The sequence below is a fragment of the Thermobia domestica genome, chromosome 1 (assembly GCF_964235325.1).
Source record: "Thermobia domestica chromosome 1, izTheDome1.hap1.1, whole genome shotgun sequence".
In the NCBI taxonomy this organism is placed as follows: domain Eukaryota; kingdom Metazoa; phylum Arthropoda; class Insecta; order Zygentoma; family Lepismatidae; genus Thermobia; species Thermobia domestica.
In genome coordinates this window covers 203,991,003-204,135,181 of record NC_137454.1, presented here as the reverse complement: position 1 = coordinate 204,135,181, position 144,179 = coordinate 203,991,003, and the positions used below count along the sequence as shown (strand labels likewise).

The 144,179-nt window shown below is 34.9% G+C and overlaps 1 protein-coding gene across 1 annotated transcript; it reads left to right on the top strand.

Annotated features, from left to right (window-relative positions):
* The first annotated feature begins 30,828 nt into the window (after positions 1-30,828).
* Positions 30,829-97,013, top strand: LOC145693085 (fatty acid-binding protein-like). The gene is made up of 4 exons (XM_081768771.1): positions 30,829-31,051; positions 70,711-70,883; positions 77,854-77,952; positions 96,894-97,013. The coding sequence occupies exons 1-4, from the start codon at positions 30,985-30,987 to the stop codon at positions 96,942-96,944; spliced, it is 390 nt and encodes a 129-aa protein (XP_081624897.1). The 5' UTR covers positions 30,829-30,984; the 3' UTR covers positions 96,945-97,013.
* The last annotated feature ends 47,166 nt before the right edge of the window (positions 97,014-144,179 follow it).

Below are 144,179 nucleotides of genomic sequence, written 5' to 3'. Positions count from 1 at the left end.
TTTCAATATGCACAGACGCATATGCACACAAAACGAACACATCTGTGTCATTTGATTTACATATGACATTTGAAAACTCTTGTGAGTCATGTTTAATATGTAACATCATTCTCGTATCAGCTTCTTCTTGAGAAAATGACAGTTCTGGCACTTCATTGATATCTTTTCTTGTACTTTTTAAATACATGTTTCCATACATTACGAACATTTTTTTTCTTTCAAATCCATTCATTTTTCATTTTGCTGCCAACTTTCTGCTCGGATTCTCGTTAGCTTGTTCTTGCTGTCATTACTTCTTAAGAGTCACTTCCAGTTTTGTCCTTTATGTGCACTCTGTAAAACATGAAATTATATCACTTCATCAGCACCTCTCAAAGTTCTTTCAGCGGACTTTATATTGATTCTCTTTATAAGTGTCAAAAACTACGTCTATTCGGTCACTGAAACGACCTACTTTTAAAACTTCTAGCAGTATTAAATGACACATATCATCAAAAGTACATTTTCTCCATGTAACTTATGAATAAGCTCCATTGCATAAATAACTGTTGTAGATTTACCTTGCGGACGGTCAGTAGGTGAAACCATACCCTCAAGAAAGTTCGCTAGTGTGACTTTATTAATTTTCCTTAAAGTACCATCAGGATACGCTAGACTCAATGGCAAAGGACCCAAAGAATGACTGAAAGCTTCCTCTATGTTTAGGTTACGGTTTTCTGCTATCAAAATCAGATCCCCGAAAATATTTCTATCTGTCTTTAAAATTATTTCTTTGTTATTGTTTTACTCCTAACCCTTGGTTATTTTTGAAAGTTTGCAACTGAATTATATACCTCTACAGTCGCAATCACACTTAATTGTTTGCATACTTCCACAAAACATACAATCACCAAATTTCGCACACATGTTCATCATGTGATGTGAATAACGGGAAAATTCTGATATCTTCAAAAATGTGACATTTTCCATGTAAATGAAGGGTCGAAATTTTTCGTCGTTTCGAAATGCTGGTTTTTATAGTAGTTGCACACATCATAGAAACGCCATATTTTGTCAGGCAGTGAAGCTAGGAACGTAGTTTGTGTTAGAAGAAAGAGCATTAAAATTCGTTTTCGTTTGGCGGCGCAAATCCAAAAAATATGAAATTTGTAATGGCTGTTCCTAGAACGTCGAAATTTTGAGCTGATGTTTATTCTAATGCGTAGTTTCCGAATGCGTGCTTAAACTTAAAGAAATAGTCATCTTCGGGGCAAGGAAGTGCTAGGAATGTTTTAAGGGAGCGTCTAATTCTAGACAACTTGTAGATATGATGGAAACACGAAATTGCGTTAGAATGTGTAGATTGCAGCGTAAGTAAGGGGGAAAATCGGACATGTTGGAAAAGTCGTCACCTTCGGTTCAATATGGCGGCTTAAAAATTTGTAACCATGAAAATTGTAAGTTGTGCTCACGGTAGGTAAGTCAGGTTTTGATATATTATTAAGGATGAAGTGTAGTTTGAGTGAAGAAAGAAATCATTGCAGAAGTCGCCATCTTGAATGCAAAGTTGCCATGTTGTTGAATTGGCTTGATCTGCCTTGTTATGTGCTATGTTAAGGGTAATAGAACAAACATTTGTCTACGTAGTAACTTGGCTCTGAGGTATCGCGTCTGCTTTCTAAGTAGCAGGTCTGGGTTCGATTCTCAGCGAAACCTTGTTTTCACTTGCATTTTTTTTATCACCATTGCTTCGTATTAGCTAAATAGTTTCTGTTTGTATTGCGCGAACAAAATATTTTCGTTATTACATACGTAGAGCGAAAGGATATATTTATATAAGTGTCGTTTTGAAGCTTCACACGAGCATAGTATCTCCTCTCCAGACCATCTCAACAGTTGCCGTATAAATACAATGACACAGATGTGTTCGTTCTGTGTGCATATGCGTCTGTGCATATTGAAAATGAAAGTAATGTCTCCATTAAACGTGGAACAAAAAAAAACGAACTCGACTTATTGATGTAAGGAAACTTGTCTGTTTTGTGTTCTTCTTTATTGTCTGCTTTACCTTCCCTTCACACAATGATTGGTTTTGATTCAGTTGGTGCTATGTGTAGTGAAGGAAAATTAAATACAATTAAACTGTTGCGAAATGATAAATTTATAAATTTATTTTCTTTGTTTGGAAGAGATTGTAATATAAACAGTGAACTTTTCAGCCAACTACAAAAGTTTGTCTGCTTCCTGTATTTGAGACTTAAGCGTATTGGTCAAGTAAATGAGGCACACTACCAATAATTTCGAAGTAAACTAAGTGTAATCGATTCTGATCAACTTATTCCCTGCAAAGATTGCTTCTATCATCATACTTTCAGAGCAAATTGCGAATCTGCAATTTGGAAAGGATGCCTGGAGAACTTTCCTGAAATTCCCGAGCTTGGAAACCATGGCTGGACAATTGACGAGAGTGGACATGTATCTGTTCAGTGGATGACCGATTACCAGCTCCAGAAACTGTCTTTGAGACTTTTGAGTTGCCCTTGTTTTCTTTCCTGTAAGCTACCTAGCAGTTCTTTTTTGCTAAAAAGCATGACGGATAACCCTGTTTGTAAGTTCGCAGACTGTGACAACCTACCGCAAACAGATCCTGAGGAGTATACACTTAATGAAGAAGTTGGGTTTTCAAACAGTGTAGAAGAGAACTAAAATTTGCAAGGTAAGTTCATATTTAAAGAGGGTAAAATAATATGAAATCTAGCTCATGTTAAGTGCTTTTTGCAGAAGAGAAGTTTTGTTTTAAAAATCAATTTTTTCCTTTGAGTTTTCTGAACGCCGCGCACTTTTGAACATTCAAATCTTGTTATTTCCGGCTGTATTATTGATAGAATGTTCACAAATACATCAATCGAAAGCTAATTAATGTCTCGTTTCTCTTGGCCAAAGTATTTTTTCATAAAATCTTTTGTTGTCACAATTGATATAAATTCAATAAAACTTAAGGCGCTTCGAAAATCATTTTTTATTATTTTCCTCATATATCATCCATCATCATCATCATCATCATAGGTATTCTGCCTTTATTGGCAGGTCACTTGCCGCAGCTGAGAAGCTTCCATGCTCCACGATCCTCCGCTAACCTTTTCGTCTTCGCGCATGATCTTTCTGTTTTAATATCATCCATTAATTGTAGTCTCTTTCGCCCCCTCCCTCTCTTTCCCGCCACCATACCCTCTAGGACGTCCCCCATGATACAATCTCTTCTTAAGCAATGTCCCAACCAGTTTCTCTTCCTCTTCCTAATAATATCTAAAAGTGTTCTTTTCTCACCCACCATTTCTAACACTCTCTCATTCGTTTTCCGCTCGACCCAACTAACTCTTTCCATTCTTCTCCACACCCACATTTCGAAGGCTTCCAGTCAATTTTCGTCACCCTTACGCAATGTCCACGTTTCCGCCCCATACAGCACAACACTCCACACGAAGCATTTTATGAGTCTTTTTCTCAACTCTTTGTTCAAGGTCCCACAAAACAGACTTTTCTTTCTTTTAAAGGCTTCTTTCGCCATTCCTATCCTTGCTTTTATTTCACGTTCGCATTTCATGTCATTACTAAGAACACTACCCAGGTATCGAAAACTATTCACTTATTCTATTTTCTCCCCTCTTACTTTTATATTTGACACAGACCCCTTCGTTCCAATCACCATGGCTTTTGTCTTTCTAACATTTATTTTCATCCCATATTCTTCAAAGCCCCTTCTCATTTTTTCTAACATTTTATTGATTTTCTTTTCAGATTCTGCAACAAGGGCCATATCGTCTGCAAATCTTATGCATCTAATCATTCTACCTCCTACAGAAATGCCATCATCATCATGTAGGCTCTTTTTCACTATCTCTTCTAGATAGACATTAAATAATGTTGGCGAGAGGCAGCATCCTTGTCGAACTCCCCTTCCAATTGCACTCTCTTCCGTCAGTTCTTCCCCTATCCTAACACTTACTTGTTGGTTCATGTATAAGTTTCTTATGAGTCTTCTATCTTTCCATTCCAACCCTATCTTTGTTAGAAACGGCAAAATTCAAGATACTGCAAAATGATGACAACATTACTTGTTGCAAATATAATGAGCTATTAAACGATAGCGTTAAAACTCGATAATTAGAGGCCGAGATATTCCCAGTTTTACAAATCGACTCGGGCGCCATCTTTGATTCGACGCCATCTTGAAAAGCTACCGTTCCGAGACGGCCATCATAGTTTTTCATGGTTTTCAGGTACCAATACAATTGTGGTTTGAAGGAAATCTGGTACCCCCAAATTATACTCAAATTTCGTCTGGCCCATAGACTAAAGTATTTAAACATATCACTGAAAAACAGGCAGTCTCGGACCCATGTCTGTGCCACTAAAAAACATTTTTAACAATTTGATACAGATAAAATTTAATACAGGCTGCTTGGACTTTGTCTGCAATCATATCGTTACACCTCATGGTATAGCAAATGGGAAAGATCATGTTTCAGAGTGATACGTAATATATTTTTTTATCTGTGCAAATGATAGAAGACATTGAGACATGCTTTATCTGAATTAACTGATAATGACTTCCAATATTAGCTTAAATGCACTGCAACTCTTAATTAAGTACACTATGTTCTTAAACAATTTTGTTTACATTCAATAAAAGTTACCTTTGATCACATATCTTATCGCATCCTTTGTGATATCAGAATGTAAATCTAACTTAATGGCTTCAATTGTGTAACAACGAAGAAGTTTTACTGATTAAATATTGCTTTAGAATCTACTTTACCATAACGCAGGTATATATATATATATATATATATATATATATATATATATATATATATATATAGGGTGTTTCAAAACACCGATAACATTTGGGAGGCGATTTCTGACACTAAGATAAGACGAAAAATGTAGACCAATCTGGATGCACAAATGCTTTCTTTCTGCCGAAAACATGTAAAAAAAAAAAAGAAAAAGAAAAGAAAGAACTTTAGAGGTCCATAGTTCCAAAACTATGGGACCTACTGTAGTCGATTTAAGACTTCAGTGAGGTAGTTGGTGAGTACTTCACATTGTATGCCCGTAGCAAAAGACACTAAGATAAGACGAAAAATGTAGACCAATCTGGATGCACAAATGCTTTCTTTCGGAGTTATACGCTGCCGAAAACATGAAAAAAAGAACTTTAGAGGTCCATAGTTCCAAAACTATGGGTCCTACCGTAGTCGATTCAAGACTTCAGTGAGGTAGTTGGTGAGTACTTCACATTGTATGTCCGTAGCAAAACTCCCTCTACAAAAATTGATGTGTAAGTACCGCAGGATTCTAAAAAAATGTATTTTTGGATAGGGCACATACTAGCTCCTCAGTGTAGTCTTGACCCGACTACAGTAGGTCCCATAGTTTTGGAGCTATGGACCTCCAAAGTTCATTTTTTCATGTTTTCGGCAGCATATAACTTCGAAAGGAAGCATTTGTGCACCCAGGTTGGTCTATACTTTTCGTCTTATCTTGGTGTCAGGAATTATCTCCCAAACGTTGTCGATGTTGATTTGAAACACCCTGTATATAAATATATATAATATGATAAAGTAAGATTCGAGTAGATAAGCAGATATAAAAATAAAAGGCTTATTTGGGACTTGACTAGAAAGTATGGAAAATGTTTATCGACTAGAAAACGGTAGTAGAATATAGATAGATAGATAGATAGATAGATAGATAGATAGATAGATAGATAGATAGATAGATAGATAGATAGATAGATAGATAGATAGATAGATAGATAGATAGATATGTATGAGCTACCAGGCAACTTCTCAAAACCGGAACCGAAAGATCAAATCGCTGAATCGAAGAATCAAAAATAAAATAAAATAAATAAATAAAATGGCCAAAGTAAAGACTTACCAATAGGAATTTGTGAAATCTTTGATAAATGTGGAGAAAGAAATTTTTGATCTGTATTTCACTTTTGGGCAGCTGTCAAAATTACAAAATGTATGGTAATTGGTATATTACAGTTTCTCAAGTGCAAGGAAATATGGTAGCTTTGAAAGGAATTTGTTTCGAATCAAAACTATAAAATTAGGGCTATCTACCTACGAATTGACATTTGCAGCTACAGCTGTAGCTGTAGGTATAGAGAAATGCATAATCTAGGTATTCATTATTCTATGATAGAGCTTAACATTTTAATTCATACCCCATTAAAATTTGTCATTTACGTGCAAATAGCTCCATTACCGATTGTATAATTATTTCAATTAAGCTACATAAATCATGTTATATTTAAACACAAATACCTTTATAGCATTATTAAAGAAACTATTTGGTTGCTTTCCCTTTACTATTTTAAATTCTATTGCATAGTCAAAGAACACAACGTAAATACGTTTGTTATTTGCGTAACATTTTCATATTCCACTTATAAAATCACTAATTTGTATATTTATCAAGTAAACTATTTTAAAATTTTATTAAGTCACTTTGACATTATTATTGTTCCTACTACGAAGAACTCCCATCTTAAGTACGCAAGTGTGTTGTGCTAACGTAGTGTACATCCTCGCACACTACGTACTATGCACTCGCAGACTTGTGAACTTGGACCTTTTGACGCACACTAAGTGACATCAGTTCCGGAAATAAGCGTACTTCGAATGCACACTTGTATCTTTTGGACACGGCCTATGTATGTACTTACAATATATGCAATAGGGTATTCACATTGTTTACAATAAAGGTTCTGTAAGTATGATTTTTCTGGTTATTATACAGTAGGGATATCAATGCTATAATAATCTCTACTTGTGATATTGTGACTAAAAAGGCTATGACTTAAAATAATATGATACTAACTGAACCTGCGTTATTTACACAGCGCACAGTTCTAATATGAGCGTGACTCTCCTTCCCACTTCTCACTAATCTGTGCAAGTCCCTTTACGAATACAAGTAAAGGACAGAAGACTCTCAAAGTAAACTTGTAAAAGTCAAATATATATATATATATATATATATATATATATATATATATATAGAGAGAGAGAGAGAGAGAGAGAGAGAGAGAGAGAGAGAGAGAGATAATTCCATATCCGAGTACGCCTACATCCTTCGAAGTTGGGAGCTTGCAATAGGTTTTTGTCATTCAGACTTAAGCAAAGCGCCTGAAATGTCAATCAACCCGCTATACGTAGCTCCTCTACTGGTTGCCTTTCACAAGGGTATCAACCATAACAACCTAGTGGCAATATTAAATTAATAGGGTCAAAGCGACGCTTAAATAGAATGTGGAATAGAAAAATACAGACAACTTTTGTTTAAATTTGAATGAGAACTGACAAATCTATACAAAATTTGGAATCAACCAGCGAAAAGGGCACAAATCTAGCACTTTTGGTTTTCGAGATCTCATTGTCGAAAGGATTGACCACAAACATAAATTGTTCTTACCCACAAACATATAAACCTAGCATTTTAATATACAGTATAGACTAGCTGAATCTGCGCTCTCTAAACAGTGCATGATTCACATATTAGCATGAATCTCCCCCACAACATCTGTACATGTCCCTTTACAGACTCAAGTGAAAGACTTCTTGATAAAAATCAGGAAGATGTACCATAAGGGGAGATTTATGAATAAAAGGCATGCTTGAGGAGTATGGATGGTCAAAATTTTCCGGAATCCAAGTTCCGGGAAATTTATTTTCCGAAATCGGAAATTTCACTTTCCGGATTTCGGAAAAATCCCGGAATTTTTCAGTAATCCCGGACTTTTCTGAACTCTGGAATTTTTCCTAACTCCTGAATTTTCTAAATTCCGGAATTATTTCGATTTTACTTTTCAGATTCCGTAAAGTAAAAATTCAGGAATTAGCCATTCCTATGGAGGAGAAACTCTCATCCGTAGGTTTCGAGAAAATCTAGGAAAACTTATTTTTGGCGCCTAAAATATGTTGATCGTTGACAATCTGATGCAGTTGATAGATTTTATTTTGCTGGAATAGAAAATTTATTTATTTATGTTCTATGTATAAAAACTACACACTATTAACTATCAGATTGGACCTACTCGGATTATTGGAGATTGGACCTTCTCGGATTATAATTATTGTTTGACTTTGCTTAACAATGACACTGACATACTACTTGTAATAATAATAATAATAATAATAATAATAATAATAATAATAATAATAATAATAATAATAATAATAATAATAATAATAATAATAATAATAATAATACCTTCTCAATTAAATTATACAAACTTGAAAAATGTGAATAACCGTCCAATAATTTTATGGCCAAAGTTGGAAATCTTTTAAAACTCTTTAGTTCACTTTAAGAAAAAATTCGTCAATTAAAAAAAAATATATATTTTCATGTACTTTATAATTTCACTTAGTTTTCATAGTCTGCTATTAGTTACTCCAAAAAGCCAATAATCAGAGTCAAAGCATACGGCTTTATTTATCATCTGCATGTTAGCTACTAAAGATAAACTGATAGTAACATCTTGTATTGATGATAAGGAGTATTTGCACAGCAATCATTCGTTGGGCTGGTAGATTAAATTTGAGTTTAGCGTCTCGTTTAGTACCGAGGCTATGTAAGACTTGGACATTTAGCTTAACATGAAATTTGAACCACTTCTCGTAATTGCTTTTAATTTTGTAATTGGGGTTTTAAATAATAATAATAATACGAAAGAACAATTTTAGATGTAATTAGAAAGAGGAAGAGAAACAGGTAAGAAAATTGGCTAAGAAGAAACTGCAACATGACAGACAGAGCCGGATTTAGGTTTGGTGGGTGTTAATAAACCAAAGTTGGGTTAGATTCTTCAAAATATTCAATCGTGGACCTCTTAAACTTACTCTGCACCTTTACTTTAATATAATTGCAGAATCCTTTCCAAATGACTGTATGCTAATACTGTTAGGCAAACTGATACATATACCCAACAATAAATACAAGTATCTCCATTTCACTAATTCCGTTTATTATACCTTTAAATTATACTTGCTTTTCCAATATCTTAGTATTTCCAACTACAGAACAAACATAGAGATTACCCATCACGATTTCACATAACTCACATAACATACTAGGATTTTAATCACTGCATCACAATTCATATTATCACATAAACTAAATGTTTACCCAGTATATCCCCTAGCAACCTACTAATATGAGTATGTGCCATTATTTGAAAACCTTATCAGCCCGTGGCCTCATTCCATACCTACCAACAGTGGGATCCTAAGTTACTGAAGGTAATATGGCCCTTCATGTATCCAAATAAAAGTAGGCACCCTATATACAGAAAAGAGAAAACTATAGTGACTCTTTAGGAAGCAGGTTAGCAGAAGGGGCTCCATTACTTACATCATAAGACCCTATTTAGAACGAAGCACTATTGCTATATGTAGATGTTATTTTATTAATTGTTCTTCTTATATTTTGGAAATGCACATCCAAGGGCGCCGATTCCAGGGGAGCCGGGGTGCCCCCAAACCTCATGTGGGCTCCCGCATTGTATTTATGAATATACAATATTTGACATAATTTGTATTAAAATCCTCGTATATGCCTTCTGCATCTGAATTGCCCCCCCCCCCAATTTACAGAGAAATCGGCGCCCTTGTGCACATGCAGTTTTCCCTTTAATTTTTTTGGAGTCCCCAAGAGAGTGGGGCCTTAAGCTATAACTTGTCTAACATATACGTAAATCCGGCACTGATGAGAGACATGCTAAAAGGTATGGTAGCAGGGAAAAGAGGACGGGGTGAAAGAGGCTGCAGTGGATGGACTGTATTAAAACAGAAACTTCCTATGTGAAGATGAAGTGGTTAGCTGAAGATGTGGTGCATGGGTACTTCTCAATTGCGGCAAGTTACCAGCTAATAATGGCAGAATACCTACGAAAATTATGATGATGATTACTCTTAAACTATCCCTGATGGAGAAAAACTAAGCACATGTTTGAATTCAGCTCTCAAATGTCTATTAAAATAACACTTTTTCTCTCCAGAAATGACTTTAAAAAATACAGTATAATCTCCTATCATGTGGTCAATGTCAAAGTTATATCCTTTAAACAACCATACATCACTATGTTAAATTGTCTTCCTCTATGTACCAAAACGTCATCTATTTGATTGCTTTTCTATCTGGCAAGGTCCAAGTATTTATGAATGTCGTGATTTGAACATTTTGTACTCGCGATAAGGTTTCTGAATGTTGCAAAATTCACGAGTTCAGCTCCGTTTTCGTTTACTTTCTTTATGCAGACTTTCCTTCCCTATAATCGGTTTGAAAATATCATCGCGAATTTCCCGGGAGTTGGTCAAATATATGTTCTACTTCTCCGTAAAAGCTATGTTTTATTATAACAAATAGAAAAAATATACCAATATAGTGCCATTAATAGTTTCGTTAGAGGAATTCCCTTCAATAGTGTTGTATATACAAACAACAATTCAAAAAATTCCTTGTTAATTATAGTCTACTGTGTCAACTTATAAAAAAAAGTCATATAAAGATACAGATACCTATAAAATCACTAGAAAAAATTTAGTATAATACATTATCTACTCACGAGCAAATTTTGTCATACAAACTAAAGATGAATCAATGGAAGTTCAGAAAATTTTAGAATTGAAGCACCCCGCTAAACAACGATATATGCTACATTTTAGTGATTTCGAAAAAAACGAGAACAACTTGTAGTATTTCAGGAGTACAATAGGAAAAAAAAATAAAACCAGGTGTAAGCACCGTGGCCAAGGGGGGTCACCGAACTTTCAATACATGTTCGACATGTTCCGTAGAGCATGGTCCAAGATGTTACATGTATCGTTGTTCGGTGGGGTGTTTCAATTATTAAAATTTAATGTAAACAAAAATAAATTAGGTATTTATACAAAAGAAAGTTTGCTTTTGCATTACATTTTACATTAGTTGTGTCATTTGGTAAAGGTACCAAATTTCACAAAATTAAATCCCCACGTGAAGCGGGTTTGCATATCCAGGCTCCTAACTATGAAAAAATTTACGCTCACTCCAACCTCAATCATTTCACGAATTCAACCTGTTTTACGTATGTTATTAGGACATAATATCGATTGTGATTTATTCTAAAAACACTTTTATACATTGCAAGAGCTGTAACGTCCAAATATTTACTGAGAACTCATAGTCGTATCGGAATAAACACAAGCGAGTATGGAACAGTAAACTGCTTTCACAAAAGGCAAAAGAAGATGTGCAAAGGCATACAAAACGGTCGAGTGGTTTGGGTCGATATACTGCCAATCACATGTTTGTGAGTTCAAATCCGGTAGGAAGTTGTTTCTTTTTTAAGTGTCTTCCTATTTTCATCCGGAGGCTGAAAATATTTCTTTGAGTAACTCATTGAAAACTTCTTTTGTTTCAAATTCGATTAGAACGGAACATTATATGAATTGCGAATCTTAAATCCATAGCTAAAAAAAAATTTTAAAAAAAATGAAGTATACTCACTACTCCATTATCCTCTGATTTGTAACGAAAAACTATTTATAAAAAGTGGTGACTTCAGAAAATTATCCTCGGGGGGAATTTCAATGTGCGGGTGGAGGGCAAACATTGGTAGTCCACATTGAGCATGATCGAATATATGGTCCTGAAGGCGGAAATTTCTTAGCTCGAGAGGAGTCTCAAATTCTCCCTCAGATCATGTCCTGAAAGCATCATTGCTTAAAAGCTTTTCGTAACAAATATAATAATACACTTGTTTCTCGTTCTACATTTTGAATTGGTAAAATCATAACTTATAGAGGATTATAATAAAAGCATAAAAATTACAATACCAATCATGTATAAATTATCCTGTAAGTTACGAACTTTGGGTCAGATTAAAACTCAAATATTTGTTTTCGGATTGCACTTAGAAGTAAGTCCTCTCTATATAATTCTGATTGGAAAGCCATGTATAACTCTAATTAATTAATCAATATTTATACAAATATTTTTTTATTTTACTATTTTTACTATTCAATATTATATACACTTCATTTCCAAAATCAAAATCTCGAAAATGTATATTGTACGAGTGCAGATTCACAAATAAATGCTTATTTATCATATATATTGGTCTCTATTCGAAATTCTATTTAATCGAATCCGACAAGAACACAGACAGAAACATCGAGAACATGTGAAAAAAAAAAGAGAGAAAAAAGTTCTGTAGCCGGCGTGGACTCGAACTTAGTTCGAATGGTGCTTTATAAGCCGAACGCCTTAGACCACACGGCTATGGTAACAACTAGTGATTTTAGCAAAGGCTTCGAGTAGTAGTTCTTATTACAGAATAACATTTTCTATTGCCTAAAATTTAAACCTAATTTACTTTGATATAATATTTCTATTAATTTGTTTCATGAACACGTTTTCGTTACTTTGATGAATGATGTATGTTGTTGATATAGATTCTATTACACGTTCATTCGTAAATATTATAGAAAGTATCAGGGTTATTTATGATCTTTCGTGGAAATTGACTGGCGCATGCGCAGTACACAGACAGTTCAATTGAAAGGCGAGGGAAGGAAACGCTAACACACTGTTAGAATGTTTCCCTCGCAAGCAGTAGTTCCCAACCGGGGGACGGCGGGACGCACTTCCTCCTCCTGGGGTGGCGTGAAAGGTTTACGAAGTCCCTTCGTTGTGTTATATTTCTTGAATGATTATGCACAATATCAAGTCACATCTTCTACACATTTGGAAGTGATAAATCGTAGTATAAATAAATCGTCCACCACACACAGTGATTCTTGCTTTTCCAAGATTATAAACTGAAACACTTTTTATTTCAGCAGAATATAAAAGTTTCAATGGGAGGGGTTACAACCCCCTCAACCCCCTGGGTCTTTGATATGTCACCGCCTAAACTGTAACTTTCAAGTTAGAATCAAAAAATGGAGACATGCGACCTACTAAATATATTTTTAGTTCATTATACATTTTCATAAATAAAATATCTAGAATTACAATGACAGTAAATGCTAAGTAATTATTGTAAATCTTTGTACTTTCATTTTCCCTCTTTCTTCTCAACTGAGCTTGAAAAATGTAAAAATGGGAGGTTAAGAATTTCAAATATTACGTATATTTTAGCGTATTACGAAATTATATTTAATAGAATCCGGCAGGATCACAAACAGAAACGTCAAGAAAGAGGTAAAACCAAATTGTACTGTGGTGGGATTCGAACTACTCTTGCATGGTGCCTCAGAATCTCTAGCCGAATGCCTTAGTCCACTCGGCTAATGTGACAAGTTGAAAATATAGTAAGCGTGTTTCATGTTCAATCTTTTGTTACAGCATGAAATTTATTTTGTATTTTCTAAAGTTTAAGCCTATTTTGGCCTGATGTAATAGTCTGTTGAAATTGTTTTATGTTTACGGTATTCTTTACTTTGATGAATGATGTTGTTAATATAGGTTCTATTACGTATTCGTTCATAAATATTACAACAATTGTCAGGATTATTTATGATCTTTCATGATAATTGACTGGTGCATGCGCAGTAGAAACAGAAAGATGCACTTTACCGACATTTGTCATACACACCAGAACGCAAATTTCTAACAGGTTCTGAAAATGCCTCGCTCTAAAGGTTGTGGAGAACTGTCTGTTGCTCTGAGAGGAGAAATCATAGGTCGAGCAAAAATGGGACAAACTGTTCCTTAGATTGCTAGAGGTCTGGGATGTGACAAGAAAACGGTCAAGAAATGAGTTCAGCGACATGAAGAAGGTGGTGAATGGTTCAGGTCTCGGTCAAGAAGTGGAAGGCCAAAAGTGACAACTGCAGCTCAAGATCAAGCTTTAGTTACAGAAGTAATCAACAGACCTCTACGCCACACGTCAATCCTCTTGGACAAAGACAGAGAATATAATTGTTCTCACGAAACAATAAGAAGAAGATTATTGGGGGCTGGTCTACACTGTTCAAGACCCGCTAGGAAGACTCTCCTGACTGAAACTCATAAGGCCAGACGAATGGAATGGGCACAGAATAACATAACCCAACCTCAGTCATATTGGGAATTAGTCATCTGGACCGACGAGAAGGTTTTCAAGTCTAACCAACAAGGCAGAATTATACTGTATAGACCGCGCGGAACCAGGTATGCTGAACAAAATATTATCAGAACTTCTAGTTCATGGCGAATATCAGCACACTTTTGGGGATACATGACGGCTGCTGGTCCTGGAGATTTGGTTGCGGTGCCTGAGAGAATGAACAGCAGTGTTTACATTAATATCCTCGAAAATACGTTGTTACCGTCCTTAGAAAGAAACTTCCCCGAACAGGAAGAATATATATTTATGCATGACAACAGTGCTGTTCACACTTCCCGGCAAACACGAGAGTGGCTAAGTGAACATCCAGAGTTAATTTATATTGAGTGGTCCCCTCTATCACCAGATTTGAACCCAATTGAACATCTGTGGGCCTACATGGTGCAAGAATGGGAAGAGAGACGTGAAGACAGAGACCAAACGTTTCTTCAAAATCATGTTATGGAACTGTGGCAACATTTTCGTGACACACCGTCGTATTGCTCGAGACTTGTATCCCCTCCAGACTTCAAGAAGTTATTCACTCTGGAGGTGATTACACGAAGTACTAGTGTGTCATTTTTTGTGTAAACATTTATTTAAGTTTCATTTATTTATTATATTTTTTCAAGAGCAATACTTTCGTTTTTCATTCTTTTCCTTTGCTTGTTCACTTAGTTCGTTAAAACGTTAAGAAAGAGTAGTATATCTTCAAAAAGTATTTGTGAATTTACTTTGAACGTTCATAAGAATACATTTACTTTTTTTTCTTACTCTATATCATGCCCAATATTACTTTTATTTAAGTTAATTAATAACTATTTCACATCTCGGATAAAAGTATTATTGTCATTTTAACGATGTTTTTCCTTTTGATTGTGTAATTTCTAGTTTCATTGAATTATCTCAATTCGAATGAATAAATCGCATTTTGTTTATTGTCCCTTCCTTAGCTAGGTTCGAATTCGAGAACAATGTGGTGTAATTTACGTTCTTTATTCTTCATATTGTGCAGTAATGACAATATTAATTATTTTTCATGAGTCCAGTTGATCAGTGAGAACTTGGGCAAACATTAACCTGGTGATTCTTTACGCAATGACAAGCGTAAAATACATTTTAGCTGTTCTTTATACTTCACAGCGATGAAACATTCTAACAGTGTGTTAGCGTTTTCTTCCTCGCCTTTCAATTAAACTGTCTGTGTACTGTGCATGCGCCAGTCAATTTCCATGAAAGATCATAAATAACCCTGATACTTTCTATAATATTTACGAAAGAACGTGTAATAGAATCTATATCAACAACATACATCATTCATCAAAGTAACGAAAACGTGTTCATGAAACAAATTAATAGATATATTATATCAAAGTAAATTAGGTTTAAATTTTAGGCAATAGAAAATGTTATTCTGTAATAAGAACTACTACTCGAAGCCTTTGCTAAAATCACTAGTTGTTACCATAGCTGAGTGGTCTAAGGCGTTCGGCTTATAAAGCACGATTCGAACTAAGTTCGAGTCCACGCCGGCTACAGAACTTTTCTCTCTCTTTTTTTTTTCACATGTTCTCGATGTTTCTGTCTGTGTTCTTGTCGGATTCGATTAAATAGAATTTCGAATAGAGACCAATATATATGATAAATAAGCATTTATTTGTGAATCTGCACTCGTACAATATACATTTTCGAGATTTTGATTTTGGAAATGAAGTGTATATAATATTGAATAGTAAAAATAGTAAAATAAAAATATTTGTATAAATATTGATTAATTAATTAGAGTTATACATGGCTTTCCAATCAGAATTATATAGAGAGGACTTACTTCTAAGTGCAATCCGAAAACAAATATTTGAGTTTTAATCTGACCCAAAGTTCGTAACTTACAGGATAATTTATACATGATTGGTATTGTAATTTTTATGCTTTTATTATAATCCTCTATAAGTTATGATTTTACCAATTCAAAATGTAAAACGAGAAACAAGTGTAATATTATATTTGTTACGAAAAGCTTTTAAGCAATGATGCTTTCAGGACATGATCTGAGGGAGAATTTGAGACTCCTCTCGAGCTAAGAAATTTCCGCCTTCAGGACCATATATTCGATCGTGCTCAATGTGGACTACCAATGTTTGCCCTCCACCTGCATATTGAAATTTCCCCCGAGGATAATTTTCTGAAGTCACCACTGTTTATAAATAGTTTTTCGTTACAAATCAGACGATAATGGAGTAGTGAGTATACTTCATTTTTATTTTTTTTTAGCTATGGATTTAAGATTCGCAATTCATATAATGTTCCGTTCTAATCGAATTTGAAACAAAAGAAGTTTTCAATGAGTTACTCAAAGAAATATTTTCAGCCTCCGGATGAAAATAGGAAGACACTTAAAGAAGAAACAACTTGCTACCGGGTTTGAACACACAAACATGTGATTGGCAGTATATCGACCCAAACCACTCGACCGTTTTGTATGCCTTTGCACGTGATCTTTTGTCTTTTGTGAAAGCAGTTTACTGTTTCATGCTCGCTTTTGTTTATTCCGATACGACTATGAGTTCTCAGTAAATATTTGGACGTTACAGCTCTTGCAATGTATAAAAGTGTTTTTAGAATAAATCACAATCGTTATTATGTCCTAATAACATACGTAAAACAGGTTGAATTCGTGAAATGATTGAGGTTGGAGTGAGCGTAAATTTTTTCATAGTTAGGAGCCTGGATATGCAAACCCGCTTGACGTGGGGATTTAATTTTGTGAAATTTGGTACGAAAAACGGTGTGAAACAGTGTAATTGATTTTCATTCTACATAAATATTGGGGGATGCCATCTTTTCTTCATCGTACCCCTTGTTCACAAACCCTAAAATCGCTACTGGAATAAAAAGTCAGGACAATGTGTGTGTTATTCTCTAACAAAAAAAAAAAGAAAAAGAAAAAGAAAAAGAAAAAAAAGGAGAACATTTTATAGTATCAAAATGGGACCATCACGGTTAACTGGGACGTATGGCCACCTTAGTTCTACAACTATGCTTCGAGGCTAAGAAAGACGGTAGTTATGGTAATGAATGAACTGATGGAATGAAAAAGTGGATGAAAACGGAATAATTCCGAGAAAATCTACACATGCGCTAGTAGGAAAAAAGTGATCGATCTGGCTCAACATAGAACAACATTGGCCATATGAGGCCAACTCACAAGCCCCTGGGAAAATGACCACCGTGCACCGTGAGCCCACGGTCTTTTACGACCTCCATTTTAAGGGTGAATTTATTCCCTTTTATGAGCACTTTTAAGGGGGTGTATTCGTTCTCTTTTACGAGCATATTTTAAGGGTGAACTCGTTCCCTTTTACGAGCATATTTTCCAACCCCTATTTGAACATAGCAGAATATGAACATACAACAGAACAGATTCGTTCCCATTTATGAACACTCTTTCAGGGGTGAACTCGTTCCCTTTTTCAACCCCTATTTTAACATAGCAGAAATTACATAGCACAGCTAATAAAAGAACATGGTTTATTTCAGAAATTACACTGAGACTACGTAACACACAACATCCTCCATTTTAAGGGGTGTATTCATTCCCTTTTATGACCACTTTTTAGGGGTGTACTCGTTTTCAACCCCTACGAACACAGAGAAGAGAAGATAACACATAACACTACGTAACACACAGCAGAACAGATAACAGATAAGAATATGAAACATAGAAGGGGTGTATTCGTTCTCTTTTATGAGCATATTTTCCAACCCTTATTTTAACATAGCAGAAAGTACACTGAGACTATGAACAGATAATACATAAGAATACGTAACATAGCAAGGGTGTATTCATTCCAACCCCTATGTATGTTAATTACGAACAGATAGAAGAGCACATAAAACTACAACCTCCATTTTAAGGGGTGTATTCATTCCCCAACCCTTACGAACACATAGCAGAAATTACGAACACACAGAAGATCAGATAATACATAAGACTACGTAACATTTCAAGGGTGAACTCGTTCCCTTTTCCAACCCCTATTTTAACATAGCACATCAGACAGAGACTACGAAACATAGCAGAGGTGAACACACAGCAGATACATAAGACTTGTTCCACCCTTATTTAGAGTATGGTATATTTTCCAACCCATGGTCTTTTACGACCTCCATTTTAGAGGGTGAACTTAGAAATTACATAAAACTAAGACAATAATGAGGTTGTATTCGTTCCATGGAAGATAAAACATAGTCCATTTTAAAGGGTGGGCCTATTTTCCAAACATAAGACTACGGAGGGAGGGTGTACTCGTTCTCATTTTTCAACCATTATTTGAACATAACAGATAATACATTCGAACTCTATAGCAAAGATTCTTTTAAGGAGTGAACTTGTTCTAACCTATATTTGAACATAGCAGAGATGATTATTTAAAGAATGCGAAACTTCCGTGTTTTGTTATCAGTTATATAATAACTTCCGCCATATGTAGATAATTCTCATTACGTCATTCATCCGGATTTTAAAAAACATTGACCTAGTTTTCTCTTTAACAGACAATAACTTGTCATTCAACGATAGGAATCCCTGAACGTAATGTAATCAATCACAAAGGTATAAAAAAGAGGGGAATTCCCGAGGATGACTCATACTATTGCGCAATATTACGCAATGCGGTCAGACAGGTATAAAAGACTGACCGACATGGTTTTTGTAATCACTTCATGTTTACCGTGTGAAGCGTAAAGTTCAGATATTTTTGTGTGTGTGCGTTTATATTATTAGTGTGGTTTATTAATAGTGTGGTTTTGTTTTCTTTTGTAAGTAAGACATTTTATAATAATAATATTAATATTATATTATAAAAACTCAGTTCAAAATTATTATAGTAACTTTGAAGAGTTAGTTTTAAAAAATGGCAACAAAAAAGGTTAATTCAAATACTATTAATTCTGATACTCTACTTAATAATAATTTTTAAAAAAATTATTTTAAAATGTGATACTGATTTAAATGAGGATAGTGGATGTTTTTTAAAGAATAAAAGAAAAGACTGTTTAGATATATTAAAACAGGGACAAGATAATTCAGCATTTAAAGTAAATTTTTCTTTTGCTACAACTTTTGTAAAACCAGTAGATTTAGAAACATGTCGATTCTTTGTAAATAGTGGTAACGAAATTATTTTGCTGAGTACAGATGTGAATTCTATAATAGAAAAACTATTTAATAAAATTTTAGTTGAACAAGAAAATAGAGCAATTAAGAAATCAGGGTGGTCTTTATGTTCTGAACCAAACCATCACTTAGAAATTAAAATCAGTAAATATGATCCTCTTTCCGCTTCTTCGTTTATAAAATTACCTCAATGGATTTTATCTACAAAATGTGTTTTAAATATTCAAAATAATGATAATAGATGTTTTATGTATAGTATTCTAGCTGCGTTGCATCCCGCAAAAGAACATTCACATCGTGTGAATAATTACATACAATATATTAATACTTTATTACCGTTATTTGAAAAAAACAATATAAAGTTTCCCGTTGAAATAGAACACATAAGCAAATTTGAACATATGTATAATTCCGTATTTCCTAAGGAACAAATTTCCATTAATATATATGGCATTAACTATGATCATGAAACTATTTTCCCGTTATGTATAAGCGAAAACAGCTGTAGGTAAACGTATAGATTTACTGTATTGTGAAGAAAATTGCAACAGTCATTATTGTCTTATAAAAAATCTCAAAGCGTTATTGAAGAGTCATAAAGAGAAAACTTATGTAAAATTGCCTCAATGGATTTTATCCAAAAAGAATCGTGTTTTAAATATTGAAAATAACGATAATAGATGTTTTATGTACTGCATTCTAGCTGCGTTGCATCCCACAAAAGATAATCCACATCGTGTGAATAATTACATACAATATATTAATACTTTATTACCATTATTTGAAAAAAACAATATAAAGTTTCCCGTTGAAATAGAACACATAAGCAAATTTGAACATATGTATAATTCTGTATTTCCTAAGTAACAAATTTCCATTAATATATATGGCATTAACTATGATCATGAAACTATTTTCCCGTTACGTATAAGCGAAAACACAGCTGTAGGTAAACATATTGATTTATTATATTTAAACTCTCATTATTGTTTAATTACAAATTTAAATGGTTTAGTCAGACATCAGTTAGGTAGTCATCAAACATTTATTTGTAGAGGATGTTTAATATCTTTTTATAACAAATCAAAATTAGATGAACATGACAAATTATGTAAAGAACACACTCCAACCAAAATTAACATGCCGAAACAAGGAGAAGTTTTAAAATTTCGAAAATTGAAATTGTTATTACAGAATGATGTGATAATAATTGCAGATATGGAAAGTTTATTAAAACCTATAAATAAACAAAGTGGATCTCATACAATACAAATTCACCAACATATACCATGCAGTTTTGGTTATATTGTATGTTGGAGTAACAACTATATGAAATCAGATTTAGTTATTTATCGGGGAGAAAATGTATCGATGAAGTTTATGTCTGCTATGGAGAATGAATTAAGAAAAATCATAAACATATTAGATCAAGAAAAACCATTAATACCATTAAATAGTTCTCAGTTACAGGAGTTTAACCTATCCACTGAATGCTCGGTTTGCGATAGTAAATATACGAGTAACAATAGAAAAGTTAAACATCATAACCATTTAACTGGTCAATTTATTGCCACGGTGTGCAACAAGTGTAATTTACAAATTAAACGTCAAAGTAATTTTATCCCTGTTTTCTTCCATAATTTGTCTGGGTATGATGCACATTTATTTGTGAAAGAATTAGGTTGCACCCCTGGAAATATTTTTGTAATTGCTGAAAGCACTGAGAAATACATAACATTCTCTAAGCACTTTAATTTTAATGGTAGACCTATCGAGTTACGTTTTGTAGACTTATTTAAATTCCTACCGTATAGTCTCGAAAATTTGGTGTCAAAATTAAAACCTGAGCAATTTGTCTATACAAAGCAATATTTTTCTGATGAAAAGTTTCCTTTAATTCTCCGTAAGGGAATTTATTTTTATGAATACATAACAAATTTAGATACATTTAAAGAAACTGAATTTCCTGGAAGAGAGGCGTTTAGTAGCAAATTGAATGGAACACAAATTTCCGAGACTGATTATCAATATGCAAAACTGATTTGGCGTGTGTTTAAATGTGAAAATTTAGAAGACTACCACGATCTATATTTAAAATGTGATGTACTTCTCACAGCAGATGTGTTGGAGAATTTTAGAAAGACATGTTTAAATGCTTTTTGTATTGATCCGATTAATTGTTTTACTGCACCTGGGTTGGCATGGCAAGCCATGTTATATAGAACAAAAATTGAACTTGAACTTTTATCAGATATCAATATGTATATGTTTGTAGAAAAATCGATTCGCGGAGGTATTACTCAAGCTGTGTTAAGATATGCCAAAGCTAATAATCCTTACGTACATGATTTTGATGCGGAAAAAGAAAAATCTTATTTACTGTATATTGACATGAACAATCTGTACGGACTATCAATGATTGACTATTTACCATATGGTGGTTTTCGGTGGGAGGATAAAATTGACAATTGGCAAGACAAACATAAAATTATCAATTGGCCCACGGATAGTGAATGGGGATTTTTTCTAGAAGTGGACTTAGAGTATCCAACTTATTTACATGAATACCATTCTGATTTTCCGTGTGCTCCAACTAATGAAGTTCCACCGAATGGTAAATATTCAAAATTACTATTGACACTTAAATCGAAATCGAATTATATCTTGCATTATAGAGTATTATAATTTTATCTAAAACAAGGTTTAATATTGGTAAAAGTACATAAAATATTATGGTTTCGTCAATCTAAATGGCTTGCATCTTATATTCAAGAAAATACTCAACGCCGTGCACATGCTACAATTGAATTTGAAAAAGATTTCTATACGTTATTAAATAATTCTGTATACGGAAAGACAATGGAGAATGTACGAAAACGAATTGATATAAAATTAATTAACAATGAAAAAAGTGTAAAAAATTAGTAGCGCAAAATCAGTTTCAAAATTGGGTAAAATTGGCTGATAATTTGGCATTGTTTCATATGGTAAAAAAATTGGTAACCCTTAATAAACCAATTTACGTAGGAGCGACAGTTTTAGAATTATCAAAATTAGCTATATATAACTTCCATTATAATATAATAAAACCGCGATATGGAGATAAAATTAGAATTGCATATATGGATACTGACTCTTTCATTTACCAAATTAAAACTAACAATATTTATAACGATATAAAAGATATGATTGAGTATTTTGACACCTCAAATTATCCTGAAAATAATTCTTTATATAGCACACAAAATAAACACGTTTTGGGTAAAATCAAAGACGAATTAGGTGGAGTTCCTATGATTGAATATGTTGGGTTACGAGCAAAAAATTATGCAATAAAAACTGGTGAAAATAAAGAATTGAAAAAATGTAAAGGGATCAAGAAAAATATAGTTAAAGAACAAATTACGTTTAACGATTATAAATCATGTATATTTAAAAACGAGACGATCTATAAAACACAATTTGAAATTAAAAGTAAATACCATAATTTAACAATAAATCAGGTGACAAAATTAGCGTTAGATCCGTATGATGACAAAAGAAAAATTTTAAATTGTAATATACACACTGTTCCTTGGGGGTATTATAATAAAAATGTAAAATGTACGATTTGTATATTGTAAATACGATATATATATATTTTTTGGATATATTAGTATTAAAAAATATGTCACAATCAGTTCGAGAACAAATAGTTGCAGAATTACATAAAAGTGCAAGACGAAACTATCCTCGAATACCCGTTATAACGAAAGGGATTCATGATTTATGGCAAGCTGATTTAGTTGAAATGAATAGTGGAAAATTGAAAGGTCTAGCAAAAATTAATCGAAATTTCAAATATTTATTCACTGTGATAGATACATTCTCTAAATATGCTTGGGCTATTCCTGTGAAAAATAAAACTGGGAAAGAAATTACACAAGCATTTATAACAGTACTGAGAAAAGCAAACAAAAGCCCTAAATTTTTACAAACTGACAGGGGTCGAGAATTTTATAACTCAGAGTTTCAGAAGGCGATGAACCAAAATAACATTAAACATTATTCCACGTACAGTGATGTGAAAGCAAGTATTATTGAAAGATTTAATAGATCATTACGTAATTTAATGTGGAAAAAATTTACACTGCAGGGAAATTATAAATGGATTGGCATTCTGCCCGAATTACTACATAAATATAATAATACTATTCATTCCACTATTAAAATGAAACCTATCGACGCTATTAAAAAAGAAAATGAAAAACATCTATTGACAAACATCTATTGCAAAAAGTTTTCTGTGATAAAAAGAAAAAGTAAATTTAAGATAGGTGAATATGTAAGAATTAGTAAACTTAAGCGTCCTGGTTTTGATAGAGGTTTTACACGCAATTGGAGTACAGAAATTTTTCGAATTGCTAAAGTTTTCTTCACTAATCCTCCGACATATCACTTAGTAGACTCAAATAATAAACCTATTGAGGGAAGATTTTACGGACACGAATTACAATTAACGAAATTTCCAAAAACATATTTAATTGAAAAAGTGTTGCGAAAGAAAAATAATAAGGCCTATGTGAAATGGTTAGGTCTGCCAAAAAGTGAAAATTCTTGGATTGATTTAAAACATACTATATTGTAAAGAAAGAGAAGTCAAGAATTTATAGGTGAAGCATGTCGTCACAAGTATTTTAAATTCTAGCAATGGAATGGAAAATTCCTTTTACATGTATGGTAGCAGGTCCTACAGGTTGTGGAAAATCATATTTTGTTAAAACATTTCTTGACCATTATAGCAAGTTATTTAAAAATATTGTATGGTGTTATGGTGAATGGCAACCGTTGTATGATACTCTTTCAAACTGTACGTTTAAAGAAGGTTTACCTCAAAATAATGAATTTCAAGCACACGAAGGTCCACATCTTGTCATTATAGATGATTTAATGCGTGAGTGTGACCATCGGATTGTAGATATATTTACTAAGGGTAGCCATCATAGAAATATAAGTATAATATTTATCACACAGAATATTTTCCATCAACAAAAAGGAATGCGGGATATTTCGTTAAATTGTCATTATATTGTTTGTTTTAAAAATCCTAGAGACCAAGCTCAAATTAATTATCTCGCACGACAATTGTATCCAGGTAATACAAAATTTATTCAAGAAGCATATCAAGATGCAACTCGAATTGCACATGGTTATTTACTCTTTGATTTAAAACAAAATACTCCTGATGAGCAGCGAGTTCGAACAAATATCTTTCCAACAGATTCTTTTAATTATGTTTATGTACCTGTAAAAAAATAATAATTGTAATATGGTTTATATTCTAACAACTATTTGTGCTTTAATAGCCGTAAAAAAATGATTAGTAAGGAAAATGCACATATGTTAAAACTTTTAGCAAAGTCAAAACCGAAAGCACGTAAGGCAATTTTACAAAATGCAGATCCTGATTTAATTCGTTCTATTTGTGAATGTTCCTATAACGTATTACAGGGAAATGTTCCATTAAATAAAACAGAGATAAATAAGCTAAAAAAATATAAAAAGGAACTGAGATATTTGGTGAAAAAAGGTCCGTCATTAAAACAAAAGAAAAAACGAATAATTATACAAAAAGGTGGTTTTCTTACTGCTTTGCTTGCACCTATTATTGGAGGTATACTATCTAGTTTAATTAAATAATTATGCAAAACGCACAAAAACTTATTTTAATCTCACCAGAAAAATTACATCATTATCAAACGATATCTAATCTTGATGATGAAATGAAAGAAATTTTAAATAATAAAAGTTTAAATGCAGAAGAAAAATGGACAAAATATAGAGAAGTCTTACAAAAATATTTAAATATAATTCAAAAACCGGCAGCAGCTACAACAACAGCAACAACTACTACGGAGGAAGAAGAACAAGAGGACGAGGAGGAGGAGGAGGAGGAGGATGAAATAATACCTACTCTCCCTGAAATTTGTAAACGTAAAGCGAGACCTTTATTACGTAAATTGAAACAAAATCCAAATATTCAATGGGACGATAATGGAAATGTGAATATTAATAATAAATTAATTCCAGGTGCAAATATAGTGGATTTGATATCCGATTTTGTTAGATGTCGTAAGAAAAATATTTCAGTTGCTGGCTGGAAACCGTTTGCTACATTATTAGCAAAAGCCAATATACCCTTAGAGTACATTGGTAATCCTCAACGAATAGATTATATTAGAAAACTAACAGAAGACGAAGAAGACGAAGAGGATGGTCCTCCACCCCGTAAACGCAAATGGTGTACTTATAAGCAATAATAATAATATTCTATTGTAATCTATTGATATTTTTAGGTATATAGAAAGAAAGATGAATGAGCCCTACCTTAATTATTACATATATCAAGCAGGAGGTAATTATAACGTGTATAGAGGTACAGCATATCAAGAAGGTTATGGCATTGGTAGTTTTCTAGGAGGTTTATTTCGTACTGTATTTCCTTTATTAAAAAAAGGTGCAAAAACTGTTGGTAAAGAATTGATACGTACAGGAATTAATGTAGCAGGAGATGTACTAGATAATAATAGACCTATTGAAGAGTCTTTGCATGATCGATGGCAAGAAGCTAAAACAAATTTAAAAAAATAAAGCTCAAAATAAATTAAACCAAGTGTTGGAAGGATCTGGAAGAAGAAAAAGAAAGGAAGTTCATTTTAGTGGTGCTGGTGGTGGTGGTGTGAAACGGATAAAAAGATCCAAAGATATCTTTGATTGATTATGGAGCAAAGTGATAGTTTTTATCTCACACTTTCTAGCAATAGTTCTATGGAATATTTTCCTCAAAATACTCTTGCTTGTTATACTACTAAATTATATCAACCTATTGTACTGGAGAAGGGAGTGTGGGACACAGCTGTTGTTGAAGTGCATTATACAAGTTTATTTCAGAATGTTTCCAAATATACAAATAATATTTATTATCGTCTCATTAATACAAAAAACTGGAACATAACTCAAATCTTACCAGGCCACTATTATCATGTTGATGATATTCTATCTGAAATTAATCATAAAAGTGATATATTAAATTTACAATTAAAAGTCAAAGCATCAGTGAAACGAATTGAGGTTAATAGAGTAATAAAAGATCAAGAGAAGCATATAGAAGTACGCCTATCTCCTGAACTAGCCAGAATACTAGGTTTTGACATATTCAGCAAGAATATATTGCAGTTGTTCATCATGCTCGTTATCCACCTGATTTACAAAAAGCGCTACCTACACTTATGTATATTTACAGTGATATTGTAGAACCACAAATGGTGGGTGACACCGTAGCTCCATTGTTACGTATTATAAATACAAATATTACAGAGCATGGTATTAATAATGTACATATTTGTGATAATCCTCATTATGTCACTGTGCAACGTAAACAATTTGATCAAATTATTATTGATTTAAGAGATAGTACAGGTAATCCACTTCCTTTCCAATATGGCAGTGTATGTGTAAAATTACATTTTCGTAGACGTAATATGGTATTGTAAATTTTACCATGTGTGAATATTAATAGTAAGAAAAATGCAGTGTGAGTGTATGAAATCAGAATTAGATTTATTTGCTGGTTTACCCACTCAAACCAGTATTATAGGTAATAAAATAGTTCCATATAAACCTGTGGCTTCAATAGCTGATAATGCACCAATAGAATTTGTAGTCCCCGGTCATGGGGATGACTATATTGACTTACCGCACACAATGTTATATGTTAAAGGTAAAATTACTAAATCAGATGATTCTAATTTAACTTCTGCCGATAAGAAAATCGGCCCTGTAAATGATTTTCTCAATGCAATGTTCAGTGAAGTGCAATTATATTTAAATAATCAAATTATTTCCTACTCTTCACATACATATCCATATCGATCGTATATTGAAAAACTACTAAATTATAATGCTGAAGCTAAAACAACGCATCTTCAAACATCAATGTGGTTTAAAGATACTGCAGGGCATATGGACAGTGTGGCCGATGCTAATGTAGGATTTAAACAACGTTTTCTTCTCACTACTTTAAGTCAGTCATTTGAATTATTGGGTTATATTCATGCTGATATTTTCAATCAGGAGAAATTTTTACTGAATGGTGTACAATTGCGTATTAAACTAATTCCAGCTAAACCTACATTTTGTCTAATGGGTGACGCAGATGCTGATGGAAAAGTTGTAATTACAGATGCAACATTGCTTGTGAAAAAGGTTGATGTATCACCAGCAGTTAAAATAGCACAAAATAAAGTATTACAAAATCCTAAATTTAGAATAAAATATCCTATAACAAAAGTGCAGGTGAAGACAGAAACTCTGCCACAAGGAATTATGGATAGTACACTTCCAGATCTGTTTTCAGGCATAGTGCCTAAACGTATTATTATTGGTTTTGTTACTAATGCTGCTTTCAATGGTACTTATCAAACAAACCCATTCAATTTTCAACATTTTAGTATGTCATTTTTTACATTGTATGTTGATGGAAATCCAATGCCCTTCAAACCTTTACAACCAGATTTTGATAATAAGCTATATGTACAAGCATATTCTACGTTATTTACAGGTTCAGGTATTTATTATTCTAATCAAGGTAATAATATTTCACTCGCTGAATATCCTAATGGTTATACTCTACTGGTGTTTGATTTAACTCCTGATTCAAGCGCAAGTGCTGCATTTCATACTAGTCCACAACGGCAAGGAAGTGTACGTTTAGAGGTTCATTTTAAAGAAGCACTGTCATCTCCTGTAACAACAATTATTTATGGTGAATTCTCTTCAGAATTAGAAATTGATTTCCAGAGAAAAATATATATTAATTAAAGAAAAAAATGTTAAATACAATTGAGCTTTATGAAGCATTACAACAAAATTTGCCTAAAGATCATTTTATTGGTGTATATGCTGCTGATGAGTTACCTTTGTTTATTCATACATTTCCAGCCGCCATAATTATAAACACTGATTCTAGTGATAAGCCTGGTGAACATTGGGTTGCTGTTTATATATCTAATATGTGTGTGGGAGAGTATTTCGATAGCTATGGTATACCTCCCTATATACAACATCATATAAGGTTTTTAAAACGAAACTGTCTGTATTATACATGGAATAATAGACGTATTCAAGGTGATTTATCTCAATTTTGTGGACATTACTGTTTCCTATATTTAGCATGTCGTGCATCTGGTTATTCGATGCAGGATTTTTTAAACAAATTCTCACTCACTACTATTGATGCTAATGATATTATGCTTTATTCATTTATGAGAGTATGATGATGTTATTTTTTTAAACTCCGCCATTGCCGGTCCCAAGCCCTGGATGAGAAAGGAGGAGGTTTGGGGGTGTTGCTACCCCCGTAAAAGAAAATAATGTTACATTAAAATAAGGGTTGGAAACGAGTACACTTCTATTCTCTGCTATGTTAAAATAAGGGTTGGAAAACGAGTACACCCCTAAAATGCTGTGTGTTCATTGTCTCAGTGTAATTTCTGCTATGTTAAAATAGGGGTTGGAAAAGGGAACGAGTTCACCCTTGAAATGTTACGTAGTCTTATGTATTATCTGATCTTCTGTGTGTTCGTAATTTCTGCTATGTGTTCGTAAGTGTTGGAGAATGAATACACCCCTTAAAATGGAGGATGTTGTGTGTTACGTAGTCTCAGTGTAATTTCTGAAATAAACCATGTTCTTTTATTAGCTGTGCTATGTAATTTCTGCTATGTTAAAATAGGGGTTGAAAAAGGGAACGAGTTCACCCCTGAAAGAGTGTTCATAAATGGGAACGAATCTGTTCTGTTGTATGTTCATATTCTGCTATGTTCAAATAGGGGTTGGAAAATATGCTCGTAAAAGGGAACGAGTTCACCCCCTAAAATATGCTCGTAAAAGAGAACGAATACACCCCCTTAAAAGTGCTCATAAAAGGGAATAAATTCACCCCTAAAATGGAGGTCGTAAAAGACCGTGGGCTCACGGTACACGGTGGTCATTTTCCCAGGGGCTTGTGAGTTGGCCTCATATGGCCAATGTTGTTCTATGTTGAGCCAGATCGATCACTTTTTTCCTACTTGCGCTGTTTGCCAAATACAAAAAATATTTGCCGCGAGCTGAGATCGAACCACTGACCCTTTGCCTCAGAGGTAAACACTATATCCGTGTTTTTAATTTTAAAATTCTTAACTCTTATTTTATGTTTTTTTTTTTCACTGTTCAGGATTACCAGACTTGACAGGGACACGAACACAGAATCATCGAGGATAAGTAGAAATTCCGTCAATGTTACTACTCGGGGGCTCGAGCACCCAATGAGAATTTCCTTGTGGCTATACAGTTAGTATGCCCGTCTTCAGCGCGAGAGACCCAGGCTCGATTCTCGGCGGAAGTTCATGTGCTTCTAATCTTACGTTAAACTGTAGATTCACATCTCATATAGCCTCGCCACTGAACGGGACGTTAAACCTTAAATCATCCGATCGTTCTGAAACCTTCCAATAGTTTCGCCTCACGATCGTCATTCTAATCTTCAGATCGCTCACCAATCCCACTGACGACCATTAAGTCACTGCGGTTCCATTTTTAAGATTTGTAATAATTCAGAATATATGAAAAAAAATCAACAGCAGTTCACATCTCAAGCTATAGAAACAACGGCAGCGTTACTTATTATAGTCCATTATTTAAACTAAACTAAAGAATTACAATAAGTTTGAAATAAAATGAAACCAAAATCATAATGAATCCTTTGGGTTCATGTCTCCCCCGCTGTTCTAGTGGCTAGCGTGAGCCCGTGGTTCAAGATTCGATTCCCTGTGGGAGGGCATTGAATTCATTACAGTGATTCGAATTCCATCTTTAACAGTAGGTTCTCATCTCATATAGATTGGTGCTACAGTTCAATAAACAATAACAACTTTTGCATTCGTGGAAACAATGAGCAAATCGAGATGAATATTAAATAATTGGGTAATAATTCAATGCATCAAATAGTATATTCTAATTACTAATTTCAATGATTTCACATTACTAATGGATTATCATCTTAATAAGCTTAATAGATACTGCGAGGAACATGTCTAAATGAAATTAAAATCTCTAATGACGTGTCTTCTGATTCACCATTACGAGTATGATCCTTGACTGCATTGAGTGGAAATAAATCGCTGCATGATGCATTAATCATTACAATAAAAGAAATAATAAACCAGTTACATAACACATAGCAACGTGTCAAATTCCACTACTCACAATGACTCGAGCAATAAGTTCCTGTTAACGGAGGGGCGAGGAAAAGAACAAACAACAGAAAGAAAATTTCCATGTGACTTGCAAAAAAAAAAAAAAAAAAAAAAAAGTTATGACACACATGGTCTTTGGTTTCTCCTCCTGCGACTTACGGAAATGGTTATCTTAACGCGTTATTGACAGACGCTGACCAATGTTCAAACATTCAAAGATATCTTTTACGTTCGAAGTTGACGCCGCATGCTTGACTCAGTAGGCTTTACGGGAAACGGTTGAAGTTATAAAAGAAGTAGTAATCGTTATATCGGCCTTAGTTTCATAACACCAGTGCTGCACACAAACGCACACGCTAGTTTCAAGAAAGTCGCCGTAGGTCATCTGGAGAGTTAGCATAATGGCATTTACAGGGACTTTTAAACTGGTTTCTAGTGAGAACTTCGATGAATTAATGAAAGCCCTTGGTAAGTTAAAATTTCAATTTACTTACATCTATTACTTCAATAGGTGGTATGAATCCACCTTAAACTATGTCAATAGCCATATTATTGTTTGCAATGTATGAAGACAGGCTCTTTATAGTTGGTGGTTCAATAGTAAGGTACACTTCTCTCGAACTCAGGTCACAAGTTCGATCCCAGATTGTTTCAATAAATCTTCGTGTTGAATTTAGCACTTCTGTTATTTCATTATTAAGAAAAAATGTGAGACGAAGAAATAAAATAGAGAAACAAATGCATTCTTCAGTCCTTTTATTGATTTAGGTCAACTTCGCTAAAACTGCTATACAGTGAAACTTCTATTAAGCAACCTCGTAAGTTCCACTCAAAACCAGTTATTATTATAGGTAGTCGCTTAATAAGGATTGATATATTTTCGTTGTTTTTTAAAATTTTTTTAATACAGTATCGTTGCTAAAGACACAAAACTCGTGAATGTGACGTATGACCAGATATTCCTTCCCCGCTGCCCTAGTGGCTAGCGCGCACGCCTTTGATGTACCAGCTTCCGGGTTCGATTCCCGGTGGGAGAGTCTTGAAATACTTAAAACCATTATGGTGGTTCGAATTTCATCTTAAACTCTAGGTCCATGTCTCATCTAACCTCACTGCTGAAAAATGTTAAACGAATCCAAACAATAATTTCGAAAAAGACATTTGAATTAAGACGTTAATATACAGGTTGTTACAAAAAAAAGTCTCAGTTTTTGGGAATAGATTTCTCACATCAAAATAAGAAAAAAAAAAAGTTCATATGGACCGGTGGTGGGAAGTGCATAGTTTCGTAGCTATAAGGTGCCAAAAACGTGGGAAAAAAAAATAACTTTAAAGTCCGTAGTTTCAGAACTATAGGACTGATCGTAGTCGGGTGAAGACATCACTGAGGAACTAGTATGTGAACTATCCAAATATCAATCTTTCAGAATCTCTGGTACTTGCACAATCATTTTTAGGGAAACTATTTGGGAATACTTGATCACTCTCCACCTACCTCTAAAATTTAGTGTGCAAGTACTGGAGCATTCTTAAACATGGATATTTGGATGGTTCAAATACCATTTCCTCAGATGTCTTGACCCGACTACGATAGGTCCCATAGTAGTGGAGCTATGAACTTTTAAAGTTCACTTATTTCACGTTCTCGGCACCCTATTAATTCCGAAACTATCTAGTTTTGAACATAGGTCCATATGATTTTTTTTATTTTTTATTTTGATGTCAGGAATTTGTTACCAAAATATTGTAACACATTTTTGTAACGCCCTGTATTTTACTTCCTTACATCCACACTAACTTCTGTTTTTCATATCTTGGAATTGGCTTTGCAAAGAAGGAATCAACAGTGAAGTGTTTTTGTTTTCATACCTTTCCAAGTGAGCCCAGGCCCGTATTTATATATTCTGCGCCCCTGTGCTTTAAATGATTTGCCACCCCCTGCACAAAATTTTCCGCCCCCCTTCCTCAAGAAGACCATTGTTAGAGTTGAATTCATAGCTTTTTTGGAGGTCGGTGAGATGAATAGTGAGATTTTTAATTCAATTCAACTTCAAAGTCATACTCAATTTCGCAGGAAGGGGGTGAGGTTTTAAAAGTAATTGAAAACGATAGATACTAGTGTTGAATTCATAGTTTTCGATTTAACGGTATCAGTTTACATGATGTTCAAGTTCATCCTCATCTTTTGGGGTGAGGTGGGAGAGGATATTTTTTAAAAAATAATCAGATAAGCTAGCTAATTAGTAACTACTGTAATTAGAGCGACTTAAAGACAATATTGTTTTCTCGCGCTCGCGCGGGACTTTGGGGGTTGCTAGTTTCAAATATTACTGTATTGTGAATCTTTTAAAAAATCCAAAATTTTGCCGCGCCCCAAGTTCTGCCGCCCTGTGCTCGAGCACAGAATAGCGGTTACCTAAATACGGGCCTGTGTGAGCCTATAAACATTTGCAATATGTCATAAGTTCGCACCCTCTCATTGCAGTTTATAAAATTGCAACCTTATGCAATTGCTCTAAAGTTTTCAGTGCATCCCGCCATAACATTGAGTAAATCTAATCTGATACCTTTTACCAGGGGTGCATCACGCGAAAGGGCCACCGTGTCCAGATCCCTCTAAACTTTGTAACTCGACACACAGTGTACTATTTCTTAATAAAATCGCGCTTGTTTAGCAGAGAAATGATTGATATAGCTTAAAGATTTGATCATACACTTCATCTGCGTTCTTTCTTTTCTTACAAAAAATCTAATTTCAAATTTTCCCCCCTGAGAATATAAGTGGAAGTACTTAACAATTACTTATCGTCTTTTCGGGTGTAGAATAACACCGGTTCAATATAACATAGGCGTAGTGTCTTGTAGTATTAAACTTCCCCATAAAAAGAAAGTTTAGACCCCTCCTAACAAACATTTATTCTGGGTGTTCGCCTGCTTTTCACTATCCTCATTATCTCCACCTGACTTTGTTTTCTGACAGTAGGGGAAAATACTACAATATTCTAATTAATCAATTAAGTGAATTTTGGGGAATTATAGCCATCATCTCTTTTACTATTAATAATAAAATAATGTGTGTGCGTCTGTCATCAGGTTTTAGCACAGAAAGGAGATCTAATCGCGTACGAGGACGTTTTTCGATTTTCGGCTATGAGGATCAGGCATGTCACAAGTTATGCACCTTTTTGTATCAAAAGATCCAAGGTATTTCAATCAAAAATTTTCTTGTAGGCCTTATATCTACATGTAGTGTAGCAAAATCCAAACTATCACTTAACTCAGTATGGTGTCCGTATTTCGTAAAAATATGAAAACTCGATTTAGGGGCCATTCAAACATTTTCTGGACCCTGATCCAAAAACTAATTATTGGCCAAGATCGCAATCTTTTGATATATATTTTTATTGTTCCTAAAATTCTTAGCCAAATTCGCAAATTTTTTTTATCTATTTTTTCGATCATTCCTAAAATTCTTGTTTCTGTTGTAAAATTTACGGATTTAACATGTTTCGGAAAACTTTGATTGTATGCAACCCACACGGCATATATATAGTTTGCGGGCTTACATAACAATATATGATAAATGTTTTGCTCTTCGTTATTCATACTGGTGCGAACTTACATAAAAGGAGAGAATAAATACCTAGGCAATGGAATGGTTGGGAAGATATTCCTTTAAGAGTATTCTTCTTCCAACCGCTTTATCCAGGCTCTGAATAAAGATTCGACAGCGATGTGTGTTTAAAGCTAGTATAAAATAAAGACATCTTAAGTTTGATTTATTTCAACTCAATTTACAAAAAATACTAATACTCGAATTCTAATTTGAGGGATTCATTCGTATTTCAGACTTCCTCGATGTGCAACTCTTTTCATTACATCTTGCTGCAAAACATTTAAGATAAATAGAATGTTTGTCCCCCCCCCCCCCCCCGCTATACTCATGGTACATACCAATACTCAGTTCGGTTCGTATACAAATTGGCTTGTCTTGGAAAACGAAACATTATCACAGGTATCAATTGGGCGGAGGAGAGTCTGATTATATGTTTTGAGTCTACGAGATACTTGTTATCAATGTTTGTTTCATAGATGAAAGCAAGAAGTAGTGGCATAAGAGAGTATGAACGTGCTATCCTCCACTATCCGGTGGTCGGGGTGAGGGGTAGTCGTTAAATAGGGTTTCAAAATACAGTAACTTCATTATATCTGTTCCTGTAAATACCGGTCATTAAAGGGAGTTGTCACTGAAAGAAGTTTCACAATTTCACTTTTTCAGAGTCATAGTAAAAAGTGGTTATCAATGGATAAAAAACTCATTCAGCGTCCACTCAAAGTTCATGATGCAATTTTGAGAATAACCACATAATGATGTAGTTAAATTTGATAACATTATTGTATTTTCAGAGATGCTGTAAAAAGTATAAATGAAGGCAAAAATTCAGAAAGTATTATTTTTTAAGTTTTGTGATAACAATCATCATACAACACTATAATAGTTATCATATTTAGACTGTCCGGGAGAAACAGTATAAGTCAAAAAACACAGGTTTTTCAGAAGGCGATTTTTTTTTTTATTTTACCAAGCATAAGTATGAATCACACTTATACTAACAATACCAAGACCTAATTATTCAAACTTACGTTTAGAATTGACTTCTACCAAGTTAACCGAAGATGAAGCATGACACATAGATTTCCAATTTTGACTTATCTCATTTTGGCCAATTTCTGACAAACTGTTTCTTCCGTGCAGTCTAGATGTAATAATAATCATATTATATAATAATAATATCTTCAACGAATATTAATTTTAGCGAATTCAGCCTAAATCTATTTTCCATAAGAATTATAATACAAAGCATATTTCACAAAATGTCTTATTTTTAAGTATTCACGGGATGTGTTTTATGTATCACTTTTCAAAAAGAAATAGGAAAATAAATAAATAAATAAATAAATAAATAAAAGAAAACTGCATACCGAACAAAACAGTAGAAACTCCACTAAGAAAACGTAGTTTTATGGCGAATTCCTATCATTCTTCTTCTTCCTCTTCAAATCTCACTTTAAACTGTAGGTCCGCGTCTCGTATAGGCTGCCGAAAAAGTATGCCAAACATAACTAACTAACTAACTCTATGGCTTATGGAACCCGGAGGTTCAATGCCGCGTTCACAAAAGCTCTTCATCGACTTTTATTCTTAGCCAACTGGATCCAGTTTCTACTTTGTATTTCTATTTCTGCGGGATCCATCTTAATATTGTCCTCCCATCTGCGCCTAGGTCTTCCTAATGGTCGTTTTCTGATTAGACTTCCAGTTACAACTTTTTAAAGCGTTTCTATTTTCTTCCATTTTGGCTACATGGCCTACCCAACTGTGCCTCCCAGATATGATGACTTTAACAATGTTTAGTAAAGAGTACGATGAAAGTATAAATTACGTAGTTCCTCGTTATGAAGTTTCCGCCATTCCCCATTCCCGTTCCTCTTGGGTCCGAATATTCGTCTCAGGATCTTGATCTCAAATACTTTCAGTCTATGTTTTTCTCTCAGAGTAAGCGACCATGTTTCGCAACCATATAGAACATAGAACATGCCAAACATAAACAAACACAAACTTCTTAGTAGGTTTCTTTAAATCATTATCTACGGTCTATTTTTCCTTTCCTTCAACTGATCTCAAAATGACGTAAGCAGCAGATACTTAATGAATATAATACAGTTAACTTCCTGTTAATTGATCACCATGAAACCGAGCCCCACGTTTTATTTCAAGAAAATCTTGTGGGAGGTATTTCCAGATGTGTAAAGGGAATGATCGGAATTAGTCAGAACCGTATTTTCAAAGGCCTATAGGGCTTGAGATCTTTGCTTCCCTCAAAAACGTAAGCTACTTTTTATTTTCATTCGATATGCTATAATAAAGCCAGGTTTATTGTTATTTTGGATTTAGCCGATCTACCGGAATCAAAATTCTAAATACAGTATAGCTTACTGTTTTAAAACAGTGAAGTTGACAAGAGTTTTTATGGATACACAAGATACAAAATAAAACAAGATAAAAAAGTTGATAATTTTCTACTGTTTTGTCTCTCCTTATTTAAAAAATCGAAAAACATGCACCCCTGTTCAAGTAATTACTAAATAAATTTGATTTATAAATAAGAAACATTATTATGACACAAAAACACCTAAGCCAAGCAAATGTTCAAGATGATTTAAAACTGCACTCTTTTATTTATAAAATTCACTCGAAACTTCCCTAAATAAGTAGCAGACAAAGAAATTTAATTTTGAACTATACTAAACATCTAAAGGTTTTCAAAATAATATTTCCTTTCAATAATTCGAATTGCAGTACTCAGTTACAAAATTATTTGAACTTGTAATATATAGACCATTTATATACCAGAGAATTAAATGTAACAAAAAACTTATTATTTTATAATAAACTACGAAAATACGTTGTAATAATTCTTGCAAACTCATTTCTTATTTAAACCAGACGGATCCTTCTTTGTCGCTTGGATGCATACTGCTCAAGAACTTAAATTCAAAATCCTTCCTTTAGAACATCTTCAATAGAAATTTTCATGCAGTGGTCCAATAATAAGTCATTGAGTCGATTTCGTAGTGATGTCACTAAGATAAAGTAGACGGAGAGAATAACAAACGAAGATGTTTTAAAACTGGTAGGAGAGGAGGACGCTTTTAGCCAGCATTCTCCGTAGAAAGGCCAATTGGATTAGACACATCGTACGAAGAAATTGTCTTCTTCCTACCACCATAGAGGTAAAGACGGGAGGAAAACGAAGAGTAGGAAGAAGAACCCAATTGATCGATGATTTGAAAAATAGAAGAAAATATTGAGAGTTAAAAGAGGAAACTGCTGAAGATTGAGAAACGTCGAAGAAACATTTCCAGGTCCAAACCTAAATAATAATAATAATAATAATAATAATAATAATAATAATAATAATAATAATAATAATAATAATAATAATAATAATAATAATAATAATAATAATAATACAATTAATTTTGCAGTTGATATTTCAGACATGAACTTTTTTAAATCATCATAAACTAGAGTTGAACTCAGTAGATTTTAATGTTGACACACTGTTGTGAGGTGCGGCAGGTAGCCAGAGCCGAAACTACTGTTACCTAAGAACACCAACACAAATAAAAATAAAATAAACGAAGTGGAGTGGCTGGGGATATTCAAATTACCTGAGATATTTGCATAAAATGCAAATTACAAAACATCTGAAAATGATTTCTTCCCTCTTGGAGATAATGGTACTCTCCTGCAAGCGCCGCCACTCCCTCAAGTAAGTCGGTAGAGCATAAAAGGTTAGTTATGAAACTGGAACAGCAGATCTCAGGGTTATCTGCATAACAGCCATGGTCAAGACGCTACTATAGTGAGTCATTTCTAAATTACCAAACAAGGTTAAAAAAAATCTATGCTTTTAAACTTTACAGGTAGCAGCCTGTTTTTGAGCTCACTATACTCATGACTGTTATTATGGTTCCTTGGGCATTAATTTTCTCTCTGGGCCCCATTCAGAGAGCCGGTCAGACATACACAAAACAAGGGAAAATGGTTCCTTGTATCACTCTCCTGAAAACAAACATACTCATTAGCAGTAGGTACTCACCCTGCAGCAATTGAGTTGAACACAGATTCTGGATAGAGATGTAGGTTTTATTTCCAATATAAAACACATTAAGATGGGAGCTGTCGAGGTATACTCACTCCACTACACTCACACATTATTTCCTTCGGTGGTGCACTACTATAACCCTTACACGATTGTTATATATATATATATATATATATATATATATATATATATATATATATATATATATATATATATATATATATGTAACATCTTTTTTTTCTATATATTAAAAAAAACAACACAAGAGGGGAGGATGAAACTGGATAAAATTAGGTCTAGTTGACCTTAGTAATTTAAAGAAAAAAATATATACAGATTTCTTAACTCCTCATTCTCGAAGAGTTTATAGTCTCTGAACAGTCTCAGAGGAGTTATCAATATTCACACAAATTCTTATCTGGTATTATATACGTTACTAGACGAAAACACAAATTTAAATGGATAAATTGCATGTTATCTCGTGGCACAGTTCCTGTAGTCACTCAAATGGTTAAAACACGCACATAGTTTAAGATCCACATCACAAGTCCTTCCACATTATCATTCCACTGCGGAAAGGAAAGTGTCCTTCACAAAGTTGAAAGACTGGATAACGATGTCTCTCACGGAAGATATCTAGAATGTCTACAGAAGGCATTCAAATACTGATGCTGGTAACCTTGTACACAAGTCCAAGGAAGGCTCTGTGTTAAAGACTATACAGGCCTTGTTAACAATCTCTACTAGAGATGTGTTACTTTACTTGTTTCACTGGAATACTTAAAATGAAAATTCTTCCCCATATTTACGAGTGGGGTTTGATAAGATATCCACATGTCTGTACGTGACGGTTAGCACAATTTAAGAAAAATAAAGTTATAATAAATGACCTCTATCGTTAAGTGCCATGATCAACTGCAGTAAGTTGTAAGTCTTAGTCGCAAACATTGCAGATATGTGCTCTTGTTAACACATTCTTAGTACACTCGAAAATGATATGTAGAATTCAAGTTCACTACACACACGAGTTTATAGTATATATCACGGGAAAATCCACGGGGACTAATGTCCACACGTCCCGGGTTAGCCGCTACTGATATGCAAGAGAACGATATTTTACGTGTTCTCACCACTGAATATAAGAACGAACTCCCCTTGTTTTCTCCCGAAAACAAGTATATCTATTCACAAAAACCAGGAAAGGAAGAAACTCGCTTCCTCCAGAGTCTCTGACAAAGGTTTTTGTCCCTTCAGGCTATCTTCTGGGTGGTCTTTTCTGCAAAACACCAGTTCAGCTGCTTCTGGTGGCAAATTCAACCCTTCACCTCTTTGACAAGTGCTGCTTTATGTACAATACGGAGAACTTTGGCACTATCTGCTACTAGCAGAAATCTTTGAGAGTTTCTATAAACAATATGTTTATCTTACTTATTTCACACTTATGGAGTAGAAAAATACATATTAAAATACACAGAAATAAAGAACAATATTTTACAATACATTGATATGAGATTCAAACACTGTCATCTCTCCCAGAAGCAGAAGTAAGCCCAATTTCCTGCGGCTGTCCTTCAAGCTGTCTGCTGCCAATGGCAACCATGTTTGTGGGGAGAGAGATAGAGGAAACATCTTTATTTATTCTTACTTTTGATAATTACAAGATCCAAATGTCTTGTACGAATAGGGATCACGATGATAAAATAAATCAGGAATTTTGAACGGTATTTCCAAGAACGTTTTGAGCGTAATACATCAATATTAATATTATACATAGAAAATAAGTCAAAACAAAGTAAAACATTTTAAATTGGTGTTGCATCTTGGGAACAAACTAAAGGTCCGCTGGTAGACGTTACTGGTCCCGGATGAAGAGGGGGGCGGAAGTGACGCTAAAGCTCGCTACATAGAAAATCACACCTATAGAAAACTAAAATCTCGCATGTAGAAGCGAAAAGTTTTATAACTTTTGAAACAATACAAATGGTGTGTTTCTACCCACTGTATCCAAGTCAGTGTGGTTCCACTAAGGAAGTTTGTAGGCTACTTCCTGTGTATAAACATTCTTAATTTTCCTTCTTCTGGTGATATCTATACATGGTGAGTTGTGAAGACCTCACATCTCGAAGTATAGGCGACAAGAAGTCGGGAAAGAAAAAAAAACTTCTCTCAGCGCTAGCTCTGTCTTCCATCATTCTGAAATCCATGCATGATTCCGATAGAATATGCGTATTTCTTTTCTAATTTATCCATCGTAGATGAATTTTAATATAATTCTTCCTTCATCCCCATTTATAATATACATTATACAAAGACTCGGTAATTAGATGCAAACCGTAAATACACTATAACAAGCCTATAAAGGAAATAAACACAATTGAATAAATACAATATAATACAATATTGTATTAATATTTACGTACTACGCTCGATGTTTTACACATCTTTACTCATAATATCTAATTAATATGCAATGAGTATGCTAATATTAAGCAATTAATTATACCACAAAAATTATATATTTACATATCAATATGTAAATGTGCCCCTCATCTGCATTTTGATATGCAGATGATGGAGAAGGACATGGGCCTTCTACAGTTTTCCCCCCTATGATTCTAGGTGCTGTACTTGCTAGTACAGGACGTAGATCATAAAGAGGGCACATTTTCGTTCCTGAAAATATAGATACACAAACATCTAAGGTTAAAAAAATTAAAGTAAAACACACTGTAAACATAATAAATGAAATATCAATGCACAAAGCTAAATATCGAGAATTCAGTATTCCCTGACTTTACTTAAACATGAATAACATAAGTTCCCATACATACACTAATCCACTAGTTCACTAGTTCACTGAATACACACTAACACTAACACTATTTACACATGTTGTCAAATCCGGGAATTGATGCAGAAATGTGTGACCTGTTTCATCTCTATTGACCAGTACCACTGTGATCCTTTTCCTCTCTAGAAATGAATGGCTTTAAGAGAAAAGCATTCCTGGTCATCTTGACCTCTTTTGTCGCTGGATCCCCTAGTGTGTACATATTCCGGCCAGTGGTAGCGACAATTTGCCATGGCCCCGAGTACAAGAGCAAGAGCTTTTTCGACACACCTGCTAGAGCACCCGACTTGGGAAAACTCTAGATAGAACAAGGTCACCCACTTTGTACTCTACAGTACGGTGTGACTTGTCGAAGTTACGTTTTCGTGCAGCAGCATTCTTTTTGTGGTTCTTCCGAGCAATTTCAATGTAATACTGCACGTCATGGCGTTGGTCCACTTCTGGGATCTCAAATAGCCTTGCTATGTCTCTAGACATAGACTGTCCGAAGTGACACTCAAAGGCTGACACGCCAGTGGTCAGGTGTTTCGCCGAATTTAAGCACTTCTCAATTTTATCCAAGTATTTGGGCCACAATCTTTGGTTATCATGGCACAATTTACGTAGCAAACGTACTGTCGCCTTGACAGCCACCTCGGCCATCTCACCTTGCGGATAATATGGCGTTGAAGTGATGTGCCTGATACCAAGATCTGCTAACTCATTTTTCCAGCGGTTAGACTGGAAAGGTGACCCTCTGTCTGTCAAGACTAGTTCCACACTAGGGTTCACTTTTAGGTACTCCTTTAGTTTCCTAATTGCAGTGGTAGTGTTGGCTTTTCTACACGCATACAAACCAATGAGTTTCGAAAATACGTCATAGAATACTAATATATAATGGACTCCCCCAATTCCCTTGGTTAAAGGACCTAACCAGTCAGCACAGGCCAAGTAGCCTGGCTTCTCAACAACAACGGGATTCAGTGGTCCCGGACGATAACATTGGGGAGGGTTGCTCTTCTGACATAATTCGCAGGAAGCACAAAATCGCCTCACACTTGCTCTCATCTTCGGCCATACGAAAAATTCTGATAGAAGTGGTAATAGTTTACTAGCCGACATGTGCCCTCGATCTGAATGGTAATAATCGAGCAGTGGAACTACTAACACTTCTGGGATGCATATTCGGACTCCTTCCCGGTCACGCTTGCATAAGCGCCCGTTCAAAACTTCAAAACGGTGACAAGCACCCTTCACCTTTGGTGAGTCCGTCTTCTCTTCGACATCTCTCTTGATCTTGCCGTAGACAGGATCGGAAGACTGCATCTCCGGTAGTATGGCTATCATCTTCCTCAACTCACATGGGATTTCCGTCAGGATGGACATCAGCGACTCCTGGAGGATAGGCTTCCGTGCAACACTGAGGTCTTCTTCTGTGTGAGGAGGGTACCTAGAGTGATAATCACTCAGATTCTCATTGGACTTAACAAACTGGAATTCAAAATTGAAATTGGAGAGCAGCATCGCCCACCTGGTGATGCGCTGGTTTGTAAGCCTACAGTAGAGAATAAACTTAAGTGCAAGGTGGTCACTGCGAATTATGAATTTAGTTCCTACTAAATATTGTTTAAACTTAACAACCCCATCCATCAGTCCAAAAAATTCTTTTTCTGTTATCGAATAGTTTCTCTGTGCTGCATTAAACACACGTGATGAAAATGCAATGACACGGATATCATCATTATCATCACGCTGGTACAACAGAGATGAACACGCAATGTCACACGCATCACACTCTAAAATCAGCTGTTTGTCAGGCAGGATGGTTTTAAGCACTACTTCCTCCTGGAAGATCTGCTTGATCTTTTCCATCGCTGCCTGATGTTCTTGTTCCCACTTGAACCTCACATTCTTCTTTAGAAGTTGGAACAACGGATGGAGAACTTCTGAGTACTTCCTACTAAAACATCTATAGTACTGGCAGTAGCCAATGAAGGAACGCAGTTCCTTTACGTTCCGGGGTGTTCTAAAGTCCAACACCTGCTTCACTTTCGCCGGATCTTTACCGATACCGGATTGCGAAAGATGGAAACCAAGTATGTTTAGGCTTTTTCTGGCAAAATTGCACTTTTTCAGCCTGAGAGTTAGGCCGCCCGCAGTGAGTAAACCCAACACTCTGTCGAGGTGTACTATATGATCATCGAAGCTCCTGTCGGCTAAAATCAGGTCATCAACATATGAGCCGCAGTACTCTCTAGCTTCAGATCCAATCAACATATCTAATGCTCTGACGCAAGAAGCAAGGCTTTGTTTCGTCCCAAATGGAAGTTTCTGGAAAACATACGAAATGCCTTCATGTAGGAATCCTAAATATTTCTAGTCGCTTTCTTTTACTTTGATCTGCAAAAACATCTCCGTTGCATCGACGCAGCTAAACCAAGAATTGTCACAGATGTCCTGGAGAACAGATAGGGGTGGCATTGGTCTGTCGGAAAGATCACCTGAAATTTTGGCCAGAGCTCGGCCATCTATACAGACCCGGATACGTCGTCACTCTTCGGTGTCACTACCAGAGGGTTTATATAAGCTGTAGGCTGCTTCTTGATCACCCCCCAGGCCAACCAACGCGAAATTTCATTAGATACTAAATTCCTGAATCTCTTTGGGTAAGGATATGATTTTGTCTTGATTGGACGTTAGTCCGTTACTCCAATCTCATGCTCGTAGTTAGCTATGCAACCTGGCTTGGCATCAAAAAGCGCTTGGTGCTTGAGAAGAACAGCTTTCAAACTTTCTCTTTGGGAGGCTGAGAGATCTGAGTAGTTCGAAACAAACTCCTCTATCTCTGAGTGGGAGGCACGTGTGTTCACTTTCATCCACTCTTCTGGTGGGAATACGTGAACTGCCATTTCTTGGGCACTTGGGAATCTACCATCGTCCAAGTTTGGGGCACGAGCTGCCTTTTCTCTGCAGGTCTTAGGCTCATTCTGTGCGCTAACCCGTATGGCCTTCCGTCTTTCATCTGACGGGGAAAAATTACACTCAAAATTATCGACTTCATCATAAATACTAAAAGGTTTCTCGCACTCTCCACTCAACTCCAAACAACGAACTATTAGATCCTCAGTCTCGCAATCTACTGATCTAAACTTCACTTCTACATCATAAGGATGTTTGAGATGTAGAAGGCCGGTGTCATAGTCTAACACGGCACGAGATTCGGTGAAGAAGTTGGACCCTAAAATCTCAGATCGGTTCAGACCTGAAATTATAATGCCTAGAGTATGAAATTCCTTCCCATGTATCTGAATGACTAACAGCGTTTGGCCTATGATCGTCGCTGATTTACTTCCAAAAGCAGACGTAACCCGTATATTCTTCGCACTCAAAAATGCGGGTGGGGGATGGCTATTTGAGACAGTGTCCCAAATTTCTTTCGAAATTGCAGAGCAAGTTGCCCCTGTATCCAATAAAGAGTTAACCTCTTTTCCAAACAAAACCACTTTTATCTCTGGCAGTGAGATGACGTTATTGGATGGTAATTCATCATTACAAGAATCAAACAAATTCTTAAATATTCCATTCGCCTCTTCATAGATAGCCCTATCTAGATCAATGTGTTCTCCATTCCTACTCAATAATGTTAATTTATTTTCCAACATGCCTTCACTAAAATGCTTCTTTGATTTGATTGCTAAACATAAATTACAATTTTCTTCTTCTTTTTCTTCTTGAGTTACGAAAATTTCTTTTACTGCGGTTTCGCAAGAGTTTTCTTCAAAATGTCTATTTTCTACGTTCTCTTCTAAATGTCGCACATACTTGGAATTTAAATTTGACAACTCGGGTGTACTCGTTTTCTCCAATTCCATCCTACCGTTGTTCCAAGCATATGCGGACAATCCTCATTCTCTTGTAGAAGAAGATGAGGATTGGTTATTCCTGGTATTGTTTGTGTTTTGACTGGTAGAAGGGGGCGCCCGGTCATAACGTTCGAGTAATTGAATTTCCTCGTCCTCTTGACGGAAGGAATTTCCTCGTTGTCTATCCGTGCTGCGCATTCCGCCCCTCCTACCGCGGGCTACACGACCGTTGTTGTGGGTGGAGTGGGAGTTCCCCCCACGTGACCAGCCAGACGACCCACTTCCGCTACTCTGGTTTCGAGGCGGGGAGCGCTGGTGGTTGTTTTGGTTCGTGTTGGATTGTCTCTGTCTCTGATAAGGACGCTGGTTCTCTCTTGTTCTGTTTTTCTTTCGAACTGCGTGCTTACCACTATGGCCAGAGGGGTTATTTGCCTCATTTTCTATGCTCACTTGGAGCATGTTGACCCCTTTCCTCTGGTTTGTTTGGTAGAACTGGTCGCGATTAGTCATCGACGACTGCAGCTTTTGGACCAAATTCAATAGTTCGGCTATGGATTTAGGGCGAGACGAGACTATTGCCCTAAATAGCCAATTGGGAAAGTGCCGCGGAAGTACCTTTAGTAACGTTGCATCTGACATGCGGGGCTCTAAAATACTGTTCTTGTGCAGCAAATCCAACAGATACTCTGCAGGGGATTTGTGCACTCTGCTGTCAAAGTGGGAAGTTAAAATATTTGCCCGTAGGTTAGCCAGCCGCTCTTCGCTAAGATAGCAATTCCGAAATTCATACACAAAATCTTCATAGCTTTTAATTTTGCTTCGGTTCACCTGGAACCATTGGTAACAGGTGTTCCGGACCGCTCGAGGGATGAAGCTAAGTCTCATCTCGTTCGGTACTTCAGTAACCTCGAAGTACCGGTCGAGATCTTGGAGAAAATTATAAGTTTCAGTCTCTGTCTCGTTTCCTGTATATACAGGTAGGGTGACATCTCTGTGTATCAGTCCTAACGCAGTTGCTAGACTTTGTCTCGTCTCATGAGTACATGAGCGAGACGTCGACGGAACAGGGTCTGTCTCGTGGGAAGTAGCGAGGTTCCCAGGTTGAGAACCGGGCAGATCGCGACTCGAGGTGTTGGTTGGTGATGGAGGACGTTCTTGGGTGGCTGAGACAGAGATGTTTGCGAGTTTCCCCTCAATCACCTCACTTGTCTCCTTCTGAATGGAGTTCTTCCACTCCTCCATTTTCTTTTCTAGTTGCGTGCAAACATCCTGTACGGTATCTTGCATCTGCTGGATGCTACCGTTGCACTCTGAACGAATCTCCTCGAGTGGCGTTTCCTGCTCGATTTCCCCCCTGAGCCTGGCTAATTGGGAAGCGAAACTCACTTCCACTCTCCTGACCTGATTATTAAGTTGGATTGTGGTCTGTTCAACACGAGACGAGACCTGTTGAATACTGTCAGTGAGATCAGAGTAATTCTCCTCTAGTTGTCTGGCTACGCTTGTGGCATTTTCCTGTACCTCGTCTAACCTACTAGAAGTTTCAGCTACACGGGTGGATAGTTCTTCTCGGGTATTGTTAATCTCCCCCCTAAGCTCTGCAGTAGTGAGCTCCAGACGCTCCGTCAGCTGACGCTCACTTTGCTCAAGTCTTGAACTCACGGACTCCAGCTGGAGTTCAAGACGAGCGTTGCTAGACTCTATGGCCTGTTCTAGCCTATGACAACTTGATTCTAATGTACAGTTACTTTCGTCTATTTTTCTCTCTAACTTTTCCAAACCCTTGGAACTTTCTTCTAGTTTCTTATCAAATTTCCTTTGACCTTGCAAAAGTTCGATTAGCATGGCCGCTATATTTTCGTTGCTGATGTTCCCCAAAGAGCTACCTACATTTTCAGCGGGGCTAACTTCACTCGGAGTTACCATTGTTTCTTCCCTTTCCTCCCGCAATGGCACTTCCGGTTCCCTACCGGTTACTGGCGGAACCGTTTCTACCACGTCAGCGTCTCCCACTACGCTGATGGCGCGCTCATTATCACTATGTACTTCAACAAGTACCTCATCTGATAGCTCGTCAGCTCTCTGACCGAACTCTTCATTCACGAACTCTCTGTCCATGATTTCACCTTTTCGAGCCTGTGCTCGCGTTAAGACCATTTACAATCGAAAAACGGTATTACAAAAGTTTCTTCCCCCCTAAGTTCTAAAAAGACTGAATTCTCTAAACACAATACGAAATATTCAAACACAAATAAATTCAAACACAAGACACCTTCGTTCTTGGAAATATCGGGAAGAGACAAAAACATATACCGAAAATTATTACATAAACTGTATGCCGACCAGTGAGTATATGAAGTATACTCTATGCCCTTAACGCTGCTGGGGCCACTTTTGTGTGGCGCAAAAGCGTGAAGTATCGTGCCCCACGCTGGGCGCCAAGTTTATTGTGAGGTGCAGGTAGCCAGAGCCGAAACTACTGTTACCTAAGAACACCAACACAAATAAAAATAAAATAAACGAAGTGGAGTGGCTGGGGATATTCAAATTACCTGAGATATTTGCATAAAATGCAAATTACAAAACATCTGAAAATGATTTCTTCCCTCTTGGAGATAATGGTACTCTCCTGCAAGCGCCGCCACTCCCTCAAGTAAGTCGGTAGAGCATAAAAGGTTAGTTATGAAACTGGAACAGCAGATCTCAGGGTTATCTGCATAACAGCCATGGTCAAGACGCTACTATAGTGAGTCATTTCTAAATTACCAAACAAGGTTAAAAAAATCTATGCTTTTAAACTTTACAGGTAGCAGCCTGTTTTTGAGCTCACTATACTCATGACTGTTATTATGGTTCCTTGGGCATTAATTTTCTCTCTGGGCCCCATTCAGAGAGCCGGTCAGACATACACAAAACAAGGGAAAATGGTTCCTTGTATCACTCTCCTGAAAACAAACATACTCATTAGCAGTAGGTACTCACCCTGCAGCAATTGAGTTGAACACAGATTCTGGATAGAGATGTAGGTTTTATTTCCAATATAAAACACATTAAGATGGGAGCTGTCGAGGTATACTCACTCCACTACACTCACACATTATTTCCTTCGGTGGTGCACTACTATAACCCTTACACGATTGTTATATATATATTATATATATATATATATATATATATATATATATATATATATATATATATATGTAACATCTTTTTTTCTATATATTAAAAAAAACAACACAAGAGGGGAGGATGAAACTGGATAAAATTAGATCTAGTTGACCTTAGTAATTTAAAGAAAAAAATATATACAGATTTCTTAACTCCTCATTCTCGAAGAGTTTATAGTCTCTGAACAGTCTCAGAGGAGTTATCAATATTCACACAAATTCTTATCTGGTATTATATACGTTACTAGACGAAAACACAAATTTAAATGGATAAATTGCATGTTATCTCGTGGCACAGTTCCTGTAGTCACTCAGATGGTTAAAACACGCACATAGTTTAAGATCCACATCACAAGTCCTTCCACATTATCATTCCACTGCGGAAAGGAAAGTGTCCTTCACAAAGTTGAAAGACTGGATAACGATGTCTCTCACGGAAGATATCTAGAATGTCTACAGAAGGCATTCAAATACTGATGCTGGTAACCTTGTACACAAGTCCAAGGAAGGCTCTGTGTTAAAGACTATACAGGCCTTGTTAACAATCTCTACTAGAGATGTGTTACTTTACTTGTTTCACTGGAATACTTAAAATGAAAATTCTTCCCCATATTTACGAGTGGGGTTTGATAAGATATCCACATGTCTGTACGTGACGGTTAGCACAATTTAAGAAAAATAAAGTTATAATAAATGACCTCTATCGTTAAGTGCCATGATCAACTGCAGTAAGTTGTAAGTCTTAGTCGCAAACATTGCAGATATGTGCTCTTGTTAACACATTCTTAGTACACTCGAAAATGATATGTAGAATTCAAGTTCACTACACACACGAGTTTATAGTATATATCACGGGAAAATCCACGGGGACTAATGTCCACACGTCCCGGGTTAGCCGCTACTGATATGCAAGAGAACGATATTTTACGTGTTCTCACCACTGAATATAAGAACGAACTCCCCTTGTTTTCTCCCGAAAACAAGTATATCTATTCACAAAAACCAGGAAAGGAAGAAACTCGCTTCCTCCAGAGTCTCTGACAAAGGTTTTTGTCCCTTCAGGCTATCTTCTGGGTGGTCTTTTCTGCAAAACACCAGTTCAGCTGCTTCTGGTGGCAAATTCAACCCTTCACCTCTTTGACAAGTGCTGCTTTATGTACAATACGGAGAACTTTGGCACTATCTGCTACTAGCAGAAATCTTTGAGAGTTTCTATAAACAATATGTTTATCTTACTTATTTCACACTTATGGAGTAGAAAAATACATATTAAAATACACAGAAATAAAGAACAATATTTTACAATACATTGATATGAGATTCAAACACTGTCATCTCTCCCAGAAGCAGAAGTAAGCCCAATTTCCTGCGGCTGTCCTTCAAGCTGTCTGCTGCCAATGGCAACCATGTTTGTGGGGAGAGAGATAGAGGAAACATCTTTATTTATTCTTACTTTTGATAATTACAAGATCCAAATGTCTTGTACGAATAGGGATCACGATGATAAAATAAATCAGGAATTTTGAACGGTATTTCCAAGAACGTTTTGAGCGTAATACATCAATATTAATATTATACATAGAAAATAAGTCAAAACAAAGTAAAACATTTTAAATTGGTGTTGCATCTTGGGAACAAACTAAAGGTCCGCTGGTAGACGTTACTGGTCCCGGATGAAGAGGGGGGCGGAAGTGACGCTAAAGCTCGCTACATAGAAAATCACACCTATAGAAAACTAAAATCTCGCATGTAGAAGCGAAAAGTTTTATAACTTTTAAAACAATACAAATGGTGTGTTTCTACCCACTGTATCCAAGTCAGTGTGGTTCCACTAAGGAAGTTTGTAGGCTACTTCCTGTGTATAAACATTCTTAATTTTCCTTCTTCTGGTGATATCTATACATGGTGAGTTGTGAAGACCTCACATCTCGAAGTATAGGCGACAAGAAGTCGGGAAAGAAAAAAAAACTTCTCTCAGCGCTAGCTCTGTCTTCCATCATTCTGAAATCCATGCATGATTCCGATAGAATATGCGTATTTCTTTTCTAATTTATCCATCGTAGATGAATTTTAATATAATTCTTCCTTCATCCCCATTTATAATATACATTATACAAAGACTCGGTAATTAGATGCAAACCGTAAATACACTATAACAAGCCTATAAAGGAAATAAACACAAATGAATAAATACGATATATTACAATATTGTATTAATATTTACGTACTACGCTCGATGTTTTACACATCTTTACTCATAATATCTAATTAATATGCAATGAGTATGCTAATATTAAGCAATTAATTATACCACAAAAATTATATATTTACATATCAATATGTAAATGTGCCCCTCATCTGCATTTTGATATGCAGATGATGGAGAAGGACATGGGCCTTCTACACTGTCATTAACACTTTTTGCCAAGAATTTGAAATATTTTATATCTGCTCGTAAATGAACTTCATCTGTCATGAAAACTGACAAAGATTTCCAGTAGCGTAGCGTGATATTCCGAAAGGGGGATGCCAAAGTTAGTCATTTGTACGATATAGTACTACTGCAAGTAGCAATACATAGCTATTCCGAATGGAAATATAGGGTTATACAAAATTTAGGAGGAAGCCCCCTAATTGGAGGTCTAGTGGGGCATAGAGAAGCGAATGCGTGGATTACGTTAGAATTTAATAACCAATTGTCTCAGCTCCTTCTTGCCATTACCGTTGTGACGAGAAAACTAGGCCCCACTTTTGTATGAACATTGTTTCCAGTATCGTTCCCTTCATTTCTTTCTCGTGGGCGGCTTTTTTCTCCACATACCACACGTCAATCTCGTTCTTTCAATATATATATATATATATATATATCGCCCAGAAATTTGTTATCTTGGGTCCGGAACTGAGACGCCCGTTCGTGAATATGGGCCTGAGTGTATATATCATTTGAAGATGTAAATACAAAGCACTTAAACCAACTCTGGAGGCCTGTTTCTGTATCCAGATACTGAAGTCAAGAGCGCAAATCTGTCTTCAACGTTCGTGGGATGGGTAACACTGTTCCCATAATCCTTTCCTTTTTTTTTAACGATATTCAAAATATTTATGAAGTTGAAAAAATGCTGTGGAGGATTAGGGGAGCAGAATTGTCTATAAAATCGGCAGGAGGGCACATTTTAAGGCTTATTGTGGGGGGAGGGGAGAAGAGACTCATATTACAGTAGATGAATCAGATTTCTGAGGTAAACCTGTTGTACTCGTATATTATATACCAAATGATGTAGATGAAATAGTGGTATATATCATTATTACAACTCAGTGCCGTGAGCACATTCTGAAATTTGAATATATGCATAATAATAATTGACATGTTTCTACTTACGCATCCACAATGATCCACATTAAAATTTTAGAACATTTGCTTTATAACAATACAAATAATGACTTCCCCAAAACTATAAAAGAAAATCAATCAGGCCTATATTTGGCGCAACAATACTCTTATCTGAGCAAAATTATGATTACCACAATAGCATTATAGGAATTGTTACAGGAATTAAATAATCGAAAATAGACTACTAATAATTAATGACAATGAAATATTAAAGAATGCAATTCTTTTTTAAAAATGAAACAAGTCAAAGGACATCAGTTTCCTTTGTGGCAGTCGGATAGAAATCATCATCATCACAATCTCAAATCGGATTATTGGGGGGGGGGGGACAAGATTGTAGGGAACATGTTCCCCTTATGTCCCCGAGATTTGTGCCAGTGGCTGAAGGGCCCTGGCACAATCTTTGCGAGTGACGGGGAGTGGTGGCTCTCTTGTCCTACCAGATCGGTGACCGTAATTCTACAGAATGCTTTAAATTTATGCCTGTGTCTGTGAGCTCCTTTACGACGAAGATTACAATTACGATTCATTTAGTTATGATTAAGGCATAACTATTTTAATACTATTATTTACATAACCGGCATGCTTCAAAAATGCGTTGAACTAACCATTTCCGTTTTGTTCTATTTCCTGTATATTAGGGTTCGTACGTTCTGTTCAGAAACTATAGCTTAGTTCAAAATATATACAGTTGGAAATACTTGAATATGCCAGCGTATATCTAAAGCAAATTTAGGGTTGCAAGGGATGAGGAGGAGTGAGAAGGGAAGTATTGCGCATTCAACAGAAAGCAGACGAAAACCCCGATGCTTTCAGTAGGCCTGGAAGCCCGAGGAAAATAGCATACGACAGGAGGAAGGACAGAAAATGTGCATTTGAGCGACGCGCACGCGTAGGTTCCTCTTGTCAAAGTAAGTCGAGAGAGCGCGCCAGAAGATTGCAGTGGAAATAATTGTGATAATTACAAGCAAACAATTTATATATAATGAAATACGTACTTTTTCTTATTAACAGGGGATGCTGGGCGTACCGGCGTTCCCTTACGCTACGCCGCTGAAGATTTCTGAGATTTGATTTTTTTTAACAGCTGAATACGGTCAAAAATTTCAAATAATAACACAAGGAGATTAAATGTATTGCGTCTCTGTTAGCTATTACTATGTTGTTATATTTAAGAAATATTTCCAAACATTTTTCTTCTTATAAGCGGTCTTCTTTTATTACAATAATCATAGAGTTAATAATTTTCTGGAGGGTAATCTCGAAGTCAGAGGGTAATACTCCTCAGGTCATTCCTTAAAAGAAACATTGTAGGGCCCTGGTCGGATAACCAGAAAGATGATTAAATCGAAAATTACAGTTGCATAACCCGTATATTGTATAGCATCTATATAATGGCTAAAAAGAAGAAAAAATGCTTACAATATTATCATTCAACAAATTTAAATTCCCAAATCTGAAGTTTCGCCTAAAAGCTGCTCCAGTGAGACTCATTGTTAGTTGAACAAAATACTGTATATTGAATAAAGTACAATGGAGTATCACACATATCATATAGTTATTTACTATCTATGTTTATTTATGAGTTATGAAGAAAAATACAAAACTGATAAAATATGATTGCGCCTATATTACTGACTCAAGTATAGCACTCTATTTTATAATAAACACGTTTACTAAATGAGGAAAAATACCTTTGAGCGTATTGCACGGTATATTGTTGTGAGGCACCGACTGTAGCTGATAACGAAAATTGATTATTTTTTGGAAGATGGGCGGTTAAGCCGACAGATAGTTAAAGAGATCGTCCATTGCATATATTACTAGACTGGTTTAAGGGAATATGCCAACCGCTTCCGAATTTCCCTCATGGAAAATGTTCTCAATATTTCGGAAATCAAGGAACTCCTGGAATGGTGGGAAGATGCTGCCAATATCGAGCGGAGGTCTGAAGTAATGTGTGAGTAAATTACATTATAATAACAACAAAAAGGTTTGTCATCATTAGCAACTCACCTGCTACAAATTTCAAAGGTTTCAATGCACTATATTGTCAGCTAACTTCTTGACTCATTAAATGTGTTTCAAATGTCATCTATCAATTGTAATTTCTTATTCCTTCCTTTCTCTTATCACGTTCCTCACAACACAAAACAAATTTCTTCTTAAACAATATCGTAACCAATTTTACGCCTTTCTAATCACCATTAATATTACTCTTCTCCCTACTACATTATTTTTTTAGCACTTTCTCATTAGTTGTTGTCCTATCCAGCTAATTTTCCTTGTCTTTTTCTACATCACATATATCGAAAGTATTTATTCATTTTTGATCGCTCGTGCGCGATGTTCATGTTTCTTCCTCACACTTTACAAAATAGAACCATAAAAATACTTTTTTTTTCATCTCTAAATGATTATTTCACCACTCCTACCCTTGCTTTTATTTCTCGTGAGTACTACATAGCAGCTTTACTGATAAATGCTTCCAAGGTACCGAAAACCAGTTTTTCTATAGTTGATAAAAATCGCGTGGTACCAATCAATAGCTTCTTTCTTTTTATTTTCCTTTCATATATATCTATATCTATATCTATATCTATCTATCTATCTATCTATCTATCTATCTATCTATCTATCTATCTATATATATATATATATATATATATATATATATATATATATATATATATATATATATATATATATATATATATATATATGTATTTAATATATATATATATTTTACGTTTTGTAACATCTATTTCTCTTTGGTTAAGATTCCGCAACAAAGGCTACATTACCTACAAACTGAACATCTTGTATCGTTCTATCTTCTACCGCCTTCTCTCTCCGACGCTTCTTCACTATTTCCTGTATAAACATATCAAGTAGTTCTCGACATACTTATTCAAAACCTAGACCAGTGATCTCTTCCTGTAATCCATCTCTCTTGGAGGCGGAATAGTGTAGTGAAAGATGAATTATGTTGTGCTAGGGTGCCGATTTTCTCTGTAACTTTGGAGAAAGGGGGCGTTGAGATATGTGTTTGGTTACAGACAAGGATCTAAGAGAACATATGTGAGGATTTTAAGGCAAATTGAATTCAAATTATGCCAAATATTGTATATTCATAAAAATGCATTTAACAATATATATAGCAGTAAAAATACAAATAAAAAGACATATTCATAAAAATACATGGGGCCTAAATGAATATTTGGGGCCCGGGCCACCAGGATCGACTTCCCTGATGTTGTGAGAGTTGATTTTGCATAATGGAATGTGCAACTGCACCAGATTCAAGTCGCGGTAGTAGTTCGGAGCTCAAGGTCCCATCCTTCATAACTACGGTGTTACACAAAACACAATTTTTTTTATGTTAGTAAGATAATCGTTTGAGTAAAACTCGCATTTACCGTATATTCTTTCTTTCTGTCATTAAAGAACTAACTCTCGCCTAGGACTTATCGAGTTCTAGAGATTGGTGTGTCGTTCTAACCACAAATACTGTGGTTGTTTGCGAACTATATCCATGAAAAGTAAAAGAAGAGAAAGGGGCGGATACTAATCAATACTACGCGAAAGCTGTGTATAGCAAGCGATCTAAGTAAAATTCTAACCCAAAGACATTACAAGCCTGCAATCAGAACTATGGGGATAGAGGGTGCACCCGCTAAGATTTTTTTCACCCTTGTCTATTAGGCCGAACACTGATCCACAATCGCTGTCATAGGTGTAATTAGAGGGGACTAGCCCCCTAGAATATTATCGGCCCCTCTAGAATACTGAGACTACAAGCTGAAAGTATGGTCGCTAAAAGACTCTTTCCAGTTTCAGAAGGAAGGGACCATGCCCCTCCTCTTAGCAAAATATTCTAGTTACGGCAAAGATTGGTGACTTTAACATCTAGTATTGGACACGAGCCTTCTCAACACTTGCAACAGGTTGTGCGCTGACTCAATAGTCGATCACCCATCTCTGATGCAAGAAGTCCTTGAGTTCGTTGTTGACGATATCGCGTTTGTAGGCTTTCTCGGAGTTCTCCTATTTCTTTCTCTCGACAGTCTCCCATCAATTATTTCATATTCGTTTGATTTCGTTGGCTATCTGTTGTCTTTAGCTTAACAAGGTGTACTGCCAGACATTAAACTAACAATTTAACTTATGTTTACATTTTCGGTATTACCAATAACTATAGGGAAAAAAAACTTCTCTATCTGTTCGCAGCACACTAGATATGTATTTTACTACAGTGTTTCTAGATAACAGGGGACGTGAGAAGAGTGGGGTCTCCAGAATACGAGGAAATTACTACAGACGTTAATAACTTTGTTGTGGTTTGATTAAGTCCTTCATCTGTACTCAATGTGGGAAGGGTGTGCATCTATGAGAAGGTTCTTCGGCAGGAAAAAATCGATTTAGCCTTGTGGCATCAACCCATCAACCCACTCTTTCACTCTCGTCGCTCCAAACAGGAAAAAGGAAAAGGAAGACTTTTTTTTATGAAAGTTGAAAAATTGCAGTCTTTTAAATTTTCATCTTATTTACTAACACTGTTTGCATATGAAATATTTTTACCTTACTTTGATAGACTAAAACCTAAAGGAAGAAAAGTCGAAAATGAACAATCCTTGGCACGAAGCCCTGAAGCGCTAATATCAAATTCAGCTTGTTTCTGGTGTTCCCATGACAACAAGACTAAACGGATCGTTATATCCTCTTGAAAATACAAACAGTAAAGGGCTGTGTTGAAACATGTAGGTAACAACATTTTGCGATATACTTACTTATTAAATTAGCTATTTGCTTTTAGTAATCTTTATTTGTAATGCCTTATATGTATATATAGCGAGAGAGAGAGGGAAAGAGAGAGATTGAATTAATGATCAGAGGCTCGTTTAGTATTTCTTCCAGGCATATTTCTCGGATAGGGATCTTGTTCTCCCCGGAGTTAACTAACTGTCCTCCTGGGTCTAAGATAAATTAAATTGCGATTACTCGTATGTAGGACACATCCTGTAGCAAATAGTGTCCCAGTGTAGTTCCCTCATATTTTGATCTTTCCCCTCGCACAAAATTTTCTGGAAGAAAGCCTAGATTTGTTTCTGAAAACAAGATTGCGTGATTCTAAGGATATGCATTTCTGTCATTTACTAAAAATAAACTGAAATCATAAATTTAAAATCTCGCAGTTACTCTTTAGAGGTTAAAGAAAGTAAATGAAGTGATAATTGCAAATGATGGAATAATAAAGAGGTGGGTCATCCTGAAATCCACATGCGTCGAACAGGTTTCTAAAAACTCGAACAGAGAAGCTGTACTTCAAGCATGCATGTTTAGCGCAGAGGTTGACAACCCCACGAAGTTTGTTTTTAAGTTTATGAAGTTGACAATTTATAGTTACCTACACAGATGTCAATCATGGGTCTAAAGATTTACGAGTGAAATATTTTCGAAAAAAGTAAGATCCATATGACTCTTAAATCCTTTGTTTGACCCAGGCTACTAAAATATTTAAGACAAATTTCTGGTTTCAGAAGAAATTGTGTTTTGAGGGATTTGATAAGACAGTGGTAGTGACAGACCGACGGAAATTTCTGGCAGATGTGAGTCTGTGCCTTGGCACCCCCTTGTATAGGCCTACTTACTTTAGAAGCTGCCTTCTCTTTATCTTCGTTCCCAGGGTAATCATCATGTCTACACTGGTTTCCACAATCAGTGAAAAACTTTTCAAGTATCGTCATCCTTTTTTTTTCTTTCTTTCTTTCTTTTTTTTTTTTTTTTTTACTGAAGCTATTACAGGAGTGGTGGTTTATACTTAAAAAAGTAGGCCTAAATTATTTACAGTGGAAAAATAACCGCAAAATAAAATATTTTATAAAACATTATTTTTTCAAGTGTAAGGATGCTAGTGGCGAGCGCCAGTTTGGCCGGCACCCCTCTTTTTCACCGCCGGCGCCCCATGCGGCCAAGGGCACCGATTTCTCTGTAAATTTGGGGGGCCCATTCAGATGCAGAAGGTATATATATGAGGATTTTAAGACAAATTGCATTCAAATTATGCCAAATATTGTATGTTCATAAATACATTAGGGGGCCCACATGACCTTGGGGGGCCGGGATTCCCGGCCCCCCAGGATCGGCACCCTTTCATGCGGCTACATCTTTCGTATAAGTCTTGCACTGGCTCTGGATACGGGACAGGAAAACTAGGGAGAGGCAGAAGAAGACTACAACTGTTTAAATCAGGTATCCAAAGCATAGATGCTTCTCAAGTAAGAAGGACTAATGATACGAATGACCTTCAGTGCCCAAATATGATGACAATGACGCTAGCAGTGGTGAAAGACAGGGTGGCGTAGGGAAACGGGAAATTTTGAAGTATTGCATGAATAACCACAGGAAAAATGTCTTTTCTTGACGAAAGAGCAAGTGTAGTCATGTTTTCATTACAAAATTCATGTTTTCATTACAAAATGTCACAAACTATCTGTTTACTTCTTAGATGACATCGGAAAAAGATGTACTTAATTTCGGCGCTCACATTTTAATAGCCTGTCATGGATACTCCGGAATGCTCGGCTAATCAAAATGGCTCTGAAAGTAATATTAAATGAATAATTTTATTAATAGTTATAACATCCCTTTCTTCATATTTTCGTTATAAAAATTATGATAATCAGGGATGTGAACTTGTATAGAAATCAAAACTAAAGGACATAATTTCACTTAAATTAATACAATATTATGCAGTATATTGAATGTTATTCGATATACTAGCAAATTAGTGTAGAGATTATTACACTTTTTATATTTGAATGTTAGAAAACTGAGTAATTACATTATTTACAAAACTGGATGTGGAAATATATTCCACGGTTACATGTATTCCTGTTTGTAAGCTTTTGATGTGCTTGTATTATTGTTGAAATGGAAAACTTTAACGACGTACTAAACTGTACGGTAATGAATTCCATTAACAACGCGTTTATGATCCTTGTTCACATGTATGCGTAGGAGAGGAAAGGAGACGAAAATAACGTTTCATTTATTACTACATACTGTAACATAAAGTGAAGCCAAAATAGAGTTGGGCGTGAAAAATCTTATTTTAGTCTGTAAATACGGTAGGGTTGAGATATCGTAAACGCTAAAGCCTTTGAAGCAAATTTAATACGTTTTCTCATTGTGTTTTATGGGAGCAATTCATATAATATATAGAAGAAAAACGATTAAATAGATTAATATTAATGTTGATAGTGAAATAAAAGAAGGGATTTATGATTGTTTCTTTTTATTACAACTGGAGGCTACAAATGAGCAAAGCTCACATTGAACGGAAAGATGGATTATGTGTTTGGTTTCTACTTAAAGCCGTGAGCTGCAGTACAGTATAATCTACTAAAATGGGAACTAATACCAATGTTGCTAGTAAGCTATCAATGAAAATATTGCTATACCAGAACTAACCTGAAACGAACACAATTGCATATTACGTTTAATTTTAAGCATAAATTTATTACATTTTACAATCTAACCTGGAATATCCTTACTTGAAGTTATGCGTATTTTCTCCTCAAGATTTTGCTCTCTATTTGTTATAAATTGCTAAATCTGAAACAAAATCGACACAAAATAATTTCTTAGTGTATTATTATCTGTAGTATTTAGGTTTCCTCAGGATCCTCCAGTTCCCTCTTTCAATGCACTAATTCTTTCATTATCATTCGCTCTCATTTATTACCTGTTTCGTAGCCTGCAAGGCATAATCGTGAGTCGATAGACTAAAAAATAATTTCATCCCAGTAAATAGTAAAATTTGAATGAGCAAGTGTATTTGGACAGCCTATTTATTTTTAATTTCGTTATTGCAAGTTAGCGTCCCTTTTAAGCACGACGGCTATGAGATATAGGTTTACAATTTAAGGTAGCATCCGAACGACCGTAATGTGCTCTTTTCTCCCATGGAGAATCGAATTTGGGACCTCTGCATAAAAGACTCACGCTTCCTACTACACCAGCTAAAAGGGGTTTTGCATGAGTCTTCAAAAAGCCGAATGAACGTATTGCTCGAATTGAGATCCGTAAAATTAGATGTAGAAAACATCGGTGTGGGAAAAATACATTCACAAGAATATTTCGGTGTAAGGATGTCTCGATAAACATAAAATAAAATAAAATTGCATTTCTTCCTGTATATCACAATGAACAGTATTTTTGTAGTCGATAGTAACTGCGTATACAGAATATTGTTTTCCGTTGTGGAAAAATGTCACTGACGTAGAAAACAAATATAGTAAATACGTAGATACTATCTACGTGTACAATAACGTTGTTTCTGTTTTGTAGCGCAATTTTCAATTGTACATTCGTGTCAAACAAACTAAATGAATAAAAAAATTATATATATATATAAGAAAAATTATGAAAATTATAGAGATCCGTCAAATTTAGCGCGGAAGGAGAACATTTTAGAGCAAGCTACTCCTATCCCTTCCTGATTAAGAGCAGAGCACTAACGGCAAAGACTTTTAAACAGTATGTACTTTTCTCATGTAATATTGCATGCAGTATGGACAACCAGGGACACTATTAATGCAAATATGGCAGTTCGCAAAATCAGATGAATTGGGACAGCGCAGGATAACGCTGAACATGTATTAATAAACCAAAACTGACCAATATATTAAATAAATTAAGTGAAGCGAATGCTACATTGCCGAAACTGTTATACAAATGTTATTAATACTGTATATTTGATGCTTTGGCCAGTTTTAGTTTATTAACACATGTTGGATAGTTTCAAAGCTCTAATGAACAATATACATGGTTAATATTGTACGTATATTGCATGTAATTATTGTATATATAGTGCATAACGCCTTTAAGACTAACTAGTAACTAGTAAGTGTTACAAGAACAGTATTTCATTTCTCTAGTTTCCTTTTTTCTTTTATCTTTTCTTCTATTCTCAATGCAGAATGTAATGGTATTAATTAGCAGCCTAAGGCCGCATTCCTCAAGGCGAATCTAATCTACATAATTTACTTATTTATTTCTGTAAGCCTACAATAGGGGATCATATCGCAAAGTAGACAAGCATTTTAGTAGGGCGCGAGAAATATTAATGGAGATGTTGAAACCATTTGCAACTAAAAATTTATATACATTGAATATCTTAAAGATCTCTTACTTTTTCCTTTTTAATAACGAACGACTTATCAATATAAGAAAAATCTTTTGTAAGTTGAACACCACAAATGTGATAAACTTGCGATTTCTCAATCTCCAGGGAAGTAGTGGTAAGCCTGTAGCCACGATAGACTATTCGAAAGGAAACGGATCGATTTTAAGAAAGGTTAACCGAAACTTCCTATGTATATTATGACATACAATCCATCTTTCGTTGAGGTTTTTGCACGCGATAAACCGTTTATCGATGTGGATTTGACTACAACGAATGAATACATTGATTCTACTCGTTAAACATATTTTTAGTACGAAATATTTCTTTCCTTAAAATGTTGACTTAAGGAAAGAATGCTATATCAATTTAAATGTAGAACCACTTCTAACTTGAGTCTCAAATTTACCATCGTGAGAATGAACAATCTTTGTTAGATATAGTACGGCCCCGATCTTGTCGGGCCAGGAAGGTCCATGCCATTCCCAAAGTTTTCTGGGTCTTCTCGTGTTTGTATTAAAATTCTCATTGATTTCTTATAGATGTTATCTGACAGTGAAACACATACCTAAGTACATATCCCTCAAGTAATACAGAAATCGACGCCATTGGAAACCTTGCATGCATTTTTTCGTATCATCGCAACGCTTAGATTAACATTCAAAAGAGTAAACTATCCCTTTAAATTAATTTAGCCTTTAAATAAAGCTTGATATTTGAACAATGATAATAATAATTGAATATTCTGATCAGAATATCAAAATTGGGGACCAAGATGACTCAGAGGTAGTGTGCTCGCCTCTATTGCGTGGTGTCCATGTTGCGACCTCAATCCGTGCCAAGTAGCTTTGTAGTGGACAAACACCATGTTCGAACGGTTTTCTCGAGGTTCTCGTATTTCCTCCCAGTTTCTTGTTTCCACCATTTCGTTCATTATCATCAGCGTGTTCCTTAGTTATGGACCATAAGCGTGGGATGTTAAACTCAAAAGAAAGGAAAAAATTTAAAATATCAAAATCAAAGTATTACGTCCGTAGAACGTTAATTGACATGCACATCGCAATATCTGGGTAACGTAGCTATTATTGTGCGATTCTATGTCTAATCCTAATTCTCAGTTGGGGCCACAGTAGCTCAGTGGTAGAGCGTTCACCTGTGATGCATGAGGTCCTTAGTTCGACCCCAGCTCTAGCCAAGTGAGCTTTCTGCTGGACAAACACCATATGTGTAGGTTTTCTCGGAGGTCTCCCATTTCCCCCTCCCTTCATTCTACTGTCATTCATTTCTCATCACTGTCTTCTTTAGCCTAACCGGCATAATCGTGGGGCGTAAAACTTAAAAATGTCATTTCATTTCTAATCATTTCGTTACAATTACCTAATTTTCAAGTACTCTATGCACATACTCTTAAACCACAGGAGAAAAAATAGGAAACCATGCTCCTCTTCTACTGGCTTTGTATTCATCTAAAGATTGTTCAAAGGATTTAAATGCAATACAGCACTAATGGGGCATAGCTTTGTCACACTTCTCCCCGTATGAGAGAATGAGGACAAGTTGTTACAAAGTGAACAATTCAGAAAATAAAAATGAATCTAATTACTACAAAAAAAGAAATACAAGAGAGAAAAAAACACCCAAAGAATCGCCCGCACTTGTGCACGTGAAGACTTTCTGTAGTATTCACAAGACTTAATCTTCTTCGCGTTTAGACATCTCATGCAGGGGTGCCGTTTAGGGGGGGTAGGGAGGGCAATTGTCCCCTAAGTTTGAGATTTATATAGATTTTATCAATAAAATACTAATAAATCAGTGAAAAACGCGAAATTTTACTTATATCAAGGGCTTTTACCCTCCTCCCCAAGCAAAATCTGATATGATGCTCCTAATCTCATGTTCTGTAATGTATGAATAACAGAGCATGAAAATTGGGTACCGAAGTTAGCAATGCAAACGATTGATGGTTAGAACCAAAAAAAGAAAAAAATAATAATTAAAAGAAGAAGAGCATGAGGTCATCTTGTAAGGTCAACAGATAAGCAGCTCAACAAAATATAATTAATGAGGCCCGGATTTCTATGACGTTATAGGCCTGTTTTTTATCCTGGCATTTATTTACATGTCTAATTAAATATAAACGCATTTCTGAATCTTGTGAACAGAAAAGTATGGTTTTTATTGGTCATATATATTTGTTACATTTTTAGCTTTAGTAGGGATGCGCACGAGATGAGTCGAGACAGGATTTTCCTGACAAAATTCGAGTCGAGACACGGCTCTTCCAATAGAAAAATATATATTTTTCGAGTCGAGACATCACTTTTACAGCACATTTTCGAGTCGAGACAGCCATAAATCTTGTCTCGTGCACATCCCTAAGCTTTAGTGCATATTTGGACCCGAAGTGATATGAAAGTACATTTTTGCCCGTATTTTAGGCGAATTTCACTTATTTCTCATAAATATATTTATCAGTATTGGGGATGAGCTTATTTAGAACTTATTTTCTTAGAAATATTTAAACAGGGTTTGAAGGTATCAGTGCGATGGGTCGAAATGGTTGACCTAGCGTAGAACCAATCACTTTGCAAAGAAAAATCGCCACCTCAGCTTTTCTTCATCTCTCTCTTTCTCTTTTTCATTCCTTATAAAGATATATATATATAGGCCTATATATATATAGGCCTATATATATATATATATATATATATATATATATATATATATATATATATATATATATATATATATATATTGGTGACTGCGAAAATACTGGTAATCCAAATTGAGAACATTCCTCCCAGTCCACTCCATGAAATCAACAGTAGTACTTAGATATTACTAAAAATAGGATAATGTTACTAGAGTACCATCTTTTTCTCCTTAATGTTTCCAGGGTGAAGGATATTTAACAAATGTTGGAGGATTTTTGTCATACAATCTGACATCACTGAGTTGCAAGATGTCTTAAGTCAAGTACTCTAGTAGTGTAAAGTTGTGAGGATTTTAGCATTAGTGTCATTTCAGAATTTGCTTGTGGGGGAGGGGAAGACTATCCGATAAGTGGTTTCACAATTTTCATTACTATATTAGTATAGTATTGACTGAAATGTATCTATATATCAAACTCAGATGGAACAGTTGACTCCACGCCTGCACTCCCAAAGACACCTATGTTTTTAGGTTATAGGATATTTGAGGTCATATTTTGCCATTTTTAAATGTATGCACATTGAAAGAGATAACACATTTTCAGAGTTTTTAGGTCGTACAAATCCGAGCCTTAATAATGATTAATACGCTATTTTTTCTGCTATAACAATAAATAGCATATTTTTCTATTCCAAGGAACTATAGAGAGTTTTACTCTCTATTTTAATTCCCAATATTTTTGTCTATTTTTCAAATCATTGATCACTTGTGTTCTTCTTCTTCCTATGCCTCGCTTTCCTTCCACCTTTCCTTCTATGGCGGTATGAAGACAATTTCTTTGCCAGATGTGTCCATTCCAATATTGTCCTTCCTGCGAAGGATGTTAGCTAAAAGGGTCTTCTTCTCTCCTATTCGTTTTAAAACGTCTTCGTTTGTTACACTCTCTGTCCATTTTGTTTTCTCCATCTTCCTTCGATACCATATTTCAAAGCTCCCTAAATATTTCTCTAACTTTCATAATGTTCAAGTCTCTGAACTATACAATACAATACTTCATATACAACATTCAACCTACTTCTTCCTTAGTCCAATATTGAGTCTGTTAGCTTTTCTTGTTGAATGCTTCTTTGGCTATGGCAATTTTTGACTGATCTCTTTGGTGCAGTGAACGTCTATTGTCAAAATACTTCCCAGATGCTTGAAATTATCGACCTCTCCAAGTTCTCTTTGTTCTACTCTGATCCGTAAGGTCGCGTTTGCACGGAATATTGCCATGACTTTCGATTTTTCGATGTTAATTTCCACTCCATATATTTTCCCAATGTCAACCGTATTTTGTCGATCATCTCTTGTAGCCCTTCTTCGGTTCTAGCTATACAGTAGTATAAACAGAGAATCCCTTCCCCAAAAAATGTCTTTGTCATAAGTCAATTATCTGGTAAGTCACCACACAGAACAATTGCAAGCGAAACTTAAAATTATTTTCCCTGTCCACAATGAATTTGTAGTATTTAGTAATAAAATGCCGTATGCTCCTATTGCATTACATTAAGTACAGTCAGTACGTTAAGTAAAGGACGACATGTACTTGGGAAGGAAATGACCAGAGATGTAATGTATTTTGCAGCCCATATGAAATACACCCCCAGCTACAGTTTTGTTTATTTACAGATATGGATATCCCCCTCATCGTGCAGTAATTTGCACATTGATACAATATTTTGATATTAGCCTATACTTACATTGAAAACTATTTTTTTACTGAATATTCCATACAGTCACCACATAAACTGTGAATAGTCTAAATGGGTGTAACCTCTCTACACACCTCTCATTTACGGACAAATAATCATGTCTCGTCAGTGTCGTTATTCAGAAGTTTCACTGTATACTAGACATCTTTTATTTTTCAGAGACAAAATATTCCTTACATAACTAAATTCCCATGTTAAACTCTAATACATAGAACAAATAACCTCATTTTTATTTTATTTACAAAATTACTGTGTACATAGTCCAGATTTTTACGATATAACATATTGAAAAGTCAAACGTTCATAGGTGCTACCATAGTTCAGAAGTCGGAAACACAAAAGTTCTCAATTTTTTGTCTAAGAGATACTCTAGAACTCTTTAAACATATATAGAGGAACTATGGTAATGTTGTTCAGCTTAGGGAAAGAGTCTTGTTAGGAAAATAACTGAAAACGAAGAGCAGAATACTCCGTGTAAGGCTCTTCAAGCAAATATTTTGATTTTCTATAGATATAGTCTTGATACGTAGTTTCCGCGCTGGACTCTGGACGTTGCAGTTGGAATGTCGCTCTTGGTTGGGTTTCTGATATACACACTTTATGCAGTACAAGTGCTTCGTTTGTGTATTTCATATGGCCTTGCCACAAAAAATTAATTTTTGTTATTATTATTTTATTTAGTAATCTTGGTTCACTGTAAAATTTGATTATGATTGATACTTATTGTAGCATCCTTTCAGCAGCGATGCTATATGAGACGTAACCTACATCTTAAAGTGAAATCCCAACCACATGAGCTCCCGTCGGAAATCAAACCAAGGTCTCTCACGCAAAAGGCGCGTGCGCTAAACGTTTAGCCACGAGGGAGCTCCAGGTTAACTTTAAAAGCTAAAGAGGAAAATTATCTCATTTTACGCAACCTATAGCTTGTGATGTATATCATTTGATGTTTTTGTGTTCTGTACGTACACAAGAAATTCGAGATCAACTTATTATTTTGTAGTGTTCGTTCTGCCAGTTCTAAATGGTTGCTTGTTTCTTTTTGAGTTATCAAAGCTAAAACACAGTAGCATATATAACAAATAGAACAATATAAATATTTTAAGAACATTGTATTTAGAGGTCACAACACCGTATTTATTTGTGAGATTAAAGAAAGCGACAAAGTAAATGCAGGTCATGAAGAGAAAGTGTATCTTAACCTTTGGTACGGGTTAGTCGTCATTCAAAATGTGTTGGTGCCTAGGGCAGTCTTCGCTAAATTTATTGCAAATTCGTATTCTTGCTAAACTGCCACTATATGTAGTTTTGCAAGGCCTTCAATAAAAAAAATGTAAAGTAACACACACACATGTATATATATTATGTATAGTACTATGAGAACATGAACGTAGCGGGCAAAGGTGAACGAACAGTCTTCGTTTTGCAATCGGAAGATACTAGAATATGTAGTTTCGCTGCCAGCTTTCTTTACTACCAGCTGAAATGTCCGTTCTTCGCACGGAAAGAATAGATTTATCCAAAAATATCTGAAAGTAAAGAAATGAGTGAACCAGCGTTGCCCCTACCAATATGAATAACGACAAGCAACACTTTGTTTCCTATTTTTATGTAAGTTTGCATAAGAAACATGTATTGCTGGTTACAAAATGGCAAGGCGTTCTTAGAAACAGCCAGAAACGTACATAAATTTTGACATCCCACTAATCGTTCTCTCGAGCTGAAAATCGAAAAATGGCAATTACGTATGGTGAAGGTTTATTTGTGTACAAAATTTGGTGACTCTAGGTGACTCTTCTATGTGAAATCTGATGATAGACGCACATTATTTTATTACTATCAAAGAAGAATTTCCCAGTTTAGATGTTAGTACCGTTATCATGTTCTGAAATACCAATGCGAACATTTCCATCTTGCCAACTTGCTATAAAATATTAACTTTCGACACAAGAATAATATCTTTTGCTTTTTTTTTACCTTTTATGTTTTACTTTCAAATTTGCTTTTTAAAAATTATAAAAAATATATTGAAATATATGGAAAATAATTAAACAAGAATACTTACACAGCTTCATGTTGACACTGACAGTTTATATATTTTTAGTTGATCTTATCTCTTTCTTTGTTGTTGTTGGGAAACACAAATATCCGAACAATATTTTTGTATGTGAAATATCTGCAATTGAATTGACAATACACTTGGGTTTAGAAAATGGGATCATATCAAAGAGTTTCGAAAAATATATGACGACGAAATTTTTTATTCTCAAAATGCGGATGTCCGTATAAATACTGACATATAATAACTTTAGATCTTAAGTCTCACCAGTCGAATGATTGGGATGGTATCTTTAACATTTTGACACGTATCGATGCAAATATGTAGCGATCTCCACGAAGCTTAAGTGCTTGACGATTAGAATTTTTACATTTTTTTATGACTTTAGCCACTTATTTTCAATTTGCTTTTTCAAATGTTTATGTGTAAATGACTCCAGCCTCAAGGTTCCAATTTCTTAGTTTTTCTATTTAGAATCCCCAGTATCCATTCAACAGATATCCCCTGATAATAAATTGAAAAAGAGAAGTTTATTTATTATTTTACCCGTCTTATAATAGTATATTGAACCTTATACTGTATTACCTATATATTTATTTTAGGACTAGAAAAATAAGTTATAAAATGTAAGGATAAGAAATGAGAATACATTTCCTATTTTCATATTTTGACATTTATTCCATGTTTAAATAGCTCAGTAGTAGAGCGTTCAGCTCTGGTGCGTGGCGTCCCTGGTTTGATCCCAGCTCTTGCCAAGTGAGCTTTATGATGGACAAACACCGCATGCGTGAAATTTCTCAAAGTTTCCCCGTTTTCTCCTGCTTCCTGCATTTCAACATTTCCCTCGTCTGCATTCTTACCATCTTCTTTAACTTATACAGCATAGCCATGAAACGTGAAACTTAAAGGTTTGATTTCATTTAAATATGCATATATAGAGAGACCCTATATTTAAATACACAGTCATTTCTAACAATGCTTTGTGACCTCACAGCTTGCTTCTCGTCTGCTCTGTTTGCTGGAAAGAAGAGACAAGTAGCCTGACGTTGATAAAAAACAATGGTGACAGACAAACAAACACATCAATTCCGTGGTCGACGATAAACTATAAAATAACATTTGCTGCAGTGTTCTTATGCTACAAATGGACAGTGTGATTTGTCTCTAACTTAGTATCCCTGGGTTAGTATTGCAGTCACCTCTGCTATTGTGATACCTCATATCCAAGTAGGCTCATTTACATTTTTAGTTCTAAGTAGTTGTACTAGGTGACTGCCCAGGAGCTCATAACGCTGTTAAGTTCATTTAATCTAGTCCCTTTAATTTAGCATACTTAGATAAGGCTATCAAGCCAGTTCGGCATGAATAAGTGGCAACTCTCTTCGCGTGTCTCAGAATCACAGATGAAATGATTGATTGAACCTTAAGTCTTTTCAGAACAGAACTATAACTGATGGGGAACAGTCCAGTGGCGGCTTTAGCGGGTAGGCCGGGCAGCACGGGTCTACCCAAAAATTTTGAAAAATATATGAACTCTAAAAGATACAATAAAGAGTAAAAATATTTTCCAATATTTATATTAATAGTAGATAATTATTTAACAAATAGCATCAACCAGTACTGTAAAAGTAGTTTTCCTACCGCCATTAATCAATCAAATGTGCATTCGTATCCATAAGCGAGGGAGCGGGCCTACCCAAAATTAAAATCCTAAAGCCGCACCTGGGACAGTCCAGTTCCTATTAAAAAATCAAAATATTCCGAAAGTAAACAATAATAAGCTACTAAAATTTTTTCTGTGTGATTATGAAGCACCTAAAGATACTACTAACATGTGAGTACAATCGGCATGTTCCCTACTGTCAAAAAATACTTCTTCAGATATCGTAGACTTAGCTAACTAGTTAACTTACTGAGCAACCATCCAAAAAACATTGAATATTTCATGAATAATTTGTACGAGCACTTACACTCATAGAAAAGTATGAAGAAAAATTATTGTGTTACTTTTCTGGTTTCTGTAACATTAAAAAATAAGAAAAACAATGGGTAAAGGGATTGACGAAAAATAGGATACAGATCATTAGTTGAGTTTATATCCAAAAATAACATCCCAGAGAACCATGCGCACAGGAACCAATTGGCCATATGAAGAGGCAGAGTACGAATTAGGATTGAATATAACACGTACAAAATAAGATAATTGTGACTTCATTACTCACTTGCACATGCCAGTCATCGAGTTAAAGCATTTTGACAACTTACGGCGAAAGAAAGCTAGATGCTTGTCAGAGAGGATCATAAATATTCTACTTTACTGTCATGTCACGTAAAATGTATTCACAAGTTTATATGCATGACCTCCCCGTTAACCTCTTCGCCTTGTTTGGTTTATTTTAAGCTACCAATTACTATTGTTTTCTAGACCACCTTCCTTAGTCAAATCCTTCACTATTTCTTCTAAATTGATTGATAGCCCTTTCTGGTGGTTTAGTGGCTAGCGCGTGTGTCTTTGGTGGACGTGGTCCATGGTTCGATTTCCGGTCGCAAATTACAAAACTTTAATTTCACAATCATTTACTTTCATTAATCATCCTAAATGGCATATACATGGGACGTTAAATTAAAATAAAATCATTTTATTTTCTTCTAAATTGATATTACAAGAGAACATTCATAGTATCAAAACGGAGATTTGAGTTGAATGAGTTCATGAATATCTACTAACGTAACAGCCATTGGTGCAACCATCTTAGTGTGTTGGATGTGAGAGAAGTTCCACAGATCCTTTTGAATTTGATTATGTCCTTCTTGAAAGTTCTTTAGTACTTTTTTATCGTAATTCTGAATTATTGACAAATATGCAAATCTCTCAAAATCGTGGTGATTTATTTATTATTAATAATTTAATTTAACGCCCCAGGAACATGCTCCAAAGTTAAGAGGCGGTGATAGTGATATTGAACAGAATGGTGAAATGAAGAAATTGAAAGGAAACAGCAGAACCCCGATAAAATCCATTCGCACATTGTTTATCCATTACAAAGTCCACTTGGAGGTAGGCAAGGACCTCATGGGTCAGAGGTGAGCGCTCTACCACTGACCCAACGCGGCTTCATGTTGTGCTTTAATGGTAGCAATCATAAATACAGTATATACTTTTACTACTTGAAATTCGGAAGATACGGTCATACTTCCATGAGAGATTCATGCATCAATCCAATTCACAAATAAGTCAATGATGATGATTTGAATTATTACTTCTTTTTTGTCCATTGCAATGCACTACTATATATTTAGATATCTAGAGAATGTACATTAACGGTCGTTTCTTGCAAATATTTACATATACATCTTTCAATTAGGTAAAATTCAAGATGCCAAATTCTATTCACATTATTATTATTATTATTATTATTATTATTATTATTATTATTATTATTATTATTATTATTATTATTATTATTATTATTATTATTATTATTATTATTATTATTATTATTATTATAAAACATTATTGAGACCCATTATATCCTTCACTCTTCTAGGTGTTGGTCTCATGACTCGTAAAGCAGCGAGTGTTGCCAAGCCCTCATTGGAGATCACAGAAAAGGATGGAGTTTACACTATCAAGACCATTTCCACACTAAAGACAGCATCCCTGTCTTTCAAATTGGATGAAGAATTTGAAGAGGAAACCTTAGATGGAAGAAAAGTTAAGGTAAGTCATTTAAGGCTCACATCAAATTATACCGGTATCTTAATATCAATTAATAACTTCTATTTCTCACATGTTTTCTAAGAATTTATTTTGAAAGAACGTACTGAATTCTGGAAATGGTTAATTAAAAAATTCAATTTGTAATATACCATCCGTGTTTTAATTATTTTATTTTAACTTACGTTCAAAATCAGAGTTGAACTAATTTGATAATTGTTGTACAATTATTGTGGTATCAACATTGTTACATTTTATAATTTTATATTTCAACTAGCCTTTGGCTAGCTGGGGGCTCTGCCCCCAGGCCCCCGCGTTTGTTCGGCCTGCGGCCTCGCATCTTTCAGGTATCAGCCTTTGCATCAAGAGTGAATTTTGTGCATTTGCTCTTTAATCACCTGATCCGCTGATCCTCACGTTTACTCGGCCTACAGCCTCGCACCTCTTAAATCCACAATTCTACCAAATTTCAAGTTTTTTTCCTATTTCAACTATCTAAAAGATAAGATTTTGTATCCTAAGAAAACGCCCATTTAAATAACATGAGGATTTCTTCATCCCCCCCTTTAGACCCCTTAAAAACTAAAAATATTTACTTTTGGCAATTTTCCTGTACGTTAGTCCCAGAAGGCTACAATCTTACGAAATTCCATCATTCTAGTCCTGCCGGAAGTCTCTAAACATTTTGGGGTGTAGAAGATGTCCCATATAAATAACATGGGGAAGTTTTTTCAGTTCCCCATAAAACCACTCTACAGTTGGAATTTTTTATTTTTAGCGATTTACTTAGTTAACGCTAACGAAAACGTATAAGCATACTGAATTTCAAGTTTTTATTTCAATTCCAAGTACCTAAAATGATATTATAGGTAAAAAAAAAAAAAAAACCATTTAAATAACATGGGGAATTTCTTCACCTCTCCTTTAGATCCCCTGAAAATTAAAAATATTCACTTTTGGCAATTTTTCTGTCGGTTAGTCCCGAAAAGCTACAATCATGTCAAATTTAATCATTGTAATCCTACAGGAAGTGCCCAATAATTTGGGGGTGTAAAAGGTGTTTCATATAAATAACATGGGAAAGACTTTTCAGTTCCCCATAAAACCACTCTAAAGTTGGAATTTTTAATTTTTACTGATTTACTTAGGTAGTGCTAACGAAAACGTACAAGCATACCGAATTTCAAGTTTTTATTCCAATTTTTAGTACCTAAAATATGAGATTATAGGTCCTAAAAACAGGCCCATTTAAATAACATGGGGAAATTCTTCATCCCCTCTTTAGACCCCCTAAAAATTAAAAATATTCACTTTTAGCAATTTTCCTGTTGGTTAGTTCCGGAAAGCTACAATCATGCCAAATTTAATCATTGTAGCCCTAGAATAAGTGCTCAATAATTTATGTCAGCTTATGTAGTTTTATATATAGTTAAGATAAGAATATAAAATAATTAAATATTGTTAAAATTGCAGTTGTATTCAAATTTATAATACAGTATAATATAAAACAACAGTTACGTTATGTTGGTCATGGAAGACAAATTTTACTGTTTATATATATATTTTCATAATAATATGTTCGTGCAAAAATTGATATAGTGAAATGATAAGTAATTATACAGGGTACATAAATAACTATTTTATTAATTTAAATTATTATTAATATTATTGTAATAAAATATTTGAAATATCATTCAATTTCAAACCTTCCTCTCTATTAAATGTTCTGTGACCTAATTTTCACGCTCCATGAAAAATCAAGAACGATTAGACACTCCAGGTGTTTATTGATTTTATGTGAATATGGTCTAATGTACATTGTACAAACAGGGCAAACAATTAAAACAGATGTGAAGAGGATACTTGAAGTTTTGTTTTTTAATATTATGATGTTCCATTAACAATATTTCTATTTATTAGTAAGAACATGGATAATAACAAAATGGTAATTACAGTATTTTTTGGAACTATCTAAAGCATTTGTTATAATATAACACACAATTCTGTTATACAAGCTTGAGGAATATGGAATATGAGGAATAGCGTTGTCCTGTTTGGTACCTATTTAAGTAACACAAAACACTGTCCAAATTGGGAACTTTCAAAGTGAATGTACAGTAGAAATATCCAGTATGGCGTACCACAAGGAACAGTCCTAGTGCCAATTATATTTTAAATACATATGCTAATGGTTGATTCTTCGTCTAGCAGAAATTGCCTGAGTTTAGTGAGAGGAGGGTGAATACAGAAGGAAGATTTCATCCAAAACTTTTCTCGAGGGAAGGATAGTAGAAGTATATATACGATTAAATCAACCAAATAAATCAGCATTAACACAACATGCATTAGAAGAACAACATAAAATTTTGCTTGAAAAGACGTCGATTGTATGTAGATTTGCGCACGGACCACAAAAGATTATTAATAGATACGATGGAAATAAAATTAGGTGATAGGACACATACTATAAATTTGAACGAAATCGTAGATTATAATAATATTTAATTGTTTCATATTGAAATAGAAAGTTATAAAATGTAAGAATAAAAATTATAGTTGAATTCTGATGATGAACGCAGTCAGTGAGTTTGAAGTGTAACTTCAAATAAAATTAAAAAAGAACAGATGGAATACCAAAAATTGAGTTTTTAAAAAATTATGGATATCTTCGTGAAAATTATGTGGAATATATCTGAAAATGGTTGATATTAACTACGTTTAAACCATATTTAATAAATGATTTAAACGCTATATCGTATAGTTTTACACTATTAATTATCTTCTACTGAAACAGTGTTTGAGAACTAATTTTTGGGTGGACTAATGTTACCTACGAGACCCGTGAAATTCTAGTCTCGTCTCGAAAACGAGAAGAGAATTGCCATGTTTCTCGTCTTGATTCAAACTTAAAAGAGTAATTCTTGTCTCGAGTTTCATCTTGTTTATGTCTCGTGGACAACACTATTAATTTTTATCATCATTTATTAGTGCATTATATATATACCTACATCTTTACATTTTTGTTTTACTTCAGATACTAGATATTTATTTTAACTGTTTCAAGAGATATTATAATGCCGCGTGTTTAATTTTCGGTGGAAGTCCAAACAACTCTCATCATCATAGGTCATTACTGGCAGATCGCTTGCCGCAAATAGAATCTTCCTTGCACCACAGCTTCAGTTAATCTCTTCGCATTGACGCTGTAACATTCAATTATAACACCATCCATTAATTGTAGCTTCTTTTGCACCTGGCTTTTTTTCCTTCCACCGTACTTTGTATCACGCGCCTCAGGATACAATTTCTTCTCGGATAATGTTTCAACTATATATATATATATATATATATATATATATATATATATATATATATATATATATATATATATATATATATATATATATATATATATATATATTTCTCCTTATACTATTTCCACCACTTGTTCCTCGCTGGTTTTTTGACCCCCGTTAGTTTTCTTCATCTTTCTACACTCATATTTAGAAAACTTGCTGTCTTTTTTGGTTTATGCTTGTGCCTCATAGATTACAACACTCCACATGAAACAACTGTAGAACTTATAGAAGATACTCTCCATATTGTGTCAGAACAGGCAAAATAAATAAATAAATAAATAAATGTGTCTTTCCATTAACTCTTTATTCAAGGATTCACAATTATACTTTTCTCCTTCCTTAATGCTTCTTTTGACATTTCTATCTTGCTTTTAGTTCAGGTTCGTATCTCATGTCTCCACTAACAAAACGACATACTGCGTCACTTCGAGCCTCAAGAGAAGGGTATATCTGTTTGTTTATATATTTGCATACGAGTTTTTGAATACGTTATATGTTTGGCAGACAATATAGACATTCTATGTTTAAACCAAGAAATGCAATATTCTAATCCGCTTCCGGTTTCTCGATCCAGTTTCTTTACTGGAAATTACATGGAATTCCTAGTTTCTTTAGCTCCTGTTGCTACAAAAATCTCTCGAGAGCATGGTTGCCAAGGTACAGTACTTAATAAAACTTAATTTTCCTTTTTGTTTAATTTGCATTATTTTGTAAATTGGAAACATTTTCATACACTTAATGCTTTCTATTTACTCCTTTCACTAATAACCCAACTTTAACCAAAAACGAAAGGGAAAATGTAATAACTGCGAAAGACATAGCCTATGAATTATAGTATATGCGAAAGTTTTTTGAACAGGAGTGTACGTACAGGTAGATTAACAAAATAACATTAAATATCTAAAATATTGAGCTTTAGACGATGCCATATACTCAACATCGCTCCTAAGATTATAGCAAATCTATTGACATATCAGTTATGCAATGACAATTTTGTAAAGCTGTTTATGTTCTATGCACAGATAGAAAAAGTTCAAAGAAAACCCTTCCATTAGAGCGCTTACTTCTGGTGAATAGGGTCTTTGGTTCCATTCCCAGCCAAGTAAATTTGTGGTAGACAGCATCACGTCTGTGGGTTTTCTCGGGCTACTCGCGTTTCCTCCCATATTCTCATTCCACCAATTATTTCATCATCATTCATTTGCCTTAATCATCCTTCTTCCTTAGGCTAACGGGCATAAATGTGGGACATTAAACAGAAAGAACTCTCCCACATAGCGCGTACACACATGAGAAAAATATTATTTTCCTTTTAGCTTCGCAGGAATCTTTATTTTTTTTTAACTCTATTTAGTTATGCTAGCTATCTATTATGGAATGCAGATTGCTATTTGTTTCCTTGTGTCAATATGTTTACCTTGCTTGGTATTTTGTAACCTAAATAAATATTACTTATCCTACTGGCCTAAATGCTATATCGATAAACACGCATTAATTATATTGTTCTACACGTACAAGACTTTTGTGTGATTCGACCAACTAAATTATACATCTGTTATCAACAACTTGACGAGATACTCCTACTGAACTGAAAACCGAAACACCTTATATCGTGTGTTTAGTTTTCAATTTTAGCGTAGTACTTGCTACATTCTCTAAACATTACTAAAGTAACAATTACACTTATATATTAGAAAATAGGCTATTTAAAACATAACATCTAAGAATATAGGAACTTAATTATTGTACCATGGAAACGAATTAAAATACAGCATTTAGTAACACTATCTGTATTGCCAATTTAAGCCAATATATAAATGACGAATGAAAGGTACTTGGAGCATGGCAAATGCTCCGAAAAATATTCTTGAGACACCAGGACAGCTAGCGTAAAATTGATAGTCTCCTAGTAAATCCAAGACATCTGGCAACCTCTTTATAAAAAAAAAAAAGTATTAGTTTAATCCTATCATAAAACTAAATAATTATGTAAATCCAAAAGTAGGTATTACCCGAGAAAAGTGATATATTTATTTGCAATATCCTCTTTATCAATTTGCTGACTGTATTTCGTACCTCATTTTAATTTCACTTTTAATGAACTGTGAGCTTCCCTCGCATTGATTGAATTATAATGAAATTTTTACGAGAGCAGGAAATTCATCTTTCTCGCATGCCCTAGTTTCAGACTTACAAAAAAATATCAATGAACTATTGACTTAAACGGCATATTTTTTTATTTTATAAACCGAAGGGTGCTACCTCTTCAGCAGGTTCCTAATTGTCTCACAATGCTGGGTCGACGCTGAGAATTTTGTCGATCCACATACATCAAGGACATGTGAGCTAACCATTTATTTATATGAGATATACGGAGGGACGATATTACAGATATCTAAAGGGTGAGCAAATGATACCTTTGTTTTTAATGTCTTTGTGGCCAGTCTGGTTGTAGTACAAGCAGAACAGCACGTTATTATAGCGTTTGGAATGGAATGGAGCTTGTTATGAGCCATTAATTGGTTTTAAAAATATTAACTTTTGACTAGCACACTTGATAGAAATAAAACTTTTCATGCATAGTATACCAATAGTTTCTAATTTTAAAGAGCTTAAAATGAATATTCATATTAAATATACAATATTTCTTCTATCAATACGAGTTAACTTTGTTGTAAAATGTATTCTTTGCCTTTTCTATCACTTCTGAGCTGTTGTAAACGAATTTTTGTAACACCGTGTACGGTACCTATGATCACCTTTGATACATGCATTTTTTATTAAATTTCTGAGGAGGCACATATGGTTGGAGACAATACGTGGTTTAAATTCTACGTTAAAATGCAGGCTCATGTCATTTACGAGTACGTATGCATTGTGCTGCAGTGGGTTGGAGAGTTCGTTAACCTATGTCATGATGCTTTTTTCTAATACCATCTTTCAACTTTATTTAACCAGTGTAACTTTGTTAACAAAGTACTTTTTCTTAATTTAAACTCAAACGGCTACTTTAAAATTTAAGTTACCTTTGGAGTAACATCCATTAAGAAAAAAGATTGTAACTTCTATTAACTCTAGTAAAGAGTTAATAATTAATAGCTAATATTTAATAGTTAACTCTAGTAACTCTAGTAAAGACTAACTTCTTTCCTAAAACAAGCTACTTTCAGTAAAATTTATTAAGATATTTTCAAATTATTATTATTATTATTATTATTATTATTATTATTATTATTATTATTATTATTATTATTATTATTATTATTATTATTATTATTATTATTATTATTATTGTTGTTGTTGTTGTTGTTACTATTAGGTCTGTCTGTAAATTTTGTCATTTGTCATTTGCACTTTTAACAATTTCAATCTGACCACGTCAATGGTTTTATCAAATAGCTATAATCAAATTTTCTTTCATTACATCAAAATCTGACTATTCTATTTCCTGTGCTAAGGTAAATCCATAGTGCTTCTACATACATCAACATTCAATTTCTACTAATGCCATGGCCAAATTATAAGATGTGAAATCGAATATGTATCAATATTTTTGACTTAATTGGTTTTGCATGGAGCAGCAGCTAACTATTGATGTATCACTTTTCTTGCAGACTACCTTCAGGAAAGAAGGAAACAAACTAATTCAAGTTCAGAAGGGAGACAAAACGACAACTATAGTCAGAGAATTCAATGGTGACGAGTTGAAGACGGTGAGTCCACAATTCATACGTACTACAGAAACACGTTGTTAAAGGTGTTATATTATTATAAAATAGCCCCATATTTCTTATTTCCTATATGAAAATGTAATTGTACTAGTTGTACTTTATAGTCTGTAGGAAAAGGAATTTCGCATATCTCAATTCACGCTGTGTGTTGCATTGTATTCAGGAGATTCATATTAAGTCTCGGTTAACGAGTTACAATATAACTAAGGAATTTTGTTGTAACATTTTTTTTTAAATATTATGTACTTTTCTTAAGAGAACACTAAAGAGCTTTTAAGCAATTATGGTAATGTTCCTTGGTGTTATAGTGCATGAAGGGCTATAACTGACCACACGGGTTTTATTCCCGTGATATGTGATCGTCACAACTGCATTTTTCTGGCGTTGAAGACCGGAGTTCGCTATACGTTCTGAATGAGACCGGAGTGCTATATAATTCAGAATGTTCTGAAATAAAATTCTTCGATGTTATAAAAATTTGTATTGATAATCGTATCTACAACGACAACTCCTCTACTAAGCTATAAATAAGAATAAAAGTGATCTTATTTGTGATAGAATCACCGGAAAACCGCTGATTCGTTTAAAATTATTTTTTCGATATATTTAGTACCTACCTTGAACTGGGCATTTATAACGTGTCACTTTCATTAAAATGGCTCTCTTAAGGGGGAGAGAGGAAATTAAAAAAATATGCGAAAAATAGAGCATCTGAAACTTGGTGTATAACCTTTTCATTAAAATAAAAAGAAAACGTGTTTCAGTGTTTTAGAAAACTCTGCTTCTAAGGGGGAATGGAACAGTTTTACAATCCCTTTTCCCTATTCAAATCGACATTGTTTGTCTCATCATCACGGTAAAATGGCTGAACCATTTGAAACGAATTTAAAACATAGTGCTATCACGGACAGAATATTTATTATGTTACTTTCATTAAAATGGTATCCTAAGGGGAGGCAGAAGATTTAGAACAGCGTTTCCCAACCTTTTTAAACTTGCGGCACACTACGGGGGTAGCTTGAATTCTAGCGGCACACTTATAGATATTATTATTATTATTTGTAAATATAAAGTACCGTGATATTTTTTCTGTGATTACTGATTTTCTCACAGAGAAGAAAGCTCGATCACTGTTTCTTTCCCCGTGGAAATCATTATGCTTATTTTTCATTTCAATTTAAAACTTCAAAAGAATTGCAATAAAATATAGGACTCAGATTTTTTAAAAAATACACTTTGTTTCGAAAGCTGTATCCGATTTTTCACTAAGAAGCAAGATCATTCAAGAACGAACGAACAAACAAATCTCTTGTACTTTTAAAACACTGTAGGTAATTTGTATGCACGTTTGCTTTGCCGAGAGGATTGAATGATTTGTTTTTTTTTAAATTAAGTTACGAAATAGTCTGCAACAATAAAGAAGCAATAATGGTCATAACAATGATAACAAATACGTTTGTCCACATTAAAAATGTACAGAAAAGTAACACAGTATGAAACTTAAAATTGTAGATTCAAAGTAGAGGTTCATAGTAATATGAAATAACAAATATACAATTTTTCATATGTCTTGCAATTTATTGCTATAGAATTAATAATTTTGTTTCGATTTCCTCGCGGCACACCAGCGGCCTATTCGCGGCACACCGGTTGGGAAACGCTGATTTAGAATATGACAAAAAAAAAACAGTATCTCACTAACCCTTCATTTTAGGATGATAAAGCTCTCAGTACATAAATTTTCTATTAAAACTTAAAAATAAGCGGATATGTGCCACAGCCTTTGGAAAAAATGCTTCTAAAGGATGGGTGTCTGGGAAATTTCAATATTATCTTAATTTCCTACTTTCTATTCACAATATGGTGAAAGTAAAGAAACAGTTGAACCGTTCGAAATGAATTTTTGAACATGAATATCATTTAGGTTGATCTGTATTTATATTACTAACTTTGGTTCAAATGCTCATCCTAAGGGGAAAGGGAGTTATCGAAAAGAATAACAGCTACAACGTTTGAAATGAATTTATAGACATAATTAGCATTTGGATTGAGCTGTATTTTTATTATTTCATTTCAAATACGGATCCTAACAAGGGGGGAAAGGGTTCAAACGTATCTTTCAAATATTTGAACCCTTCACAGACTACTCTGCTATACGGGAATACAGCCAGTCATAGGTCTATTTTATAACATACTCAGAATTAAAGATGGGTGAACAAGTATTGATATCCAAACATAACGTCCAAACTTCTCTCTCGTAGTGTCTGATTAAAAATACGACACCGCTTGTATAGGTATTTGAAGAATAGGTGAATCAATACAGATCACGAGATCTTATTCGGTTTAACTCATTGGCGCATTCAAACAGAAGATTCCTTCCAACCTTCCATGGTTTTGCTCTCCAAATACATATATGCTTTACTTGGCATCTTCATAAAAGAAAATTAAATACGAGTGTATATTTTCACTATTATGACTTGGATGATAAATAAGACCGTCGATAAATTGCAATGGATTATGATAAATAAATAGATTACTAATGGTCGATGAGAAAATAGAAGGAAATGGAAGATTCATTCCAGTTTTGAAATTAAAAATTATAAGGAAAAAATGATAGGCTGTGGAAACTTAGTTTGTTTTGTCATTTGCCGTTTAACTACATTATTATTATTATTATTAGAAATTTTTACTTCATTGTTAATGATTAGTGTCCTTATTTTATATCTAGTTAGAAGAAATAGTAAAAAGATTTTGATTAAAGAATGTGATCCTTCGGTAGGAAGTGAAAGATAAAATTATTATTAATATCATAGCTACAAACTTTTAAATATCAAACACCACTTCCTACCCGCTGTGGTGGTGTTTGATATTTATAACAAACTAACTAGCAGAGTTTGTATATATATATATATATATATATATATATATATATATATATATATATATATATATATATATATATATATAAGCTCTGCTAGACAGTGAAGATGATCACCCCTAGAATTTTCATTTACACCCAGTAGATACCAACCGTTAGAGATATTTGCTGCCATCTAGCGGCGCGATATGTAATTTCTATTATTCTATAATTATACATCTTTGGTTCAATAGTAGAAAATAGTATATGGATAGCCACCGTTAAAGTCACAGTTACCCATGAAAGATAGACTTCATTACCGAACTCAGTCGAGATGTCGCTCTAGCTATCTATTACGAAAACAATTCGAAGGTTCACTTTCGTTCCACAGTTGTGTGAAATAATGGACGGACGTAGGTCGATGGTGCCAGTTAAGATGTTAACTGATTCATTTCATCAGGGACGTAAATAGGGGTGGGTCCTGGGGATCCGGACTCCCTTTCTGAAATCCTGATTTTTCTGTAACTTTAGTCAAATTTTATTGGTAAGTTTACAAATTTTTAATATAATTTATTCTTATATTGAATTTGAGCTTCTCCAAAAACTTTGGACCCCTAACTAACTAATTCTATGGCCTATGGAACCCGGAGGTTCAATGCCGCGTTCACAAAAGCTCTCCACTGACTTCTATCCTTAGCTAACTGCATCCAGTTTCTACTTTGTATTCCAATCTCTGCGAGATCTATCTTAATATTGTCCTCCCATCTGCGCCTAGGTCTTCCTAATGGTCGTTTTCCGATTGGTCTTCCAGTTAAGACTTTGAAAGCGTTTCTACTTTCTTCCATTCTAGCTACATGACCCGCCCACCTAAGAATCCTAGACTTGTCGACCCTAACAATGTTGGGTAAACCGTATAAATTATGTAGTTCCTCGTTATGAAGTTTCCGTCATTCCCCATTCCCGTTCCTCTCCGAACATTCGTCTCAGGATCTTGTTCTCAAATACTTTCAGTCTATGTTCTTCCCTCAGAGTAAGCGACCATGTTTCGCAACCATACAAAGCAACAGGCATGATTATCGTTTTGTATATTTTAAGCTTCAAATTCCTCGACAGAGTTCGCAACGACAAGATATTTTGAACTGAATAATAAAATGAATTCCCCGCTTTTAGTCGACATTTAATTTCTTCGTGAATATGATTTTCGTATGTTAACATTGATCCTAGATATTTGAAACTATCCACTTTATCAAAAGTATTATTTAATATTTTAACGCATCCATAATTTGCTGTATTACGGTCCCGACGCACTTCCATGTATTTAGTTTTCTCTGCATTTACTTCTAAACCCATGTTCCTGCAAGCGTTTAATAAGATCTCTGCATTTCTTTCTATTGTTCTCCTATCATCCCCTATTCAATTTAAATAATCAGCATATGCCATAACCTGGTGAATACCGTTCAACTCTAGACCCTGGTTGCTATCTTTGATTTTCCTTATAGCGTATTCAAGAACAAGCTTTGGACTCCTTCCAAAATAAATTCCTGCGTATGTGCCGAAACTTTTCTGATGAACTTAGAGAGGACAATCGCTCTAATTATCTACTGCAAAATAATAATAATAATAATAATAATAATAATAATAATAATAATAATAATAATAATAATAATAATAATAATAATAATAAATTATTTATCATTCATTAAAAAATTAACGAATTAACGGATGGATAAACCGATGGACATAAGTCACCGTTAGCCGTGACGATGTTAATGGATTGATTTCGTTAATGAACTTCTGTGAGATACGAGCTCTAGCTATCTATTGTAAAAATTAAAAATTAAAAATTGACTTTTGTTTAAGTTTTTGTATGGTATATCGGATGGACGTAAATCGTCGTTACTCATTAAGATGTTAATGGATTGTCTCCATTAACGAATTCGGGCGAGATAATTACGTTATCAATCTATTATGAAAAAGAATTGATAAATTCTCTTTTGTTCAAGAGATATCGTGTGCATTAACGAACGTACTAATATTACAAGTCCCATTACAATATGATCGTGTAACAGTCTTCCAGATAAGAAAACCATGAAGAGCTTAGGCTGATCAGCAAGCGATCTCATTTTAACAAAATATTATTACTACTATTAACAGTAAACACGGAAGTTAGTAATTTTCTTTCCTTCATAGTGGTATGTGCAATTCCAAAGAATATTGATGACTCACGAAAAAAATGTAATTTGGCACTTAACTTATGCAAAGGCATCAAGGTCTTCTCGTATCAACACGCGTCATGAATAGTATTTTCTTTCAACTTCCTCTTCATTGTTTCTTGGTGAAATAACTAAAGCGATAATAATAATAATAATAATAACTACAAAAATATAAGAGGGAAGTTGTTTATTACGTAAATAACCCTGACCTGTATTTTTTCTGGTCCTGAACAGTTGTAGTTACAGTATGAGTTTTCTCATCTATCCTACGAGATGATGATAATAATAATAATAATAATTATTATTATTATTATTATTATTGAAATTTATGAACCGTGGAAGATGTTGATATAGCTATAAGTATTTAATAAAATGAAATCTTCAATTTAATGATCCATAGTTTATATCCTTTGTAAAAGAATTGACAGAGTGAGAATATAGCAGGAAACGGGAGAATCTCAAGAATGAGAAAGACACAAACACGATGTTGTCCATCACAAATTCATGACCTGGGATCGAACCATAGATCCCTAGCATCAAAGATGATGAACCACTTTTATTCATATTTGACCCACTGTGACTCCTTGACATACATGAATATTATTGATAAGGTATTCATGACAGCCCTATATACTTTAGGTGATGGGGCCTTCCAATAGTATAACACGTCATCTTATGCTTGTAGAACCACGATTGGTAGACAATGATTGAATGAGCATTTCATAATTTTGAAATGATGGGACTTCCTTCTGGGTTACGAAACTTGCACCCTATGAAGACTATGAAATAGAACTGAAGTTGCTACTCAGCCAGTGAATCTAGCACGGGGTGGTTATAGGTTATACGATGCCATACACTCACCATCGCTCCTAAGATTATATCAAATCTATTACCATCTCAGTTATGCAATGGCAATTTTGTAAAGCTGTTTAGAAAGCGGGATAGAAAAAGTTCAAAGAGAACCCTTCCATTAGAGCGCTTACTTCTGGTGAGTAGGGTCTCTGGTTCCATTCCCAGCCAAGTAAGTTTGTGGTAGACAGCATCACGTCTGTGGGTTTTCTCGGGCTACTCGCGTTTCCTCCCATATTCTCATTCCACCAATTCTTTCATCATCCTTCTTCATTTGCCTTAATCGTCCTTCTTCCTTAGGCTAACGAACATAAACGTGGGACATTAAACAGAAAGAACTCTTCCACATAGCGCGTACACACATGAGAAAAATATTATTTTCATTTTAGCTTCGCAGGATTATTTTTTAACTCTACTTAGTTATGCTAGCTATCTATTATGGAATGCAGATTGCTACTTGTTTCCTTGTGTCAATATGTTTACCTTGCTTGGTATTTTGTGACCTATGAAATAGAACTGAAGTTCCTACTCAGCCAGTGAATCTAGCACGGGGTGGTTATAGAGGTTATGCATTTGTTCACATCTCGAGACCTCTGTCAGATCGAATACTTGTCTATTTCACACCGCAATATGTAACTACTATTCTTCAGAAAAACCAGGAACCAATAAATTAGTAGATAGATGGCTATATTATAGCCTACTAAAATATTGGCATTAAGCATGTTAATAGTTAGTGTCAATATATTGTGTATAGACCATTTATCATGAAACTATCCTATGACTTTTAGACTAATCGAAATTTTAAACGATGCAAATATCGACCAGATAACATTCTCTGGCGTACTACATAATATCCCTAGATTAACAGTGTTGCCAACCAATCATGAAGTTGTACCGTACTTTTTCAATTAGCGCTATTCCATATTCAGATTATTCCATACCAGCAAATGCCCACACGTGTTACTGTGGACCATATAGACAGTATACACGGAATGTATTTTGCGATCTTCCTTCTGCATCTCTTATACAGACTTTGTCTGAATTCTGAAATCCCGTACAAAGGGCATCTTAGGGAAGCAGCCGCACCTCTTTTTCTTCCACTCTAGATCAAATATCTAAAGACTCTTGTACATCTTTCATAAGGATTCACATAAGGATTCAATATGAAGGATTCATACACTAAATTTCATGTCTCTGACATACAGTAAAAGGATTTCGAGATATGTCGATCTTACTATAAGAATTATAATCTCGCTCCTTTTTTCCTGTTCAACCAATTTTCTTTCCTTCTAGGTCATATATATTAACTAACTGGTATATATTAAACCAGTTATTTTAAATAACTGGTTCATATATCAAATTTAATGCCACTAATCTTTAGAGATTTCGAGATATGGGCATTTTAATATAATAAATAACAAAATATTATTACTCCTATTTCCCCCTTTTCTCTCGAATTTCCAAAAACTCTTCTCTAGTTGAACTTTACGTTACAAAATTCTATATACTGTTCAAATTTCATTTTTTTAGCTTAAGCGGTTTGGTCCCGGCGTCGATCAGTCAAATCATTCATGATTTCTTTTATGCAGAAGTTTCAAATCTACATATTAAACGAAAATCAACAATACCACATATTTAGCTTTATAAGCTAAACATGTTACAGTATAACAAAACTTCTATATACATCTAAATTTTGGGGACCTCTATAACAGCAATAACACAAGTGAGACGGACATGGCAAATCACATAGAAAGTATCTTAGTGTCGAATACTATGCCCATGGCATGGCTTATTTTTAAATAAAATTACAAGAGATTGGAAAATTGACTTTCTTTAAAAGACTTTACTTCAAAAATGTGTTTATATAATTATCACATCTAATCACATAGTTAGTTTTCATATGCCATAATGCCATTGATAATGCAATTGAACAATTTGATATCTTAAAGCATTCGAGAGATATGATGAATATTTATAAAGTTTGCAACACTGCTTAAAATTATGCAATTAGAACTACCAAAAATTATTGCTGTAGTGTTGTAGAAGCAGAAGAAAGAACAATCGCTTTTACAATTTCTTACAAATGTGGAGGCAGACTTATTTGTATTTTAGTATCTAAAAATTTTTAGCGTCCCATCGTATATATAGATTATTATTATTATTATTATTATTATTATTATTATTATTATTATTATTATTATTATTATTATTATTATTATTATTAAATTATTTTCTGCTTTTAAGCGCTTTTCTTAAGGCGATTCATATAGTTTTTAAAGGTTTCGTTTTCTTTTTAGTGCGTTTTTGAAGTTAGTTACATTTAAGTTTGATTTTTCTACTTTTGATGTCCAAAATGTTTCTCGCAGTGAACAACCGCTCACAGAAAAAGAGGATATTTTGGCAAAAGTCGAGTACGACCGGCATGTATGCAATCATGACATCGCCAACGATCTGAACATCCAACACTTAAAAGTGTTAAATCTTTTGAAGAAAGCTGGGCACAAAGATGTTCTTGACGTCTTTGTTATTTGCAACCCACCTTACTTTATTGTTTATCTTCTTGTCGCACATTTTAGGATAAGTTTTCCATCGCATTGCAGGAATTGTTTGACTTTTATATAATGGTTTAAATTATAATTAAGGTATTAATATTATTATTAATTAATTATTAATTGTTTCAAATATTTTGTATGTAAGAACCTTCTTTTGGAATATTTTATTCTATTAGTGAAAACTGTATCGAAATTCCACAGTGACAAAACAGAAGTTCGTCAATGGGAAGCTTGAAGCTCCGAACTTCATATAATTTCACCTTTGTATACATATTTTAATATGAAAACTACTTATTTTCACATAATATTTTGCTTAAGCGGGATTAAGACTCCGAAACCTCCCGTATGTACGCCACCAGTGTTCGAAGTGGAGAAAAAGCAGAAGCGGTATGTTTTATTACGATTTTGACTTGACATACCGGTTACCTAAATGTTGAAATACAGTGAGGGTATGTTGCCTACAGATTATATTGCTATTTGCTATTTATATGATGACTAAGAACCATTGGAGAGTTTCTCTATAGTTATGGGAGAGAGGGACATGGAGAGACTTTGATCCCCAGTAAATATATATATATATATATATATATATATATATATATATATATATATATATATATATATATATATATATCCCCTTATGATGTATTATAGAGAATTATACACGAAAATGCTCAAAAACAGAGTTTTTATATTAACAATTTTCTGCGGGAAAACTACTGGATCCAACTCGACTGAGGGACATTCCAAAACACCGGAAGACCCGTCCCCACAGAAGAGTCAACCCATACTTAAAAAAAAAAAAAAGACATTGATAGCATTCAGGCAAGAAGACACACACATACATAAGAAAGAAACAATTCAGTATGACACATCAAAACATAAATTAGATGAACTTCTTTGAAGACACCTCGTTTTAAAAACATAACTAACTAACTCTATGGCTTATGGAACCTGGAGGTTCAATGCCACGTTCACAAAAGCCCTCCACTGATTTCTATTCTTAGCCAACTGGATCCAGTTTCTACTTTGTATTCCTATCTCTGCGAGATCCATCTTAATATTGTCCTCCCATCTGCGCCTAGATCTTCCTAATGGTCGTTTTCCGATTAGTCTTCCAATTAAGACTTTGAAAGCGTTTCTACTTTCTTCCATCCTAGCTACATGACCTGCCCTAAGCCTCCTAGACTTGATGACCCTAACAATGTTTGGCAAACCATATAAATTATGTAGTTCGTCGTTATGAAGTTTCCGCCATTCCCCATTCCCGTTCCTTTGGGTCCGAATATTCCTCTCAGGATCTTGTTCTCAAATACTTTCAGTCTATGTTCTTCTTTCAGAGTAAGCGACCATGTTTCGCAACCATATAGAACAACAAGCATGATTATCGTGTTATATATTTTTAAGCTTCAAACTCCTCGACAGAATTCGCAACGACAAGATATTTTGAACTGAATAATAACATGAATTCCCCGCTTTTAGTCAACATTTAATTTCTTCGTGAATATGATTTTCCTATGTTAATAATGATCCTAGATATTTAAAACTATCCACTTTATCAAAGGATTATTTAATATTTTAACGCATCCATAATTTGCTGTATTACGGTCCCGACGCACTTCCATGTATTTAGTTTTGTCTTCATTTACTTCTAAACCCATGTCCCTGCAAGCGTTTAGTAAGATCTCTGCATTTCTTTCTATTGTTCTCTTATCATCCCCTATTAAATTTACATCATCAGCATATGCCATAACCTGGTGAATACCGTTCAACTCTGGGCCCTGGTTGCTATCTTTGATTTTCCTTATAGCGTATTCCAGGACAAAGTTGAATAATAGTGGCGACAACGCTTTCCTTGTTTCAGGCCATTTTCGACGTGAAAGCTCGTGGACAAAAATTTTCCTACCCAGACTTTACTTTGGGATTAATTTAAACATATCTTAATTAATCTAATTAGCTTTCTCGGTATTCCAAGTTCTGAAGAACGTTGTACAATGTTTCTCTCCTAACCAAGTCGTAAGCCTTTCTAAAATCAATAAAATTAAAAGATGACAAAAATGTCGGTGCTGTCCACTTCGAAATTATTTCTGCTTAAGAAATAAAATTATTTTGCGTGCGAAGCTATTCGTCAACTACTGTGTATAAAAATGAATTTATTAAAGATATTTAGCATCTACTCTCCAGTGACGGTATGTCTTGATCACTGAAAAACCAGAGACAGTATGCCTTCATTACGGAAAAAACAGAGGCGGTGGGGCATACCACCGCATATCGTCTCACTTCGACCACTGTACGCCACTGCAAGGAATAAGTCGTCTTTACCATATTTCTGCTTTAACTTTTCTTTTGTTTAGAAGTTACAACCCAAATATAGCTCATATAGCTCAGTAGTATGAAAGCTTACACAATCAAAACACTTCTAAGGCTGACACAATCAAAACAGAGCCCTACTCTACACGGAAGAGGAACTTTGAACGACTATTACGTTGTGTCAGCATTTCTGTACCTATAAATCATACACGTATATATATATATAATCATATGCAATTTTTTTCTGCGTAAACTATGGTTGTTCAAACAAGTGAAAGGTTAAAACATTGGTTTCCTTTAGCCTATATATATATATTTCTTCATTCGATATAATTTCTTGTGACTGTCTGCATACGGATGCTTGTAACTGTCTGCATACTGTTTCACTTACTTCACACTTCGCTACCATAACATTATTATAACTACACGAACACAGGGAAAAGTGAAGATATTAATACAACTTAATTTTGACATAGATTAACATGCTTATCACCAGTGCCGGTCTGGAGCAATCACAAGCCCTCGGCTAAAGTTGGTTGTGGGGCCCCTGATCGAGAAACTTTTCACAGCTTATCTTCGGTACTTACAACAATGATTAAAGGTTTGTTTATGACAAAAAAAAAAGTTTCCGAAGTATTTTAAATCTATCTAAGTTACAATAAATGACAAGGTAAAACATACTTAAGCAATATAACGTAGATATAAATTATAATATAGATTTCGGCGTCAGTTCAGCATTGTACTATATGATGTAATGAGGCTATAAGTGAAATAAAGAGAAATGGGTTGGTATGGCAAAATTATGCGAAACCCGTCTAGTTATAAACATTTTTTCATTCTATGAGAACTAATGAAAAATATTTAACGTGTACTATAACATTTATATGACCATATAACCGTAAAAAGACGAAAATATTGATATGCACTAATAAATTGAAGCTTATACTAGATTTATATTAATACAAACAGGCAAATTATTGATTACTACTAATAAATGATTACAATATCGTAAAGCACATAATTGTAAAATTGGAAATGACTCAGACACACACAGGAATTACAAAGTATCAGGAAAATATGAATAGATTAATTTTCTTTTCAAAACTTCGCTTGTCACCGCAATTTCATCAATGGCTTTATTTTTGTCCAAATTTACAGGTATAAACAAATCTCTCTCAATATTCATCAACATTAAAGAAGATAGTAAGTTCTCGCTTAAAGAATATCTGAGTCTGTTTTTTACAATTTTCAATTTGGAAAAAACTCGTTCACAAGTCACCTGAGTGGAATGGTCATTATAAAGTTAAACACAGTATATAAATTACTAAATAATCCAGACTGTGATGATAGTTCATAGAGAATGGGAAATGCACATGAGAGACATCTGAAACATTTCCTTTTAGTACCACATTGATTTTCAGACTTTTCTTTTTATCTTCAGATTCTTCTTCAGATATCACACTTTCATCTGAATCACCATCACCATCATTACCGTACTTGTAATTCTCACACTTCTTTCTCTTCTGGTTCTTCAGACTTGCCACTAAAATCTGCACTCAAATTACGATACTGGCTTGCAAACTGTTTCAGTTCTAACAACAACTCACTTCTATTCATGTTTGCTAATTGAGAAACAGTTTGCAAGCAACCATCTGGAAAATCTTCTACCTCCATTGCAACTATATCCTCGTACCTTTTTGAGTCTAACCAGGAACAATCAAGCAGTAGAGTCTTGTTGGGTACAAACCGTTCTTCTATACTTTTACTCGTATAATCGAGAACGTTAAAGTATAGTGCTTTGTGTTTCTGGTCATGTGACAAATTTCTAGCCTAGTCAGAAACTTCTTCACAAGGCATTTTCTTCACCTTGGGAATTCTTTTTTTCTGGAAAATCACCTTCTATATCAATTTCCCCCATTCCTAAAATAAGCTTTGACGTCTTTAACCAGGGATTTACATTTGTCATGCTATCTTCTAAAATTTTTGTCACTTCTTTATCTTCTAATTTCGTCTAATAAATCATCTACCGACTGCCATAGTCTAAAGTCTTTGCATAGTCTAAAAACTTGCTTTGGAGAAAGCTGGTCACAGGAGAAGTAACTGAAAACATGTCTAGCATGACTACAGCTAGAAACAAATTTTCGAATTTGCACCACTGTCCTAGAAGGGAACGCACTGAAAATTTTGTTTTGCAATCGAAATTGCCTGTTGACATATCTAACAATACTGGCAAAAATGTAACGAATTTAGAAGAATCAACCTTATCATAATGTAAATCTATTATGGATGATAGAGCTTGTGTTTGCTCCACCACCTAGTAGTACCTATTTTCTTTTTTCTTTTTTTTTTTTAATCGATGTAGCTTTGCCCACCCAGAATGATGTTTCTTTCTAAATTTCTCCCTCACGATCATTTTCTTGTATGAATTGCTTAAAAAGCAAGCGGTTTCTTCCACAAGCCCGAATAAATGTTCTGCTTGGAGGCACTTTACAGTAGAATCTGTACGAGGGTGACAAGCTAACGCTGACCTCACCCCACTGTAAACATCCAATAATAGACTAAGCTACCACTTCAATCTTGTTTCTAGTGATTAAATGACTGTTTTAAGGAAGTTATACATGCAGAAAACACCCGTAGGAAAATATCTTGGAATTAAAAAAATGTTTAGTAAACTATTTCACTCGTTTTTATCGGGAATTAATACAATGTTAATGTTAGAGAATTTTAGGAAAACCTGTAAAAAATACGAAAAGAAAGGAACAATAAATCTATGAAAACTGTCACAAAGGAAAGTGCGGCAACTATAAAGTCCGAAGGGAAATAGTATAACAGATAAATAGTTTTCGGTACTGTATCTAGGTAATGTTATTAGAGAAGATACCTTATGAACTATGAACTGAAAATTAAAGTTAGAAAGGAAAAAAATGTCATTATATTCAACTTACTTTTTTAATATTTTGGGGGCCCCTACAAGAGTGGCGTCTTAGGCTATAGCTTGTTATGTGTAAATCTGGTACTGGTTGTTTTTTAACCGATTTTCAAGCATTACATTAAACTATGTTGTTGTGTTTTAAAATTATCAGTAGTTAATTCTGTTTTTGCATTCTAAACATCTGATAATTAAGTTATTTTTTAAGTTTTAAATATTTATTTTCCTATGCGTTCGGGCCCTCCCAAAGGCTCTCGGGCCCTTTGGGCCCTCGGCGATCGCCGAGCAGCCGACCTAGCCAGACCGGCACTGCTTATCACTTTAGAATGTTATTTCAACACTAGAAGTTTGGTGTTGCGGTTAACACAGGCTCGGTGTTACCGGTTTAACATGGAGCCCATGGCATTGAGTCCGCGGCAGTATTAAAGTACTAGGATATTGAGCCTAGAAATAGAAACAGCGCGAGGTGTTCTTTCAATATAAACTCTGTGTTGTTAGTCACACGCTAGTTTACATGGTGGACGGAAGTATTAAGATACAAATATTGATGAGCGATTAGTTAAAGCTTTCATTTGCTAAAAACGATTTAGCACATGTATAACAACCGTCTCAAAATCTTATGTATCAAATGGATACAGTTATACTATAATGTTTTGTCTGCATATTACTTTACACGTATATCACAAACTGACATCGATTATTTGCATTAGTTTTATTTTTACCTATGAACAAGCTTCACGCAGAATATTTCACATTTATAAAAGAAAGAAAGTATTATATTTTCTGTAATCTTTCATATAAACAGTAACATTTTGTGAGCGTCTGAAATTTCTGACAAAATGTACATTAGCAGAAGTGCTGCTATCTGTTTTTGATGTTCTTGCACTTGTTCTCTATGTGTTTCAACCCATGTCAATTAGTTGATTTTACCATTTCTATTTTAATAATTTATTTCATATTCCGATTGAACTGAAGTAGTACCAAATATGTGTCAAAATTTAACAGAACTACAGTAACGCAGAGCCATTGTGTTGAATTGATACAACCATCTTTTACTGTTTAGATATACTATTTATACTTATTACGTAGTGCATACTTATTCAAATCAATTTTTTTAGAAAATTAAAGTACCTATCAATTTGAAATCAATTTCAGCAGCATATCTTCTGTTATTTCTGTCCTGTGAGGTAATGATAATTGTGCCCCAACTGGACATCGAATCCATGACTATGCGGGTCATTATATGCATCATAGGGAAACCTTTAGACAGGTCAAAGAGTTTTCGTTTAAGTAATCTATATGTTTCGCATATATTTGAATATATTGGATTTTTTACCTGCAGTACAAGTATATTGGACATTCATATTAATATTATTTATATTCGAAATCATTCATATTTGCAATGTGTTGAAGCAAGCCCAAATCCAATAGGAAATTTTAGGGGAGGAGCAATGTTAAAATTTAGGAGTCATACTCCATATTTTAAGGATAATTATTCGACATAATTTAGAAGATGGACGAAAATTTTCAAGGCTACACTTCTCTAACTTCCCTTTGCGGATCAACAACAGAAGTGCTAACAGCAGCAATAATAAAAATAATACGAAAATGAAACGTTTCAGCATTTCCTAGTTGCTATTGGCTGTTTTATGATTAATTCTTCTGAAAAATAAATAATGTTAAAATATTTTTACCTACCCTACAAAACTCTATCAAGTGGAATATTATAACTGTTTCACCATTGATTTCAATGGAACTTTCACAAATGTTTTGACTGGGGTCTAAGAATGTAAGCAAGAGCAGCAGAAAAGAATTCAGCAAATTGCATTAAAAAAAATAAAAAATAAAAATACAAAAATAAAATTTCAGTAAATGGAAACATTGACATAAGATGAAAATTTTGTGTTGTAATGTTATTGACAATCACATTAGTTTAGCAACTTTATTCTCTATTTTATTCCATATTTGCATCATTGAATACAGACACAATAAGCCTAGTTGACGTATGGAAATTTTTAAATGTAATTTTGAAATGGGAGGTGAATGCAGAAAGAAGGAAAGGTTTTCGGAACTATCGGACGGAATTTGGTATTGGAGCTATACAATGTATAAACATATTTATTTGCACAACTTTTAGAAATTCCATCCGCAAAGCAGGAGAAAATGAACTATTATTACATGTTTCTTTTGACTCTGTAGACGTAGTCACGAACTTCAGTATATGCGTCCCTTTCCATAAACATAATAGAATATATCATTTATTTACATGCATTTCTGGCATTCTATCCCGCAAGGGTGAGAGAAGTAGCAGACTCAATATTGCGAGCGTAGGGTGATAGAAAGGCTTTTCCTGAGCTGCTAGATTGAGGGACAGTTTTGGGATGAATGAAGTTCGGGAACACAATGGATTCGAACTCGTGTCCATAATATTGTCAACTAAAAGTCATAGATTTATAAATATATAAGATATTTTCAATTATCTCGTCTGTTCAGTGGCGGACGGTGGATTGTGGTTTCGGGTGTTGCAGTACGAACGATAAGAGACAGAAGATATAAAGTTGACTCATTGACTAAGCAGCATAACTTTAGATGCAAATGCTATGTGACATGTGAAATTAAATAAAATTCTGTTTTTAAAAAATAAAAAATGCAGAACATTTTATCCGATTAACCACCTTAATTAATTAGTAAGTTCATTCTCTTCTCTTTGATTGGAGCGAATCTGTCTAATACATGCTGGTTGAACTCTGGTATTCTTATTGTCAGGTCTTTTTCGATGGTGATGGCATAACCAATGGTGATAACCTTTCTTGGGACATTCAATTCCTTGAAAGTGTCAATTCATTTTCATGTAGAAAAATACTTTTCGTCTTTTGCTGACGACATAGGTATAGGTAATATTCATTTTAGAAGCTTTGTAGATTCACTAAATAATTTTTCTAGATTATTGCGAACGATTCATTCTAGCAAACTCAGTTCCTGACAGTGATCCGAATTCCTCTTCAGCGTTGACTGAAGAGAGTTCGTAACAGAGATTAGTGTTATAAAAAATGTCCATTGAACACACTTTATTCACAGTTTATCCAGGAAAATTTAAAATAAATTGAGGAAATGCATCTAGTGCAAACAACATTACTGCCATAAAACATCCTCTAAATTTAAACTGGATTTTTTTTTTCGAACACTCTCCTGAATTGTCCTTTGCTTGTTTTGTCTAAGCCTTTATTGCAAGTTTTTCCTCAGTTGAAAGCTGGTCAATGTTTTTTGTAAGTTATTTACAGAAGTCACGGTATACAATTCATTCAGAATTTGTAGGTAATTGACAGAATTAAAGCACACACAATAAAATTAAATCTAATAAATAAAAACCAAAACAGTGATACAAAAGAGGTACTGGCATATGAATTCCGAATGTCACATATTCATACATCAACACACACAAACACACACACACACACACACACACACATGTGCGTAAAAAAACTACATTCAAATCATCCGTCTTGGTTGTTACGCAATGCACAATGAACATAATATACTTCCACATGAGGCTTATCAATGTCATATGTTCTGGAAAGGAAACCTCGAAACCCCCAGATGTAGGATCAGCATGTATACCTAACAAAAAGTAAAAGTCGAAGAACATCAAAACAAACAGCACTGCCAGTTCTACAACCAGAAATGTGTGTTAGGAGGGGTTCGATACGTCTATGCAATATATACCTTTTTTATTCTGCATCCGAAAAGTCGATAAGTAATAACTATCACCTATATTCTTAGCAAAAAAAAAAAAAAAAAGATAGAACAATTGTTTTTAAGAAAAGAGAAAGTACATGAGGCGTAAAATAAAATATTTAGCCTACACCACTTCTGTTAAACAAGCATAGTTCGTTAAGAAAGTCTACAAATGTTAGTCAAGTTTAGAAATTTTTGGGAGGTCCGGACCCGGTGGACCCCCCTCGTGGCTACGCCCCTTAGCATTGCTAACTAGTCCCAAATTCAATGTGGCGTTCCCCATCATACAGTTTTATGTGGAAATTATCAAGACTATAAAATATACTTATTTTATAAAAGAAATATGTATGTACTAAAATTAGGCTATCTACAGAGGGAGGGGGCGATTCTACATACTGACTTATTAATATTTGATTCACAAATTACTGTGGAAGAAGCCTTCATTATTAATATAAGCTAAAAATTAACTTGTAAATGCGAGTCTACTTTCATTTGTTTTCTGCTCTACTAGATATTTTCTTTCTTATTTTGTAATTTTGCAATAACTTTTTTTAATTGCCATTATATTGATTTGCTTCAGTATGGTCCTGTAATTTAAAAATATGAATGCATAAAAATAAAATTCCATTTGTTAATTGCTAGTGAAAAAAAAGATTAGAAATCTTATTTAGCGCGAAAAACCTTCTCGTTCACTGGAAACCGTGCTGTGTTGTAGAAGCACTGCAACGACCAGTCCCTTTAACTCTGAAATAGGGGAAAGGAGACTTAACATTCGCTCCAATTCCCGCGCTGAAGGAATCTGGTCGTTGTATGCTCGCTGCAACACAATATAAATGAGAGACTCTGTGACGGATTATTTTTCGCTTTTTAAAACGGATTAACGGAACGGACAGTTACAGAATTAAAAAAAATGTTATTTAAAGTGTATATGCAAGTATTAAAAAGTATTTTTCTGTTCTTTACTACTATTGATAATATTTTTTTCTTGAAATACTTTGGTCGTTGCGCAACGCTGCAACACTAACATTAGCCGCCACTGCGTCTGTTGCGGACGGAAAAACAAAACTGAGATCTTACATTAATTTCTCTTGAAATATATTAGCTCCTTTTACCTGTGTGTCATACAAGAACGTATTCTTTGGGATACATAGATGGTGTCATTCAAACTATAATTATATAATTATTGTAACGATTGTTATCTACGCGAATGATGATAGTTAAAAATGGCATACTTGAGTACTTATATTACTTCAATATGAAAATAAAAATACTTTATTAGAAAAATTCACCAACTAGAAACACCTAAGACTTTGTATTTTCTTATTTTTCTTTTGTGTGAAAGGGACAAACTTTAACAACTGGTTAAATGACACCATTAATTTTATGATAAACATGTACAATTGTTTATGGATATGATGAGTAGTAACGTTGATTACATTTCTAATGTTTAATTTTCTGTTTTCTCTTTTCAATTACAGGTATCAACAGTAGATGACATAGTCTGCACCAGAATATATAAAAGAGCTTAAACTATCTTTTTTTATCTCTTTCTTTTTGTTTGTTTGTAAATTAGTTGTTAATAAAACTATTTCATAGTATTCAATTTTTTTAATTGCGACTTTTTCCTTTGTCACAAAAAATAGGAAATGAACTCTAGGAATTGGGAAAAGTAAGGAACAGAATACATTCGATTGAATCGGTCAATGTTAAAACCTAAAAATAAATAAATAAATAAATAAACGTTTTGAGAAAAAAACACGAAAAATTATTTAAATGGTAGCAGTAGCTGTTTTGTTCTATGTTCTTATTTCGACATCTAGAGCAGTTTTACAACTATTTACGAATATTTCTCAATTAAAAGTAATTATTTAAGCTTATGTGCTTAAACATATAGTAACCGTTGACAATTTTTCACATATCCCCTTTTAAGTGTGTCTCTTGTTCTGCTCTGACTTGGTTCATGTGATTTATTTCTAGATATGACTAAGTGTTGGTAAATCTGGGACTATTTATAACACAAATAATAGTGATTTGTGCAGAACATTAAAATAGACCATCACCATAAAATACTAAGTACTTTGATCCTTCATTTTCTAAATCTTCTGTTTATTCTTACATGAAGAAAACTACCATTATGAAAAAGGGACAGATACATTTGGCAGGATGTTTCATAACACAAATAATACTCATACACAGTGTATAGTCGGGGGTATACAGCGGTATTGGAATATACCTTCTACGTCAAGGCGTGCAGTGATTTTGTTTTGTTTTTATTTACTTATTTACATAATTGGACCACGACATCAGTGATAAAGTGAATACATCACTTTCTTTTCTATCCTATTCTTAGTCGCTGTTCAAGTGCATTGATCATTAAAAAAAAAAAAAAAAAAAAAACTTTATTTTCTGACTACTATGTAATCACAAAAGAGAGAGAGGGGGGAGATAAAGAAAAATTGAAATATTACTGTCTCCATCCAAGTTGTTTGGTCAGTGAATATCAGTATGAAAACTTTGTGTAACTGTGATATTCGTATTCCCACTTTACTCCTAGTCAGGAATTTCTTAATTCCTTCTGGAATGTTGTGCCAAACGAAAATAAGGAGAATTATGTCCATTGTCAGTGGTCGAAATGGATCTCAGTGAATGAGAAAGTATTACGTTACTATGGAGATAACAAACGATCGTATTCCCAGGCGCGACAATTATTTAATGCTACTTCTTTGAAATCATGTAACAATATGGCAGTTCCTTTGGCTTCATTACAATCATTTGTGGAAACTCCACATAGACAACCATCGTTGCCAATACGTTAGACATTTTCCAGAGTTCAGGGCAACGAATTCTAGTCTCAGTAAGTTTAAAAGTTACAAAGTACGAAAGATGACTTTGATCACCGCACTGAATTTTGCGGAGAAACAATGATTCGAAATATCGATGACGGCAGTACTAACGTAAATGGCATTGTATTCTGTGATAAAAAGACATTTACGTTAAATGGTCAAGTGAACCGACACTGTCATTATTGGAGCATTGGAAACTCCCATTGGATGATGGAACATTATGTACCAAGTACGCATAGAAACTGAATGTTTGAGTAGGAACGATAAAAAAAACATTATTATTGGCCCTATTTGTTCAATGATGGCAATATGAAAGATTAGAAGTACTTGACAATACTTTGTAAACAGATTGTTCTTGCCGTTAAAGTCTCCACACAGAATTTTAGTCGCGTTTGGTTCCAACAGGACGAAGAACCGACCCACTATGAACAGGATATTCGACAACACTTAAAGGAAACCTTTAAACAACGTTAGATTACAAGACGAGTGTGATCAAATGGCTTTAAAGATCCCCTGAAAGAAAATGGACTCCTGTACTCAACTATATAATTATACAAATCATGGGCGGAGTTATGGGAGACATTGCCCCCAACTTTTTGACAAAAAATAAAAATGCCACCTATAAAATGGCCACCTACCAAGACCTCCTAGACCGACCAAAAGGTCTTCCCCCACTACCCCTTCCCCCAACAGACAATTCCTAGCTCTGCCTATGATACAACTATTTAATGCCTCATCAAAGAAAGATCAATTAAGTCTATAACCAAATACGTGGTAATACTAATATTTGATATTTTTTACCCACAGAAGGGGATAAGAAGACAGCGAATTTTAGTGATATATATTTGAGTTCTAGAAAACATTTATCAAATTATGTATTTTTGACAATTCCCAAATTTAAGGGACGAGCCAACGTACCTCTCCCAAACATTTAAAGAAGTACTCAATGTACCTATATAGTATAAAATGATATAAAGAAAATGGATCCCCACACTCAACTATATAACTATATAACGTGATAAACCCTCATCAACAAGGATAAATTAGGTCAAAAACCTCCTAATTTTGAAATTTGGCAATTTTATATCCATAAAAGAAAACAACATGAACCATTCACATTTACAGAAATATATATTTGGATTTTACAGAACATTCACTAATTTTGATTTTTTGACAATTCCTAAATTTAAGGTTTGGTCCTATGTACCCCTCCTAAATCTTAAGATGGAAGTATCAATGCACCTATGTTTTATGAAAGAGAATGGACCTTATACTTACCCATATAATCATATAAGGTGATAAACCATCGTCAAAACGAATAAAATAGGTCAAGACCCCTGAATTTTAAAATGTTGGTATTTTTTTTCTTTTTTTTTTTAACCCATGAAAAGGAACGGTATTGATCCTCCAAATTTAAAGAGGTACATACCCTGGTCCTACACTACCATACCGAATATTTAAATTTCTCAATTTTCAAAATTTTAGGGATGGGCCAAGGTATTCATTACCAAAATTTAGAGAGGTAGGTCCTATGTACCCCTAAGCCATTCACGCCGGGCCATCCAAAACTTTTTGCTGACTCTGCTAGCAGTATGTCGGGCCTAATGGTGTGCTGTGCTGTTTCCGATCGGGAAACAGGTCATGAATAGTAATAGGCTACACTCATCGTCATTGTCAAAAAAGGCGCTAATACTACAATGTGTTTTAACATGGGAAACATTATGTTCATGGGTTTTTTCGGAGTTCTCCCCTTTTCTCCCACATTATCAGTTTACGAATTATTTCATAATCATCCGTCTTATTTAACTTAAATGTCATAATCCTAGTATGTTAAAGAATTCATGTTATTTTTACACATGCTTGGGCATTACTGCGGCTGGTTGATCTCCAGTAACACCAAAGAATCATAAAAATCATTTTTCCATCTGTAACAGCGTTGAAAGTTGCTATGTCTGTTATTTCTTTAAGTAATATTGTTTCAAAGAAGCAACTGAAAATTGTATGCCTTATTTCCTCCGCTACAGAACTACTTACAGTAGGTCATTTTGATTCTATTGGAAGTTCTAGCAAACGTAGTCGCGTTCAACCAATGGTTTGTAACTTTCTAATCATATCTTGCAATCAAATTCAGTAGTTCAATGTAGTTGCTTGTTCATTGATTTGCTACCCTCTCTATGTCTTCTATAATCCAGTCTCTGCTTTTCCTATATATAAAAAAGATCTTTGTACTAATCATATATATATACTTTAATTCTCGGAAACTAGATCATCCAAGATTTTTACAGTATTCTCCTTCTTCTTTTTGCCCTTCAATCTTTTCATAGTTGTTTCACGAAGTTGTACCATTTCTGTCTCTGTCTCTCTTTTCCATTTTTAATTGTATTTATTCATTACTATTTTGTGCGCTCTCTTGATTTTCACTGCAATGACGCAAAATAAATAATGATGTTTAGGTTACAGGAAATGAACGTTTGTATGAAACGAATTGTTAATGTTTTTTCTCATAAAAACGAAAATCTATTTCGTGCACAGATTTATTTCAATTCTTCGCTTCTTAACGGCATGCGGATTCGACACTTATATATAACGACGATATATATAAGTGTCGAATCCGCATGCCGTTAAGAAGCGAAGAATTGAAATAAATCTGTGCACGAAATAGATTTTCGTTTTTATGAGAAAAAACATTAACAATTCGTTTCATACAAACGTTCATTTCCTGTAACCTAAACATCATTATTTATTTTGCGTCATTGCAGTGAAAATCAAGAGAGCGCACAAAATAGTAATGAATAAATACAATTAAAAATGGAAAAGAGAGACAGAGACAGAAATGGTACAACTTCGTGAAACAACTATGAAAAGATTGAAGGGCAAAAAGAAGAAGGAGGATACTGTAAAAATCTTGGATGATCTAGTTTCCGAGAATTAAAGTAGTGTCTTGGACACTGAAAAAAAAAAAAAAAAAAAAAAAAAAGACATCGAGGCGCTTTGTTTCTAGATACAATAAAATGTCAAAGTGAACAAGGCGTTTTTGCTGTCAGTTCTAGGGCTATAGTCTTTAGTAATATAATACGTTGTCCGTGATGCATTGGATTTTTTATATTGTAAACCTAAAAAGCATCTAAATGGATGTGTGTGGTTAACATTTATCACAAAAATGTGTGAGATTGAAAGGGATGGTATCAAGGGAGGTTAACAAGGTACTGATTTTTGCCTTAAAAATAGCTAACTTTAGTACTTTATATATATTAATCACATTTTTCTATGTAACATTTCGCTTGTGTTGAATTTCTACGAATTTGTGTAGCAAACTGCGAGATACGATATTTCTTATTTAAAAAAAAGTCAATATCTTCTAAGTCAACCATTAATTGTCTCCTAAGTTAACAATTGTCAATCCACTGCTGGATAAAGACAGTGCAGGATTTACGTATAAGCTAAACAAGCTATAGATTAGGGACCCACTGTCTTCGGGGCCCCCCAAAATGTAAAGAAACAAACTGGCTGTAAGATAATTTCCAAATAATGAGCAAAAGCAAATAAGATAAAGCGCATACACAACAACTGTTATGTATTCGGCTCTTATCTTATCAAGCATATGAGATCTCACTTATAATGGGGCCCTATTTCTCAGCCCTGCTTATAAGGAGACCCTGTTTTCCAGCCCTGCTTATATATGGGTTCCCATTTCCCAGCCCTGCTTGTGATGGGGCCCCTGTTTCCCAGTCCCGCTTTAATGGGTCCGCTGTTTGGAACCGAAATTGGAAATAAATGATCAGATGTCCTATCTTATCTTTCAAAAATAATATGTGATGAATTTATCCAAATGATTGCACTGAAAGTAAAAGAATCAATTTTTGATGATTCAAAAATGACAAAATACTTCAGTTTATCTATAGATTCCACTCCTGACCTGTCCCATGTTGATAAGCTTACAGCTTTTGTAAGGTACGTCTCACCAGATTGACTCCCTATTGATCATTGTCTAACTTTCTTATAAAAGGGTAGCCACACAGGACAAAGTATGGCTAAGATGGTGATGATAATCTTATAAATGAATGTAAATTTGATTTTAGGAAATGTCAAGGCCAGTCATATTATAAAACTGCCAATATTTCATGATAATACAAAGGTATGGAAGATTACTAAGCATGTGCAGGTCATTCCTTAATCTTGCTGGTAGAGCAGCAATTAACTGTTGTTTAGATATAGTATACTCTTTTGGGATTAGTCAAAATATATATGTAGGCCCTTTTCATCACCTCTTCAAGAATGAATCAAAAGTTCCAAAGCCTTTGTCAGATTACATGGAAAGCTCATTGAAGGCCCACAAGTGCAATACTTGACAATTATGATGATATAATTTCTGCATTGGATCAGCTTTATATTTGAACCACAAAGAGCGATGAAACAAGAAATCAAGCCAGAAACCTTTTGAATAAAATGGAGGAGTTTGAATGTATGGTAAATTATATGTTCGGAGTTATTTGCTGGATTTCTGGCTTTCTGATTACTTGCTGAATTTCACGAAGTTAGTCAATCACTGCAAGACTCCAAAATTAGCCTCGATGTATGCAATAAATTGTATGCTTCACTTTCGGATTTTGTTAGATTCCCGAGATCATGTCAACATCAGGCAAAAGAACAAATTACCTGATGTTGACAAGAAAAGTAGAAGATCTAGAAAGAGGCATATAAATGACGATGAATATGATGCTTTAGAGAATCTTGAGCCAAGAGACAAGTTCAGAATCGTAGCATTTGTACCTGTGACAGATGCATTAGAATCTAATTTGGCACAAGACAAACATATCCTGAAGATGTAGACATGAACTTGTTGGAGAAGTCAAACATTTTTCATCAATAGGTTAGACATAGTCAAAGTCATGCACATGAAAATCTGACACATCAGGATTTGTATCAAGTAATATTTAATGACATGTCCGGTTAGCATTCCTTAATGTAGAAGCAATGCTAAGAATGATAATTTCCTTTGTGTGATGATTTCAAATTGCTGTGGAGAAAGATCTTTTCTCAGCTAAAGAGGGTAAACAATGACTTTAGAACAACAATGTTTTATGACAAAGTTATGTAACCTCAGCCTCATGTGCATAGAAAGTGGAAAGTTTGATGATATGATCAATGACTTTGTTTCGGCAAAGACAAGAAGGAAAATGTTTTAATGTAGATAATGTTTATTCATTCTTTGCATACCCAGTATATAACGAATCATGATAAAATTATACAGTTGAATGAGTATTGGAAAAATAGTAATATAATTAGTCACATTAAATATCTTTTGTTATTGATATTTTACATGAATATGACATAATATTACTATAAATACCTATTACACCAACTAAGTTAGTGTAATAGTTTACAAAGGTCTGCTGTCGCAATAAATAGTGTGAACTGCTATGGTCATATTGATATTATAAATACATGCATTCTATTAACTACAATTGTATTGTGTGTTGGTTATAACATAATGTCATATTAATAATTCTATATAGAGGGAAAGTCAAAATGATGGACCCGATTTCACAAATTTATTGTGTGAAATCTAACAAACATATGTTATTATGAAACATATGCTAAGAAAGGTAACTATCAAAGTTTTCTTGGAACATATTCACAAATGTTCTATGTAAGCACCTCGCGTAATATGGCAAACACCAAGCCGATAATCTATCTCCTGCCAAACCTTTTCCAACATTCTTGCGGCCACTACCAGCAATAGCTGCTGTGATGCGGACACGCAGGTCATTCAGTGTTGTTGGAAGTGATGGTATGTAAACATGATCTTTTACAAAACCCCAGATGAAGAAATTACATGGAATCAAGACATGTTTTCACCAATCACAGATTTGTTTTCATGATAATGAAGCACCTGCCTTCCATTGAATGTCATTTTCTTTAACTGTTCACTGCTAATTCTTAGGGGTAGAAAGTGGAAACACTGCATGTAAACTAAACTTTTAAAGTTAATCTTTCGAAGCGCATGCCTCACAATAACACATATTTATTAAATTTCACAGAATAAATTTCTGAAATCGGATCCATCAATTTGACTTACCCTGCATAATTATTAGTAGTTGAGTTGAGTTTGAGTTTAATATTCCCTTCAACAGCGAGGCTATCGTGGACCTACTGCTTAAATTGGAATCCCAACCACTTGCCGGAATTATTAGTAGTGTTGTTGAGTTGATTTTAATTTAGCGTCTCGTTCAGCAGCGAGGCTATATGAGACGTGGATCTACTGATTAACGTGGAATCCGAACCACATGAGCTCCCGCCGGGAATTAGTAGTTTTGTGTAATATATTGACACCTCTTATTTCATGTTATAGCAATCTTCCAAAGATTAGATTATGGGTTTGTATTTTATGTTTCTAAAGATTTTGCAATGTGTTGTAAATGATGTAAAACCATAAAATGCTCTAAGTTGACCAATGTAAAGTTAATAAATGTATTTAAATATATATTAAGTCCATAAAATACTATATAGCATATATTAAATTCCCCAAAATGGCGACATTTTGTCGCTAAAAAAAAGAAAGCTAGGCATATAAAGGGCCCCATTACATTCAATAGCTTAGGGCCTCATCAAACCTAACTCCGGCACTGGATAAAGATCCGCCAACTCTTCTCCACACCTATCTATCTTGGTCAGTTCTTTACCTCGTTACTCCGCGATACTTGATTTCGTCATGTCACTTTTTATGGGAACGTTTCCTATGTCTTTTCTCGTCTCTGTAATTTTGTTTCTGATTATTAGTGTTCTTGGATTATAACCTGTGTTTTCAGTGTGTTCCGGCCCGTTCCCACTTCAATGCATGTTAATATCCGTCACTCAGTTCATTTATTGGTCGATGTGATTCTTTTCCTTTCTTTGCTGGTGATTCCTAGCATACATCTCTTCGTACTTCGCTGTACATTCTGCAGGTGATACATGCCTGATTTTGCTAGTATCCACGTCTTCGATCAACATTAAAAAAAAAAAAAGAAAAAGAAAAAAGAAAAGAAAGAAAGAAAGAAAGAAAGAAAGAAAGAAAGAAAGAAAGATAAAATACATTCATTGAAAATTTTAAGCTTTAGACGCAGTACATTACAACTTTGTAATGAATCTATTATTATTATTATTATTATTATTATTATTATTATTATTATTATTATTATTATTATTATTATTATTATTATTATTATTATCATTATTATTATTATTATTATTATTCCTTTCTTTAATGTTACCATCCATGAATATCTTCTGTTCCAGATTTATGTGGGTATTCACTTCTTCCAATTCCCTATTTTCAACTTCAATCGTTGACTTTCTTTCGAAATTACTAACACACTTTTATTTCATCCATATTTATTTTCAGGATGACTTCTTTGCTCTTCAAACTAAAACTCTTCTTTTAGATCTATTAGATGGGTTAGATGTTATCCATTTACGTCTATTTCTTTATTTTTCCAGTTGAGAGGTCGAAACATACTGAAGTATATTTGTAAAAAGCTTGGAAGAAGTACTGTCACCCTGTCATACCCTTTTCAATATTCTCACAGTCTTTGTACAGCCACAGTTGAATATTTGCACTTATTCATTTATATATATTACAGGCAACTTTTGTCCCAGCTTCTGCTACAACACTTGATTTAAAAGTTGATATCCACGGAGATCTTAAACAAATGAAACATTTCTCATAGTCAATTAATGCAGCAAACAAAGATAATTGATATTCGTTTGGCTTCCTTTCTATCACTTCCCTCACTTTTTGAATATGATCTACTCCTATTGGATATGCTTTAAGGGTTTTCTACGACTTTCGGCGTGGTATTTCATGTATAAAACACATTAGTTATATAGACAAAGCCGAAGTGAACCGATCTCAGAATCTCCCGGTGTCCAAAGGTGTAGAACACAGCTTCTGTTGTTTAACCGACCCTGTCCCTGGCCAAAATCGGAAACCAAATATAGCGATCTCTATTTCTTAGGTGATGAGTAGACTTCGGATTTTTGCATATTTGCATGTTTTATTCCTGATGTGATATTGGTATGCTCTTTAAACATAAATTCGTTTCAGCTGTTTTGGGGCAAAATAGCAGAGTTTTATAGTGCATATATTTGCATATTTCGGAGGTTAGTGCATATTTATGTCGTTATTGCATATAAATGCATATTTAAAGGAACGAACAAATTGATAATTTTTAACGTTTGACAACTTTCTTTATAAGTGGAATTTCAAGTTTCTAATAGGCCTATGAATAAGACTCAAAAGCTTTAAATGGTTCATTATTGTAGTTTTAGAATATCTTCCAAGGTCATGTGAAAGAAGAATAACAAAAGATTTGGTGATTCATCCTACTAGCAATGATGAATGAATGTCAGCATTTTGGAAGAAGATACAAATAACGATGTCAAATCACCTAGAGTAGAGGGGGAGCAAGAGTACGTGGGGGGTAAGGATACGATTCCCTAAAATCAGGTGAATATATTCGCGTATGGCAATAATGCGTCACGTGGAGTTTGATGTTAATGGCGTCTAGAACCTAAACAAGTTTGAGTGTGCTGCGGCAAACTACAAGCTATCTAAGTAATTATTTATGTTTTTCTAATAGTTTGATATAATATTGGGACATAAGTAATTAATGAATAACTTACACAATTTTATAACGATTTCAAAGTACTATAAAGCGTTAGTTTCTAACATATCCATTCTTTGACAGGATGGAGTAAATTGACTTTCTTCCAACAGTTGGCTGTACAACGTCACAGGAAAGTCAATTGTGTATACTAAACGCAATGTTAACTTGAGAGCCGAATCACAAGCGCATTAATACATGTTGGCGCGCGAACCTTTTCGCAAGGAAGCCTTTGTATGTGTGTGTGTGTGTGTGTGTGTGTGTGTGTGTGTGTGTGTGTGTGTGTGTGTGTTGGTGAACCCGCCAATCTTTGTAGGTCGATCGGCTACAGAGCAGCACTCTGAGCAATTTTTGCAAAGCGAGAATTTTTTAGTGGTTGCTCGAAAAGTTTTTTACTTTTAACGCGTGCAGGACCATTATAGGGGTCCCCCCGCGAGTTCTTTTGACTCCGCTCGTTTATACGGATACAGCCGGTTTGTGTGTGAAAAGTGTGTATCCAGACTGAAAAATTTCGTTTCTCGATCGGTGTGTATTCCGACGCAGTGCCATCTACGTGTGTATTGCAAGCAGGAACTAGAGCAATTCAAACTCCCTGCAGCAACGTTCACCATTGTTGCCAATGAAGTATTTGTTGAAGTGTTAAAGAAAATTAGCAGCTATAGCAGAGGAATTATTCACAGTACGAACTAGGATATGAATATTACGTAAAAATAACCCTATGCCTAATTTTTTTTCGTTTGAACTGGGGGGAGGGAGAGGTGTATATATATAAAAAATCTATATTATAAAATTGAAAGTGACTATGTTTGTGACTTAATCTCTTGAACTGCCCGACCAATTTCGATCAACTTTGCAACATAGATGCGGTTCTGGCCTGGGAGTCTTTTTAGCTGTTTACTTTGACAGTAGAACTTAGGGGAGGGGGAGGAGGGGGGACGTTTAAAAAATAAATGAAACTTAATAACTCTTGAACCAAATGACCGATCAGGATCAAATTTTCAATGTAGATGAGGTTTGGGACTGGGATGAATTTCATCATTTCATTTTGACGGAGAACGTAGGGGAGGGGGTGGAGGGGGGAAATTTATGAAATCAATAAATATAAAAATAAAAGTGACCATGTTTGTGAACTAATAACTTTTGAACAACCCGATCGATCTCAATCAGATTTTCAACATATATGAAATTAAAACCTGAAAAGTTTTTTATCATTTCATTTTGACAGTAGATTGTAGGGGAGGGACAGGAGGAAGGGGAAATATATGAAAATGAATAAAACTTAACTCTTGAACCACCCTACCGATCTCGATCTAATTTTCAACATAGATAAGGTTTGGGTGGGGATGGTTTCTTCATTTCACTTTTACAGTACAAAGAAGGGGAGGGGAGGGGAGGGGACAGATATATAAAAATAAATAAAACTTAATAAGCCTTGAACCACTCAACCGACCTTGATCAAACTTTCAACATAGATAGGGGTCGGGCATGGGATGTTTTTATCATTTAACTTTTACGGTGCAACCTAGGGGAGGGGGAGGGAGGAGATATATAAAAAACAATTCATATAAGACTAAAAGTGACTATTTTTGTAATTTAATAACTCTTGAACTATCCGATCGATCTCAATCAAAGTTTCAAGATACATGAGGTCCGGATCTGAAAACATATTTGCAATTTCACTTTAGCGCTAGATCCAAGGGGAGGGGGACGTATAAATAAAAACTAATAAAACCTAATAACTTTTGAACCACCCAACCAATCTTGATCAAATTTTCAACATATATGAGGGTCGGGCCTTGAGAGTTTTTTTTATTGTTTCACTTTGACGAGCCGACGTAGCGGAGGGGAGGGGGAGATATATATGTAAAAATAATACAATAAAAACTGCATTAGTGACTTCATCACTTTTCAACCACCCGACCGATCTCAATCAAATTTTCAACATACATGAGTTTTGGGACAGGGATTGCTTTAGGTTATTCAGTTTCACAATGGAACGTATGAAAGGGGGGGAGAAATTTCTAAATGATCCAAAATGACCGAAATTAGTGTTGAATCCATAGTTTTCGGGGTCGATGAGAGAAACAGTGAAACTTCTGATGCTGTTTCAATCCAAATTCAGCCCTGATAGTTGGGGAGGGGGAGGGTACAACGTAGTGGAGAGGAATAAACATTTAAAATGATCGAAAATGACTAATATTAGTGTCGAATTCATAGTTTTAGGAGTAGCTGAGATTAACAGTGACAATTCTGATGCCGTATGTCGCAGGAAGGAGGAGGGGGAGGGGAGCTATATAAAATAATGATCGAAAATCACCGATATTATTAGTGTCTAATTCATAGTTTTCGAGATCATTCAGATGATTAGTAACATTTGCGATCCGGTTTAGGTCTAAAATTAGCCCCGCCACTTGGGGGAGGGGAAGAAAGAGATATATAAATATGATAGAAAATGGCTACTATCAGTATCGAATTTATAGTTTTCTGGATCCCTTCTATGAACATTGGTACTTCCGATCCCGTTTAAATCCAAATTCAAACTCACAACTTGGGGGAGGGGGAGAATATATAAAAATCATCGAAAATAACCGATGTTAGTGCTAAATCCACATTTTTTGAGGTCGCTGAGATGAACGGTAACACTTCCGATGTCATGGCCCGCAACATGGGGCTGGGGGAAATTTATATATATAAATGGTCAAAAATGACAGATACTACTAATAAATCTATAGTTCCTGCGGTAGCCGAAACGAACAGTGACACTTCTGATGCTGTTTAAGTCAATGTTCAGCCCTGACACTTGGGGGATGAGGAGGGATGACATACATTAAAATGATCCAAAATGAGCAATATCAGTGTGCATTTAAATTATTTATTTCAACGCAGCGAAACGGGTAATATATGCTAATAAATCTATATAGATAGATAGATAGATGGATAAAATTGAAGATAACTGTTTGTGACTCTAAATCTGCTGAACCGTCTGACCGATCTGGATCAAATTTGTAACATGGATGAGGTTTGAGGCTGGAGGCTGGGCTGGCTTTAGGCTATTCAGTTTAATGGTAGAACTGAGGGTTGGGGGAGGAGGAGTGGCTATAAAAATAAATAAATCTTAATAACTCTTGAACAACTCAACCGATCTTGACCAAATTTTCAACATAGATGAGGTTCAGGCCTGGAATCGTTTCTATGATTTAAATTTGACGGAGCAATGCATGGGATGAGAAGGAAGGGGAGATATATAAAAATCATTTTATATAAGAATGAAAGTGACTATTTTTGTAACTTAATAAATCTCGAACTATCCGACCGATCTCAATCAAATTTTCGAGTTACACGAGGTTCGGATGTGGAAACTTTTTTGTAATTGCACTTCAACGGTATATTCTAGAGGAGCGGAAGGGGAAGGGGACGCATGAATAAAAATTAATAAAACTAATAACTTTTGAACCACACAACCAATCTCGATCAAATTTTCAACATGTATGAAGGTCGGCCGTTGGGTGTTTTTTATCGTTTCACATTGACGAGCCAGCATAGGGGAGGGTGAGGGAGGAGAAGTATATGAAAATTAAAATAAAAAACACTGCTTTGTGACTTCATCACTCCTGAACCACCCGACCGATCTCAATCAAATTTTCAACATACATGAGTTTTCGGGCAGGGATTGTTTTAGGCTATTGAGTTTCACGATGCAACGTAGGGGAGGGGGAGGGGGAGAAATTTAAAATGATCAAAATGACCGATATTAGTGTTGAATCCATAAATTTCGGGGTCGATGAGAGAAACAGTGACACTTCTGATGCTTTTTCAATCCAAGTTCAATCTTGATAGTTGGGGAGGGAAAGAAAACAACGTAGGGGAGGGGAATAAACATTAAAAATGATTGGAAATGCCTAATATTAGTGTCGAATCCATAGTTTTAGGATTAGTTTAGATTTATGGTGACAATTTTGATGGCGTGTGCCGCAGCACTTTTGAGGGGGAGGGGAGCTATATATGATAATGATCGAAAATGAACAATATTTGTGTCTATTCCGTAGTTCTCGCGATCATTCAGATGAGCAGTGACATTTCCATCCAGTTTAAATCCAAAATCATCCCCGCAAGTCGTAGGAGGGGGAGAAAGTTTTATATAAAAATGATCGAAAACGACCACTATCAGTATCGAATGTAAAGTTTCCTGGGTCGCTTAGATGAACAATGATACTTTTGATCCTGTTTAAATTCAAATTCGAACCTTCAACTTGGAAGAGGAAGAGATTTAAAATGATCGAAAATGACCGATATTAGTGCTGAATCCACATTTTTGGGGGTCACTGAGATGAACGGTGACACTTCCAATGACATGGGCTGCAACATGGCGGAGGGGGATATAATGGTCGAAAATAACCGATATTAGTCTTGAATTTATAGTTTTTGAGATCGCCGAGATGAACAGTGACACTTCTGATGCTGTTAAAATCCAAATTCAATCCCACATCTTGAGAGAGGGGAAGAGAAATAAATGAAAAGGATAAAAAATAAGCCATATTAGTGTCGAATTCATAGTTTCCGAGGTCGCTGAGATGACCTGTGACACATCCGATTTCCTGCCGCGCAACATAGAAGAGGGGGAAATATATAAAAATGGTCAAAATTTTTCGATATAAGTGTTTGATCCGTAGTTTTTAGGGCCGCTGAGATGAAGAATGACACTTCAGATCCCGTTTAAAACCAAATTCAGTCCGCAACTTGGGAGAGGGAGAGATAATAAAATGATCGAAAACGATTAATATTAGTTTCGAATTCATGATTTCCGGGGTAGCCGAGATGATCAGTGATCTTTCCGATGCCGTTTAATTCGATGCCATTAAAAACGAAACAGCATATTTCGTGGTGACTGAACACATGAGAGACGGGATTGTGCATTTAAATTTTCATTTTACCCAACGAAGCGGGTAAATATATGCTGGTAAAACTTCATAACTTTGGAACCACTGAATCGATCTCATTCTAATTTTCAACGTGGATATAGTTCGGAGCTGGAATAACTTTTATCATTTTAGTTTTACGGTATATATATATATATTATATGGAGAGAGAGAGAGAGAGAGAGAGAGAGACCACCCGGTAAAGGCATTTTTCTGTTCGAAGTGCACGTAGAAACTTCAAACAAAAAATGAATCACTGCTGACGACAAACAGGAAGTATCCCCCTTTTCCTCAACCCCAACCGAAGTTGCGCATTGTGGGTCTTCAAAGGTAGGCCTAGTATATCATCTTGGAACACGAATCAAATTTGCGGACAGATAGCCGGGTCTGTAAATGTCAGAGGGTTCAGTGAATATATATTCCGGTGCACGCTAATCTATTGAGAACAATATCCATGCGACACACGTTTCAATATGCCTCTGAAACAAGTTAAGAGCCGTAAATTAGTTAGAAATAAATAATTGCTAGCTTATTCTCTGATCGGTGTTGTGGTTGCAACGACAGTAGCAACACCATGCGGCTTAGCTGTAATGCTTTTGCCTCTACCAAAGTCGATGGTGATAAGTAACCTAAGATTGAAAGGTAAAATCTTCTATCCCACAGCGGTCTAGGTTGGTGATTGAAAGGATATCTTTCTTACTCATCGTAGTTTCAGGAGACAGTATAGTTGTATCTCTTTGCCTTTTGCAACCTCCGCGGCAGGTAGTTATAGAAATACGGAGTTCACAAAACCTCCGTAACACAAAACGATCTCAGAAATAGTTTAGGAAGGTCACTGGATCACCACTGGGACTTATTCTTCTGTCCACTTGAGGTCCTCTTTTATGACTGTCTTCTGAAGAGGAAGTTGGTGAAGAGAGGGTTGACCATCTTCAATTTCCTTCGGAACCAACTGCGCGTCTTTATGGTATCCTTCTTCCACCGCCTGTTGGTGATTATGTTTTGAATAGAAAACACGTGCTCCTGAATAAAGCATGCTTTATGGTAGTTGCTTACACCTGAGATACTGAACCTTACATCCCTCACATCAGGAACAGAATTCACAAGATTATTTGAAAAACACAAACATTGCTTTGGAAACATCTGTTAAAAACGTTGTATCTTCATGGCAAAATCCTTGATATGTGCCAGTAAGTAGGAACATAAGCCCGTAAAACTGCAAAATTCTCTTTTGGTGGAATCTTGAACTTTATATTTTTAGCTTTCTTGCAGAGGTTTTAAAAGAATTACCTGATACTAAATATACGAGAACATTCACTCTGAGTAAAATAAATTTGTCTTAGGTGAAGCACAAAAATTTCTTAATTTTTAAAATAAAATTCCCTTAGGTATTATTGAAAAGTGTAGCCTCTCAGCACGATGTCATCGGCAAAAGATCTTATTCGTTAATCAATGTAAAATCATCCTAGTTGCAATTAAGAGAGCTTGTGTGCTAATTTATTGGGTGGTTATGTATTTTTTGCCTTTTAAAGTGTTTAACACATACTCAATTGACTGGAATGGCACCCACAGGTATTTAATGTAAGTTTCACACTGCTGTAAATTCAAAACAATTCTAAATGCGTTCGTATTTGGTTTCTTGACAATAATTTGTGGCGAGGCGAAGCTATTATCGTCTGTGGGTTGTATAATTCTAGCATTAATAAGGTCTTGAATTTGTTTGTTTTCCTGATCTCGAACATGCATTGGAACAGGGAGATTTGTTCTGGAACACTGCCGATTTAGGGATTCTTATTTTATGACTGTAGCCCTATAATGTCCAATGCCGTCCGGAGTGTATAAAAACATTTTTGTATTTGTATAATAACTCGTGAATGGCATGTTTCTGCAACTGGTCTAAATTAGGATTAATATCAAAAACATCAATTTTGAAAATTTTTATCTATACTTCAAAGAATTGTCAACCTCCTATTTTATTGTACAATTTTTATTTTCTTCTATTGAGTTTGCTTTCATTATTGCAAAAGATTAATCTTGACATGCCACAAGTTCCACCACTGGCGTATTTTCCTAAAAGTTACAGGATAACTGGACTGGACATTACCAGTCATGTTGTTTACGTGTAACCTTTGCTCGATAGCTTGTATATGTCAAGGAAGTCTTGGAGAAACGATACGAAGAAAGATGTAGAATCATCAATCTGTCTTTTTGCTATCACCGGAATAAATGCGTGGAAAAGTGGAACAAATATATGTATTGTTAAGGGAGAGAACACTCCCTTTTACAGTCGCCTTTCATATATGAACAAATAGTCATGTCCCATTGATGTCCGTTATTAAGAGGTTTAACTGAACTTATTATGAGATAAAAGGTTAAACAGTTTATTGGTTATAGTGAATTCTTAGCCATTATCGTTTCTGAATTGTTGCAACTGTATTGTTGAGTTGATTTGATTATTATTCATCGTATCTTTTCAGCAACAAGGCTATATGAGACATGGATCTACAATTTAAGCTGAAATCCGACCCACTGTAGTTCAACGCTCTCCCACCGGGAATCGAACCCGGGACTATGTGCACCAAATGGACGCGCGCTAGCCACTAGACCAGTTGAGAGGACTGCAACTGCATTGTGACGAGTTGTCAGTAGTCCATTATTGACGCACAGAAACGGGGAATGTAAATAGTGAGAAAGTGAATGAAAACTGTTAACCAAACGAAGCGGGGGGAGGGAGAACTTAGGCTACAAGCAGGGACGTAAGCAGGGGTGGCCCTGGGGGTCCGGATCCCGCCCCCGAAATCCGGACTTTTTTGTAAATTTAGTCTAATTTTAGGGGCAATTTTACAATTTTTAATATAATTTAGCCTGAAATTGTGTTTGGACCCCCCGAAGAGCTTTGGACCCCTCCCGAAATAAATTCCTGCTACGTCCCTGGCTACAAGGTGTCTAAATCCACTCTGATTAAAACCAGTTGCTTTTCAACCAACTAACCCTAAATCATTGTTTCTATTTAGAGTAGTTGAGCCCCCCCCCCCCCCCAATGTTTTCTTCGTGTCGGCGCCTATGGGTAAAAGCACAGTGCCTACGCTTTCTGCATCTTGCGAAGTCCAGTATTTCATCTTCTGTTGTGGATTTTGTTGGAGGTTTTGTGGTGACCCCTGATTCCTGTATACTTCTCCCCGTTCTAATAGTTTTTTTTTTTTTTTTTTTTTTTGCTTCATCGATTATTCCCTTAATTCCCATTTCTGTTTTGGTTATGCAAACTGGTTTGTGCAACTATTAAATACGGCTCTACTATTTTATTGGCCAGGGAAGAAAAATCGTTTTAAACAAGTTTTCTCCTGTTGTGGAGATTCTACGACGACGAGGTTAGACTTATGATCTTTCTCTAGTTGTGGTGGTGATATTGGAGTATGTAATAGCAGAGAGGATTATATTGAAAAATAGGATTTTGTATAGGTACTGCTAAATTGACATTAACTTTATCCTGTAATGATTCAAGAGACTGAGGTAGTACATTTATGTATATACAAGTATAGTGCGACAATAATATATCGATTTTTTTTTTTTTTTTTTTTTTTTTTTTTTTTTTTTTTGCAATAGAGAAATGAAAACTGCGCCGAAAGCAAATATGCTTCTTCGTTGCTAAGCGGTTATCGTGCGCGCCTTTTCGTGGTTCAATTCCCGGCGGGAGCTCATGTGTTTCGGATTCCACGTTAATCAGTAGTTCCCTTCTCATATAGCCTCGCTGCTAAAAGGGATGTTAAACTCAAAATCAACTCAACTGAAAGTATATGTCTATCAAGTGGCTAGCACAAATGTTAGTAGTCGAACAATAACAGTTACACATTATTATTATTATTATTATTATTATTATTATTATTATTATTATTATTATTATTATTATTATTATTATTATTATTATTATTGAATAGAATCTTGCAATTAGGTTTTATTCCCTGAAGATGGGAAATTCAACTACGAAATCTCATAGCTAGTTATATAATGCTCATATATTAAGCATTGTGTAGCATTTGAGCTGCGCAATATTTCGTAGGGCAGTGAGTCTTTGAAGCATGTCGGTAAGACAGAAAACCGAGAGAACAATTGTGCACATGTAGAAGCCACGGATCAAGTTTTGTTGGTGACTAATTTTGGTTTCCAATGGTCTCGCTATTCTTTCATTAAATTAACAGTTGAATCCTTTAAGAGCATATGTATGAATTTCATGAAGAGATCGAAGTAGAAAATATTCTGTAAGAGTACTGTAAATATATGAGACAAATGGATAAAAAAAAGTTATCAGAAAAGTGAAGGCACAGATTATTGCTAACCATTCGCATTAAAATTGACAACATTGCATATTAGCATAAGCTATGGTTTGTTTCATAGTTAGTACGGCTAAAACAGTAAAATAAATAAATTGATTCGATTAGACAAATATAATATTCCAGAGAAACAAACATTTTAAGTGATACAAGATTACGACGTTCAATAGTATAATAGTATATTTGTGTTTTGTTGCTAAATGTTAATTGAAGTAACATGATAATGTCTTAACCTCTTAAAATCCACCCTTTGTCACTTTTAAACTTACTGCCTTTTTCGTCTTCTTTTGCAGTATTCTTACCGTTTAGTATTTCATTTTCGACGTTATAACAAAAATATTAAATTCGGTGGTACGAATATTTCAGTTAAGTTGATTTTGAGTTTAACATCCTTTTCAGCAGCGAGGCTATATGAGACGGGAACTATAGATGTTCATTTTACTTCGACCTCACTCACCCTCGCCCTCGCAGTAGCAGTTGGCCCTCGGCCTCGTTCACCCTCGCCCTTGCGAATGATATTGTCCGTCGCCCTCGCGCGCCCTCACCCTCGCTGTTGAAACTTGTCCTCGCCCTCGCGCACCCTCGCCCTCGCCGTCGAAGCTTGTCCTCGCCATCGCGCACCCTCGCCCTTGGGATAGGAGTTGTCCATTATCCTCGCTCGACCTCGCCTTCGTGCTCAAAACTTTTCCTCGCCCTCGCGCACCCTCGCTCTCATATCATTGAGGGCGAGGGTAATTGAGGGTGAGGAGGCCTCGAGAGGGCCTCCTTCGTGAGGATCAGAGCATCAATTATTCAACCTATTTGTTGAATTATTTCCTTATCGTCAGTGGCAGATCCGGGGGGTGATCGGGGCGATCGCTCCCCCCCAGAAGAGGAAACTTCTTTATTTTATGTATACAAATAAAACGCATCCCAGAGTTTGGAGCTCTTAAAAGTAGCTCTAAGTAGCAGTATTACAACCCACCACCCCCACCAGAAGTCCGTCCTGGATCCGACCTTGCTTAACATACGTCCTAAAGAAAGGAAACTAAACATATCATCGTATAACTTACTGTGGAACACCTAAAATGGAACAACTGTTACAATAGAGATCTCGGTCGATAATGACGTTTACATCATTTATCAACAGTATCCAATGCCTTTACTTCAAAATGTTCCTTGAACTACGATGCAAGCATAAGTATTCAGCCACACAAGGGCGGCTCTCATGAGGGTGAGGGTGAAATCAAGGTTTGATGAGTGGCGGCATAGTGACTGCCGCGGAATATCTGTCAGAATTTGACAGTCAACACGTTGGCCATCCCTGATGTATGTAGCGTAACTGAGGAATTTGAACAAATTCAAAGGAAAAGATCTAAAGAGCTTAATTTTGAAACTCCGTCAACAAACAAATAAAATACTTCAGAACACTATTGTTGAATTATCACTCGGAAATATATACCCACTCTAACCTATAACATGAATGACTTCATTGATTTGAATGTGAATCTAAGTTAATTGGTATTTTAAAATATAAACTGAAATGTGTCAATGTGCTTGTAAGGTTAATTTCGATGCTCAAATATTGTTAATATTCACCACTAATAGAGATACATTTGTCCTATCTTAACAATGTTAACATTTTTAATTATTTTCAATAATTGCCATAAATATGAAACTTTGTCTCAAGAAACTACCCTAGGGGCTAATTTGTGCACTTTATCACTTTGGTTTTGGTTCATTTTTGGCAGCTATCATTGCTGGAAAGTTTATTTGCAGTAATTCCCACAATTATGAAATGATACTTTCAAACGTTGTCTCAAGGATTCCTTACACTACAAATACGTAAAGGCAAATAAAAAATGAAATCTTTAGTTTAAGATCCCACTATTATGCAAGCTAAATGCTAAAGGAGACAGAAGTGAATGATGAAAGAAATAGTTGAATGAAAATGTGGTAGGAAACTGGAGAATCCCCAGAAAACCCACGAACACGATGTCCTCCACCACGAACTTACTTGGACGGGAATCGAACATGCGACCCTTCGAACAAAGGTAATTTCTCTATCGCTGAGCCACCGTTCCTCCCTAAATGGCACGCTCAGAGCTTTACACCTCCAGGGGCCTTGGAAAGATATCGAGCCTAAAATGATTTAGCACTGACTTTTATATATCCACCAATTTAACAATTAATAATGTCGTGCAAACTTTAATACGTGCAAACTTTAAGATTGTAGTAATGAAAGAAAAGATGAAATATTTAGTTTAGCGCCCCAGAGTTATGTAACTGCTAAAGGAGATGGATGAAATTGCAAGTGAATGATGATGAAAGAAATGGTGGAACGGGAAAGTAAGAGAACAAACTTTATTTTCTTTAGCACAAATAATTAAATGTGTAGATTAATTGATTTCCAGAAATTTTATTATAATTAGCAATTAAAAACTGAAAGGGCGATCACAAACTTTTCTTGCCCAGGACCTCGCAACAATTTGTTACACGCTGCCATACATCATTAAAACAGGAGTAGAGTGACTGAATTATTTTGCTCTGTGGTTGAAAAGTAATAACGCAAAACAGACAATTATTGACTTGAAGAGATAGGATAGTTTAAAAATTCTGACTGGGGAATAAAATTGTGAAGACATGTGTATTTGGACATATGGAAAAGTTTCTTATTTTGAACAAAGGGACATTTTATTTTAAAAGAGCATTTCAGTCAAAAGAATCATCATTCGTTTCAAATTAAATCACCTATCGACTTTTTTTTCTAAGTTCATTTGCCTTTGCTGTCTGTCATTCATTTCTTACGTTGTAATTTTTCAATTAATAAAATAACAGATTGCTTCCCCGTCCGCATTCCTATCATCACCTCACCTTGGTTAATCTACGAGCATGCACTTTTCTCATCGAGACGCAAATCAGAGTGAATAACCGAGTATATGAACCCGGAAGGAACGCCAGACAAAAACGATTGAGAGACTATTGGAAGGGACAGTCGACATGGAGCGAGAGAAGAGTTAGAATGTAAACCGCGAGCTTAATTTTGAAATTTACGATTGATAGCTTTGCTCTGTCTTATAGAGCACCTTTATTTCGGCTAGCGCCAGATAGCCATCTACGATAATGTATTGCTTTTTGAAAAGAAGTTTCAAGTTTGACTTAAATTGCGGTCTTCGCTAAGTTGGTTTCTTTTTGGTTTCTTCATTTTTACGTCCTACGATTATCGCAGTTTTGTAGCCAACCTGGAACGAAAGAGATTCAGCCCAGTGAAGATTCTTTGCGAATATCATTTCAATGTGAATTTCGAACAAAGATCTAAGCTTACCTTCATGCTTACGTTACGTCAAACAACTAACATATAAGGTGGAAATTATTCAACTTTTTTCATAAGATGTAATCCAGCTGACTAATTAAAATTTTATAAGCTTTATATGTTATATGTTGATTGATTAAATGTTGCACCTGATAATATGTAGTCGTTACTGCTTGTTACATAGTATTAGCGTGTGTAATAGTTGTATGGGGGAGAGGAGTATTTAAACGCTAATATTCTAAAGTGAAATATTTACATAAAAATTAGGATAATTAAACATTTTCAATAACTCCCTCTTAGACTTCGACTCTGGTTATAGGTCGATTACCTGTGATTACTGAAAGTTAATTATATTGAAATATACAAAGGAAGTTAGTATAGTGTCTAGCAAGCATGTCTGCTTTGCAGCAAGTCTCAGGTTCGATTCCCTTGAGTGAAGTTTGAACGCATTATGGTGGTTCGGATCCTACCATAAACTATAGATTCACGTACTATTTTGCATCGGCATCGGTGATGAATTATAAAGGGACATTAACTCTAATACGTCAGAATACAGACAGATCGACTGATTCCCAGATATTCATAAGTAAAACTTATATTTTCCAAAACAGCAAATTACGTTAGTAGAGTGCTATTTTTTTCTAAATATAGATCATGAACGGCTTGAAATTATGTTTATTCTGTTGTGTGAGAACGTTTCTCTATAGTTAGAATTGAGGACATCTTCGAAAGTTCCCATTCGGGAGGATGAACACTAAGAATCATGAAATTATAGGTGTAAACCTGAATGCAGTTTTACCCACTTATCTCAATAGTAATCTATGTAAATGTAAGGTCACTTGACAGGTCCAAATGTAAGGTCACTTGACCAAAGGCTTAGATAATGTCCCCACAACCACCACGATGCGGGGCCACCAACTCCAGGGATGTAAAATATATAGAAAATGTTTAGAAAGTAGAGGCGAATAACTAGGGGCTGCAGCGAGCAGGGGCTATGTTGCAATAATAGACTATCAAAAACTTCCTACTCAAGTCCTAAAATTTCACACGGCGTACACCATAGTCTTAAAATTTTCACAGAGTATACGCTAGTCTTAAAAATTTCACAGGTTATATATGCTAGTTTTGAATATAGTACTACACGCCTTGAAGCAGAAAATATGCGCAAATGACTAAGATTGAGCAATACACCTTCGTATACTCTCGACTACACCCCTGAATATATGCTTTTATTTTCTTAATTTGCTTACATACGTGTGACGAAAATCTGGGAGGAACGCGACCACCCAAGCCCCTCGTTACGACGCCCATGATTAGATGAACCATAGCCGAATACTTCAGGTAGTTTTGTTTCTTTATTTCTAAGTTTTCCTATGATTTGCTGACTAAATATCAGTTGTCAGGGAGCTTTAAAACTTGCGATATAGAACCAAATCATTCTATTTTAATATCCTATTTAGCGAAAAAAAAATAATAATAAAAACGTCGATAATGAAGGGTAACAGATCACAGAAAGAAGCCTACTGGACGCCCTAAATAGTCTCCCTTTTCAAGACTGTGCGCTGCATATTCTTACACTATATTAAAAACGCTTTCAAAGATACCAATCTTTTAAAAAAATAAATAAATAAATAAAAATAAAAAAATAAATCTTTAGTTTAACATCCAACGGTTATGCCATCGATGGCTAAAGGAGACTTATGGAATTGCAAGTGAATTATGATGAAAGAATAGGTGGAATGAGAAAACTGGAGGAAACGGGAAAATCCCAAGAAAACCCAAGTATACGCTATCGTCCTCCACGAACTCACTTGGCCTGGGATCGAACGAGTGACCCCTGAAACCAGAGATTGGCTGTAGCACTGAGCCAACGTACTCACGTCCAATAATACCAATCGTGTTAATCGTTTAATTGCAATAAATATTTTCGTTTTTAGTTTTCTATGGCCATCTATGAACCAAAGTCATTCCATCAAGTCTTTTTCCATCTGATCTACTGCATTCTGATGGTTCTCTCATTGATTGTGTTTGTTCAGATATCAGCGCTCTTGTCATTTACTGCTGAATGACGTGAGTGACTGTCTGTCTGTCTACCAACACTCTTTAAACATGACAGTGTAGTGGACACTTCTTATCTAAAACGTCTCCAGCACAGGGAGGGCCACAATGAGGCACACTTACTTCTTAATGTAGCGCTATTTCTACCTGGAAACTTTCATGGGAAAAATCAAATATTATTCTTATTTGCATTATTATTTTTAATAATTATGTATGTACACACGAGAAATTGTCTACTGCAATTAATTGAAAGAAAAAATACGATTAATGTATAAACTTGCTATGACACTAACTTTTCATCTAGGGGACATGGCAGATAATATTTTAAATTTTGCCTCTCTCCAAAAGAGGTCAAACAGCAAACTCCAAAACAGTTTCTTTTAAGGAAGCTTGTCCTCCTCCCTCGCGTGCCCTCGTTCTCCTGAAGGAAGTTGTCTCTAGCCATCGTGCACCCTCGCTCCCGCAGTAACACTTGGCCCTCACCCTCGTTCACCCTCGCCCTCTTCGTCGAAGCTTTTCCTCGCCCTCGCGCACCCTCACCTCCACCATCGAAGCTTATCCTCGGCCTCGCGCATCCTCACCCTCGCTGCCGAAACTTGTCCTCGCCCTCGCGCACTCTCGCCCTCTTCGTCGAAGCTTTTCCTCGCCCTCGCGCACCCTCACCCTCGCCATCGAAGCTTGCCCTCACCCTCGCGCACCCTCACCCTCTTCGTCGAAGCTTTTCCTCGCTTTCGCGCACTCTCACCCTCGCCATCGAAGCTTGTCCTCGCCCTCGCGGCCAAAACTTGTCCTCGCCCTCGCGCTCCCTCGCCCTCGCGTCACTGTGGGCGAGGGAAATTTAGGGTGAGGATGCCCTCGAGAGGGCCACCCTCGCGAGGGTGAACATCTCTGACGGGAACTACTGATTAACATGGAATCCGAACCACATGAGATCCCACCGGGAATCGAACCCGGGTCTCCTACCTGGTATGAATAATGTATCTTGTCTCATGTTTCTTTAGGCATATAATATTGTTCTCCCGCTGGTCTTATAGCTAGCACGTGCCTCTTTGGTCACATGGTCTCACGGAAGCATTAATAAAATCTGAACTATTATAGTGGTTCGGATTCCACCTTAACTTATAAGTCTCTCTTACAGCCTCGGTGCTGAAAAGAAACCCTAACCTTCATCGAAAAACAAACAGATATAACCCTACTTTAGTCTCGCCATTCCATTTCAAAATGAAATTAAATCTTACAGTTTAACGTCCCACAAATATCCTTGTTAGGTTAAGGGAGGCGATGATTAAGGCAAGGGAATGATGATGGAATAATTAGTAGAATGAGAATGTGGAAGGAAATGCGAGAGTTTCGAGAAAACCCATGGAAACGATGTTGTCCACCACAAACTAACTTTTCCGGGGATTGAATCAATGCAGTATTCCATTTGAAGTCAAATGAAATTTCTAGTTTTATACCCCTTGGTTATCCTCTATAGCTTATAATAGACGTGTGATTAATGAGAGTGAATGATTATGAAATAATTGGTGGAAAGGAAAATGTGGAAAGAAATTGGAGGGCCCAAAAAAGTCAACAGCATATATCCATGTGATTCATTTGCTACAAAGTTAACTAGTGTTTAAAGTTAACTAGTGTTAACTAGCTCTAATTGCATTACTCACATTTACTCACTGAACTCGCATTTTACACATTTTACACACAATATCTTTGTTTGTTAGTTAGTGTCTTCGTTTGTTACATTTACTCGTTTTGCAAATGCCCAGTTGGTTTGGGTGCTCACTTGTACGTACCCAGTCAGGTTCGAGATACTGCATTCTGGTGCCTTTGGAAATGTAGCTTTATCGCTGGCGCAACTTTTGAGAGCGTATCAGGAAAATAGCTCCATTGGTAAAGCAGATATGAGTGCATACTCGGTTTTCCTATGGCCCAGCTTGCAGACACCTTTTGTAGGGTAGACAAACAGGGGTGTGTGTGTGTGTGTGTGTGTGTGTGTGTGTGTGTGTGTGTGTGTGTGTGTGTGTGTGTGTGTGTGTGTGTGTGTGTGTGTGTGTGTGTGTGTGTGTGTGTGTGTGTGTGTGTGTGTGTGTGTGTGTGTGTGTGTTGGTTGGGTTCTCATTCGCCAGGGTTTCAACTGGCGCTGCTCTGGGTCTCAGCTGATATGCGCGGAGCGGTGATTTCTCATTCTTTTCCTGCCGCTACGAAAAATTTTTCTTGGTTTATTTGTTTTTAATAATTCATGAAGACACGACAATAGTAATAAATGTATTGGAAATTCGCACGTGATGTTTTTGCAATCCTCACAATTAAAACTCGAGAGCATGAAAACTATTTTGATTATTCATTTCAATTGATTAAGGTAAGAAAGGATAAGAAATGAAGTTACTCTCATATATCTACCTGGAAAAGGTCAATCATAAACAGAAACACACAAGCAGCCACCCTCCCACATAATAAATTAAAAATACGATTTTTTTTTTTTCTCAAAGCACAGCAACTCTACGTTAGCAATGAGTAAACCAGCTGCGAACCGGCAACAATCATATCAACAATTTCTTCAACAGTTTTGTCTGCATATTTTTCTCTTTGTCGAGAGTACACATTGTTGACAATTTACTTTGCTTGACTTTAAAGAGGTTTCCCTTCCTCGTGTTTGCGATAATACTGAGAAGATAATTCGGATTTATTCATGATTTCAATTTCGCGGTTAACACTCTCCATGGTTTCAGTTTCACTACACCCACGTACCAACACTAACACACGTGCGAAGACGATATTTGTCAGAGCAGTGTTACTCTCTGCACGAAAGTTGCAGAAGTTACATGTGAGTCCCGTTCTTTCTTTTGTTTCATTTATCAGCAGGCATAGAAGTTTCTTACAGGTAGCAACTCGAATTTATATATCATATAAAAATATTAAGCCATTTCCTATCCATTGTGGACAATTTCTAACATTAATCAATTAACTAATTTTACTGGTCTCTTGTTTTTGATATAAGATTTTTCAAGTTTATAATCTTGCAACACTTGCAAGAGATTCGCATCTTAGCTATCGGCTTTTCACTCTTTTCTTTCATTCTCTCTTTCCGATTCTGAGTCGTGACGTCATTTTCATAACCCGTTACTAATAAATCTAGTACCTTTTATTTTAAATATTGTTTATGTATTAACATTCTTATATACTTGAACTCAATTAGTTCTTTGAATTGATCTCCTAAGTAATGTTTTACGTGTGTAACGTGAAGAACTATGTAACATGCGCGGAGTCGCCCGAATTGAAGTTGCGTATCGCGGCTATCAGGATAAGGTCGCGGCGAGTATAGTGAGGGGGCAAGGGTAGGCCTACACAGATACCTAGGGGGCAAGGGTACGCGTGCGTACTCATGCCCCTTCTGTTATATGAAAAAGAATCAAATTTGATTTAGAACAAACAAACAAAAAAGAATGTAGATTCCGTTGTGATAGAGAGTGACGGCAAACTTTACGAATACTGGTTCCCATATGTGGCCTCTAACGTTAAGAATTCTGAAGAATCCTGATATTTTCTTATGTACGAGGGATAAATTTTTATTCTAAATACCATTCCGTACATAACAGTATCTAAGGTGGTGTTTGAGTTTTCGAAACAGATAAACGTGTGAGATAGTGACATCTGCAGTTATTGAATAACGTTACGCTTGCTTATTTTATTCAGGTTTCAGAAATACTACGCTTTGTCCTCTTTTATCTTAAATGTCAGTAGTCTTCAGTAATAAATTTCAATGGGCCTTATGCAGAGTCGTTCTGACGCATGATTAGTGCCATACTAAAAGTTCGACTACCGTATGTTTCCTGTAGTGGTCAGTCCTTTAGTAATCATACGTTAAAACGACTCTGCATAAGGTGGTATCAGTCCAATGATTGGTATGGGATTCTATAAAGATATATGAAGCTAATCTAACCTAACATTTGACAATATGTAGCTTCATCAAGGATAGGTCGAGAAGTTTTCAAGTTACCCTTGTAGGTGACAAGCATTCTGTAACTGATGGAATAAGCTGGAAATATATTTTTATAAAGGGTCTAAATATTATCTGATTTTTTTGTATCCTATGTATTCCCATTACTGATATAAGGAGAATTAAGGATTTTTCTTTTCTTTTTTTGAATGAGAATCTGCAACGTCTTTAGGTACAATAAAGCCAGTAGGCCTATTTACCAAAGAAATGGAGAACGAATTAGTGTAATATATCACATTACTGGATCAATTCTTCTATGAATTAACTTTAAAAGATCTAAGAAGAATAGCATACAATTTTGCTGAACGTAACTAGGTGCCCCATATCCTTTAGTCGTGTGAATGGAATGGCAGAAAGAGATTGAACAGAGTCTTTCCGTCGTAGACATTTAACAATTGCTTTGCAACAGCCTTCAAAGACTGGTCTGGGGAGAGCTCGTGGTTTTAGCAAGCCACAAGTTGAATGCTTTTTTAATTGTCTAAAAGATCTTGTAAGACAAACCTGCTTTTCTCCACGGGATATCCACAACATGTACGAAACTGGAATAAATACGGTTCCTCATAAAGTTCCAAAAGTCGACTAAAAATCAGTTGTGAATAAAATTGTATCTAGTGATTTTGGAGTTAACATAACAGCTGTTTCATGGTGAGTGCATCTGATTCCTTTATTCCCCAGATATTTCCCACAAAACAAATGAAACAAGAATTATTCGATGCCTCGCCGCCAGGTTCTGTGGGAATATCTAATTTTGGTTCATCAACTCACAACTTATCGTAGAATGGTTATATTATTTACACTAACATGTGCGATCAAATTCGGTTACGAAAAAGGTATTTTTACTTGTTGACAATCAGACCTCTCACATTTTAATCGAAGCGATTGATTTCTGCAGGCAAAATAGGATAGTGATGTTGAGTTTACCACCAAATCCCAGTCATAATTGGAAACTATTAGATCGCTCCTTTTTTTTGACCCGATGAAATCCTGGTATTCAACTGTGTGTGATAAATGGATGAGGGATCATCCATCCCGCCTAATTCCAAGTTGCGAGTTTGTTTACTGAGGCTTACTACAAAAAAGACTCATAAAATGCTTTGTGTGGAGTGTTGTACTGTACGGGGCGGAAACGTGGACATTACGTAAAGGTGATGAAAATCGACTGGAAGCCTTCAAAATGTGGGCGTGGAGAAGAATGGAAAGAATTAGTTGGGTCGAGCGGAAAACGAATGAGAGAGTGTTAGAAATGGTGGGTGAGAAAAGAACACTTTTAGATATTAGTAAGAAGAGGAGGAGAGACTAGTTGGGATATTGGATAAGAAGGAATTGTATCATGAGGGGCATGCTAGAGGGTATGGTGGCAGGAAAGAGAGGGAAGGGGCGAAGGAGACTACAATTAATGGATGATATAAAAACAGAAAGATCATACACGAAGACGAAGAAGTTAGCGGAGGACCGTGGAGCATGGAAGCTTCTCAGCTGCGGCAAGTGACCTGCCAACAAAGGCAGAATACCTATGATGATGATGACTACAACGCTGCAACATTGGTATCCAGCCTTCAAGAATCTGGAGTTTTCCTACTGAATCCAGATGTGTTCACTGAAGAAGTTTTTCTTCCTTCTATTGTGGATGTGATAGACTTAAATGTAGAAGAAAGGTCTGAAGACGAAAGCATTCCTGAAGCAGAAAATCAAGCATCAGACCTGAATAGAGCCCAAAATCGTTTATCGGATGATTCACTGGAAGTAAAAAGGGACTCATGCGGTGCATCCAGATCAAAAACTCCTTTGCCAGTTGCTCGTCCTCCGCCATCTGTTACCAAACCTTTAAACAGTAAGGCTAGATCCTCACTAGAAGCAAGGAAGAGCTCATGCTGACTGTCCACTTCAAATACTCTTCTGCCGGTTGCTCGTTCTCATTCATCTGTTACCTAACCTTCAACCAGTAACACTGGATTCTCACTAGAAGCAAGCAGGAGCTCATGCGGATTATCCACATCAAACACTTCTCTGCTGACTGCTCGTTCATCGGTTACCAAACTTTCAACCAGTAAACTAGATCTTAACTGGAGGTAAGCAGGGGCCCATGTGGACCATTTACACCATGCTCTGCTTTGTTGGTTGTCAGTCCTCCTCCAACTGCTACCAAGCACTCAACCAGTAGATCTTGATCTTCTCGAAGTCAATCAGAGATTCTGACATCCTCTCCTTTCAAGCAGAACTTACTTTCGAAACGGCTCTCTCCAAAGAGCAAAGGCAAACATCATCTTGCACCAGGAAAGCTACAACCGAAGTTGTAGCTATAACTCCTCAGGTCAGTGAGGAAGTAGTGTACGAGTGTCCATTATGCAATATCATTTACAGTGATCCACTAATAGAAGACTGGATCAAGTGCGCAAGATGCCATGAATGGTGGCATGAACAATGCATATCATATAAAGGAGTAGCACCTTCATCTGTGATAATTGTTAATGCTCTTTTGGGTGCGTACTCTTGCCCCTTTGATTTCGTACTCTTGCCCCACATATAGGGGCAAAAGTACGAATTTGAATGTTTTCATTTTATGAGTTCTACTTCCTCTAAGAATAGAGGTATATAAAAGTTGAGTTCACATTTCGTAAAGGAGAGTTCAAGTTTTGTGTTCCATGTAAAAGTTTTCCGTTGTAACTATTTTTTAGCAAAATATATAAGTTTAATTAAAATTTGCGTACTCTTGCCCCCCTTTCCTGTACAATAAAATTTCTACGTCAATCATCTCGACAGTTAAAGTTGCTACTGTTGTGTGTGTGGATTTGAAATTGCGTGGTCGTGTGGCTGTATAGGAATACCAAAAGAAAAATCTGGGTCCATTTAGTTGTAGTGCGACATCTTCAAATTCGAATTTTAACTAACTCATAATTTTGTCCACTTTTTGCCCATTTTTGTCCACCCAAGATAAACTTCGGTACCATTCAAATTAACAAAGGAGGGCCATTCCAAAATTTCGGCCACTTCGATCACCTGTAGTGCAACATCTTCAAATTCGAATTTTAACTTGCTCAGAATTCTGTTTAATTTTTGTCCATTTTTGTCCACCCAAGAAAAAAAAATTGTACCATTCAAATAAACGAGGGAGGAATATTTCCAATTTTCGGCCACTTCGACCCCATGTATGGCAACATCTTCAAATTCGATTTTTAACTAGCTCAGGATTTTGTCCATTTTTATCCACCCAACAAAGAAATTTGCACCATTTAAATAAACGAGAGTGGGCCATTTCAAAATTTGTCCACATCGATTACATCTTGTCCAATTTTTGTCCACAAAAAAAATTGCACCATTCAAATAAACGAGGGAGAACCATTTCAAGAAATTCGGCCGTTTTGATTACCTTTAGCGCGACAGCTTCAAATTCGAATTTTAATTAGCTCAGAATTGTGTCCAATTTTTGAACATTTTTGTACAACGAAGAATAAATTCTATACTATTGAAATAAACCAGGGAAGGTCATTTAAAAATTTGACCACTTAGATCACCTGTAGTGAGATATTTTCAAATTCGAATTTCAAGTATTTTGGTGGTACAGAAACGTACAAAAAATAGGGGAAAATCTAAGATAGTTAAGAGTTCGAATTTAAAGATATCACACTCCTGGTGATCGAAGTGGCCAAAATTTTGAACTGGTCCTTTTTTGTTAATTTGAATGGTACAGAATTTTTTATGGTACAAAAATGTACGGAAATTCGATAAATTCTGAGCTAATTAAAATTCGAATTTGAAGATGTCACACTGCACGTAATCGAAGTGGTCAATTTTTGAAATGATCCTCCCTCGTTTATTTTCATGGTACACATTGTTTTGTTGGTGGTACATGAATGCACAAAAATTGAACAAAATTTTAAGCTTGTTAAAATTCGAATTTAAAGATGTCGCACTACAGGTGATCGAAGTGGCCAAATTTGAAATGACCCTTCCTCGTTTATTTGAATTGTACATTTTTTCTGGGGTGGACAGAAATGGACAAGAATTGGATAAAATTCTGAGGTAGTTAAAATTCAAATTTGAAGATGCCGCACTACAGTTGATCGAAGTGACCAAATTTTGAAAGTCCCTCTTTTGTTAATTTGAATGGTACAAAATTTGTTCTTGGGTGGACAAAAATTGGTTAAAATTCTAAGCTAGCTAAAATTCGCATTTGAAGATGTCGCCCTACAGGTGATCGAAGTGGCCGAAATTTTGAAATGGCAAGGGATGCGCACGAGACGAGTCGAGACAGGATTTTTCCTGACAAAATTCGAGTCGAGACACGGCTCTTCCAATAGAGAAATAAACATTTTTCGAGTCGAGACATCACTTTTACAGCACATTTTCGAGACGAGACAGCCACAAATCTTGTATCGTGCGCATCCCTAAACGACCCTCCTTTGTTAATTTGAATGGTACGGTACAAATCGTTTTCTTGGGTGGACAAACGTGGACAAAAATTGGACAGAGATGTCGCACTACAACTAAATGGGCCCGAAAAATCTTCCGAAACAGTGGATTGAAGTTGAGAGACGTTAACAATTCAAGAAGAAAATATATGATGCAAAGTGTATGCTAAACAAGTAATATTTTCAAAGTAAGCAAGCTTGATTTCAGAAGAGGACATTTCTATTATTTTCGACAGCAAAAGCTCAAACGTCAGCAGCGCTCAATTCTATGGCCTCCTTATATTTTCAAAGCAGTTTCAAGCCTAATAAGGAGTTTATACAACTGTGAAACAACTCAGATGTGGCTTTTTTTAAATACTCGACAGAGTTCATCCTAAAGAAACCGTTGAAGAATGTATTTCAGGAAGAAATGAACAATCCTTTGGAAATGAGCTCTAAATTAATTAAAATATTTGCTTTACAAAATCTAAAACTTGTCACAGCAGTTACTTTCTGAAAGAAGGACATAAGTTCCCAAATTTTCCTTTAAGGAGTTTATGAGAGTATTTAAATATAAGCTTGTGTTGATTTGATACACACCTCGGTTTCTCGAAACGTAACTTTCCTACTAAGCCTTCTGTTATCCTTCTGTTATGTTTTCGATAACTATACCTTCTTCCTATTCATGCTCCATGTTTCGCTCAAATCACTTTATTCCATTTTAAAGTATCAATATTATACATTGCAAATTATTACTGTTTGAAACGACCAATGTTACGCTAGAAGAAAATATTTTGGAATTTACACATAATTGGATACAAAAAGTAATTTCAAGTGGATTTATTTTCTTTTAAACAAGAACATAAGGTTTTTGAATAGAGGTTTTTAATACAGAAAAACTGCCTTCAACAGGTACCTTATTAAACGAAATTTATTTTAAACGGAAATATTTCACCGTCCCATGAATTTAAAGGTAAATGAACGTGGTTAAATTCTCTTGATTAGGTGGAACCTGTGTTGCGAAGAATAGATGTTAAAATATATTTTTAATGGAAAGTTTAAATTCCGGAATGTAGCCGGAATTTTCAAGCATTTAGAAATTTTTTCGACATTTTGTAAAAGGTTAGATATATGAACTACGTTTTCTGTAAAGGTCTTCGTTTAGTTGTTACAAGACCCGAAACCAGCCACAGAGGTTGGGGGGGGGGGCATGAATATGTTAGGGGATTAAGTCATCAAAAATTTCTTACAAATATCTAAATTCTGTTTTTTTGTATTGAGGTCTGGAGGGGCCACGAAAAGTTTAGGGGGGCCTGGCCCCCTAGTCTCCCTCTAGTTGCCAGCTTGCTTGTTGCCCTACATATTTAACCTTTAGTCCACCGCCATGTAAGGCCCTAGATACCGTGCGACTTTTTGAACGAAGTGCAATTCACATAGTAATTTTCAAATACCAATAACTCGTTCTCTAGCTGGTTTAGAGACATGGAACAAGGAGCATAACATACACAATAGTTCAAAAGGGAGCCAACAGTAGAGGGAAAAGCGCTGAAAAGAGCATAGCATCTACTTTTTGTCTTGGCCTTTGAAACCGTAGGTAGGCTTTTCTTTTATTGTAAGTTTTATGTGTATTAATTCGTAGCACAAATAAATACTGTAATTGAATACAGTAGGCCTATGTACACCATTTTATTTTATCTCGCTATATCCATTATATGTATGTACATCACTTAATTTTTTAAAACATACATCTATCTTCGTTAACTTTAAAACCTTTAACGAACATTTTTGAGAGTCCTGTTCAATTTTGCTAGGTAGGTTTTATTATATGCTTATGCCAGAAATGTTTATTTACTTCTCTGAGTATATTTGTTCTTTATTGACAGATACTTGGCACCGTGGACGCTTGCGGAGCTAAAAACATTAAAAGCAACCATGCGTTTATCAATACTCATTTCAGTTTGATTTCAAAGATCATAACGAGATTAGAAGAGCGATGATTAGGACTTTGTAGTGCATTTGAGCATTTTGATTCAACAACGAAACAGACACCACCAAAACCAATCGGACAAGCATTTTTTCGAAATGCACAGTCAATAGATGCGAAAAATCCTGGCATAAAATTCTTGTCTAAAGTAAATAAAGTGTGCATGGGAACAACGACGCACGAGTTTCAGATTTATCGGCTAGTAACATTGCTTCTTTGAAATACTGTCTCTTAACGACTCGTGACACGGAAGGAACATTTTCCATGTACAGTAATGTTTTGACTCATAAATGCAGGATTTTGCCAAAAAAAAAAAAAAAAAAAAAAAAAACACGGAAAACTACATAGTTGTGTATTGTAGCATGAATGCATCATAGTTATACACCAAGTATAGGTCATGTAATACACCTTTTTTCTCTTTTTCCTCATTTAACTTTAGCTTTTGAATGGTACATACTTACTAATTTTAGTGCATATTTGCATATTTTCAGTGCATATTTTCGTCATTTTTAGTGCATATTTGCATGCATATTTTGCTGGTTTTTAGTGCATATCGATCCGAAGTCTAGTGATGAGATACTTGCTCACCGCATTTCACTCCGATCCGGCCAGTAATTACCGAGAAATAAAGTACCACATATAGGATGAGACGAGACCAGACACCAAATATAGCAATTTTTATTCCTTTTGCCATGAGCTATTTGGCCCAAATTTGGTTCAGATCCGGTCAGTAGTCACCGAGAAATAGTACCACATACCAGGTGACCTGAGTCTGTCCCTGACCGAGCCTAACCATCAAATATAACACTTTTTATTCCTTTTGCCATGGACTATTGGCTCAGTGAATTTCGTTCAGATCCGGCCAGTAGTTACCAAGAATGGGATAAAACTACTACTGTATGCTTACCCCGGGAACTAACAAGTTTATATATATATATATATATATATATATATATATATATATATATATAGAGAGAGAGAGAGAGAGAGAGAGAGAGAATTTACTTCTTTAAAATAAACTTACTCAACCAAAAAATGTTTCATAAAACTACGCCTTTCATGTCCTTTTTCAGTTTATAATTTTTTTAGAAAAAGACAAAAATTTGAAGTTTTAACATTATCATATTGAAGCTGAATAAATTGAGAAAAAATAATACGAAACCTATATATGTAAGATTTAAAACAAGACCGATCTAAAGCGTAACATAAAATGTTTCAAATTTCAGCTTATCGTTTTAATTATATACAGTAGATATATAGTGATTTTTTTTTTTTTTTTTTGGTCTAACACCACTTTTCTAATAAACAAACAAGCTGCTTCCTTTATCATTACAACTTTCACAGTCACCTGTTAAAATTTCCCATGTTTCACATTGAAGCTCTGATTAACTTCACATTTTTTACTGGGTTTTATCTTCTTTTTTCGACAAAGTGACTTACACCAACTTTCACCTGTCCATATAAGGTCAAACCAATAAGTAAAGTTACATTCAAGAATCTTGAACATTGACTTTCCTTTCTAAAGGTTCCAAACGTAGATTTGTATTTACTTACGATTTTACAGCATGCAAAAAATATTATATACTATATTGTGCAAAAGAATGTCACAAGAGTTCTTGATTTTTTGGTGGAATCTTTTTATATTATTTATTTATTGTCTTTTCGTGGTTTATCACTTCTTGGCCAGTATACAAGGAACAAGTGTTTTTTTTTTTTTTTTTTTTTTCACGTGTATATATATCAACCACCGAAGCTAGCATACGAGAAACACAGGTTTTCACTCTTCAAACAGAGGTTAAACATGGCCACAATGTTCCCAAATGTGCACTAAAATTTTAGCAGCATTGCTCGAAAAAAGGATATAGATTATCGTTCTCTTAGTCGATAGTCGATGTTACGTGTCCTGCACAAGAGTGTTGTGTAATCCTAATTTAATTTGTGTTTGTTTGTTTATTGAAGTTAAGCGTCCCTTTTCAGCACCGAAGCTATATGGGACGTGGGTCTACAGTTTAAGTGAAAATCCGAACCATCGTAATATGTTCAAAGCTCAAGTCCTTCCGACCAGGAATCGAACCTGGGACCCGTGTACCAAAGGTGAGCTACTAGGCCAGAAGGAATGGCTCTAATGTCTTTGTTCCGGCGGCTATTTTCCTCCTCTCTCGAAAGTATAACTGGAAGAACCACCGGCTACAAATATTTTACAATATAACATGAATCGGTACATCAGAGGATAATATTGTGACAGATTAAATCTAATGACAGCATAAGGATTGAAAAATGAGCTGGAACATATGAATTAGGAAATGTACATTTTATTTGTGTAAGATTAATTATTATTGTTTTTTTTTTTTTTTTCAAAAATGAAAGTTCATTTTGTGCAAAGAGTTATCTAATTCTTTGTTTCTTGACGACATTGTGGATTCAACACTTAATAAAAAGCCCCACACGGACATAATAAAATCAACTACCAGCTTGACAACCTGTAGAATAACAAATTCTACTTTCATCTTTTCTAAACATAATTGTCATTAGTTTTTCTCTACTTTGCTTTTTATTATGATACTTCTTTTGTGATACATAAATAACATAAATAACTTTTATTTTTATTTCATATCAACGTACATAATAAAATATTTTTTTTTTTTTTTTTTTTACCTGACAAAAATGCTATACAAAACTTACAAATTACTACGCAAATTTAAATCCGTCAAGTAGTTTGCTATACAAAATGCAAAATCTTCAGAATATATACACTAAACTGTGGATCCAGTGCTCACATTTTAATCCCTCTTCCGTCCATCGAGAAAAAAAAAATCTGGAAGAAAGCTTATTTGTAGATTTATGTTCACTGACATTCATATTGTATATATGTAATATGTATACGATGGAAAATATTATGACCTTTTAGTCAAAAACATTACGCGTAAAATAAAACTTGTACTAGATGTTGTTCTGTAACGACTACTAGTACACAAGGTAAATTTACTGTTTTCGTCTATAAATACACTTTCTTCCTATAGTAAGTCATTTTATATTTAATCTATAGCATGTATACATTAACTTCACTCATATTCATATTACTAATGTTTGTACATAAGTTGTAAATAAAGTTGCTTATTGAAAATCTCACTCCTTGTCTAAATTCCCTGTGTTCATTTTATTTTAATTAAACTTTTTTCAAATATATTACTTTCTATCTGTGAAAACACTTTATATAGTATTCGAACTCACTTTGTAATATGCTTTGTAGTGTGTAGATGTTTAGTCAAACCAAAATACTCTCTTCAGTCTCTTCGAGAAGTCTATTTTAAAGTAGGATTGAACTTACAGAAGGATGAAAAAAAAAATCTATTTCGTTTTACAGAAGGATGAAAAAAAAATCTATTTCGTTCATTGTACTAAGTATATTGAATTTCAGAATGAAAATATGCCACTGACTTGAGAATCGAGTTTCTGACTCAATATGCCTTTACGCTGAATACCAGAGCCGTCCGTGGGGGGAGGGGCGAGCGGAGCGACGGCCCCGGGCGCCAAAGTAAGGGGGCGAAAAATTCGGGAGAAAAAAGGAAAAATTGCTTGGAATATATTTATGGGGGCGCCGTCGTATACTCTCGCCCCGGGCGTTGATTTTCCACCGCACGGCCCTGCTGAATACTACCTACTATTGTCTCTTCCCAGATGAGTTCAAGCTTTGAGGGTGAAAGAAAAAAATAATAAAAGTAATATTCAAACTCAATTGTTTTTCGAATGTTCTTGTTTTCTTTAAATTTTCCACGAAAACAATTCTTCTAAGATATTATATAAGGAAGCAACAAGAAGAAATTATGCTGAAAAAGCTTCCAGAAGGGTGCAGATATATATTCACAGGATACAGCGGCGAGTTTCCCATTATTTAGATAGCTTTAATTATTATAATCCATTTGTGCAACATGATTCATAATGAATACAGTCAAAAAATGAAAAATGTATCAACTCACACTTGAACTGATTCTCTGAACTTCATGTTTTCAAATAAGTTTATTTTTCAGGCTATTTTTGTACACTTTTCAAATATAACAACACAACAAGCAAAAAGGATATTTTATATGTATCTTCGCCAAACTCACTGAATATACAAAATAATACAACACCCTGTTACGCAAAACTTCCGTGAATAAAAATTATTTCTCTTGTTTTTCTTCTAAATCTCACAACCTTGGTCCTAAATTAAAGATGTGATTTTTAAAGGAAATGTACTAAGTAAATTACGGTTATCGATTTAACGCTATCAAAATAGTGAAATCCTGACAAACGTTGTGTTGAAACAGTGGCAGATTAAAAATATGTAACAGTCATCTTCTGTGGCATTGTTCGTCCAAATTTCACTTCTTTTGGCGGTAATAAATGAAAGATACAGGGAAAGATACAACAGAGTCTCATATACACCTAGGTATACTGTATAACTGCATACCTCTCGTTTAGTCGTTTCAACTTATGAAGTCAGTGGTGAGAAGAAACCAATATTATCCAGTGCTTGAAGTGAAAAAGAAGTTATCATTCACTTTAATATTAAAAATTATGTGATACGTAAATCTGCGTTTCAAAAGCTTTGCTAGAATGGACTCAGTTAATTTTTCCCTTTTATCCTTCAAATTGAAAATCTTGATTTCCCAGTTCCACCTCTCACACAAACCTCTTTAAAGCTTCGCTCTTACTTCATTATCCAAGTTGCTGAAATTCACCCTGTAAACGTTTGAATCTGCTGATTCTGTTGGAGGCATCTAAAGAAAATACAATTTATTGGCTAAGAAAATATTACAATGCAATTGGCAGATACACAGATTCATGGTTTACAAAACTACGATCCTGGGTAGCCTCTGTACAGGTATTTAAATTTGTTATATGGAGTGGTTTGAAAATACACCTTAAATTGTTCGGAATATTTAACATTAGTTATAAGAGAATGAATATATATATATCTTCTGGGCATAAAGAGGTTTTATCTTATTTCACTATTGTACTACACTTGATTTGGTTCTCCCGGATTTCATTATATTTTGACGCAATAGTTCATTCTGCACAGTTTCGTGCTTTATACGCAAAAAGAAATGTGTTGGATTTTCAACTTGATTTTTTCTCCTTTGAACGTAGAACGAAAAATAAATGTATTGGAATCGGGTTTCTAAGTTCCTTTGAAGAGGCATGAACAAAAGTATTTAAAAGCATTAAAGATGCAAGGGCTAGAAAAAAATACCGTTCTTTTAAAAAAAAGAAAAAAAAACCGGTTTTTCTGCTTCGCTTTCTTGCTTGGGAAATTTTGGGCTTTTTTCAATTTTCTGGTTTAAATTGATAAAGCAGACTTTCATTCGCTTCTCTACAACACAAAAACTCATTTACTTAGTGGTTGATGCAAATAATAATATAAAACCTCTTACCTCTTATATACAAAAGTAAGTACTTACAAAAATAGTCCTGAACGTTTCTGAATTTTTAACAAGAGGAATTCAACGTATCATTACGGAACTCTCCATTAAAAAAAAAAGAAAAAAAACTACGGAATACATTTGTCAAACACAACTGCACACCAAACATGAGTGAGTGGTTAGTTTTTGTGCTTCTATCGGGAAGTCCGGGATTCAACTCCGCAGTCGACAATTCTGACAAAAGTTTTTCTTAATTCCATCCGTGAATGTAGAGCTAGTGCGTGTACTGTGAGTCCTGAACGATTAAATCGTTGTCATTACCATAATAATTACCAGCAATGATGGATTTGCGAAGGGGGTTCGAGTGGGGGCTGTCTTTCGAACTGAAGCATGTTCCCCAAAATTACGGAATTTCTAAAACAAATGAAATATTAGTTATGCGTTTACTCATGAACTTTAAGCTCCTCCCAAAGAAAAATTGGAGACTTTTACAAAAACCAAACATTAATCAGAGAAATTCATCGCAAAATACTTTTCTAAATCCGCCACTGATTATCAGTATAAAATTGTCTTCAAGATTGTATCCGGAAGATTATTGCTGAATATACGAACGAAACGAAATATTAGTTATGGCTGCACTCATAAACCTCAAGCTCCTCCGAAATAATAATTACGAATTTTTAGAAAAAACAAACATGTCAGAGAAATTTCTCCCAAAATACTTTTCTGAATCCCCTACTGATTATTTGTATAAAATGATATTCAAGGTTGTATCCGGAAGATTATTGCTAAATTATTGCACAGCTACAGTATAAAAGAAATGTGGAAGTACGCTCTGACGGATATTTTGAAAAACCTAAGTTTCACTTATGGGTTAGAAACTAGAGTAGTAAACTCTAAGAAATGGAATGATCTAGAGACAGGGTTGGCAGAAAACATGGTTTTTATTGAAAAAAAAAAAACAGGTTTTTTGGTTTAAACTCGTCATTTTGATTTAAACCAGGTTTTTTGGGTTTAAATAATTTACTCTATGTATTTATATTAGATATGGACAGAAATTAGTTTGTTTCGACTTGGTGTTATTATGCAACAACAAGGTTATGCTGGAAGGGGTCACATAAGCTTAAAGCGGAATCCAAACTGCTTCTCGACTTACATCCAAGAGAAATTGTCCATTTGGACACGAAACCGGGACTAATTGGTCACAAATGCGATTGCCGACTCACTCACGAAGGACTCCTGATAAAAATACGTTGTACTGATCTTTACATAGGCGTACTTGTTAATATAATTGTCAAGAGGGTAAATCCATTTGAAGTGGTCCAGAAAAAAAATAAATCGTTGCTCGACAATTTTTAAAAAATCTGATTTTTTATGTACAGGTAGCTTATCATGTCGTTAGTTCAAAATTAGCATGATTTTAATTTTATTGGCTTTTGGTTTCGAGTGGCAGCCATATTTGTTTTCAAAGATGTGCCATTTTGTGATGTAAGGAGTTACAGAATCTGAAATATCTCAGCCCCTAATTACCCTATCGATGTGAAACTAAAACTAAAATGTTTAGTAACTTCTACACTTTAAGAGTGTATACTAGTTATTGTCATTCATAAATTATGAATGGGTAAAATTAAAATTTGAAAAAGTAGGTGATTGACGTTAAAAATCCCAAATTTGGCTCCTATTATTTTTAAGAAGGAAAGGGGTCAGGAAGTTGAGCTTTACTGAATTAAGAGGTCTGATATGGTTCTTATCACTCACCAAGTTTCAACCCTTAGACGTGTCCCCCTTTGTTTCTAGAAATTATCAAAAATTTAGAAAAATGGAAAAAGTGCATATTTCACAGGTATATATATCTGGTGGGGGATCTGATAAAAATATACAATTCCTCCCCATAACAGGTCTACATGATATTATTCTATACCCAAAATTAGGAGTTTCAGATTAGACTATAAGTACCTTTATTATGAACACAAAGTTATACCTGTAAATAAGCATAGGCAAAAGTACGGATAAACGAAAGTTTACTGTATATCCATCATAAATCGGGTGGCAATGGATGAATAATGCATAGAGTAGTTAAGCACAACGTGCAAGAACAATACTGGCTCTTACGTATCACTTAAACAGTTTGTTCGACAAAAAGTTTGGATATTTGATCACACAACTGCGGAGTGATAGTATGACACCGATCCGTTGCTGTTGTAAGCTTATTGGGTTTAAGCTTTCGTAAAATGTTCTAGAAAAGTACCCATGTCTTGTCATCTCTGAAATTTTGAATGAAGTTCATGGTCCTGGGGGTTCGTAAAAATGCACTTTCACGTCATCATGTTCGATACTCACATCTTTAACAATTCCAATGTACCACTTTTCTTTAAAGATACATGCAACTGTGTCACCTGTTTGGAGGCAGTGCAAGGACGCTTTTCTCACATTTACTTTCTGAAAGTCAGTAGAAACTGAAGGCCTGATTCAACATTATTGTTTTCGATTTTGCTTTTTTCTTGTACGACAAAGATGTTTGTGTAGCATTCAGCACATAATGATTTTCCAGAAATCAGATCTACTGCATAATTCTTGTCCTTTAGTAAATGTGCACTCGAAATTTCTGAAAGTCCTTTTGTTATATATATATATATATTTATGGATTTTTAGAGGGTCGCAACACGAATTACCAAAAAGATGATGATACTTTCAAGAAAACTTCACTTCATGGTAGTTGCATATGTTCGCAATGCCACTGCTTGTTCGCATTAGCAAAAGATTCCTCTTCTCTTCACTGAAGTCACTACGGGACGTAATGCATTTTGCTACCGGCCCATACACACATTTATGATATTCTTTACCAATACATTTGCCTACATCACATTCCATTTTCTTCACTAATTTGATGCAGTATTGATACACAGATTTGCAGAAACACAACCGTCTTCTTGCGCTGTAAGCATCTGAGTGAAGCACTATTAGTGAATTTCTATCTGATGATGTCTGAACACGATTGTGCATGTGTGTTTTCAGTACATTTGTTCTGTTTGCTTGTTAACAGGATAACACTTTTTCTTGTATGTTGTGCTTAACCACTCTATGCATTATTCATCCATTGCCACCCGATTTATGATGGATATACAGTAAACTCTCGTTTATCCGTACTTTTGCCTATGCTTATTTATAGGTATAACTTTGTGTTCATAATAAAGGTACTTATAGTCTAATCTGAAACTCCTAATTTTGGGTATAGAATAATATCATGTAGACCTGTTATGGGGAGGAATTGTATATTTTTATCAGATCCCCCACCAGAGATATATACCTGTGAAATATGCACTTTTTCCATTTTTCTAAATTTTTGATAATTTCTAGAAACAAAGGGGGACACGTCTAAGGGTTGAAACTTGGTGAGTGATAAGAACCATATCAGACCTCTTAATTCAGTAAAGCTCAACTTCCTGACCCCTTTCCTTCTTAAAAATAATAGGTGCCAAAGTTGGGATTTTTAACGTCAATCACCTACTTTTTCAAATTTTAATTTCACCCATTTATAGTTTATGAATGACAATAACTAATATACACTCTTAAAGTGAAGAACATACTGAACATTTTAGTTTTAGTTTCACACCGATAGGGTAATTAGGGGCTGAGATATTTCAGATTCTGTAACCCCTTACAACATCACAAAATGGCACATCTTCGAAAACAAATGGCTGCCACTCGAAACCAAAAGCCAATAAAATTAAAATCATGCTAATTTTAAACTAATGACATGTCAAGGTAACAGCACACAGAAAATCAGAATTTTTAAAAATTGTCGAGCAACATGCATTGGACCACTTGCTATGGATTTACCCAAGAGTCATTTCAAAAGGACAAAAAGATAAACAGTTACACAAGTAAAATTATATATAAATCGGGAAACTCCCGCCTTAGCCATTGAAATCCTGTTATTACTTTAAATGTGTTTGTATATAAAATTTTAAGGTCAACATATCATAATCACTACGCTAAAACTGAGGTATTAAATTACAAATTTGGTATGTAGAAATCATTCAATAAAATTAAAACAATGTTAAATCCAAGTTGATGTTGGAAGCTACGTAGGCAGTTGATAAATTTTGCCAATTTCTATCAATAAGAGGCAAGCTTGGCTTCTTTATAAAACAATAGACATTCATTCAAGTAGAAATAAATAATTTGGTTTCATTTCGTATTTTTAGGCTTAACATCCTTATGAAATACCAAGGTTATCACGGAGAAGACTTTCGCTTAAAGGCACACCTCGAATCGCTACTTGGCTTACACTTGAAAGATGGGTTGTGGTTCGACCGAGAATTGAACACGGGACCCCTTGATTAAAAGGTAAAAAGTAGATAAACGTAATGCGAACGGTTTGATATATGGAAACGTCACCATTAAGTTCACACGATTTAAAGCATTTTTCTTTTCTTTTCTTTTTTTCTTTTTTTTTGTTTAAACCAGTTGTTTTTTTTTTTAAAAAAAACAGCTGGTTTAAACCACCTTGGTTTAAACCAGCCAACCCTGTCTAGAGAAGAAGAAAAATTTGAATAACTCAGAAGTTAGATTAAAGTTAAACAGCCTCTAAAATTACCCTCAAACACTACATACTTTTGTTTACTTTCATTCATAAAACACGTGCTCTATCCATCATGATGGTGAATTCCAGAGCGAAATGTGGCATTTAAGTTATGGAATCTTATTTAACAATAGAGAATCTATAAGGAAGCTATTTAGATAGAAAAATTATGAAAATGAAAAATGCCAAAATTTCCGTTTTTTCTCCTATAAAGCCGGCTTTTTATGAGGAAAAAGATATCGATTCAAATAGCCTAAATTTTGCATCTCTAAAAAGCATAGATTCGTCATAAGCCTGTCATCACTGAAAACAAGTGTCCATATTAAGTGTTAACTATTGAAGTCGGATAATAATCGGAATTTACCTTCTGGTAGCAATAACTTATATGGCAAATTTTACACATCTTTTAATTCTCATACTTTGGGCTCATTGTAAATCATTAGAAATTTACATCTTCTGTCAAATTAACGAAGAAAAACTTATAAACTTGACGAAAAAACTCTACAGAATAGACTGAAAGACTCAATATTCCCAGCTTATAAACACATTTTTTTATTTTTAGATGGACAATATATAATCACTTCCCACACTGCACAAATAACTTATTACAGACCGTTCGTAACTATATAGTTAGCGTATGTGCCTTTGATGTGAGAGATCCAGGTTCAACTCCTAGTGGAGGTTCATGTGATTCGGACTCCACGTTAAGTTGTAGACCATACTGAATATAGTCTCACTGCCGAAAGAAACGCTAAATTGCAAAACAACCAACTAACAAACAACTCATTAGGTATCAAACCCGCTGTTTAAATTAATTGGTAATTTCGTTGACATATGTCCATATAATAAAAATTATAAAGAACAACGTTGTACAGCAAACTTATATCACGACATAGTTTTTAAAATGGTCAAAAAATTACCTATCTTTGAAAGTGTATCTGGTAACTTGTAAGTAAGGAATTACAATCTTCAGAATTTTATTTCTGTTCTTGGTGATAAGATCCCGCGCAACTTAAATCTTCAAAAACCTATAACGAAATGTTTTTAAATTAGATTCCTTTTGTTTTATAGATAAGCAGCCTAAGAACAGATGATAAACTAGAGGTGGACAATTTAAAAGGTTTGGGCGTAGCTTGGTATGTAGTGAGTCATTTTCGAGGGGAAAAAAAACACAAAAATAGCCCGTTCGTATAAAGCCATTCCTTGTTCCTACTTTGTTTCTTTATTGGGAGAAACAGAGAGCTCTTTCCTTAGTTTAGTTTTATACGAGGGCTTCTAGAAAAGTCACTGCGAACTCTAATAATGGCGCTAGGGTTCAATTATTATAAAATTAAGAAAAATAGACCTTTCTATGTTTCAATTATCTTTGTTTGCTTAAGCCTATTTGTTTATTTTTCATAGCAGTTTGAAGCACTAGTTTTGTGTGAGAAATGGGAATTTCTCGGAAAACCTTCGAGGCAATGATCTTTTTTTTAAAAAAAAAAAAAAAAAAAATAGTTTAACACCAAAACAATGCATCGAGCGATTTTATTTGGCTTTAGGGGATGAAGCACTATCCAATAAAACTGTATACAGTTAGTTTTACAAATTCTAGTGTGGTCGCACACTTCCTAGTGATGAATTTCGTGGAGGTCATTTATCTACGTCTGTTGCCAATACTGTTTATGCTGTGCGTGAATTGATTGCGTGATCGGCACGTGACACACTGTGAGATTCAAGCTTCCTTGAACATTGACATGAAAGCTATATAAACAAATTAGATGATCACCTGGACGTGCGGAAACTTTCAAGCCGTTGGATCCCAGACAACCAGACCAAGTTCAGAAAAAGGTTCGTGTCAATTTTAGTAAACTAATGCTCAAAAAATTCAGCCGAGATAAGTAAAATTTGGTGTACTACATCATTACAGGGAACTAAACTTGGATCTATTAATACGAACTCGCAGCTAAATAGAAATTTACTGTTCGAGAATATCAAAGTGAAACCGATAATAGTTTTTCGTTCGAGGTGTGGTGCCAAATAATTGTTTCTTCAGTTACACCGAACATATGGCAATCATAGTTTTAGAATATCGAATGGCTGCAAATACTGAGTGGTATAATACAATTTGTTTCCCAGAGGTCATCAATAAATTGCGAAAAATAAACCCAAATCGTCGCATCATTCTTCGGCATAAAACGCAAGTTCCCATTCAGCATACCGAACTGTTAAGAGTTTCTGTCCAGTAAAAATGTCGAATTAATGACACATATTCCATATCTCACCAAATTTAACATCTAATGACTTCTTTTCGTTTTCAAGATTTGTGTCGTCTGAAGCAGCTGTTGAC

Bases quoted from the DNA above. Each gene is read 5' to 3' on its own strand.
- LOC145693085 (XM_081768771.1), top strand. From the start codon at position 30,985: ATGGCATTTACAGGGACTTTTAAACTGGTTTCTAGTGAGAACTTCGAT. The intron at 70,884-77,853 runs GTAAGTCATTTA...CTTTTCTTGCAG, and splicing joins TAGATGGAAGAAAAGTTAAG to ACTACCTTCAGGAAAGAAGG. The intron at 77,953-96,893 runs GTGAGTCCACAA...TTTCAATTACAG, and splicing joins ATGGTGACGAGTTGAAGACG to GTATCAACAGTAGATGACAT.